Source organism: Oncorhynchus mykiss, chromosome 12 (assembly GCF_013265735.2).
Source record: "Oncorhynchus mykiss isolate Arlee chromosome 12, USDA_OmykA_1.1, whole genome shotgun sequence".
Lineage (NCBI taxonomy): Eukaryota > Metazoa > Chordata > Actinopteri > Salmoniformes > Salmonidae > Oncorhynchus > Oncorhynchus mykiss.
Genome location: NC_048576.1, coordinates 84164534 through 84308342, shown reverse-complemented (window position 1 = coordinate 84308342; position 143809 = coordinate 84164534). Strand labels below are relative to the sequence as shown.

At 43.8% G+C, this 143809-nt stretch overlaps 8 protein-coding genes across 17 annotated transcripts; 6 read left to right on the top strand and 2 right to left on the bottom strand.

Annotated features, from left to right (window-relative positions):
* The first annotated feature begins 35929 nt into the window (after window positions 1-35929).
* Window positions 35930-58793, top strand: LOC110538691 (calcium-binding mitochondrial carrier protein SCaMC-3). 4 transcript variants are annotated; one of them, XM_021625664.2, is made up of 10 exons: window positions 35930-36877; window positions 51393-51516; window positions 52203-52290; window positions 52386-52497; window positions 52834-52992; window positions 53184-53336; window positions 53807-53920; window positions 54062-54229; window positions 55088-55238; window positions 56922-58793. In XM_021625664.2, the coding sequence occupies exons 1-10, from the start codon at window positions 36659-36661 to the stop codon at window positions 57101-57103; spliced, it is 1470 nt and encodes a 489-aa protein (XP_021481339.1). In that variant the 5' UTR covers window positions 35930-36658; the 3' UTR covers window positions 57104-58793. The 4 variants fall into 4 exon arrangements, 1 of the variants encoding a protein (XP_021481339.1); XR_005035162.1 differs by lacking the exons at window positions 51393-51516; window positions 52203-52290; window positions 52386-52497; ... (4 more) ...; window positions 55088-55238; window positions 56922-58793 and adding exons at window positions 38473-38547; window positions 38655-38727; window positions 38866-39971; window positions 40217-40788 and having other exon boundaries at window positions 36744-36877; XR_005035161.1 differs by lacking the exons at window positions 51393-51516; window positions 52203-52290; window positions 52386-52497; ... (4 more) ...; window positions 55088-55238; window positions 56922-58793 and adding exons at window positions 38473-38547; window positions 38655-38727; window positions 38866-39971; window positions 40213-40766 and having other exon boundaries at window positions 36744-36877.
* An 11711-nt stretch (window positions 58794-70504) lies between these two features.
* Window positions 70505-86216, top strand: LOC110538690 (pyridoxal-dependent decarboxylase domain-containing protein 1). 5 transcript variants are annotated; one of them, XM_021625660.2, is made up of 24 exons: window positions 70505-70688; window positions 72096-72172; window positions 72336-72404; window positions 72553-72633; window positions 73193-73339; window positions 73417-73606; window positions 73760-73828; window positions 76519-76597; window positions 77097-77181; window positions 78912-78960; window positions 79077-79178; window positions 79383-79508; window positions 79616-79666; window positions 80353-80433; window positions 81364-81424; window positions 81641-81711; window positions 81786-81891; window positions 82126-82297; window positions 82466-82584; window positions 82732-82853; window positions 83033-83125; window positions 83238-83334; window positions 83427-83525; window positions 83678-86216. In XM_021625660.2, the coding sequence occupies exons 2-24, from the start codon at window positions 72096-72098 to the stop codon at window positions 83956-83958; spliced, it is 2427 nt and encodes an 808-aa protein (XP_021481335.2). In that variant the 5' UTR covers window positions 70505-70688; the 3' UTR covers window positions 83959-86216. The 5 variants fall into 5 exon arrangements, with proteins under 5 accessions (XP_021481335.2, XP_021481334.2, XP_021481336.2 ...); XM_021625659.2 differs by having other exon boundaries at window positions 73190-73339; XM_021625661.2 differs by lacking the exon at window positions 80353-80433 and adding an exon at window positions 79990-80034 and having other exon boundaries at window positions 70506-70688; window positions 73190-73339.
* A 1216-nt stretch (window positions 86217-87432) lies between these two features.
* Window positions 87433-104534, top strand: LOC110538689 (eukaryotic peptide chain release factor GTP-binding subunit ERF3A). The gene is made up of 14 exons (XM_021625657.2): window positions 87433-87916; window positions 89842-89889; window positions 96058-96306; window positions 96696-96729; window positions 96877-96954; window positions 97069-97249; window positions 97383-97537; window positions 97837-97977; window positions 99054-99147; window positions 99443-99523; window positions 99772-99945; window positions 100082-100171; window positions 100319-100487; window positions 103591-104534. Exons 1-14 carry the CDS (start codon window positions 87724-87726, stop codon window positions 103641-103643), a joined length of 1740 nt encoding a protein of 579 aa, XP_021481332.1. The 5' UTR covers window positions 87433-87723; the 3' UTR covers window positions 103644-104534.
* A 3042-nt stretch (window positions 104535-107576) lies between these two features.
* Window positions 107577-109574, top strand: LOC118937757 (transmembrane protein 238-like). The gene has a single exon (XM_036938858.1). The coding sequence runs from the start codon at window positions 107849-107851 to the stop codon at window positions 108371-108373; it is 525 nt and encodes a 174-aa protein (XP_036794753.1). The 5' UTR covers window positions 107577-107848; the 3' UTR covers window positions 108374-109574.
* Window positions 109575-114326: 4752 nt separating this feature from the next.
* Window positions 114327-115814, top strand: LOC118937756 (zinc-binding protein A33-like). The gene is made up of 2 exons (XM_036938856.1): window positions 114327-114695; window positions 115564-115814. The coding sequence occupies exons 1-2, from the start codon at window positions 114327-114329 to the stop codon at window positions 115624-115626; spliced, it is 432 nt and encodes a 143-aa protein (XP_036794751.1). The 3' UTR covers window positions 115627-115814.
* A 200-nt stretch (window positions 115815-116014) lies between these two features.
* On the top strand, window positions 116015-119995 carry LOC110538687 (zinc-binding protein A33). The gene is made up of 6 exons (XM_021625655.2): window positions 116015-116419; window positions 117362-117457; window positions 117605-117835; window positions 117979-118001; window positions 119045-119163; window positions 119317-119995. Exons 1-6 carry the CDS (start codon window positions 116198-116200, stop codon window positions 119856-119858), a joined length of 1233 nt encoding a protein of 410 aa, XP_021481330.1. The 5' UTR covers window positions 116015-116197; the 3' UTR covers window positions 119859-119995.
* An 833-nt stretch (window positions 119996-120828) lies between these two features.
* LOC110538686 (long-chain fatty acid transport protein 1) lies at window positions 120829-134683 on the bottom strand. 3 transcript variants are annotated; one of them, XM_021625653.2, is made up of 13 exons: window positions 134191-134676; window positions 133596-133763; window positions 133000-133394; window positions 130339-130506; window positions 126676-126745; window positions 126429-126520; window positions 126154-126263; window positions 125793-126002; window positions 125440-125566; window positions 125107-125244; window positions 124779-124943; window positions 123822-123968; window positions 120829-123674 (listed from the first exon to the last, which is right to left on the bottom strand). In XM_021625653.2, the coding sequence occupies exons 2-13, from the start codon at window positions 133760-133762 to the stop codon at window positions 123517-123519; spliced, it is 1947 nt and encodes a 648-aa protein (XP_021481328.2). In that variant the 5' UTR covers window position 133763; window positions 134191-134676; the 3' UTR covers window positions 120829-123516. The 3 variants fall into 3 exon arrangements, with proteins under 3 accessions (XP_021481328.2, XP_021481329.2, XP_036794750.1); XM_021625654.2 differs by lacking the exon at window positions 134191-134676 and having other exon boundaries at window positions 133596-133979; XM_036938855.1 differs by lacking the exon at window positions 120829-123674 and having other exon boundaries at window positions 123822-124087; window positions 134191-134683.
* A 1130-nt stretch (window positions 134684-135813) lies between these two features.
* On the bottom strand, window positions 135814-138163 carry LOC110538688 (prostaglandin E2 receptor EP1 subtype-like). Its single transcript, XM_021625656.2, has 2 exons — window positions 136331-138163; window positions 135814-136077 (listed from the first exon to the last, which is right to left on the bottom strand). The coding sequence occupies exons 1-2, from the start codon at window positions 137246-137248 to the stop codon at window positions 135814-135816; spliced, it is 1182 nt and encodes a 393-aa protein (XP_021481331.2). The 5' UTR covers window positions 137249-138163.
* Window positions 138164-143809: the final 5646 nt, after the last annotated feature.

Genomic DNA, 143809 nt, shown 5'->3' with positions numbered 1-143809 from the left:
TTTGAGATATCAGCTGATGTACGAAGGGCTATATAAATACATTTGATTTGGAGGAGACAGAAAGGTAAGCTAGGCTAACATGAGTATGATGATGCTGATAGGCTAACATGAGTATGATGATGCTGATAGGCTAACATGAGTATGATGATGCTGATAGGCTAACATGAGTATGATGATGCTGATAGGCTAACATGAGTATGATGATGCTGATAGGCTAACATGAGTATGATGATGCTGATAGGCTAATATGAGTAGGATGATGCTGATAGGCTAATATGAGTATGATGATGCTGATAGGCTAACATGAGTATGATGATGCTGATAGGCTAACATGAGTATGATGATGCTGATAGGCTAACATGAGTGGGATGATGCTGATAGGCTAACATGAGTATGATGATGCTGATAGGCTAACATGAGTGGGATGATGCTGATAGGCTAACATGAGTAGGATAATGCTGATAGGCTAACATGAGTATGATGATGCTGATAGGCTAATATGAGTATGATGATGCTGATAGGCTAATATGAGTATGATGATGCTGATAGGCTAACATGAGTATGATGATGCTGATAAGATCAGTTTTGGTGAATTGATACTGGCTATAGTCTGTGTGAAATTAGTTATTAGTTACTGAGTAATTACGTGTAATTACCAAAGAGAGAGACAGTCTCAGCAGTTTGTTGCGTCACTCCCCTGGGACTCTGTCTGGTGACTAACACACCATTAATAGTGTATAGACCAATCAGCACACCTTTGTTAACAGTGTCATCATAAGTGCAGTTTTCTACCCACCAAATCCAGCTCCTACATTTGTGTGTTACACCCCCTCGGATGCATTTACACCAGCTCACCCTATTACACAGCGGCCTCCAGTCTTGGTGTCTGACTACCTTTCTTAGAGGGGTCCCAAAATCCCAACCTTAACCCTTAGTGGATTAATGAGTAATATTGACCCTGTGATTATGGAACTTTCTGGTACTCTAACCCAGCATGGACTCGGCTGTTTGCCCATGGTAGGGCCTCTTTTAATGGGTATAATGAGGCACCCTCCATCTGTCATTATGATGGAAATAAGACTGTGTGTAGAGCGAAGAGGCTCTTGTCCAACAGGTGTTTCATACAAGCACAGCCACCGCCAATAAGTTAGGAGCACTAATGAAAAATCTTTCATAGAATATTCAGTCCTCTGTATTATCACAGATGGGCAAAAGGCGTCTATCCCTCCTTCTCTCTTATCCTTCTCTCCATCCCTTTCTTCTCCAACAGCATCACACCCTTCTCTTCTTCCCCATCCATCCTTTCTCCTCCTCCATCCATCTCTCAGCTTGACGTGCAGAGGGTGTAACCTGTAGTCGATGTTGAGGTTCAGACAGCAGGTGAAAGAATGCTGAGGGTGAGGCAGATGAGACCTAATGACCTAATACTGTTCACAGTATTGAAGAAGTGCTATGAGACTCTCAAATATCAAATCAGTCAATTGCAGGCCTGTGTGATCAAGAAAATGGCATTGAGTATCGGTGGTGTTTCCTCTCAACCTAGGTCTGTGACTCAAAGTGCACTCTAAGGCCACCGTTGTACGACAAGAGTACGAACAGGCCCTGTTTTATATGCAGGATTCCAGTGAAGAGGAGGAGGAGGAAGGAGGAGAGGAACTGTGGGATCTAGAAGCAGACACAGAGCTTGTGGTAAGGAACTGTTACTAAGGGTCTGGTGAGACAACCTGGATCAAAAAGAGACAGCCATAAACCCACTCAGACACAGATGGACAGGCAATGGCTAAACTAAACTTGAGATCTGTGCACATGACATGTTTTTTTTTCTTCATGCAAAGCGCCCATTGACATTAACATCACATTGCAATCATGTGTTCAATTTACCAGGCAGAGTTGAAGAAGATAATGAGGGAGTGGAGTACAGAACCATGCAAGTTTCACGACCAATCCAATGTGCTCTCATGGCCTCATGTCTCCTATTGGCTCGTCTCCGTTGGAGCCCCTCCTCATTGAGATGATTGACATGTATCTTGACACCCTCATTGTTACCTTGGAGGATGGTTTAGGGCACAGCAGTAGAGAACACAGGTTGTTACCTTGGAGGATGGGTTAGGGCAGAGCAGTAGAGAACACAGGTTGTTCCCTTGGAGGATGGGTTAGGGCAGAGCAGTAGAGAACACAGGTTGTTACCTTGGAGGATGGGTTAGGGCAGAGCAGTAGAGAACACAGGTTGTTCCCTTGGAGGATGGGTTAGGGCAGAGCAGTAGAGAACACAGGTTGTTACCTTGGAGGATGGGTTAGGGCAGAGCAGCAGAGAACACAGGTTGTTACCTTGGAGGATGGGTTAGGGCAGAGCAGTAGATAACACAGGTTCATAAGAGCAGACCAGGTGAAGAGGGTGGAACGAATAGATAGATACTCAATATAGATCACAAATATGTATGCACATTGTCATATACTGGCATTTTAAGTCGAGCCTTTCTGAGACAAATGCAAAGAATGCAATGGAATTCATATCAGAACTACACACATTACCGCTGACTGGTTGAATCTTGTGGTTTCTTTGTTGCATAATATTAAATTGTTTTACCAATAGATCAATAAAAATGAATTGCGTGATGTGAATTGAATGGCCATAAATCAACATAATCCATATATATGTTGAGCCAACCCCCTCGGACACACCCAGCCAACCAGAGCTCAGTCAATCATGTACAAGGGTGCATATTGTCAACTAACTAAGTACTGTGTAGATGACAGACTGGGACTCGGAACAGACATGCACACACACACACACACTCACCTAACTTTCTGACTCCCGCGCCAGAATTAGACACACACACACACACGCACACACACACACGCACACACACACACACACACACACACACACACACACACACACACACACACACACACACACACACACACACACACACACACACACACACCTAACTCTCTGACTCCCGCGCCAGAATTAGACACACACACTTGGCACCAGCATCTCTCGGCTCCACCCAACCACAACCCAAGCTTGAGTTGTTACTGCATCTCCAAACCCGACAGTCAGTTCTTTATCATCAATCATATTAAACCGTGGCCTTCTCTTAATGAGATTTGTAGGCGTGGCTTTCACAACGTGATCTGCCCTCTCAGTCTGCTGTGATTGATCACTGTGTGTGGGTCCCCTTCGTCTCCACAGACTGAGAGTGAATTAGCTATTGATCCCGGGCTGGGCTCACTGTGTGTTATAGGACAGGACCCTGACTGTAAGTGTGGTTTGTGGGGTGTGAAGACACTCCTACTGCTTAAAGTCATGGAATGATAGTTTCCTCTTAGTGTTAATGAGGAGACGATGAATTATATAACAGAGGAAATATTGGAAGCCACTGTGTTGGTTGACTGTGGATCAGGGATGGATGCTCTTCCACTGGCTACTACAGTATACAGTGGTGTTGATATGGATGTGTGTGTTCATCCAGATCCTCAGGGCTTGGTCCTGAGCAGACAGAGAGTACAGAGTGGCAGCAGTCCAGGCCAAGCGGGCAGGAGACATGGAGCTAGCCAGACGTTACTATCGGACAGCAAAGGTACCACACACACCACTCATTCACTCTCACCTGACTAAGGCGAGTCACACACCACATGCCCAAACATGACACACAGCCAAGATGCCAACAGCGTGGCATCCTTTCCTGTGCCCACCAACCAACCAGGGATCTGGGTCACAGCCGTACAGTATATTCTCCCCGGTCATCGAGGGCAGACGTCTCTCATAACTCTCCTCAGGATAATGTGTGTGTGTGTGTGTGTGTGTGTATATGCCATTTAGCAGAAGCTTTTGTGTGTATGTGTGTGTGAGTACACAACAGTCAGTCTGATAGATGGCCTCAGCACCATGCAATATAATAGAGTCAATAATGAGGGTCATAAGTCAAGTTAATGGTTTGTTTGCTTGCTCGTGTGTATTTCTGTGTGTCTCTCGCTCTCTTCTACCCCCGCTCTTCCTTCCTCTTCCTCTTCCTCCCCCCCCCCTCTCTCTCTCCCTTCACCCCTCTCATTCATTCTCTCTCTCCATCCATCTCATCCCCCTCCCTTTCTTCATCTCTCAGAAATTAGAGGTGATGGTTGAAGAGGCATCTGAGAGGAGTGAGTGGTCATCAGCTCTATACAGCCCCCTGCTGGTGAGTCCTTATCATTACACCACAATGGGAACTGGCAGTAGTGCTGGAGCTCAGACTACTACTCCATCGATTACTGCTCTCTCCCCAGTAACACCAATGTCATTATTTCAGTGCATAATAATCCCATATGTAGTTCATATATTCCATTGAAGCTTTAAGGGTAGCTAGTACAGACAGTGGTCTGGTAATTAATAACAGCTTTTTGAGAGAACTTCAAACAAAAAAGGACAGTCTCCCTCTCATTTAATTTTTCTGAGGGCTTGATCTCTATAATGGGAGTAGGCTAATGAAGAGGGCTAATGAGGGAGCGAGAGGAGGTCGCTTACTAATTCTCTCTCTCCTGAGGCGGACTGGTTGTTTCCATCTCCTCCTCCCCCAGACGAACCACTCAAACAACAGACAGAGACAGACACCAGCCTCAGTCACATGACTTGTCCTGCCAGTAAGAAGGAGCCTCCTGGCAGCATGATCATGGTATATATCCTCTCCTCTCTAGCTGCTTCAAGTCATCCTCTATGTTTTCACCTCCACCACTGTGTTGTCATTCTAGATGTCAAGAACAGAAGACAAGGTACAAGTCCACTCCCAGCCCCTCCCAGTGCCTCCTGGGGCCTCAGACCAGTACAACCAGCTGATAGAGGTCCTCACACAGCAACAACAGGTTACTATAACACTTCCTTTATTACACAATGAATTACAATGGTTATCACAGTACCCTAACTGACTCTGTGCCTCTCCTCCTTCCATCAGACGTGTCTGTGCCAGCAGTTCACCCACATGGGGGAGATCACTGAGACAACTAGGTCTGTGCTGGCCCTTTTCATTACCTCTTGTGCATTGATAAACGATATATACGTTACATAAGGATAGCAGACAGGTGGACATGTGCTGCCTTAGGACAGGTCAGACACGCAGAACGACACCGTTGATGTGAGAATGTGTATTGTTTAGACAGGTTGGAGGTGCTGTCAGAGGGGTGTAGGAGACACCTGGGGGTAGTGAAACAGGTACAGAGTAGGGGACACCTGTTACCCTCATACAGAGAGGAACGCACCTTCAACACATACAGGTACACTACCAACACACACACCACACACAACACACCCAGTCACAAATGACACATAGAGGAACTCACCTTCTACACGTACAGGGGCTTGTTACAAGTGCATTAAGAGACCAGAGCTGTGGCCCTCTAGTGGTGGTGTTGTGATATAGCTATTCAGTCCAGTCCAGTCCTGGGTCCAGTCCAGTCCTGGGGTTCGTTTCTGCTAGTTCGTTTCTGCTAGTGCAAGGTGAGGTAAGTACAGCCAGACAACCCTATGGCTTTTTCCAGTTCCAGGCATTGAATAAGAATGATTTCCCTGAAACGTTTGTGTGTGCATGTGTGTGTCCACGGCCGACAGATGGCTGCATTGACTGTCCCTGACAGAGACTGAGGCATAGAGACACTGGCCCAGTCTTTTCATCCACCCTCTTATTGATTAACTGATTTACTGATCCATGCCAATGTCTAGAGGCTGATAGATACACTGGGCCGAGCAGCACACACACACCCTACATTTCCCCATTCCTTGTGTTTCTATCCAGTAAGATCATCCCCTCGCTAACACATGGTGTTGACCATAGTGAAGGGCATCAAACTCCCGGTCCCTACAGGTATGAATAACTTAATCATACTGTAGGATTCTCTCAGGAGGAAGCGCAGAGGGACCAAACCCGCTCTGTGAGAAGCACTACCTGTCCAGGTACCTGCTCTATAACACTCCTCAAACACTACCTGTCCAGGTACCTGATCTATAACACTCCTCAAACACTACCTGTCCAGGTACCTGATCTATAACACTCCTCAAACACTACCTGTCCAGGTACCTGATCTATACCACTCCTCAAACACTACCAGTCCAGGTACCTGATCTATAACACTCCTCAAACACTACCTGTCCAGGTACCTGATCTATAACACTCCTCAAACACTACCTGTCCAGGTACCTGATCTATAACACTCCTCAAACACTACCTGTCCAGGTACCTGCTCTATAACACTCCTCAAACACTACCTGTCCAGGTACCTGATCTATAACACTCCTCAAACACTACCTGTCCAGGTACCTGCTCTATAACACTCCTCAAACACTACCTGTCCAGGTACCTGCTCTATAACACTTGTCAAACACTACCTGTCCAGGTACCTGCTCTATAACACTCCTCAAACACTACCTGTCCAGGTACCTGATCTATAACACTCCTCAAACACTACCTGTCCAGGTACCTGCTCTAAACCACTCCTCAAACACTACCTGTCCAGGTACCTGCTCTATAACACTCCTCAAACACTACCTGTCCAGGTACCTGCTCTATAACACTCCTCAAACACTACCTGTCCAGGTACCTGCTCTATAACACTCCTCAAACACTACCTGTCCAGGTACCTGATCTATAACACTCCTCAAACACTATCTGTCCAGGTACCTGCTCTATAACACTCCTCAAACACTACCTGTCCAGGTACCTGCTCTATAACACTCCTAAAACACTACCTGTCCAGGTACCTGATCTATAACACTCCTCAAACACTACCTGTCCAGGTACCTGATCTATAACACTCCTCAAACACTACCTGTCCAGGTACCTGATCTATAACACTCCTCAAACACTACCTGTCCAGGTACCTGATCTATAACACTCCTCAAACACTACCTGTCCAGGTACCTGATCTATAACACTCCTCAAACACTACCTGTCCAGGTACCTGATCTATAACACTCCTCAAACACTACCTGTCCAGGTACCTGATCTATAACACTCCTCAAACACTACCTGTCCAGGTACCTGCTCTATAACACTCCTAAAACACTACCTGTCCAGGTACCTGATCTATAACACTCCTCAAACACTACCTGTCCAGGTACCTGATCTATAACACTCCTCAAACACTACCTGTCCAGGTACCTGCTCTATAACACTCCTCAAACACTACCTGTCCAGGTACCTGCTATATAACACTCCTCAAACACTACCTGTCCAGGTACCTGCTCTATAACACTCCTCAAACACTACCTGTCCAGGTACCTGCTCTATAACACTCCTCAAACACTACCTGTCCAGGTACCTGATCTATAACACTCCTCAAACACTACCTGTCCAGGTACCTGCTATATAACACTCCTCAAACACTACCTGTCCAGGTACCTGATCTATAACACTCCTCAAACACTACCTGTCCAGGTACCTGCTCTATACCACTCCTCAAACACTACCTGTCCAGGTACCTGATCTATAACACTCCTCAAACACTACCTGTCCAGGTACCTGCTCTATAACACTCCTCAAACACTACCTGTCCAGGTACCTGCTCTTTAACACTCCTCAAACACTACCTGTCCAGGTACCTGATCTATAACACTCCTCAAACACTACCTGTCCAGGTACCTGATCTATAACACTCCTCAAACACTACCTGTCCAGGTACCTGCTCTATAACACTCCTCAAACACTACCTGTCCAGGTACCTGCTCTTTAACACTCCTCAAACACTACCTGTCCAGGTACCTGATCTATAACACTCCTCAAACACTACCTGTCCAGGTACCTGCTCTATAACACTCCTCAAACACTACCTGTCCAGGTACCTGCTCTATAACACTCCTCAAACACTACCTGTCCAGGTACCTGATCTTTAACACTCCTCAAACACTACCTGTCCAGGTACCTGCTCTATAACACTCCTCAAACACTACCTGTCCAGGTACCTGCTCTATAACACTCCTCAAACACTACCTGTCCAGGTACCTGCTCTATACCACTCCTCAAACACTACCTGTCCAGGTACCTGCTCTATAACACTCCTCAAACACTACCTGTCCAGGTACCTGATCTATAACACTCCTCAAACACTACCTGTCCAGGTACCTGCTCTATAACACTCCTCAAACACTACCTGTCCAGGTACCTGCTCTATAACACTCCTCAAACACTACCTGTCCAGGTACCTGATCTATAACACTCCTCAAACACTACCTGTCCAGGTACCTGATATATAACACTCCTCAAACACTACCTGTCCAGGTACCTGATCTATAACACTCCTCAAACACTACCTGTCCAGGTACCTGATCTATAACACTCCTCAAACACTACCTGTCCAGGTACCTGATCTATAACACTCCTCAAACACTACCTGTCCAGGTACCTGATCTATAACACTCCTCAAACACTACCTGTCCAGGTACCTGCTCTATAACACTCCTCAAACACTACCTGTCCAGGTACCTGATCTATAACACTCCTCAAACACTACCTGTCCAGGTACCTGATCTATAACACTCCTCAAACACTACCTGTCCAGGTACCTGATCTATAACACTCCTCAAACACTACCTGTCCAGGTACCTGATATATAACACTCCTCAAACACTACCTGTCCAGGTACCTGATATATAACACTCCTCAAACACTACCTGTCCAGGTACCTGCTCTATAACACTCCTCAAACACTACCTGTCCAGGTACCTGATCTATAACACTCCTCAAACACTACCTGTCCAGGTACCTGCTCTATAACACTCCTCAAACACTACCTGTCCAGGTACCTGCTCTATAACACTCCTCAAACACTACCTGTCCAGGTACCTGATCTTTAACACTCCTCAAACACTACCTGTCCAGGTACCTGCTCTATAACACTCCTCAAACACTACCTGTCCAGGTACCTGCTCTATAACACTCCTCAAACACTACCTGTCCAGGTACCTGCTCTATACCACTCCTCAAACACTACCTGTCCAGGTACCTGCTCTATAACACTCCTCAAACACTACCTGTCCAGGTACCTGATCTATAACACTCCTCAAACACTACCTGTCCAGGTACCTGCTCTATAACACTCCTCAAACACTACCTGTCCAGGTACCTGCTCTATAACACTCCTCAAACACTACCTGTCCAGGTACCTGATCTATAACACTCCTCAAACACTACCTGTCCAGGTACCTGATATATAACACTCCTCAAACACTACCTGTCCAGGTACCTGATCTATAACACTCCTCAAACACTACCTGTCCAGGTACCTGATCTATAACACTCCTCAAACACTACCTGTCCAGGTACCTGATCTATAACACTCCTCAAACACTACCTGTCCAGGTACCTGATCTATAACACTCCTCAAACACTACCTGTCCAGGTACCTGATCTATAACACTCCTCAAACACTACCTGTCCAGGTACCTGATCTATAACACTCCTCAAACACTACCTGTCCAGGTACCTGCTCTATAACACTCCTCAAACACTACCTGTCCAGGTACCTGCTCTATAACACTCCTCAAACACTACCTGTCCAGGTACCTGCTATATAACACTCCTCAAACACTACCTGTCCAGGTACCTGCTCTATAACACTCCTCAAACACTACCTGTCCAGGTACCTGCTCTATAACACTCCTCAAACACTACCTGTCCAGGTACCTGATCTATAACACTCCTCAAACACTACCTGTCCAGGTACCTGCTCTATAACACTCCTCAAACACTACCTGTCCAGGTACCTGCTCTATAACACTCCTCAAACACTACCTGTCCAGGTACCTGATCTTTAACACTCCTCAAACACTACCTGTCCAGGTACCTGCTCTATAACACTCCTCAAACACTACCTGTCCAGGTACCTGATCCATAACACTCCTCAAACACTACCTGTCCAGGTACCTGCTCTATAACACTCCTCAAACACTACCTGTCCAGGTACCTGCTCTATAACACTCCTCAAACACTACCTGTCCAGGTACCTGCTCTATAACACTCCTCAAACACTACCTGTCCAGGTACCTGATCTTTAACACTCCTCAAACACTACCTGTCCAGGTACCTGCTCTATAACACTCCTCAAACACTACCTGTCCAGGTACCTGATCTATAGCACTCCTCAAACACTACCTGTCCAGGTACCTGATCTATAACACTCCTCAAACACTACCTGTCCAGGTACCTGATCTATACCACTCCTCAAACACTACCTGTCCAGGTACCTGATCTATAACACTCCTCAAACACTACCTGTCCAGGTACCTGATCTATAACACTCCTCAAACACTACCTGTCCAGGTACCTGCTCTATAACACTCCTCAAACACTACCTGTCCAGGTACCTGATCTATAACACTCCTCAAACACTACCTGTCCAGGTACCTGCTCTATAACACTCCTCAAACACTACCTGTCCAGGTACCTGCTCTATAACACTCCTCAAACACTACCTGTCCAGGTACCTGATCTATAACACTCCTCAAACACTACCTGTCCAGGTACCTGATCTATAACACTCCTCAAACACTACCTGTCCAGGTACCTGATCTATACCACTCCTCAAACACTACCTGTCCAGGTACCTGATCTATAACACTCCTCAAACACTACCTGTCCAGGTACCTGCTATATAACACTCCTCAAACACTACCTGTCCAGGTACCTGCTCTATAACACTCCTCAAACACTACCTGTCCAGGTACCTGCTCTATAACACTCCTCAAACACTACCTGTCCAGGTACCTGCTCTATAACACTCCTCAAACACTACCTGTCCAGGTACCTGATCTATAACACTCCTCAAACACTACCTGTCCAGGTACCTGATCTATAACACTCCTCAAACACTACCTGTCCAGGTACCTGCTCTATAACACTCCTCAAACACTACCTGTCCAGGTACCTGATCTATAACACTCCTCAAACACACCAGCACACCCTTACGCGCATCGTTGTCCCAATGATGCTAGTCTCCATAAGACAGTTCTGTTTGAGGTTTTTGAAACCTTACTCTTCTATCCATCTGTCATTACTCCTTCCTCACTCATTCTCTCTCTATATCTCTGTTTATTCTTATTTTATCCTATATTTTTCTCTATCCTCATCTGTCATTACCTCCTCATTCTGTTGTTTTGCCCCCCTCCACCCCTTCAACCCAGAGCTCAGTGAGGATTTTAAGCTGGACATCAAACGAACTCGCCGTAGATTTAAGAGTCATCCAGTCCAAAGGCATCAAGTTTAGGTTGTTCAAAAATGGTGAGTGAGGTTATCTCTTTGTAACTCAATTGACATTCTAACTGGCGTCTGCCGTTTTGACTGTTGTTTCTCTGTGTCAGTAGCTGTCTTCTCTTTCTGTAATGCTTTCATATTTGTTGATCTTTGTCTGTCTCAGTTTTTTTGATTGTTTGTTTGTATCACTTTCCCTTTCTTCCTCTCTTATTCCATCTCGCTCACCCTCCCTCTCCAGTCTCTCTCTCTCTCTGCAGTGGGCTGTTTAAGACTGATAAAGGGATTGGCAGTGCTGGTATGAAGCTGGACTCTCTGGAAAGGCAGTGTGAGAGCAAACAGCTAATAAAGGTGAAATCACACACACAGCAAAATAGCATTCCAAGCTAATGTTGAGGTGTGTGTGTATGGTTGTGTTTGTGCGGTATGTGTACACGTCAGCCGGCTGACCATATCTGGCCTGCCGGCCGACAAATCCCATCTGGACGGCCGACTGGTACTATCTGGCCGGCTGAACAGACTGGTCCTTCCTGGCCGGCCGGCTGACTGGTACTATCTGGCCAGTCAAATGCTGGTCCCATCTGGCTGGCCGACTGGTTCAATCTAGCTGGCCGACTAGTTCTAGCTGGCCGGCCGACCTGTCCCATCTGACCAACCAGCCGACTGGTCTTATCTGGCTGACCGGCCCCATCTGTCTGGCTGACCGGTCCCATCTGTCTGGCCAACCTGTCCAATCTGTCTGGCCAACCTGTCCCATCTGTCTGGCCGACCAGTCCCATGTGTCCGGCCAACCAGTCCCATGTGTCCGGCCGACCAGTCCCATGTGTCCGGCCGACCTGTCCCATGTGTCCGGCCGACCTGTCCCATGTGTCTGGCCGACCTGTCGCATGTGTCCGGCCAACCTGTCCCATGTGTCCGGCCAACCTGTCCCATGTGTCCGGCCGACCAGTCCCATGTGTCTGGCCGACCTGTCCCATGTGTCCGGCCAACCTGTCCCATGTGTCCGGCGACCAGTCCTATCTGACCGGCTGGCCGACAGGTCCTATCTGACCGGCTGGCCGACAGGTCCCATCTATCTATTCTTTGTGTTTTGAGGGTGGACTGACTGTATTATTTGGCATTAATAGACTGGTTTTACACTCAACAATTTTCTATCATAGCTGGGAGAGAGCGTGAGGACGGCTCATGTCATGCAGGTTCATATAGCCTATACAAGACAGTTACATATTATAAAATATATATATATTGGTAGCTGATTAGTATGCTGTTACATCAAAAATGTATTTTACAATCTGCAACATTTGAATTTCACTAAGAACACATTGAGAACACCTTCCTAAACCCCACACCCCTTTGCCCTCAATTCGTCGGGGCATGGACTCTACAAGTTGGCAAATTAAGTTCCACAGGGATGCTGGCCCATGTTGACTCCAATGCTTCCCACAGTTGTGTCAAGTTGGCTGGAAGTCCTTTGGGTGGTGGACCATTGTTGATACACACAGGAAACTGTTGAGCGTGAAAAACCCAGGAGCGTTTCAGTTCTTGACACAAACTGGTGCACCTTTTTTTCCACAGTCCCCAGGTCCAGAAACAAATTCAAGGAAAGTACAGTATTATACAGGGCCATGAGTGCATGGAACTCCCTTCCACCTTATCTAGCACAATTGAACAGCAACCCTGGATTTAAAAAACCAAATAAAGCAAAACCTCACGGCACAAAGCCTCTCCCTCGTGTGAACTATTTGTTGTGTGTACTGTAAGTACTTACATGTGTAACTGATAGCTGCACGCACACACACACACTACATGTTCATGTTTTTAAATGTATGTAAATTGTAAAGTATTTTTTTGTCTGGAATGTATTTTTCGCTATGTGTCAGACCTCAGTAAGACTAGCTATCGCCGATGCCGATCCTAATAAATCAAAAACAAACAGAAAATACGTTAAAAACATGAAACGTATCCATGATCCAGGCTGTAACACAACCAGGCCGTGATTGGGAGTCCCGTAGGGCAGTGCACAAGGTGTAGGCTGTCATTGTAAAGAATAATTTGTTCTTAACTGACATGCCTAGTTAAATACAGGTTAAATAAAACATTTAAATAATAATAATAATAATTACATCAGACATAAGAAACTAGCTGGGTTTCATAAGAAACTAGCCCTTGCCAGAAGATATCGACACTGCTGCTTTGCTTGTTTACACTGAGCTGCACTGAGGTTTGAACACAATCATGGTTACATTAAGACACCGTGGAGCCAGCACGAGATATGGGTCAGAAAACGTGCCTCAAAGCAGGGATGGGATATGCCACTGTACTCCAAATTTTACCTGTATCCATACTGCTACACCGAGAAGATTGAAGTACTGCTAGTTTACCTGGAAAACTGATGCTAGCTACCAGTTACCCACAGCAGACATTTTGGTATGGCATATTGTGAAGAACAACAAAGGAGCTGATTGGCTGACACTGCCATTCCAAAATGGCTGCAGTGGCTACATACAACAGTATAACAACATGCTCCACCTGGCTAACATTATGAATAGCTAACATTGATAACAATTTACCACAATTCATCAATGTGGACATGAGGGAATAGCTGAGTTACTGCTCCAAAAATAGCACATGGCTAGCATTACGTTTGGCACCGATTTAGCTAGGCTAGCTAGATAACTAGCTAGCCGGCCCTTAGCTAATCTAGCTAACATTAGCTAACGTTGGTGATGATATGAATCTGAAATAAGAACCTTAACTGCTTTTTGAGGAGTTTTCAATAGATAACAGATGGAAAGTTCAATGGAATAGCCTACACATTCTTACCTTGGAAAGCAGAACTTGCATGTGTGTTGTGTGTCTTTGTGTTGTGTCTTTGTGTTCAAAATCAAATTAAATGTTATTTGTCACATGCGCTGAATACAATACTGTGAAATGCTTACTTAAAAGCACTTAACCAACAATGTTGTGTGTATTCCTGTTGGTCACTATTTGGGAATGGGTGATGGTGGTTTATATTGTCTCCCTAGCCTCTTGGGAACGTTTTACAATTTGTGAGCTCGTTTTATCAATCATGAGCATGTTTTATATCAATTCATGCACGCGTTTTAGTAATTCATGTGTATTTCTTATAATTTGTGAGTTTGTTTTATAAATCATGACACGTTTTATATCAATGGGGGGTGTGCTCGGTCCTCCTTTTCCTGTAGTCCACAATCATCACCTTTGTCTTGATCACGTTGAGGGAGAGGTTGTTGTCCTTGCACCACAAGGTCAGGTCTCTGACCTCCTCCCAATAGGCTGTCTCGTTGTTGTTGGTGATCAGGCCTACCATTGTTGTGTCATCGGCAAACTTAATGATGGTGTTGGAGTCGTGCCTGGTCATGCAGTCATGAGTGAACAGAGAGTACAGGAGGGGACAGCCCCTGATGGGCCCCCATGTTGAGGATCAGCGTGATGGATGTGATTGTTACCTACCCTTAACACCTTGGGGCGGCCCGTCAGGAAGTCCAGGACCCAGTTGCAGAGGGAGGTGTTTAGTCCCAGGGTCCCATGAGATTTGAGGGCACTATGGTGTTGAACGCTGAGCTGTAGTCAATGAATAGCATGCTCACATACAGTGGGGCAAAAAAGTATTTAGTCAGCCACCAATTGTGCAAGTCCTCCCACTTAAAAAGATGAGAGAGGCCTGTAATTTTCATCATAGGTACACTTCAACTATGACAGACAAAATGAGAAAAAAAATCCAGAAAATCACATTGTAGGATTTTTATGAATTTATTTGCAAATTATGGTGGAAAATAAGTATTTGGTCACCTACAAACAAGCAAGATTTCTGGCTCTCACAGACCTGTAACTTCTTCTTTAAGAGGCTCCTCTGTCCTCCACTCGTTACCTGTATTAATGGCACCTGTTTGAACTTGTTATCAGTATAAAAGACACCTGTCCACAACCTCAAACAGTCACACTCCAAACTCCACTATGGCCAAGACCAAAGAGCTGTCAAAGGACACCAGAAACAAAATTGTAGACCTGCACAAGGCTGGAAAGACTGAATCTGCAATAGGTAAGCAGCTTGGTTTGAAGAAATAAACTGTTGGAGCAATTATTAGGAAATGGAAGACATACAAGACCACTGATAATCTCCCTCGATCTGGGGCTCCACGCAAAATCTCACCCTGTGGGGTCAAAATGATCACAAGAACGGTGAGCAAAAATCCCAGAACCACGCGGGGGGACCTAGTGAATGACCTGAGAGCTGGGACAAAAGTAACAAAGCCTACCATCAGTAACACACTACGCTGCCAAGGACTCAAATCCTGCAGTGCCAGACGTGTCCCCCTGCTTAAGCCAGTACATGTCCAGGCCCGTCTGAAGTTTGCTAGAGAGCATTTGGATGATCCAGAAGAAGATGTCATATGGTCAGATGAAACCAAAATATAACTTTTTGGTAAAAACTCAACTCGTTGTGTTTGGAGGACAAAGAATGCTGAGTTGCATCCAAAGAACACCATACCTACTGTGAAGCATGGGGGTGGAAACATCATGCTTTGGGGCTGATTTTCTGCAAAGGGACCAGGACGACTGATCCGTGTAATGGAAAGAACGAATTGGGCCATGTATCGTGAGATTTTGAGTGAAAACCTCCTTCCATCAGCAAGGGCATTGAAGATGAAACGTGGCTGGGTCTTTCAGCATGACAATGATCCCAAACACATCGCCCGGGCAACGAAGGAGTGGCTTCGTAAGAAGCATTTCAACGTCCTGGAGTGGCCTAGCCAGTCTCCAGATCTCAACCCCATAGAAAATCTTTGGAGGGAGTTGAAAGTCTGTGTTGCCCAGCAACAGCCCCAAAACATCACTGCTCTAGAGGAGATCTGCATGGAGGAATGGGCCAAAATACCAGCAACAGTGTGTGAAAACCTTGTGAAGACTTACAGAAAACATTTGACCTCTGTCATTGCCAACAAAGGGTATATAGCAAAGTATTGAGATAAACTTTTGTTATTGACCAAATACTTATTTTCCACCATAATTTGCAAATAAATTCATAAAAAATCCTACAATGTGATTTTCTGGATTTTCTTTCTCATTTTGTCTGTCATAGTTGAAGTGTACCTATGATGAAAATTATAGTCCTCTCTCATCTTTTTAAGTGGGAGAACTTGCACAATTGGTGGCTGGCTAAATACTTTGTTGCCCCACTGTAGGTGTTCCTTTTGTCCAGGTGTGAAAGGGCAGTGTGGACTGCAATAAAGATTGCATCATCTGTGAATCTGTTGGTGCGGTATGCAAATTGGAGTGGGTCTAGGGTTTCTGGGATAATGGTGTTGATGTAAGCCACGACCAGCCTTTCAAAGCATTTCATGGCTACAGACGTGAGTGCACAGGTCGGTAGTCATTTTGGCAGTTTACCTTAGTATTCTTGGGCGGTCTGCTTGAAACATATTGGTATTACTGACTCAGACAGGGAGAGGTTGAAAATGTCAAAGAAGACACTTTCCAGTTGGTCAGCACATGTTCGGAGTACACGTCCTGGTAATCCGTCTGGCCCTGCGGCCTTGTGAATGTTGACCTGTTTAAAGCTCTTATTCACATTGGCTGCGGAGAGTGTGATCACACAGTCGTCCGGAACAGCGGATGCTCTCATGCATGTTTCACTGTTACTTGCCTCAAAGCGAGCATAGAAGTTGTTTAGCTCGTCTGGTAGGCTCGTGTCACTGGGCAGCTCTCGGCTGTGCTTCCCTTTGTAGTCTGTAATAATTTATAGCCCGAGTCACTGGTGCTTCCTACTTTAATTATTGCTTGTAAGCAGGAATCAGGAGGAAATAATTATGGTCAGATTTGCCAAATGGAGGGCGAGGGAAAGCTTTGTGCATGTCTCTGTGTGTGGAGTGAAGGTGGTCTAGAGTTTTTTTTTCCTCTGGCTGCACATTTAAGATGCTGTTTGAAATGAGGTGAAACGGATTTAATTTTCCCTGCATTAAAGTCCCCGGCCACTAGGAGTGCCGCCTCTGGATGAGCGTTTTCCTGTTTGCTTATGGCGGTAAACTGTTAATTGAGTGCGGTTTTAGTGCCAGCCTCGGTCTGTGGTGGTATGTAGGCAGCTACAAAAAATACAGATGAAAACTCTCTATGTAGATAGTGTGGTCTACAGGTTATCATGAGATATTCCACCCAAGGCGAGCAAAACTTTGAGACTTCCTTAGATATTGTGCACCAGCTGTTGTTTAGAAATATACATAGGCCACCACCCCATGTCTTACCAGAGGCTGCTGTTCTATCCTGCCTGTCATGTATTGTCATGTTGTGTCTTTCTGTCCTTTCCTTTCACCCTGTCTCCCTCTGCTGGTCGTACTAGGTTACCGTTTCTGTCCCTCTTTCCCCCAGCTGTTCCTTGTCTTCTCTGACTACCTCATTCACCCCTTTTCCCACCTGTTCCCTTTTTCCCTCTGATTAGGTCCCTATATCTCTCTCTGTTTCTGCTCCTGTCTTTGTCGGATTCTTGTTTGTGTGTCTCATGCCTGAACCAGACTATCATCGTGTTTGCTGCAACCTTGTCCTGTCCTGTCGGAATCTACCTGTCCATCTGAGCCCACGTGTGTTCATCATTAAAGAAACTCTGTTTGTTAATTCGCTTTTGGGTCCTCATTCACGCACCTGACAGAAGAATCCGACCAAGAATGGACCCAGCGACTTCGGATCCTCTCCACTCAGCCGTCGAGATCCAGGGAGCGATGCTAGGCAGACACGAGCAGGAATTGTCTGCTGCTCGACATGCCGTTGAGACCCTGGCCACCCAAGTCTCCAACCTCACAGAACAGGTTCACCATCTCCGCCTTGATCCACCGGCCACTTCCAGGGCTTTCGAATCTCCGGAGCCCAGAATCAATAACCCGCCGTGTTACTCTGGGGAGCCCACTGAATGCCGCTCGTTCCTCACCCAGTGTGATATTGTGTTTTCTCTCCAGCCCAACACTTACGCCAGGAGCACTGCTCGTGTCGCCTACGTCATATCTCTCCTTACTGGACGGGCTCGTGAGTGGGGCACGGCAATCTGGGAGGCAAGGGCTGAGTGTACTAACCAGTATCAGGACTTTAAGGAGGAGATGATACGGGTTTTTGATCGATCTGTTTTTGGGGAGGAGGCTTCCAGGGCCCTGTCTTCCCTATGTCAAGGCAATCGATCCATAACAGACTACTCTATTGAGTTTCGCACTCTTGCTGCCTCCAGTGGCTGGAACGAGACGGCTTTGCTCGCTCGTCTTCTGGAGGGTCTCCGCGCAGAGGTAAAGGATGAGATTCTCTCCCGGGAGGTTCCTTCCAGCGTGGATTCCTTGATTGAACTCGCTATTCGCATTGAGCGACGGGTTGATCTTCGTCACCGAGCTCGTGGAAAGGAGCTCGCGTTCTCCGTTGCCCCCCTCTCCGCATCACTACCATCTTCCTCTGCCGGCTCGGGAGCTGAGCCTATGCAGCTGGGAGGTATCCGCATCTCGACTAAGGAGAGGGAACGGAGAATCACCAACCGCCTCTGTCTCTATTGCGGTTCTGCTGGTCATTTTGTCACTTCATGTCCAGTAAAAGCCAGAGCTCATCAGTAAGCGGAGGGCTACTGGTGAGCGCTACTACTCCTGTCTCTCCTTCAAGATCCTGCACTACCTTGTCGGTCCATCTACGCTGGACCGGTTCGTCAGCTTCCTGCAGTGCCTTAATAGACTCTGGGGCGGAGGGCTGTTTTATGGACGAGACCTGGGCTCGGGAACATGACATTCCTCTCAGACAGTTAAGGGAGTCCACGGCCTTGTTCGCCCTGGATGGTAGTCCTCTCCCCAGGATTCAGCGTGAGACGCTACCTTTAACCCTCACTGTTTCTGGTAATCATAGCGAAACCATTTCTTTTTTAATTTTTCGTTCACCTTTTACACCTGTTGTTTTGGGCCATCCCTGGCTAGTTTGTCATAATCCTTCCATTAATTGGTCTAGTAATTCTATCCTCTCCTGGAACGTCTCTTGTCATGTGAAATGTTTAATGTCTGCTATCCCTCCTGTTTCCTCTGTCTCTTCTTCACAGGAGGAGCCTGGTGATTTGACAGGGGTGCCGGAGGAATATCACGATCTGCGCACGGTGTTCAGTCGGTCCAGGGCCACCTCTCTTCCTCCACACCGGTCGTATGATTGTAGTATTGATCTCCTTCCGGGAACCACTCCCCCCCGGGGTAGACTATACTCTCTGTCGGCTCCCGAACGTAAGGCTCTCGAGGATTATTTGTCTGTAGCTCTTGACGCCGGTACCATAGTCCCCTCCTCCTCTCCCGCCGGAGCGGGTTTTTTTTTTGTCAAGAAGAAGGACGGGTCTCTGCGCCCCTGCATAGATTATCGAGGGCTGAATGACATAACAGTGAAGAATCGTTATCCGCTTCCTCTTATGTCTTCAGCCTTCGAGATCCTGCAGGGAGCCAGGTTTTTCACTAAGTTGGACCTTCGTAACGCTTACCATCTCGTGCGCATCAGGGAGGGGGACGAGTGGAAGACGGCGTTTAACACTCCGTTAGGGCACTTTGAATACCGGGTTCTTCCTTTCGGCCTCGCTAACGCCCCAGCTGTCTTTCAGGCATTAGTCAATGATGTCCTGAGAGACATGCTGAACATCTTTGTTTTTGTTTACCTTGACGATATCCTGATTTTTTCACCGTCACTCCAGATTCATGTTCAGCACGTTCGACGTGTCCTCCAGCGCCTTTTAGAGAATTGTCTTTTTGTGAAGGCTGAGAAGTGCACTTTTCATGCCTCCTCCGTCACATTTCTCGGTTCTGTTATTTCCGCTGAAGGCGGAAGGAGAGGGAACGGAGAATCACCAACCGCCTCTGTCTCTATTGCGGTTCTGCTGGTCATTTTGTCACTTCATGTCCAGTAAAAGCCAGAGCTCATCAGTAAGCGGAGGGCTACTGGTGAGCGCTACTACTCCTGTCTCTCCTTCAAGATCCTGCACTACCTTGTCGGTCCATCTACGCTGGACCGGTTCGTCAGCTTCCTGCAGTGCCTTAATAGACTCTGGGGCGGAGGGCTGTTTTATGGACGAGACCTGGGCTCGGGAACATGACATTCCTCTCAGACAGTTAAGGGAGTCCACGGCCTTGTTCGCCCTGGATGGTAGTCCTCTCCCCAGGATTCAGCGTGAGACGCTACCTTTAACCCTCACTGTTTCTGGTAATCATAGCGAAACCATTTCTTTTTTAATTTTTCGTTCACCTTTTACACCTGTTGTTTTGGGCCATCCCTGGCTAGTTTGTCATAATCCTTCCATTAATTGGTCTAGTAATTCTATCCTCTCCTGGAACGTCTCTTGTCATGTGAAATGTTTAATGTCTGCTATCCCTCCTGTTTCCTCTGTCTCTTCTTCACAGGAGGAGCCTGGTGATTTGACAGGGGTGCCGGAGGAATATCACGATCTGCGCACGGTGTTCAGTCGGTCCAGGGCCACCTCTCTTCCTCCACACCGGTCGTATGATTGTAGTATTGATCTCCTTCCGGGAACCACTCCCCCCCGGGGTAGACTATACTCTCTGTCGGCTCCCGAACGTAAGGCTCTCGAGGATTATTTGTCTGTAGCTCTTGACGCCGGTACCATAGTCCCCTCCTCCTCTCCCGCCGGAGCGGGTTTTTTTTTTTGTCAAGAAGAAGGACGGGTCTCTGCGCCCCTGCATAGATTATCGAGGGCTGAATGACATAACAGTGAAGAATCGTTATCCGCTTCCTCTTATGTCTTCAGCCTTCGAGATCCTGCAGGGAGCCAGGTTTTTCACTAAGTTGGACCTTCGTAACGCTTACCATCTCGTGCGCATCAGGGAGGGGGACGAGTGGAAGACGGCGTTTAACACTCCGTTAGGGCACTTTGAATACCGGGTTCTTCCTTTCGGCCTCGCTAACGCCCCAGCTGTCTTTCAGGCATTAGTCAATGATGTCCTGAGAGACATGCTGAACATCTTTGTTTTTGTTTACCTTGACGATATCCTGATTTTTTCACCGTCACTCCAGATTCATGTTCAGCACGTTCGACGTGTCCTCCAGCGCCTTTTAGAGAATTGTCTTTTTGTGAAGGCTGAGAAGTGCACTTTTCATGCCTCCTCCGTCACATTTCTCGGTTCTGTTATTTCCGCTGAAGGCGGAAGGAGAGGGAACGGAGAATCACCAACCGCCTCTGTCTCTATTGCGGTTCTGCTGGTCATTTTGTCACTTCATGTCCAGTAAAAGCCAGAGCTCATCAGTAAGCGGAGGGCTACTGGTGAGCGCTACTACTCCTGTCTCTCCTTCAAGATCCTGCACTACCTTGTCGGTCCATCTACGCTGGACCGGTTCGTCAGCTTCCTGCAGTGCCTTAATAGACTCTGGGGCGGAGGGCTGTTTTATGGACGAGACCTGGGCTCGGGAACATGACATTCCTCTCAGACAGTTAAGGGAGTCCACGGCCTTGTTCGCCCTGGATGGTAGTCCTCTCCCCAGGATTCAGCGTGAGACGCTACCTTTAACCCTCACTGTTTCTGGTAATCATAGCGAAACCATTTCTTTTTTAATTTTTCGTTCACCTTTTACACCTGTTGTTTTGGGCCATCCCTGGCTAGTTTGTCATAATCCTTCCATTAATTGGTCTAGTAATTCTATCCTCTCCTGGAACGTCTCTTGTCATGTGAAATGTTTAATGTCTGCTATCCCTCCTGTTTCCTCTGTCTCTTCTTCACAGGAGGAGCCTGGTGATTTGACAGGGGTGCCGGAGGAATATCACGATCTGCGCACGGTGTTCAGTCGGTCCAGGGCCACCTCTCTTCCTCCACACCGGTCGTATGATTGTAGTATTGATCTCCTTCCGGGAACCACTCCCCCCCGGGGTAGACTATACTCTCTGTCGGCTCCCGAACGTAAGGCTCTCGAGGATTATTTGTCTGTAGCTCTTGACGCCGGTACCATAGTCCCCTCCTCCTCTCCCGCCGGAGCGGGTTTTTTTTTTGTCAAGAAGAAGGACGGGTCTCTGCGCCCCTGCATAGATTATCGAGGGCTGAATGACATAACAGTGAAGAATCGTTATCCGCTTCCTCTTATGTCTTCAGCCTTCGAGATCCTGCAGGGAGCCAGGTTTTTCACTAAGTTGGACCTTCGTAACGCTTACCATCTCGTGCGCATCAGGGAGGGGGACGAGTGGAAGACGGCGTTTAACACTCCGTTAGGGCACTTTGAATACCGGGTTCTTCCTTTCGGCCTCGCTAACGCCCCAGCTGTCTTTCAGGCATTAGTCAATGATGTCCTGAGAGACATGCTGAACATCTTTGTTTTTGTTTACCTTGACGATATCCTGATTTTTTCACCGTCACTCCAGATTCATGTTCAGCACGTTCGACGTGTCCTCCAGCGCCTTTTAGAGAATTGTCTTTTTGTGAAGGCTGAGAAGTGCACTTTTCATGCCTCCTCCGTCACATTTCTCGGTTCTGTTATTTCCGCTGAAGGCATTAAGATGGATCCCGCTAAGGTCCAAGCTGTCATTGATTGGCCCGCCCCTAAGTCACGCGTCGAGCTGCAGCGCTTTCTCGGCTTCGCGAACTTCTATCGTCGTTTCATCCGTAATTTCGGTCAGGTGGCAGCTCCTCTCACAGCCCTTACTTCTGTCAAGACGTGCTTTAAGTGGTCCGTTTCCGCCCAGGGAGCTTTTGATCTCCTCAAGAATCGTTTTACATCCGCTCCTATCCTTGTTACACCTGACGTCTCTAGACAGTTCGTTGTCGAGGTTGACGCGTCAGAGGTGGGCGTGGGAGCCATTCTTTCTCAGCGCTCCCTCTCTGACGACAAGGTCCACCCATGCGCGTATTTTTCTCATCGCCTGTCGCCGTCGGAACGTAACTATGATGTGGGAAACCGCGAACTGCTCGCCATCCGGTTAGCCCTAGGCGAATGGCGACAGTGGTTGGAGGGGGCGACCGTTCCTTTTGTCGTTTGGACTGACCATAGGAACCTTGAGTACATCCGTTCTGCCAAACGACTTAATGCGCGTCAGGCGCGTTGGGCGCTGTTTTTCGCTCGTTTCGAGTTCGTGATTTCTTATCGTCCGGGCTCTAAGAACACCAAGCCTGATGCTTTATCTCGTCTCTTCAGTTCTTCAGTAGCCTCCACTGACCCCGAGGGGATTCTCCCTGAGGGGCGTGTTGTCGGGTTGACTGTCTGGGGAATTGAGAGGCAGGTAAAGCAAGCGCTCACTCACACTCCGTCGCCGCGCGCTTGTCCTAGGAACCTTCTTTTCGTTCCCGTTCCTACTCGTCTGGCCGTTCTTCAGTGGGCTCACTCTGCCAAGTTAGCCGGCCACCCTGGCGTTCGGGGTACGCTTGCTTCCATTCGCCAGCGTTTTTGGTGGCCCACCCGGGAGCATGACACGCGTCGTTTCGTGGCTGCTTGTTCGGTCTGCGCGCAGACTAAGTCCGGTAACTCCCCTCCTGCCGGCCGTCTCAGGCCGCTTCCCATTCCCTCTCGACCGTGGTCTCACATCGCCTTAGATTTTGTCACCGGACTGCCTTCGTCAGCGGGGAAGACTGTTATTCTTATGGTTGTCGATAGGTTCTCTAAGGCGGCTCATTTCATTCCCCTTGCTAAGCTTCCTTCTGCTAAAGAGACGGCACAAATCATCATCGAGAATGTTTTCAGAATTCATGGCCTTCCGTCAGACGTCGTTTCGGACAGAGGTCCGCAATTCACGTCTCAATTTTGGAGGGAGTTTTGCCGTTTGATTGGGGCTTCCGTCAGTCTCTCTTCCGGCTTTCACCCCCAGTCTAACGGTCAAGCAGAACGGGCCAATCAGACTATTGGTCGCATCTTACGCAGTCTTTCTTTTCGCAACCCTGCGTCTTGGTCAGAACAGCTCCCCTGGGCAGAGTACGCCCACAACTCGCTTCCTTCGTCTGCGACCGGGCTATCTCCTTTTCAGAGTAGCCTCGGGTACCAGCCTCCGCTGTTCTCATCTCAGTTCGCCGAGTCCAGCGTCCCCTCCGCTCAGGCTTTTGTCCAACGTTGCGAGCGCACCTGGAAGAGGGTCAGGTCTGCACTTTGCCGTTATAGGACGCAGACTGTGAGGGCTGCTAATAAGCGTAGAACTAAGAGTCCTAGATATTGTCGCGGTCAGAGAGTTTGGCTCTCCACTCAGAACCTTCCCCTTAAGACGGCTTCTCGCAAGTTGACCCCGCGGTTCATTGGTCCGTTCCATATTTCTCGGGTCATTAATCCTGTCGCAGTTCGACTTCTTCTTCCACGATACCTTCGTCGCGTCCACCCGGTCTTCCATGTCTCCTGTATCAAGCCCGTTCTTCGCGCCCCCGCTCGTCTTCCCCCCCCCCCCCCCCCCATCCTTGTCGAGGGCGCACCCATCTACAGGGTCCGTAGGATTTTGGACATGCGTCCTCGGGGCCGTGGTCACCAGTACCTCGTAGATTGGGAGGGGTACGGTCCTGAGGAGAGGAGTTGGGTTCCCTCTCGGGACGTGCTGGACCGTGCGCTGATCGAGGATTTCCTCCGTTGCCGCCAGGTTTCCTCCTCGAGTGCGCCAGGAGGCGCTCGGTGAGTGGGGGGGTACTGTCATGTATTGTCATGTTGTGTCTTTCTGTCCTTTCCTTTCACCCTGTCTCCCTCTGCTGGTCGTACTAGGTTACCGTTTCTGTCCCTCTTTCCCCCAGCTGTTCCTTGTCTTCTCTGACTACCTCATTCACCCCTTTTCCCACCTGTTCCCTTTTTCCCTCTGATTAGGTCCCTATATCTCTCTCTGTTTCTGCTCCTGTCTTTGTCGGATTCTTGTTTGTGTGTCTCATGCCTGAACCAGACTATCATCGTGTTTGCTGCAACCTTGTCCTGTCCTGTCGGAATCTACCTGTCCATCTGAGCCCACGTGTGTTCATCATTAAAGAAACTCTGTTTGTTAATTCGCTTTTGGGTCCTCATTCACGCACCTGACACTGCCTGTCACAACTTCTGCCGAAGTCGATGCCTCTCCTTGTTTGGGTGGTGCTCGGCGGTCGACGTCACCGGTCTTCTAGCCATCGTTGATCAATTTTTCATTTTCCATTGGTTTTGTCTTGTCTTCCTACACACCTGGTTTCAATCCCATTCATTACCTGTTGTGTATTTAAACCTTGTCAGAGTCTTTGTCAGAGATTGTTTCTGGTTTCAGTTTCGTGTTGTTTGTATTTGGTGCGTGACGGTCCTCCTACCCAATTTGTTTCATTTGTAATTATGGTTTTGGAGTCATGTTTTGTTTTATTAAATTACTCCATTTATCAAGTTTATTCTCCTGCGCCTGACTTCCCTGCCACCTATACACACGTTTGTGACACTGCCGATAGAGTGTATAACCTGCCAGCTGTATGTTAGTTAATAATGTTGTCGTTCAGCCGCGACTCGTGAAACATAAGATATTACATATTTTAAATGTCCCGTTTATAGGATATACATACATTCAGTTCGTCTCATTTATTTTCCAGAGATTGAACGTTGGCTAACAGTACGGATGGCAAAGGCAGATTAGCCACTCGTTGCCTGCTCCTCACAACGCACCCCAATTTCTTTCCGCAAAATCTCAGTTTCTTTCTCCAACGAATGGAGGGGATGGGATGAGGGCTTGTTCAAGTGTTTGGAGTATATCCTTCCAGTCCGACTCATTAAAGAAAAAGTATTTGTCCAATTCAAGGTGAGTAATCGCTATTCTGATGTCCGGAAGCTCTTTTCAGTCATAAGAGAAGGTAGCAGCAACATTATGTACAAAGTAAATTACAAACACTGCAAAAAAAACTAACAAATTAGCACAGTTGGTTAAGAGCCAATAAAACAGCAGCCATCCTCTCCAGCGCCATCTCATCTCAGCTAGGGTTCTAATGTACGCAATAGGCTACAAACACACACATTCATTATAATGTCCCATGGAAAGGCTCTTCAAAAGGACAGATGGCAACTGAATTCACAACAGTGTGACATGCTGTATACTGAACAAAAATAATAACACAACATACAACAATTTCATTGATTTAACTGAGTTACAGTTCATATGAGGAAGTCAGTCAATTGAAATAAATGCATTAGGCCCTAATCTATGGATTTCACTTGACATGAAATACAGATGTGCATCTGTTGGTCACAGATACCTTATTTTTGAGTATTTAAATTTCCATTGATAAAATGCAATTGTGTTCATAGTCCATATCTTATGCCTGCCTATACCATAACACCACCGCCACCATGGTGCACTCTGTTCACAATATTGACATCAACAAACTGCTCGCCCACACAACGCCATACACGTCTGCGGTTGTGAGGCCGGTTGGACGTACTGCCAAATTCTCTAAAACAACGGTGGAGGCAGTTTATGGTAGAGAAATTAACATGTAATTATCTGGCAACATCTCTGGTGGACACAATTGGACGCTCCCTCAGATCTTGAGACATCTGTGGCATTGTGTTGTGTGACAAAACTTCACATTTTAGAGTGGCCTTTTATTGTCCCCAGCACAAGGTGCACCTGTTGGTTTGATTATCCTGTTTGGTCAGCTTCTTGATATGCCACGCCTATCAGGTGGATGGATTATCTTAGCAAAGGAGAAATGCTCTCTAACAGGGATGTAAACAAATTTGTTCACAAAGCTTGAGACAAATAAGCTTTTTGTGCATTTCTGGGATCTTTTATTTCAGCTCATGAATCATAGGTCCAACACTTTACATGTTGCATTTATATTTTTGTTCAGTGTAGGTTGTGGTTAAACAACTGTAGCCCATAAGTATGGGGATTTGGTTAAAAGTAAATATTAGAATGATGGCTATGTTGATAATTATAATGATAAAAATAATTATAGTGATATTGATGATGACTGCAATAATGTTGGTGGTGATGATTTTGAGTCTGTGTGTCATTGTGTCTGTCTGTTCAGTTGGTAGTAATGTTGATGAATAGCGGTTGCCCCTAGGAACCCCAAAATCAACACCACTCACCCTCCTGCTGACAGATGGCCAATCATCTAAAGCACCGTGAGATACCTTTATGTGTATGAACAGGAATGTTCTGTGTATGTGTGTGTGTGTGTGTCCATCTGCCCTTCCGTCTGTTTGTGTGTGTATAACGGTATGTTTGAATCTGTATTTGTATATGACCACATGCTAGCTGGCCATTGCTGTAGAGGACAGTGGGATGGCTTTATATACTATGCACCCAGGGGGTCATTGGAGTGTGGAGAGGTGTGCTGTGATCGCACACTGGCTCACACTCTACATGGAAAGACAGAGAGCCATTCACTTGTGTCCATGACAGCAAGATAAACAGAGAGAATGAATGAGAGATGGAGAGAGAAAGAGAGAGAGATGGAAAAAGTAACAGAAAAGGGGGAACATAATAATGGAAGATACTCAAAAAGAGAAGGAGAGAGCAAGAAAGAGAGAGGAATATAGCGACTAACAATAAAGGGAGAAACGTTATAATGAGTTCATAATAAATAAGTACTGTGAAGAAAGTGGACGGAGCAGTCAGAAGAACGAGAAGAGAATATCAGTTAGTATATTGTAGTCTTATCTGAGCAAGAGGAAGTTATTAAACACTACTCTGAGTGAATTAGGCTCAATGTAATATAGCTAACTGTATTCATTCCATCATCTGAACACTGTTGGTTCTTAGCAGTTTGCCATACTTTAGGGACCCCAAGAGGATTACAATTGTAATTGCACTCACTTTCCAATCCAATCTCATAGAAATGAAGTAGCAGGCTGGTTACCAAATTTCTTGGAGCCAGGGAACCATGAAATACACTGAACAAATGTGTCTTGCCACAATTTACTCCTTAGCCACGAAGGAACTAGCCATGACCTGCTGTTTGATATGCAGATCCAAAGCACACTCTCTGCACGCCCACCACACAAGCTGTGTGTGTGTGTGTGTGTGTGTCTGTGCATTTGACCAAACTCACCCCTGACAGCGTACAACAATCCACCTCAATGGCACCATAGCAACCGAGAAAGCAATTTACACTGGAGTCCAGTAAACTCCAAATTAAAACACTTCTGTGAAAATAGTTATGTCCACATGCATTGCTGCTCACCGAGGCGTGAGTCTGTTCTTCGGTGCTTCGCTTCAGAGCAGCAGTCCTCAGCAGTCCTCACTCCTCATGGTGTAGTCACGATCAAGGCCAGAGCCTCGGGGTGAAGCTCTATTCAGGTTTAGCTAAAGCGGCTGCCTTTCCTCATCTCCTCCCTTTCATTTACACTGAATCTATGGACAGGATTGGTGAAAGCTTCTGTATATAATGGATGTCCACCAGGTATTTTCTCGCACCTGTCATGCACTTTCACCACAGTGCCGAGAAATACGACGAGGAGAGAAAGCCGCATTAAACAATTGAGATGCACAGATTAGCTAAAGAGAGGTTCAGCAGAAGGAAAGGAGTTGAGGAGAGAAGGCCACTTGAAACTATTGAGATGTACCCTTGACTCTAGAGGGGGAGAAGGCCTTTGTTGTGGGACTGGAGAGTTGCCTCAGTGATGATGGAACACAACAAGTCCGTGCCAGTAAGGCCGACTGATTTCCTGCTATCAACACTAGGCTGCTATTCATCACAGTTATCACACTGCTAAAGTATTGCAGATTGTGATGTTTCATTTTATCTAATCAAATCCTTACTTACATATTAGCTAGATTGTATCTGGTTTTCCTTGTTTCATCTTTTGCTCAGGTACACCAACTTAATACCAGCTGATCTTACAGTCTACACTCCTTGAAAAAAAGGGTTCCAAAAGGGTTCTTTGGCTGTCTCCATAGGAGAAACCTTTTTAGTTCCAGATAGAATCTTTATAGGTTCCGGCTGGAATCTTTTTGGGTTCCATGTCGAACCCTCTGTGAAAAGGGTTCTATATGGAACCCAAAAAGGTTCTAACTGGAACCAAAAGGGTTGTACCTGGAATCGAAAGGGGTTCTCCAATGGGTTGTCCTATGTGGACAGCCGATTAACACTTTCAGGTTCTAAATTGCACCTGTGCAATTATAAAGTCTGGGATATTATAATATAGCAATATATGTCCTACACTCTAATACACAACTGTAGGATATAGTAAGACAACATTTCACAGAGGTTTAATGGCTGTTCTGGTAAGGGAAGAGATCAGACAGGACTATGACAGGTGGCAGCTGCAGACAGTCACATCAAGCTGTTCACAAGGTGATACTGTGCATGTGTGTGTGGGAGAGAAAGAGAGAGAGAGTGAGAGAGAGATAGAGAAAATGAGAGAGATGGGGTGGCCTATTGATAGTTTTGACGAAGACGCACACCGACAGCAAGACTCATCCATCTCACCAGAGAAAGCATTTCGCTACAGATACTATGACAGAGGTGTAAGCATCTGTGTGTAGCTGGTGAGATGAGTCAGGCGCAGGACAGCAGATATGAGTAATGAAAGCAACTTTACTCAAATACATCACAATACACATCATAATAAATACAAGGCCACAAATGCGGACCGCAATACAATAAACAATTACTCACAAACAAACCTGGGGGAACAGAGGGTTAAATAATGATTGGGGGATTGAAATGTGTGTAAGACAAAGACAAAACAAATGGAAAATGAAAATGAAAAGTGGATCGGCGATGGCTAGAAGGCTGGTGACGTCGACCTCCAAATGCCGCCCGAACAAGGAGAGGGACCGACTTCGGCGGAAGTCGTGACAGTACCCCCCCCCCCTTGACGCTTGGCTCCAGCAGCGCGCCGACACCGACCTCGGGGACAACCCGGAGGACGAGGCGCAGGGCGATCCAAATGGAAACAGTGGAACTCCCGCAGGAACGAAGGGTCCAAGACGTCCTCCACCGGCACCCAGCATCTCTCCTCCGGACCGTACCCCTCCCACTCCATGAGGTACTGAAGGCCCCTTGCCCGACGCCTCGAGTCCAGGATGCCTTGAACAGCATACGCCGGGGCCCCCTCGATATCCAGAGGGCGAGGAGGAACCTCCCGCACCTCAGACTCCTGGAGTGGACCAGCCAACACCGGCCTGAGGAGAGACACATGGAACAAGGGATTAATACGGTAATCTGGGGGAAGCTGTAACCTGTAGCATACCTCGTTCAGTCTGCTCGGGACTTTGAATGGCTCCACAAACCGCGGACCCAGCTTCCGGCAGGGCAGGCGGAGGGGCAGGTTTTGGGTCGAGAGCCTCGCACTGGGGCCTCACTGCGGTGGCGGTCGGCGCTTGCCTTCTTCCGCCTCACGCACTGGAAGGGAGAGAGGATAGTGGAGGAGTGGCAGAGTGAGTTTTGGGCCATCTCTGCCCAGGGGATGAACGCCTCCCACATCCTGGTTTACTCTCTCCACCTGCCCGTTACTCTCGGGGTGAAACCCGAGGTGAGACTGACCGAGACCCCCAGACATCCCATGAACGCTCTCCAGACCCTGGATGTGAACTGGGGACCCCGATTAGAGACTAGGTCCTCAGGCACTCCGTAGTGCCGGAAGACATGAGTGAACAGGGCCTCCGCAGTCTGTAGGGTCGTAGGGAGACCGGGCAAAGGGAGGAGACAGCAGGACTTAGAAAACCGATCCACAACGACCAGGATCGTGGTGTTGACCTGTGAGGGAGGAAGATCCGTCAAGAAGTCCACCGACAGGTTCGACCACGGCTGTTGTGGAACGGGTAGGGGTTGTAACCTCCCTCTGGGCAGGTGCCTGGGAGCCTTGTACTGGGCGCACACCGAGCAGGAGGAAATATAAAACCTCACGTCCTTGGCCAAGGTGGACCACCAGTACTTCCCACTGAGGCAACAGTCACCCTGACCGATGCCAGGGTGACCAGAGGAGGGTGACGTGTGGGCCCAATAGATCAAACGGTCGCAGACAGCAGACAGAACATACAGATACCCAGCTGGACACTGGGGGGAAGTGGGCTCTGTGCGTAACGCCCGCTCAATGTCGGCGTCCAGCTCCCACACCACCGGTGCCACCAGGCAAGAGGCCGGAAGTATGGGAGTGTGATCCATGGACTGCTCCTCTGTGTCATACATCCGGGACAGTGCATCTGCCTTAGCATTCTGGGAACCTGGTCTGTAGGACAGAGTGAAAACAAAACGGGTAAAGAACATGGCCCACCTTGCCTGGCGAGGGTTCAGTCTCCTCGCCGTCCGGATGTACTCCAGATTGAGGTGGTCAGTCCAGATGAGAAAAGGGTGTTTATCCCCCTCAAGCCAATGTCTCCACGCCTTCAGAGCTTCGATAACAGCCAACAGCTCCCGGTCCCCCAAATCATAGTTTCGCTCCACCGGGCTGAGTTTCTTCGAAAAGAAAGCACAGGGGCGGAGCTTTGGTGGTGTGCCTGAGCGCTGAGAGAGCATGGCTCCTATTCCAGCCTCGGACACGTCCACCTCCAATATGAATGCCAAAGAGGGATCCAGAAGAGCCAGCACGGGAGCCGAGGTAAACAGAGCCTTCAGGTGACCAAAAGCCCTGTCTGCCTCAGCCGACCACTGTAGTCGCACCTTCAGCAGTGAGGTAATGGGATAAACCTCCGGTAGTAGTTGGCAAACTCTAGAAACCGCTGCACTTACTTTACCTTGGTGGGAGTCGGCTAATTTACGCACCACCCCTGAAGTGGAAATGCGATACCCTAGGAAGGAGACGGAATGTTGGAAGAACAGACATTTCTCAGCCTTGACGTACAGGTCATGCTTCAACAGTCGACCAAGCACCCTGTGCATACTCCGCGTGTAGTGGAGTATATCAGAATGTCATCGATATACACCACTACACCCTGCCCTTGCAGTTCCCGGGAAATCTTGTCGACAAAGGCCTGGAAGACTGATGGAGCATTCATCAACCCGTACAGCATGACGAGGTACTCATAGTGCCCTGAGAGGGTACTAAATGCCGTCTTCCACTCGTCCCCCTCCTGGGTACGCACCAGGTTGTAAGCTCTCCTGAGATCCAATTTTGTCAAGAAGCGCGCCCCGTGCATTGACTCGATCACACTGGCATTGAGAGGCAGCGGGTAGCTGTACCTCACTGTGATCTGATTGATAACCCGATAGTCAATACACGGGCACAGACATCCATCCTTCTTCTTCACAAAAAAGAAACTCGAGGAGGCAGGTGAAGTCGAGGGCCGAATGTATCCTTGCCCCAGGGATTCGGAGACATATGTTTCCATAGCCACCGTCTCCTCCTGTGACAGAGGATACACGTGACTCCTGGGAAGTGCTGCGTCTACCAGGAGATTTATCGATCAATCCCCGCGTCGATGGGGTGGTAATTAAGTCACCTTCTTCTTACAGAAGGTGAGAGCCAAATCGGAATATTCTGAGGGGATGCGCACGGTGGAGACCTGGTCTTGACTTTCCACCGTAGTCGCACCGATGGAAACTCCTACACACCTCCCTGAGCACTCTCGTGACCACCCCTTGAGCGCCCTCTATTGCTACTAAATAGTGGGGTCATGACAGGCCAACCAGGGTATGCCCAGCACCACGGGAAACGCAGGAGAATCAATAAGGAAGAGACTGATTCTGTCCTTGTGACCCTCCTGCGTGACCATGCTTAGTGGAGTGGTGGCCTCCCTAATCAACCCTGCCCCTAATGGTCGACTATCTATTGCATGCACAGGGAAGGGCATATCCACAGGAACAAGGGGGATCCCTAAACTATGAGCAAATGAACGTTCAATAAAATTCCCAGCTGCGCCTGAATCTACGAGAGCCTTATGCTGGGAATGCGGGGAAAACTCAGGAAATTGAATAAACACATACATGTGAGCAACAGAGGGCTCTGGGTGAGCCTGGTGCCGACTCACCCGGGGTGACACGATAGTGCCCTGCCTGCTGCCTCGACTCCCTGAGGAACCTCCCCAGCACCAACCAGCAGTGTGCCCTCTGCGGCCACAGATGGTGCAGGGAATGGCCCCTCCTCCGGTTGCCCTAAGCACAGCACCTCCCAGCTCCATGGGCGTCGGAGCGGAGGTGCTGGGGATGGACCTGACAGGTCCCGATCCGGAAGTCCGCGGGCAGCCAGAAGGTTGTCCAGCCGGATGGACAGATCCACCAGCTGGTCCAACGTGAGGGTGGTGTCTCAGCAGGCCAACTCTGGACCAACATCCTTGCGCAGACTGCACCGGTAGTGATCGATCAGGGCCCTGTCGTCCCATCCCGCGCTGGCGGCCAGGGTCGGGAAGTCCAATGCAAAATCCTGCTCGCTCTTCGTCCCCTGCCTCAGGTGGAACAGACGTTCACCCGCCGCTCGACCCTCAGGCGTGTGGTTGAAAACTGCCTGAATGCGACGGGTGAACTCTACGTCACGGTCCAGGGCTTTGCCTGAGTGGCAGAAGACGAGGGCGGACACGCTCTCACGTCCCGAAGGAGCAGGGTGGATGGTCGCCAGGTAGAGCTCCAGCTGGAGTAGGATCCCCTGGCATACGGCAGCCGTCCCATCATACTCCCTCGGGAGCATGAGTCGAATCCCGCTGGGACCAGGTGAAGTAGGGGTGGACAGTGGGGCCTGCTGTAGTGGGGCTGGTGGAGGCGCTGGACGACCTCCTCCTCTCTCCCAATGATCCATCGTCTGCAGCAAATCAAATCAAATCAAATCATGCGATCCATGGCGGTGCCCAGACGTTGCAACATGGTCGCGTGCTGCTGGACGCGCTCCTCTACCGCCACAGGGAGGGCGTCTGCTCCTGCTGACTCCACTGCTGACTCCATTCGCAGGTGAGAAATTCTGTAAATCGTCTGTGTGTAGATGGTGAGATGATTCAGGCGCAGGACAGCAGATATGAGTAATGAAAGCCTTTTTACTCAAATATATCACAATACACAATGCAAGAAATACAAGGCCACAAAAACGGACCGCAATACAATAAACAATTACTCACAAACAAACATGGGGGAACAGAGGGTTAAATAATGAACAAGTAATTGGGGGACACCAGATGTGTAAGACAAAGACAAAACAAATGCAAAATGAAAAGTAGATCGGCAATGGCTAGAAGGCCGGTGCCGTCTTCCCCCGAACGCCGCCCGAACAAGGAGAGGGACCGACTTCGGCGGAAGTCGTGACAAGAGGAGAGCTGTTTGTCTCGCTCGGATGCTTTCTCTGGTGAAATAGATTCAGCTTCTTGTGAACTGGTGGAAAATTATGAAACACAGATAGACAAGAATGATAAAAATACGTTTTTCCCTTTTTTTATTGTTCAAATTTTTTGGGAATCTGGCTTCCAGGATTCCAGGATTCAGCAAAAATCGCTGAAGTTGGAGACTTTTATCTCCCTCACCAACTTCAAACATCTGCTATCTGAGCAGCTAACCGATCGCTGCAGCTGTACATAGTCTATCGGTAAATAGCCCACCCAATTTTACCTACCTCATCCCCATACTGTTTATATTAATTTACTTTTCTGCTCTTTTGCACACCAATATCTCTACCTGTACATGACCATCTGATCATTTATCACTCCAGTGTTAATCTGCAAAATTGTAATTATTTGCCTACCTCCTCATGCCTTTTGCACACAATGTATATAGACTCTTTTTTTTCTGCTGTGTTATTGACTTGTTAATTGTTTACTCAATGTGTAACTCTGTGTTGTCTGTTCACACTGCTATGCTTTATCTTGGCCAGGATGCAGTTGCAAATGAGAACTTGTTCTCAACTAGCCTACCTGGTTAAATAAAAGTGAAATAAAATAAATAAAAATTCCCTTGGCATCCATGAATACGTGCCACTTTGTCGGCTGAATATCATTACACTTATGGTGTTTGTAATAGATGTCCCTTACCATTCAAATGGCGTGTGCACAGTGCACTGGTCGGATGCTGGACTTATTTTGGAGTAGACTAATGTGAGCAGGTGACCTACTTAACCTGCTTTAAAGTGATTTGTTTGACTACATGTACATATTACCTCAAAAACCTAGACTAACCGGTTCCCCAACACATTGACTCTGCACTGGTACCCCCTGTATACAGCCTTGCATGTTATTGTACTGCTGCTGTTTAATTATTTGTATGCTAATACCCTTATATTTTAATGCAAACACTAACAATACTTTTGGAATTTATTTATGATTTATTTGAATTAGAAAATGTGCCTAAGCTGAAGTATTTAATGCGTTGAACCATCATAATTATATTGAAAATATCCACCAATATCCTTGCATCAATTAAGGTTCAAAATGTTATGTCCCCACTTAACTGGGTTTGTGCCCCATCTTGGCTACCCCATTCAAAATATTCTGGACATGCCACTGGTGGAGAGAGAGAGAGAATCTTGTAGTCCACTTTGGTTTTATTGAGCCACTACTGGTCCATGTCAACATTTTTAGAACTGTGTCATGAGCCTCCCTCCCACTGTCTCTGTATAATCTCTCATATCCCATGCATGCTGACCGGGCGGTTTCCGTCACAGTGCGCCAGATGCGCGTCACAGCGTGCAAACCCCATTATGTATCTACTAATACCCAATAAGAGCCTATCAATGGGTTCAATGGGGATGGGGCAGCCAACAGCACCCTTTACTTTCAATGTGAAAATGGAGATCACATTAATGTTCCTGCATTACAAAATCGGAATTCAGTTGAATGAAATGTCCATCAAGTGATTAGAACTAAGGATACGGTGGTAGCCTGTTGTGTGGTAGGGGCTAGATTGAGGGATTTGATGCTGGTGTGTGTGTGTGTGTGTGTGTCATATGAGCAGCTGCAATAATGATAACGGCTATGTAATGAACAGAAGGAAGCATCATAATCTTACGAGAGGGGGAGGAGAGGATGGACCTGCAGAGGTGAAAGTAGATGATTTTTGTTAGGCTTCTTCTCCTACAGCTACACCTAAACACTTTCACTCTGTTCTAACGTCGAACCTTTCAAAGTAAAAAGGAACTCTTTCTCTCACGAACAGCTTAGAAATTTCACCCGGTATCCTACATGCATACACAAAGCTGTAGCTGTGGTAAAATATAACGAACACCGGGAGCTTGGTTCGCTTCGTTGCATGGGGGACTCACTGCATATCCAAAAGGCAGAGCCTGTCCCCTGACCAACAGACTAATTCATTTGAATTAGTTCATGGATTTAATCATCGCCGATGTCACGAGATACGTAACGGATACGGGGATTAATATTACAGGCACCCAGAGTTTACACCGCGCCCGGTGTACTGACATTCTCCGCAACGACTCGGTATATGAAACCGGTGCCTCGGTAACGAGACCGACCGAGAACATCAGTTATTTCAGTAAGGCTATCATGCCATTTCGATATACCATGGCTCCGGGATTTGAATAGGTAGGTTATCGTAACGATACCCACTGGGAGTCATTAGAACAAAAAGCGCTCCTTTAATTTTCTACGCCTGCTTCGCGGCAGCAGGTTGGGGTAATAGCCACCACCACCAGGATTGCACAAGTCTCCAATTCACATGGGCGAAGGCAGGGCTCGGTTCTGCTTTGGTTGGACCCGGGCTCGCTGTCAAGAACAAGACAAAGGTGTGTCGGACCCTGGGAGGGAACCGGAAACGCGAGAGAGATGGGCCGAACTGTTCGACCAACTGGACCTCAATAAAGACGGTAAAGTCGACATCAACGAGCTGAGGATAGGACTCGCTGCACGCGGTTTACTTCGCAGTGACGCGGAGGAGGTGAGAGGAATAGTGATTTTGGGGGTATTCCAATAGACATGTGTATCCCTTGAATTATAGCCTGCATGGCACATTAATTGTGTGTGTGTGTGTGTGTGTGTGTGTTTGTTCTTGGCTGAGTAAGGAGTAAGACGATTATGTCCTGTCAAAGAACACAAACTGATCATACAGTATGTATGACATAGGCCAGGGGTTCCTAAACTTTTTTTTCTGATAGCAAATTCATCAGGGACCCCCTCAAAATCCGAACACAACTCAGACTTTAGAGTGAGGTAAAAAAATAACATACAAGAAGTTTCATGACTGCTGCAGTTCCATGCATGGCCAGACTAACCAATACTTCAGTCATGGAAAGTAAAATGTAAACAACAATTGGATGGAATACAATAAGTTTTAGTTGAAAACTGGATAATTGATGGAGTACAGGGATCCCCGTGAGCCTTCCAGGCCCTGTTCTGTGTCTAAGGGTATACTGTAGATTAATAATATTGTATTGTGAAACAGTATAAGTTTAAACCGTCCCCTCGCCCATACCCGGGCGCGAACCTCTGCACACATCAACAACAGTCACCCTCGAAGCATCGTTACCCATCGCTCCACAAAAGCCGCGGCCCTTGCAGAGCAAGGGGAACAACTACTTCAAGGTCTCAGAGCAAGTGACGTTACTGATTGAAACGCTATTTAGCGCGCACCACTAACTAAGCTAGCCGTTTCACATCCGTTACAATTGCACCAACTTCTTCCACAGACCCCTTGGCCAGATTTGTGTAAATTTGTGTAATCTGTTGTTGTGACATCTGCTCTGCATTTCTTAACGTTTAAACAACACATATAAAAAAAATAGTTTTTCTGTTAAAGGTCCGAACAGTGAACATCATGTGTTTCATAACATTTGAGGATATTTGGATGAAACTAGTGAAAAAATGACTGTACATGAACTAAGTTGATCATGAAGTTACTGGTCCCCTCCCTCATGTCAAACACTTGAATTCAGGGATTACTTCTGTCTTTATTTAACTAGGTAGGTCAGTTTAGAACATATTCTAATTTACAATGACAGCCTACCGGGGAACAGGGGCTTGTTCAAGAACAGAACGGCCTTGTCAGCTCGGGGATTCAATCCTTCAACCTTTCGGTTACGGGCCAACGCTTTAACCACTAGGCTACCTGCTGCCCCTATGCAATGCTAAGTAGGGCTGTACATGTTATACAGTAGCGTCTTGTAATCTTAACTAATTTAAATATGTAACGCCTTAAAACCGCCATCACATGTTCGCATCATACGGCTTTGTTTACAAACCATAAATAGCTCAAGTAGAACGTGGCAGAACGATACTGGTAACTCAACTTTTCATCTGTGTTGTAACTTATAGCTAGCAAGCTACTTACCATCATGCCAGAAAAAAACACACTGTGTTGTGACTGATTGCCGTAGTGATAATTTAACATTACACTATTTCCTGAAGAATGATGACATCCGTAAGCAGTGGCTGCTTTTCATTTCGGGTGGACAGGATCATAACACCCGTGTGCAGTGCACATTTAGAGCGAAGTTGCTTTATAAATTGGGGAGAACATTTGATGTGTCTTGCCAGGAAGCTAATCATGAAGATGGATGCTGAACCATCATTGACAGTGGATCAGTTTATCTTGCAAGCACTGACCATAATGTAAGTATGAGTCTGACACGATGGCTGTAACTGTGGCTACTTCAACGATATATTTTCTGCAACACAGCTGATTGTCACTATATGGTTTTTGTTCTTCCATCCCTAAGCCCCCTACATTGAGTCTGAGAACTGACAGCAAACAGCTAATATGAAGGAATGTTGTCCACAAAAGGAGTTCTGGTGTGTATAGTATTTGTAATTTACCCCTGAAAATTATATTCTGCCATTCAATTATGTGGGTTGTTGTCTTATATTTGGGGCTCTAATAATCTATATTTTAGAAAATTCAACATCTACTCGGTTTGCACATCTTTCCAGACAACCACCGCAGCAGGAATGCCATGATACAAAATCAGATTTCCCAAGGCAAGGGGGGATATGCTGTAAAGCCTGTGAAGACAGACCAAATAAGGGGGGATATGCTGTAAAGACAGACCAAATCAAGGGGGATATGCTGTAAAGACAGACCAAATAAGGGGGGATATGCTGTAAAGCATGTGAAGACAGACCAAATAAGGGGGGATATTCTGTAAAGCCTGTAAAGACAGACCAAATAAGGGGGATATGCTGTAAAGCCTGTAAAGACAGACCAAATAAGGGGGGATATGCTGTAAAGACAGACCAAATAAGGGGGGATATGCTGTAAAGCCTGTAAAGATAGACCAAATAAGGGGGATATGCTGTAAAGCATGTGAAGACAGACCAAATAAGGGGGGATATGCTGTAAAGCCTGTAAAGACAGACCAAATAAGGGGGGATATGCTGTAAAGCCTGTAAAGATAGACCAAATAAGTGGGGGATATGCTGTAAAGCCTGTAAAGACAGACCAAATAAAGGGGGATATGCTGTAAAGCCTGTAAAGACAGACCAAATAAGGGGGATATGCTGTAAAGCCTGTAAAGATAGACTAAATAAGGGGGGATATGCTGTAAAGCCTGTAAAGACCGACCAAATAAGGGGGGATATTCTGTGAAGCCTGTGAAGACAGAAAAAAGAAGGGGGATATGCTGTAAAGCCTGTGAAGACAGATCAAGTGAAGACAAACCAAAGAAGGGGGATATGCTGTGAAGCCTGTGAAGACAGACCAAATAAGGGGGGATATGCTGTAAAGCCTGTGAAGACAGATCAAGTGAAGACAAACCAAAGAAGGGGGATATGCTGTGAAGCCTGTGAAGACAGAAAAAAGAAGGGGGATATGCTGTAAAGCCTGTGAAGACAGATCAAGTGAAGACAAACCAAAGAAGGGGGATATGCTGTGAAGCCTGTGAAGACAGACCAAAGAAGGGGGGATATGCTGTAAAGCCTGTGAAGACAGATCAAGTGAAGACAGACCAAAGAAGGGGGATATGCTGTGAAGCCTGTGAAGACAGACCAAAGAAGGGGGGATATGCTGTAAAGCCTGTGAAGACAGACCCAACAAAACTGTAAGTCATAATTATTCAATTCAATTCAATTGAGCATTTCAGGCACACACAAATTCCAAATACAAACATTGAAAAGTTCACTAAATATTGCATATTTCAAAATTAGTACTTCAAAAACACCAGCAAACACATTGTAGAATGAGTAGATCACGACATCAACAAAATGATAACGTCATAACTCAGAACAGTGAATAAAATTTAACAAACATTTCCCTTTTCAAAACCCTTACATGCTACATAGACAGGCTCCTGGATCTCCTCTTCAACAAGGTCACCCTTGATCCAGTGCCGTATGTGGGGAAGATGCGCGAGCTGTCCATCCCAGAACCCGTCTGCCCAGTGTGAGAGGCCTGACAAGGAGGAGGCCATACCTGGATTTGTCTCCAGCTTCAATCTTTGGGGTGACTGAAGACAAGTGGGTGACTGAAGTCTGCTTGATTGAAGCGGGGTACATGGGTCCCCCTCCTCTCCCGATCCCGTCCCATCAATCTCTGTAGTTGGTTGCATTTCCCAAAGTCTAAGTAATTTATATGATATCACATTTTCACATTTGGACGGGAGATGAGAGTTACAAATTGTAAGAATCAATGGGGTCCTGTACACTGTAGGGCAGCCGGTTGCCTATATTGCGGCTTATGGCTCTATTTTTATTTTTTTTATGTCAAATGATGTCTCACCATTATTTCTCATGAATGTCCATGTTGATCAATATTTCAGATATGCTTGCCTAATGTAAATGAACAAATAAATGTTTGATCAATACATACAATTCTGAACATATTGTCATTTATAATGCTAATGCAGAGGCACCAATCAATTGTCCAGTTCACTTATTGTATGCTGTTTTCATGTACATTCCCTTATGTCTACGCTTCGGGGACTCAGACTTGACTAATTCTGCTGAAGAAGTGTATCAGTGAACAGTGATTAGTTACAAAACAATATAAATGCAATTGTGTATTGCTGTTGAGAACATTTTGCAGAGAAAATGGGTTGAGGAATACTATTTAGGGTCAGAATGACATGTGGCCCATTGTTTACCTGGTCATCATTGACATGTGGCCCATTGTTTACCTTGTTACCTGGCAACGACCACAAGGTGTGTTTCAAACAGCTGTCATTCAAGGCGAGCACATGATATAAGCTCCCCGCCCACTCAGCCTGCTCTGTCGGGCTTCCTGATAGTTAGAGATGGGAGAAAGGGTACAATTTCTTTAATTCTGAGCATTTTAATAGTGTAAAAATGTTATGGGTGATGTTTCGGTCATTCAAAGTCATTTTCAATGACGTACAGAGCACTTTATTATTATACATGTTTTATTTGAACCTTTATCTAACTAGGCAAGTCAGTTAAGAACAAATTCTTATTTACAATGACGGCCTACCCCGGCCAAACCCGGACAATGCTGGGCCAATTGTGCGCCGCCCTATGGGACATCCAATCACGGCCGGAAGTGATACAGCCTGGATTCGAAACAGGGACTGTAGTAACGCCTCTTGCACTGAGATGCAGTGCCTTAGACCACTTTGCCACTCCGTGGCAAATCATTTGAAAGATGTATATCTCTTACTAACATTACAGAATTGTTGCGTTAGGTACAGTATTTGAACAAAATGTTTTTTTCCCTTTATGATGATGATCGGGACCTGTTAGTGGTAGTTCTGTAATAACAGCACTGTTGAAAAAAAAATATATAAAATACATTGTTTTTCAGTTAGGGATTTAAAAATATATATTTATTAAAAAATGATGTAAAATAAATGGTTGATCTTGTCGTGGACCCCTTCAGTACCTAGTGGACTCCAGTTTGAGAAGCACTGACATAGGCAACTGTGTAGTTCCTGTGTTTACTATAAACAAGTATATTTGTTTGTAGCCTACTAGTACAATGAACAGGAACTATAACCTGCTTCACTTATTCCGAGTGTATAGGCCTCTCATATCAAGTCTTCAACTGCCTGAGCTATGGTCCAGTCTAGCCGGTGTCTCAGTGCTCTATTTTGACCCTGTGATGTCACAGGAGAAGCAGGCAGAGTGTTCTACAGGCAGTGAGAGGCATTTTACTACAGATATTAAAAGAGTTCCTTGGAAGAGAGTGCTCATTCAAATGTATTTATAAAGCCCTTTTTAACATCAGCAGTTGTCACAAAGTGCTTATACAGAAACCCATAGATGACCAGCAGGGTCAAATAATAATCACAGTGGTAATAGAAGGTGCAACAGGTCAGCACCTCAGGCATAAATGTCAGTTGGCTTTTCATAGCAGAGCATTTAGAGGTTGAGAGAGGTTGAGGGGGGCGGGGGAGGGAGACGAATCAGCAGGTCCGTGACAAGGTAGCACGTCCAGTGAATAGGTCAGGATTCCATAGCCACAGGCGGAACAGCAGAGATTGGATCAGCAGCACTGGATCAGTGCTCCATTACCCAGACATTTGGGACCTATTTCAAAACTCCATTGCTCTCCCTAACTCAAAACAACACAACATTAACCAGTGCTGCCTGTCACCAGTGCTATCTGAAAACTCTGTTGCTTCAACACAATACTGATGCATGCTTTTCTGATCTGCTTGTCCCAGTACATGACAGGAAAGCAACACTTTCCTGAATGAATATTTTAAAGGTATGACTGTAACACAAACCTGGTGCTGCCCTGACCCCACCTGACCTTAATATCAGTGTCTGGCGTACACACACACACACACACACACACACACACACACACACACACACACACACACACACACACACACACACACACACACACACACACACACACACACACACACACACACACACCACACACATCTTACCCTCAGTCTTCAAATCAAATGTTATTTGTAAAATACTTTGTTAACAACAGGTGTAGACTAACTGTGAAATGCTTAGTTACAGGTCCTTTTCCAACAATGCAGAGAGAAAGAAAAAGTAGTAATAAATACACAATGAGTAAGGATAACTTGGCTATGTACACGGGGTACCAGTACAGAGTGGATGTGCAGGGGTACGAGGTCATTGAGGTAGATGTGTACATCTACTGTAACTAGGAATAAAGTGACAGATAATTAACAGTAGCAGCAACGTATGTGATGTGTCAAAACAGTTAGTGCAAAAAGGGTCAATGCACATAGTTAAATAGTTAATCAAATACTAACTATTTAACTAACTATTTATGGCTTGTGGGTAGAAGCTGTTCAGGGTCCTGTTGGTTCCAGACTTGGTGCATCAGTACCACTTTCCATGCGGTAGCAGAGAGAACAGTCTATGACGGTTGGCTGGAGTCCTTCTTTTACAGCCTTCCTCTGACACCGCCTGGTATAGAGGTCCTGGATGGCAGGGAGCTCGGCCCCAGTGATGTACTGGGCCATTCGCACTACCTTCTTTAGCGCCTTGTGGTCAGTTGCTGGGCAGTTGCCATACCATGCGGTGGTACAGCCAGTCAAGATGCTCTAAATGGTGCAGCTGTAGAACCTTTAGAGGATCTGACTGCCCATGCCAAATCTTTTCAGCCTCCTGAGGGGGAAGAAGCGTAGTCGTGCCCTCTTCACAACTGTTTTGGTGTGTGTGGACCATGATCCTTAGTGATGTGGACACAGAGGAACTTGCAGCTTTCGACTCGCTCCACTACAGCCCTGTCAATGTGAACGGGGCGTGCTCGGCCTTCCGTTTCCATAAGCCCACCATCAGCTCCTTTGTCTTGCTGACATTGAGGGAGAGGTTGTTGTCCTGGTGCCACACTCCCAGGTCTCTGACCTCCTCCCTATAGGCAGTCTCATCATCATTGGTGATCAGGCGATCATTGGGGATCAGGCATTGGGGATCACCGTCATGTCATCGGCAAACTTAATGACGGTGTGGGAGTCGTGAGTGGACATGCAGTCGTGGGTGAACAGGGAGTGGCGGATGTGTTGTTGCCTACCCTCACCACCTGGGGGCGGCCCTTCAGGAAGTCCAGGATCCAGTTGCAGAGACAGGTGTTCAGTCCCAGTGTCCTTAGCTTAGTGATGAGCTTGGAGTGCACTATGGTGTTGAAGGCTGAGCAGGAGTCAATTTATAGCATTCTCACATAGGTGTTCTTCTTGTCCAGGTGGGAAAGGGCAGTGTGGAGTGCAACAGAGACTGCCTGAGCTGTGGATCTGTTGGGGCGGTATACGGATTGGAGGGGGTCCAAGGTGTCTGGGATGATGGTGCTGATGTGAGACATGACCAGCCTTTCAAAGCATTTTATGGATACAGATGTGAGTGTTACGGAGCGATAGTAATTTAGACAGGTTACAATGGCGTTCCTGGGCACAGGGGCTATGGGGGTCCACTTGAAACATGGATGTATTACAGACTGGCTCAGGGAGAGGTTGAAAATGTCAGTGAAGACACTTGCCAGCTGGTCATCCCATGCTCTGAGTACGTGTCCTGGTAATCCGTCTGGCCCTGCGGCCTTGTGAATGTTAATCTGTTTAAAGGTCTTACATCGGCTACAGAGAGTGTGATCACACAGTCGTCCAGAACAGCTGGTACACTCATGCATAGTTTAGTGTTGCTTGCCTCAAAGCGAGCATAGTTAGCTAGTCTGGTAGGCTTGGGTCACTGGGTTTTGTACTAGGATTCAAACTTATCCTGACCCGAAGCCATGGATTACAGTCAACATTTACACTGAGCTAAAGGCTAGAGCTGCCGCTTTCAAGGAGCGGGACACTAATCATGACGCTTATAAGAAATCCTGCTACGCCCTCCAATGAACCATCAAACAGGCAAGGCGTTAAAACAGGACTATGTACTTACGGTCAAGTGGGGAAAATGTTGTCGATGCACTCATTAATGAAGCCGGTGGCTGATGTGGTAAACTCCTCAATGCCATCAAATGAATCTCGGGACATAATACAGTCGTGTGGCTTAAACTGTCATCACCAGGGATTTGGGATACTACTGTGTTACTGCGCATCTGCACAATGTCATGAGTTCAACTCAGCCTGGCTGGCTGGATTTATGACTACTGAAGTCATCCCTTTTGCAGGACATTTTCCATTCAGTCCAGATAATATGGTTATGATAGTAGTTGACAATTGGGGATTTCTCTTCACATAAAATTCTATACACCTTGTATCTGTGGTGTGCATAAACCGATTAGAAAACTCCCCACAGAGCCCAGTAGAGCCACAGAGCCCAGTAGAGTCACAGAGCCCAGTAGAGTTACAGAACCCAGTAGAGCCACAGAGCCCAGTAGCGCCACATAGCCTAGTAGAGCCAGAGAGCCCAGTAGAGCCACAGAGCCCAGTAGAGCCACAGCCTAGTAGAGCCACAGAGCCCAATAGAGCCACAGAGCCCAATAGAGCCACATAGCCCAGTAGAGCCAGAGAGCCCAGTAGAGCCACATAGCCTAGTAGAGCCAGAGAGCCCAGTAGCGCCACAGAGCCACAGAGCCTAGTAGAGCCAGAGAGCCACAGAGTCCAATAGAGCCACAGAGCCCAATAGAGCCACATAGCCCAGTAGAGCCACAGAGCCCAGCAGAGCCACAGAGCCCAGTAGAGCCACAGAGCCCAGTAGAGCCACAGAGCCCAATAGAGCCACAGAGCCCAATAGAGCCACATAGCCCAGTAGAGCCACATAGCCCAGTAGAGCCACATAGCCCAGTAGAGCCACAGAGCCCAGTAGAGCCACAGAGCCCAGTAGAGCCACATAGCCCAGTAGAGCCACAGAGCCCAATAGAGCCACAGAGCCCAATAGAGCCACAGAGCCCAATAGAGCCACATAGCCTAGTAGAGCCAGAGAGCCTCGCCAGATTCAATGGGTGTTTCTCAAAATGTGTACTACCGTGCACTGAGCGCGCAAATTGGAGCACGGCATGGTCGTAGTATGAGTCCAAATCAAAGTATGCGAAACTAAGCACAGAGGTCACTTCTCGAATACGTACTCTGTTTGTACATCATTTGAAGTATGCATTGATGCAAGCTTCATTGCAAAGTACGCACAGAAATATGATGCAACCACATTAAAAATGATGCAACATTTCTTGAAATCAATGGCGTCCATTATTTGAGCTAAAGTGAGAGAAAATAAACGTGAACATTTTGTAATTATGTCATGGTGTAATTATGGCCCAAATATATTTTGGCTGGTAAAAACATTTGAGCGGCTGGTAGATTTTTCCATCTACGCCTGACCCTTTCCTACCACACCGGCTGGACTTTCATGGCCGGCAGTGGCACATACAGTGCCTTCAGAAAGTATTCACAATCCTTGACTTTTTCCATGTTTTGTTTTGTTACAGCCTGAATTTAAAATGGATGAAATTGAGATGTTCTGTCACTGGCCTACACACAATACCTTATAATGTCAAAGTGGAATTATGTTCTTTGAAATTTTTTAAATGAAAAGCTGAAATGTCTTGAGTCAATAAGTATTCAACCCCTTTGTTATGGCAAGCCTAAATACGTTCAGGAGTAAAACTGTGCCTAACAAGTCACATAATAAGTTGCATGGACTTACTATGTATGCAAAAATAGTGTTTAACATGATTTTTGAATGACTACCTCATCTCTGTACCCCACACATACAATTGTCCGTAAGGTCCCTCAGCTGAGCAGTGAATTTCAAACACAGATTCAACCACAAAGACCAGGGAGGTTTTCCAATGCCTCACAAAGAAGGGCACCTATTGGTAGATGGGTAAAACAAAGCAGACATTGAATATCTGTTTGAGCATGGTGAAGTTATTAATTACACTTTGGATGGTGTATCAATACACACAGTCACTACAAAGATACAAGCGTCTTTCCTAACCTAGTTGCCGAGAGGAATGAAACCACTCATGGATTTCACCATGAGAAAAGTGGTGATTTTAAAAAAGTTTAATGGCTGTGACAGGTGTAAACTGAGGATGGATCAACAACATTGTAGTTATTCTACAATACTAACCTAAATGACAGAGTGAAAAGAAGGAAGCCTGTACAGAATAAAAATATAACAAAAAATGCATCCTTTTTGAAATAAGGCATTAAAGTAAAACTGCAAGGACTAGGGAGTTTTTTAAGATAAAACGAAATGGAATAGAGCCCTCACAAATACACACCGACTGGGGCATTCTGTAATGATGTCAGTGATCACTGTGCATTTGCTTGTGTTAGAAATACAAAAAGGACCAAAGCCAAACCCCGTTGTATTTTTAAAATACATTTTAGACAGTTTGATGAGCAAGCAAGTAAATCTGATTCCCGATGTTGACACTGCCTGGGACAATTTTTCTATGACATTTGTGTAGATTTGTGATAAGCATGCCCCTGTGAAGAAGTTAGAATCAGTGGAAGGGACAATCCCTGGTTGTCAGATAACTTGGCAGAATTAATTAGAAAGAGAAATATCTCTTGGGCTCAAGCTAGACATACAAATGCTCCTGTTGACTGGGCCTCCTTCAGAGGACTAAGAAACAAATGCACAGGATTGATCAGGAAGTCCATATCAGATGACTATTTAGATGCAGTCACAGAGAACCTAAACAACCCTACCAAGTTCTGGAAACGAATCAAATCAGTGTCAGGCTCTAACGTATCCTCTGGCCTTCCTGACCATTTAATGATGGATTCTAATGAAGTGAAGGATAAAGCCCATATTGTTGGGTTTTTTAACAAGCACTTCATATCTGCTGGTTCAGTTAAGTTAATGATGGGGCCCAGGCCTCTAATGTAAGCTCTGTTACAGTAAACTATAATATAGGCCCTCATGTGAACCATTTTAACTTTGAGCCTGTTTCTTATACTGAGGTCTGTAAAGCACTAAAGGCAATAGACACTAAAAGGTCTGCCGGTCCAGACAACCTGGACCCCTACCTCTTAAAGATAGCAGCTGGTATTATTACTGAACCTGTGGCTCACATTTTCAACTTGAGTCTCTTGTCTCTTGACCAATTCCATACCCGGCATTTGGAAATCAGCTTATGTCCTCCCACTGCTAAAGGGTGGAGATCCCTCAGATGCTATCGTCCTATCTCTAAACTCCCTATCCTGGCCAAATTCAATGAATCCCTAGTGAACTCACAGTTAAAAAACTTCTTCATTGAAAAGAACATACTGAGCAGGGTTCAGTCTTGCTTTAGATTGGGGCACAGCACCACAACTGCAGCTACGGCAGTGGCAAACGACATCATTAATGGACTTGATGAAAAGCAACATTGTGCTGCTCTGTTTGTTGATTTATCAAAGGCCTTTGATTCAGTTGACCATTAATTGTTGCTAGCTAGACTCAGAAACATTGGTCTCAGTGAATGGCCAGTAAATTGGTTTAGGAACTATCTTTCTGACAGAACACAATGTGTATATACTGAATCACAAGTCTAGCTTTCTTGAAATTAATAGAGGTGTGCCTCAGGGTTCCATTTTAGCTCCTGTGTTCTCAATTTGTATTAATGATTTGGGAAATGGGATGCAACCAGCAAAGTTACATCTATATGCAGATGATACAGTCATATATTCATGTGCTCCTTCTCTGGTTCAGGCTGTTGAAGAGCTCCAGACTGCTTTTCAGTCACTGCAGGCCTCCCTTTATGGACTCAAACTGGTCTTGGATATACAAAAAAACTAAATTCATGACCTTTACCAGAGCTAGAATTCTACCAGAGAACATTAGCATTGTCACATCTGGTGGCTTATCCATTGAATTAGTGTCATCCTACAAATACCTAGGTATTTGGTTGGATGACAAGTTGTCCTTTAAAGTTAATGTGGACAATCTTGTGACAAAGCTTAAATTGAAAGTGTGTTTTTATTTTCGTAATAAGGCTTGCTTCCCTCTTATGACTAGAAAGATGCTTGTTCACGCCACTTTTCTCTCTGTAATTGATTATGCTGTATATGCATTACAGAGACTGGACTCTGTTCATCATGCATCCTTGCGCTTTATTACAAATGCCAAGTCACTCATCCCCCATCGCACATTGTACCAAATGGTAGGTTGGACCTCACTTTATATGCGCAGAAAGATACAATCGTATGCATTCATCTACAAAGCCCTTTTGGGTAAACTCCCTCTTTACCTCTGTAGTCTGGTCTCCTTCACCACCAGCAGTTACCATACCCGGTCTGCTAGGTGGTTGCTACTTAAAGTCCCCAGGACATTCACAGTATTTGGCAAGACTGACTTCTCTTCTTGTGCACCAGACGCATGGAATAACCTACAATCCATGCTTCATCTAGATATGTTAGTGCCACTGAATGGAATAATCTACGATCCATGCTTCATCTAGATATGTTAGTGCCACTGAATGGAATAATCTACAATCCATGCTTCATCTAGATATGTTAGTGCCACTGAATGGAATAATCTACAATCCATGCTTCATCTAGATATGTTAGTGCCACTGAATGGAATAATCTACAATCCATGCTTCATCTAGATATGTTAGTGCCACTGAATGGAATAATCTACAATCAATGCTTCATCTAGATATGTTAGTGCCACTGAATGAATTTAAAATATTGATGGGAGACTGTTACAGAGGAGTGTAAATGCTTTTATTAGGCTGGATCATGTTGTTGTATTGTTGTATGTTTTAAATCTGTAATGTATTGATTGTTGCTGCCTTCTTGGCCAAGTCTCCATTGAAAAAGAGACTCTAGGTCTCAATGGGCTTTTCCTGGTTAAATATTTTTTTTTTTTTTAAAGAGCTAAGCACAGGCAGAATCCTAAAGGAAAACCTGGTTCAGTCTACTTTCCAACAGACACTGGGAGGCAAATTCCCCTTTCAGCTGGACAATAACCTAAAACACAAAGCCAAATATACACTGGAGTTGCTTATTAAGACAACATTGAATGTTTGTGAGTGGCTTAGTTACAGTTTTGACTTAAATCGGCTTGAAAATCTATAGCAAATACTGTACAATCCAGGGTGCAAAGCTCTTAGAGACTTACCCAGAAAGACTCACAGCTGTAATCGCTGCCAAAGGTGATTCTAACATGCATTGATTCAGGGGTGTGTTTTTACTTTGTCATTATGGGGTATTGTATGTAGATATGTGAGAGAAAACAATCAATTGAATCCATTTTGAATTCAGGCTTTAACACAACAACATAAGTCAAAGGGTATGAATACTTTCTGAGGGCACAGTAGGTGATAGCGCACTTGCTTTAAGTAACACTCACAAAGAAGCACACAGATAGCACTCCTCAGGTTACAGCTAATCAGTCATTTAGGTTAGCATAAAGGAAATTAGCTTAGGAGATCACTCCACCACACTCAGTAGTTTAGTTTAGCATCACTCCTTTCACATAGCATCATCCCTCCCCAGCCACCCAGCAGATTAGTTTAGCATTATCTCCACACTCAAATAGTAGGCTAGTTTAGCTAAGCATCATCACCCACAGCTGTGCTTGTCCTTCAAATCTCCTCTGGGAGTTTTCAGACACCACAGGCAATATCCCTCTAGACCAGGATGTATTTGTCTGGGAATGCTTAAATAGACTTTGCTCTGATTATATTTGTGTCATGGAGGAGGGGGCCAATTCAAAGGCATACTTAAAGTTATGCTTGTCATGTGTTATACAGACAGCTTCCATCAGCTACACTTAGAGTTACAATTCAAGCATTTATACCTAACAGAAAGTTGAAATGGTGAGGATAAGTGGCAGGATAAGTAGGATAGTCTCATTTGAATTTCATGAGAATATGCAAATCCTCCCCGCTATCTCATTAACAATGTCAAGGATTATGTGGATTCTTGAACTGCTTATTCATCGTGGATGTATTCATTAAAAATACAAGACGGACAGACTCAGAAAGAACCCCTTGATAGGCTTAGACAAGATTCTGAAAACGTTGCTGCCAAGATTGAGCAAATCTCTCCTTTCCGTGTGTGTGTGTGTGTGTGTGTATGTGTTGGTCAAGTGCATTAGTTCAGGTCAGATTCCAGTAGCATGTGATTGTTACTGAAGATTAACTGGACACTGGGCACAGGAGTGAAGCGGATTATGACGAGGTCAAAGTAGGGGTTCTCTCACTCTCGCTCTCTTGCTCTCTCTCTATACTATTCTCTCGCTCTTTCTTTCTCTCTTGTTCTCACTCTATTCTCTCTCTCTCTTTCTTCCTTTCTTCCTCTCCTTGTTTGAGGAAGCACTAGAGAGGATGAATATAGAACAGTTCTGCTGATTGTTTTATGTTTGCAGGTTTTGACCTTGTAAAATAATGATAAGCTTTGTTGTCATTTCTCACGCACTCCTTCCTGCTTCTTCCCTTCACTCCCTCCATTTACCTCTCACCCCGTCAAACTATCACCTTACCCTAAATCTCACCCCTGGCCCCAACCCACCCCACACTTTTTCACCTTGTCACATCCCCCTCAACCTCTCTCTCACCCCCTGTCCCCTGCACTGTTTGACCCTTCAACCCCTCCCTATCTGCTATTTTTACCCCTCCTCTCACCCCAATCCTACTCCTGCAGATAGTGCGTGAGAGTGACACCAACCATGATGGCTTGCTGGACTTTGAGGAGTTCTCTCAGTACCTGTGGGCCCACGAGAAGGAATTGCGGCTCATGTTCCACACACTGGACCGCAACCATGACGGTCGGCATGGCCACCTCACTCACACACGCACATGCATACACATTTACATTTGACATTTTAGTCATTTAGCAGATATTCTTATCCAGAGCGACTTACAGTTAATGCATTCACACACACAGAAAATAAGTATTTAAATAACATTATAAACTGGGTGGTTTGAGGCCTGAATGCTGATTGGTATGACAAAACATATATTTTTACTGTTCTAATTAAGTTGGTAACCAGTTTAAAATAGTAGTAAGGCATCTCGGGGGTTTGTGGTATATGGCCAATATACCACGGCTAAGGGCTGTATCCAGGCACTCCGCGTTGTGTCGTGCTAAGAACAGCCCTTAGCCGTGGTATGTTGGCCATATGCCACACCCCCCTGGGGCTTATTGCTTAGATAATAATGTATTTGAACCCAAGTCTGATCTAAACACACATAAGTAGACACATGTAGGAGGGCCATTTGGATACAATGTCCTTTCACTCGCAAAACACTGTTTAAATTGTTCATACATGCACAGAGCATTCTATGTCACATTGCACTGGTATGGTAATTTATCTGAATGTGTGGTATGACTGCATGAATGGTATTTAGTATCATACCACATTAATGCATGTAGTTCACAAAGTACTGTACTGTATGCCTGTAGGTACATATTACATGTTGTGGGCACTGATGAGATTCACTGTTTATGCAGGGCGCATTGATGTCGGGGAGATTCAACAATCGCTGCACAACCTGGGACTGGAGGTGTCCACAGAACACGCCATCAAAATACTACAGAGGTGTGTGTTTGTAAGCATGTGTGTGTGTGTGTGTGTTTATGTTGTGCGTGTGTGCGTGCGTGCATGTGTTGACACTGCTCTGTGTGTTCTCTCAGTATGGACAGGGACGGCACCATGACTATCAACTGGAATGAGTGGCGAGATCACTTCCTGTTTAACCCTCTTCACAACATGGAGGGCATCGCCCACTACTGGAAACATTCTCTGGTCAGTCAGTACTGCCTATATATGACTTCTATCTCTACACTTGACGGTTTAGATCTTTGCTTGACAAGAAGTATCACAGATATCATTACATGGAATTTTCAATTATTACAAATTAGCTATAGAAACTAATAATTTAGCCATTGTCCTTTCATTACAACTGTGACCGTTTTCTCGATCTATGTTATATAGTTTACATTGTTTCTGATGCTTTATCCAGGAATTTTAGTTTGGAAACCTTAGAGAAGGGATCATGTAATATACATTTGGTGAATACAGATAGTTCTGGATGTCAATCAAGTTTATTTCACTGACCAGTGTTTCTCTGTGATTTCTCAGATGTTTGACATCGGAGAGCACATGACAGTGCCTCCAGAGTTTTCCCAACAAGAGCGCCAGTCGGGGGTAGTGTGGAGGCAGCTGGTTGCCGGGGCGATGGCAGGGGCGGTGTCACGTACAGGAACCGCCCCCCTCGACCGTCTCAAGGTCTTCCTACAGGTGAAGGGTTACTGTTGTGTTTACTACAGACTCAGAGGTTAGAGGTCAGTGCAGTGCTGATTAGTGGAATTAGGTGTGCTAGAGCAGGGCTGGAACAAAAGCCTGCACATCCAGTAGCTCTCCAGGAGGAGGGTTAGCCACCCCTGATGTACTGAATGTTATTAGAGTTACCGACCCTGCTGTCTCTCTAGGTGCATGGCTCCAGCTCTAGGGGGATCAACCTGTGGACGGGGCTGAGGGGGATGGTCCAGGAGGGGGGTGTACGAGCCCTCTGGAGGGGCAACGGCATCAACGTCCTCAAAATAGCCCCAGAGTCTGCCATCAAGTTCATGGCCTATGAACAGGTGAGGGAAGGGGTCTGTACACACCTGTACACAAATGTGGGTGTAAGAGGCCCCAGAGGTTGATTTGGATTTATTATGGACCAATGTAAGGAGAACACTGATCCACACATCTGTAAACAAGTTCTGGTGTATGGGGTAGTCATTAGTGAAGCATGGGAATGAAGGAGTCACACACCCACACTGAGGTGTGAAATGTTGCTCACACACACACTCTGTTTCTCACCCTGTCAGACACACCCTGTGTCTCTACGTGTTGTGTCTCTGACTCTCCTCCTCCACCCCAGTGTGACTCACATATTCCCCCCTCACCCCCATCTCCCCCAATCTACACCTCCCCCTCACTTTGTATCCCTGCCTCTCCCACCTCCCACAATCTATCCCCCTCACCCCTTAATCCCTGTATATCCCTGCCTCTCTTCCACCTGCCTGTCTCTCCTCTCCCCCTGTCTCCCCTGACTCCTCCATCTTAGATCAAGTGGCTGATCCGGGGCAGAAATGAAGCGGGTACTCTGCGGGTGCAGGAGAGGTTCATCGCTGGCTCGCTGGCTGGAGCCACCGCACAGACAATCATCTACCCTATGGAGGTGAGTGAGGGGAGACAGACCGACAGAAAGATAGACAGACTTTTAATTGAATAAAGAAACATAGGACTTTACCCTTATTTGCCTTCTCTTCCTTGTACACCCACTCTATTTCCCCTTTCTCCTCCCTCTCTCGCTTCCCAGGTGCTGAAGACTCGTCTGACCCTGAGGAAGACTGGCCAGTACTCTGGCATTGTAGACTGTGCCCATCAGATCCTGAGGAAGGAGGGGGTGCGAGCCTTCTACAGGGGCTACGTGCCCAACACACTTGGCATCATACCGTATGCTGGCATAGACCTGGCCGTCTACGAGGTGTGTGTGAGAAAGTGTGTGTGTGTGTGAGAGTAGGGCTGTCCCTGAAAAAAAAAAAATCTTGCTTGACCGTCATCAAAATGTTTAAATGTATATTTCCATATATAGACACACCTTTATATGTTTTAATAAAATCAACTATATGCACTGAGCTTGTCTGATGCTTTAAGCACACTGCTTAATCAAGATAACCAGAAGAAAAAAATCTGTTCTCGACCCTCCTCCCGCTGCTGCTAGCCTTTGTAGATTCTGCCGGTACACTCCTGAAATTGCCAGTAATAGGATAGAGTGATGGACTGTGCCATCCCCATGGCCTCCGCAATGTTTTAGTCCACTGAGACAGGCACGAGTCAGTCAAGTGTCTCGTCTGCCATAAAAAAAAATACATGTCGACCAACAGCCTATCGACCAAGCAATCGACCAGTCAACTAAATGGGATCAGCCCTGTGTGTGTGTGTGTGTGTGTGTGTGTGTGTGTGTGTGTGTGTGTGTGCCTGTCAGCTGTGTTTGATGTTTTCTGGGAAAGCTAAACCTCATCACTGGCCCTGTCCCTTGTACTCAGGGGAATGCCAGTCAGTATGTATGCTGCTGTTACTGTTGCCCAGCTCTCTCGTAAAAATTACTTTTATGTGTTTAAGTGAACTTTGAGTTTTACTTTTACTAGCAGTCAATGAGCCGTGGTTCTCTACTACGTCCTCGTTTTTTTAATGCCATAAAATATCTGTCAAATTAACAATGTGGCCTATCTATCCCTTCCCGTAGTCCTCTCTCGTTTCCACTCTCACCCCTCTTCTTTCTCCTCTCTGTTTATTCTTTCCTTCTCTTTTCTCTCTCATCCCCTCCCTCTTTCCATCTCAGACTCTGAAGAATGCCTGGCTCCAGCGGTACAGTAAGGGCTCTGCCGACCCGGGGGTGTTGGTACTGCTGGGCTGTGGTACTGTGTCTAGTACCTGTGGACAACTGGCCTCCTACCCCCTGGCTCTCATTAGAACACGTATGCAGGCCCAGGGTGAGACTGGTGTACAACTGAACTGCAATTATACCTTCTACCTTACTACATAACATAGATGATATTACATAGATAATATAGATTGTATTACATTCTATAACATAATCTATAACAAATGAATTACTACCTACTATGTCAACCTATTACCCTATATCAACAGTGCCTTCGGAAAGTATTCAGACCCCTTGACTTTATCCACAGTTTGTTACGTTACAGCCTTATTCTAAAATGGATTTAATAAAAAATCATCTTCAGAAATCTACACACAGTACCCCATAATGACAAAGCTAAAACAGGTTGTTAGACATTTTAGCACGTGTTAAAAATTAAAAAAGAAATACCTCATTTACATAAGTATTCAGACCCTTTGCTATGAGACTCGATGTTGAGCTCAGGTGCATCCTGTTTCCATTGATCATCCTTGAGATGTTTCTACAACTTGATTGGTCCACCTGTGGTAAATTCAATTGATTGGACATGATTTGGAAAGGAACACACCTGTCTATATAAGATCCCACAGTTGACAGTGCATGTCTGTGGGAGGTGACCAAGAACCCGATAGTCACTACGACAGAGCTCCAGAGTTCCTCTGTGGCGATGGGAGATCCTTCCAGAAGGACAACCATCTCTACAGCACTCCACCAATCAGGCCTTTATGGTAGACTGGCCGGATGGAAGCCACTCTTCAGTAAAAGGCACATGACAGCCCGCTTGAAGTTTGCCAAAAGGCACCTAAAGACTCTCAGACCATGAGAAACAAGATTCTCTTGTCTGATGAAACCAAGATTGAACTCTTTGCCCTGAATGCCAAGCGTCATGTCTGGAGGAAACCTGACACCATCTCTACAGTGAAGCATGGTGGTGGCAGCATCATGCTGTGGGGATGTTTTTCAGCTGCAGGGACTGGGAGACTAATCAGGATCCAGGCAAAGATTAACAGAGTACCTTGACCACGTACCTTGATGAGATCCTTGATGAAAACCTGTTTCAGAACGCTCAGGACCTCAGACTGGGTCGAAGGTTTACCTTCTAACAGGACAACGACCCTAAGCACACAGCCAAGACAACGCAGGAGTGGCTTCGGGACAAGTCTCTGAATGGCCTTGAGTGGCCCAGTCAGAGCCCGGATTTGAACCCGATCTAACATCTCTGGAGATACCTGCAAATAGCTGTTTAGCAAAGCTCCCCATCCAACCTAACAGAGCTTGAGAGCATCTGCAGAGAAGAATGGGAGAAACTCCCCAAATACAGGTGTGCCAAGCTTGTAGCGTCATACCCAAGAAGACACAATACTGTAATCGCTGCCAAAGTTGTTTCAACAAAGTCCTGAGTAAAGGGTCTGAATACAAATGTAAATGTGATGTTTTTGTTTTTTATTTGTATAAATTAGCAACAATTTCTAAAAACCTGTTTTTGCTTTGTCATTCTGGGGTATTGTGTGTAGATTGATGAGGGAAAAAAACAATTGAATCAATTTGAGAATAAGGCTGTAACGTAACAAAATGTGGAAAAAAGACTTTCCGAAGGCACTGTATTACTGTTCGGGCTATCCAAACAGAGATGAATGCATTCAGTTGTACAACTGACTAGGTATCCACTTTCCCCTATCTATTAATAGCTATCTAACGGATATAACTGAACTGAACAACAGACGTTTTCGCCCACTTTCCCTCTTTCCACCAGCCTCCACTGAGGGCGGGCCCAAGCTGTCCATGGTCGGTCAGTTCAAGCACATCATATCACATGACGGGGTACCTGGGCTCTACCGCGGCATCGCCCCCAACTTCCTGAAGGTCATTCCTGCTGTCAGCATCTCGTACGTGGTATACGAACACATGAAGAAGGCTCTGGGTGTGAAATCGTAGAGCGAGGAAGTGAGAGGCAGAAGAAAGAGAGGGATATAGAGTGCAGCTCTTGTATTTCAAGATGGAGAGGAAGACAGCAGAGGATTGAGGGATAGAAGGCAGATAGTCCACCCTTTTCATACACATTCAGGAAGCTTCCCGTTTACACCTAGCTAGACAGATATACTCACTGTTTGAATCTCTCAGCCCCTCTGACGCTGTACCGTCATTAAGAAAGAGGGAAGAGTCTGCTATCAGGCTGAGCTGAAGTCTGTAAGAAACGGCTGTGTCCGAGACAGATTAGAAGGAGGAGGTGTGAGGGGAAGGAAGGAGAGCGAGAGAGAGGGTGGAAGAGAGAGCGAGAGAGAGAGGGTGGAAGAGAGAGAGAGAGAGAGTGTGTGAGTGTGTCTCGGCAGAATCGGGGCCATTCTTCCTCTTTGTTTATGAGCTGTAACCCCCATTATAGTCACATCTCCACAATAAGTCTGTGTGTTGCCCTCCAACCAAACACTGTGAAGCACACATACAGTTTGTATACCTATATGTAGGCACTTATCTAAGGTCAGTTTCATGTTTTGTGAATATAAAGTGATCTTCCTCCAATGACCTTGACATGTACTGTATATTTGCTCTTTACTACACAGCAGAATATGTGGGTTTGTTCCAGTGTGCTGTTGCTAGAACACGACCAATCCAAAGTACTAACCCCACTCTTTATTTCAATATCTCAAAAGAGATTAGAATTGGATTACATGCACTGTTTGTCTTCAGTTTCTATTCTCAAAAACGTACATTCTAATGGGGGAGTTTCTAAAGTTCTTAAACGAGGAAACTTTGACGTTTACATGATGTACTGTATATATACAGTATGTATTTTGTAAGGGAAAGATTCTGAACACATTTGTAAGAGATACTTATACAGGGTCTTATACAGAGCTGTTCCTCCGACCTAGTCCATGAATGACTTTGCACTTTTTAGAAAGGGAATGTTTCTCCCCTTTTTCAAGTGGCTCTCAGTCAGGTCCAAAATTATTGGCACCCTTGATAAAGATGAGCAAAACATACTAAATAATGCACATTTTGACCTATATTGTCTGCTCCAAAAAATGTGAACATTATATAATTTTATACTAAGACAATTACTCAGAGAAAGAGATTTTGTCTAAAGCTAGAATCCTTAAATAACAAAGCGGTCAACCAAACACTTTTTTGGTAAAACGCTGGGGGAAGGGCCTGTAGAAATGTAACCACTCTCAAATTCATAGACAGAGCTACGGATGTCAGGACTGACCATCAATGAGATGAAAGTGATAGTTTTAACCATGTTTTGAGGCTCTACATTTACATTGTTTACAAACATTGGAGTAAAACAAGCTTATATTTTGGGTTCTGATGGGGAACGACAGTTGAACTAAACTCATGAGGCATTCATAAATTAGATTCTTCAATAATCAATGGGTATATATCATTAATTTATAAGTCCAAAAATGGATGTAGCAACTAAGGATTCTTGCTTTAACAAGTAAAAAGAACATTTAAAAAAGGGGTCACATTTACTGCCACCCCTGTTTTCATTACCTTTCAGGCACTGAGCCTTGTTCTCAAATGTTTTATGAGATTGGAGAACACATTGGGAGGGATCTTAGACCATTCCTCCATACCACTGGTTTTCAATGGGGTTCATGTCTGGAGACTGAGATGGACATTGCAAAATGTTGATTTTGTGGTCAATTAACCATTTCTTTGTGGCTTTTGATGTGTGCTTGGGGTTATCGTCTTGCTGGAAGATCCACTTGCAGCTAGGTTTCAGCCTCCTGGCAGAGGCAACCACGTTTTTGGCTAAAATGTCCTGGTACTGGGTAGAATTCATGATGTCGTTGACCTTAACAAGGGCCACAGGACCATTGGTAGCAACATTGCCCCATAACATGAAATATCCACCACCATATTTTACAGTAGGTATGTGGTTATTTTCTGCATATGCATTCTTTCTTTCCACGCAAAATCCATCACTGGTGTGCATGGTTAAAGAGTTATATTTTCATGTCGTCCAACAAATGCAAACACCTGTGTCACATTTGTCATAACGAGGAGACCAAGGCGCAGCGTGATAAGAATACATTCTTCTTTAATAAACGAAGAACACTAAACAAAATAACAACCCGATCGTGACGCTGACATGCAACGACACAGACAATAACCCACAAAACCAAAAAATGGAAAATGGCAACCTAAATAGGATCCCCAATCAGAGACAACAATAAACAGCTGCCTCTGATTGGGAACCAATTCAGGCCACCATAGACCTACATTTACCTAGACAATACCAAAACCGCATAGATATACAAAAAAACCTAGACAAGTCAAAAACACACATACCACCCTCGTCACACCCTGACCTAACCAAAATAATAAAGAAAACAAAGATAACTAAGGTCAGGGCGTGACAGCCTGGAGTTTGTTAAATGGCATTGGCACTTGGATTTGAACCAGTGCTATGGTCAGATGACGTGAACATAGAGATCTTTGGCCACGCACACCAGTGGTGGGTTTTGCAGAAAATAACCCCATACCTACTTAAAATGTGGTAGTGGGTCTTTCATGTTATGGGGCTATTTTGCTTCTGCTGGTCCTGGGGGATTCACACTTCCTGGCCTCAAAATCGGGATTATTGCCAGTTGTCTTGTCATGGTAGTTAATAGATCAATAGCTCACCCACCTGGTTTCCTAAGTCTGAATCAGTCCCTGATTAGCAGTGGTGGAAAAAGTACCCAATTTTCATACTTGAGTAAAAGTATAGTGAAAATCACCCAGTAAAATACTACTTGAGTAAAAGTCCAAAAGTATTTGGTTTGAAATATACTTAAGTATCAAAAGTAAATGTCATTGCTAAAATATGCTTAAGTATCAAATTTAAAGTATAAATCATTTAAATTCCTTATATAAAGCAAATCAGACGGCGTCATTTTCCTTCTTTTTTTATGGATAGCCAGGGGCATGCTCCAACACTCAGACATCATTTCTGAACAAAGCATGTGTTTAGTGAGTCCACCAGATCAGAGGCAGTAGGGATATTCTCTTGATAAGTGTGTGAATTAGACAATTTTCCTGTCCTGCTTTTGTGTGTTAGGGAAAATGTATGGAGTAAAAAGTACATCATTTTCTTTAGGAATGTAGTGAAGTAAAAGTAAAAGTTGTAAAACATATAAATAGTAAAGTTAAGATACCCCAAAATACTTCTTAAGTAGTACTTTAAAGTATTTTTACTTAATTACTTTACACCACTACTGATTAGAAGGAAAGTTACCCATCTATGATGGGTTCCCGTGTGGCGCAGCGGTCTAAGGCACTGCATCTCAGTGCTAGAGGTGTTACTACAGACCCTGGTTGGATTCCAGGCTGTATCACAGCCGGCTGTGATTGGGCGGTGCACAATTGGCCCAGTGTCATCCGGGTTTGGCCGGGGTAGGGCGTCATTGTAAATAAGAATTTGTTCTTAACTGTCTTGCCTAGTTAAAAATTCTTAGGGCTACAATCCCATTAACGGGATGATATGACAACAGCCAGTGAAACTGCAGGGTGCCAAATTCAAAACAACAGAAATCTCATAATTAAAATTCCTCAAACATACATGTTTTTGATACCGTTTTAAAGGTAATCTTGTTGTTAATCCCACCACAGTGTCCGATTTCAAATAGGCTTTACAGCGAAAGCACCACAAACGATTATGTTAAGTCACCACCAAGCCACAGAAAAACACAGCCATTTTTCTAGCCAAAGAGAGGAGTCACAAAAAGTATGATCTTCATAAAAAATAAAAAAAAGTTTGATGAAAAAAAGTTTGATGATCTTCATCAGAATGTATTGTGTATGTTTTGTTTGATAAAGTTCATATTTATATAAAAAAAATCGGAGTTTACATTGGCGCGTTACGTTCACTAGTTCCAAAAACATCCAGTGCTTTTGCATAGCCACATCGATTCAACAGAAATAGATATACCTCTCCTTAATGCAACCGCTGTGTCAGATTTCAAAAAAAACTTTACGGAAAACGCAAACCATGCAATAATCTGAGACGGCGCTCAGAAAAATAATAAAATTAGCCGCCATGTTGGAGTCAAAAGAAACCAGAAATCACATTATAAATATTCCCTTACCTTTGATGAATGCTTGATTTGTTCGATAATGTCCATTATTTATGTCCATGTAGCTACTTTTGTTAGGTATACAAATCCAAACGCTTGTGCAGGTCGAGCATTATTCGGATAAAAACTTCAAAAAGTTATATTACAGGTCGAAGAAACATTTCAAACTAAGTTTAAAATCAATGATTAGGATGCTTTTTATCATAAATCTTCAATAAAGTTCCAACCGGAAAATTCCTTTGTGTCTAGAGGGGTCGATATCATGTGGAATGCTCGTGACCAGGAAATGGCTCCCTGCCAGTAACCTGACTCATTCAGCTCTTATTCAGTCCCACAACACAGTAGAAGCCTCATTCAAGTTTCTAAAGACGGTTGACATCTAGTGGAAGCCCTAAGAAGTGCAACTTCATTCATATCCCACTGTGAATTCAATAGGGCCTGGGTTGAAAATCGACCAACCTCAGATTTCTCACTTCCTGTTTGGATTTCTTCTCAGGTTTTTGCCTGCCATATGAGTTCTGTTATACTCACAGACATCATTCAAACAGTTTTAGAAACTTCAGAGTGTTTTCTATCCAATACTAATAATATGCATATATTAACAACTGAGACTGAGAAGCAGGCCGTTTACTCTGGGCACCTTTGGGCACCTTTCATCCAAGCTACTCAATACTGCCCCTGCAGCCATAAGAAGTTAAATAAATACATTTGTGTCATAATCAGGAATTCCATGCTCTTGGTGGAAGTGAATGTGCTGTAGGTTATCTCCCAGTCTGGAGTGCATGCTTAGTCCATGTTCTGTGTAGAATGGCTCCTGCATCATGTGTGGTAGTTAGATAAAGATCAGACCTGAAAGAATGGGCTCAGTTTGAGGCTTGGCCAACCCATTTTGTTGTGGATATTAAGAAAGTATGTTTGTCCTCCATGACACCATTGTGTTGTGTATTTATTTAGTAGGTTTTGCACTACAGTAGTTTGTTTCCTAACTAACTAACTCCTCACTATAGTGTGGACCTCATAATAGCGTATACTGAAATCAGTAGGATGAATCGAGGTATCTGACAGTGCCGCAAACCTTTCCATGACACCCTAATGCAAACATCTACATGTAATTCTATGAAATGCACATCATCATCATTATAATTTAATAGTCCAGGCACAATTAACTTTTGCTGTAGTTTAATATAGGTTTAGAATGAGAAAGTAGTTACCTTTAATTCTATGTTAAGTTATGTGATTAATAGAATTGTTCTACCCATACTCTGCCCTCGTTGTATTGGGATACAGTAATGGTCTCTGATGGATGTCAATAGTTTAAATTAGAGCAGGAAATTGAATAAGCTGCTTAAGTGTTGTTACATACTGATGAGCAAAGACCATAACATAGATTCTATCAGACATTGCTGCTGGCATAGATTCATATTGATTCATATGTCACACGTGTTATTTGTCATTTGGAAACCAATGACTTGCTTTCCCTGATGAGATTTCCACCATCATGTCCATCATGACTATTGAAAGCCATCTATTTGCCTAACTAACTGGTGATTCATTTTTAAATATCTTGTCTAAGCCTTTATATCCGTGCTGGCTCTTTGGCCAGACTTTTATCACATTTTAACAGGATGGAAAATGCGTGAAAGGGAGTTTTAGATAGTAGTTCCTTGAAATGAAATAGAAAGGGGAAAAAGGGAATGAAAACGGTAGATGAGAGAAGTTATTAAGAGATGACAGATGAGTGATGCATTTACTTGAAAAATACTGAAAGCAACTCCTGTATTTTAGATAAGAAATGAATTGAGCGTAACCTCCATAGTAAACAAATGTAATATTGTAAAAAAATATATATATATTATTAACATTGCAAGCTATGTTTGTGAATGTTTGCTTCATGGAGTATTTTAAGATCATATTTTCTTTCAAAATACTTTGAATTCTTGCTTGAATGCTTCTTAGTGTTGGGATGCCTTGAATTTGCAGAATATGTCATCGTAGAGCATGATTAGTGCATGCTAGTATATTTAAAAAAACATTAGACTCAAACGGTATTTTATGTCTTTAGACTGCTCTTTAGACTGCTCTTTCATAATAATTATACTTATTAACACCCTTTATAAAACTGTACAGTCTAACCCTCTTCTTTATAATATGATAATATATGCCATTTATAAAGGCTACTGGTGGAAAACCCTTTCCATTCACTGACTCGTCGACAGTCATTCCTGTTCAGTAACATCCATTTGTTCTCTCTCTGCACTTTATGAACAGCCATTAAGTAAAATTAGCCTTCACTCTGTTTTTATTGCATGAGTTGTAATTGCTTAATGACAGATAGTCTGTCATTGTTAATGTTCTCTGGAGCTCTTGCAGTGATTAAGGCTGCTGCTCCGTTCACAAGTTTGTGTTTACTTATCTTCCTGAATCTATATTATATTTACTTCATCCACAAACATATAAAATATTTGCTGGATATAAGTTTTGAATATAGCTGCTACCACCCCCTACCTGCCTTTTTATTCTAAGTAATAATATTCACTATCTAATCGTCGTCTTCATGACAGACATCGATGCGGGCGTAGGTTGTATCAAGAAGTAAAAAATGGGAGACTAGCGAATGCACTTTTCTTTTTCTTTTTTCATTGCTTGATATTTTGAGGGCTACTGTATTGTATAGAATTCGGGGGGTTGTTGGTTCTGTCTGGTATGAAACCAGCAACTCCCATGCTGGGCATGTACACTACTGTAGCTGCAGTGCCAAGAGGACTAGCCCTCTTGGCAGTGGTCGTAGTATGTGTATCACAGGGTTGCTACAATGTGTTTATTGAACTCTGCGCTACATATACTCTATAAGTATTATGATCAGTATTATTTCTAAAATGATCTATTGTGTATGTGTAGAAAATGATACAGAACTGTAGTTATTGTCTATAGAAATGCATTGCCATGGTTGCTCGCATGGCACTTTTATTTTCAAGGAAATGGCTATTTACCTTGTCTGGTGAATGTGGTGGATTGGGTTGGCCCAAATGGTATATCTACAAATAAATACATCATTTCAGGATTTTATTGCATGAGGTGATTGATGCCTGTGCATCTCTGACTGTATATCTGCATTATATGTCAATAAGATGTACATACTCTTACAGGTACATATACTGTCATTCTGAAATTGCTACAAATAAAGCTATTTTCAAGTCATTTTTCTTTGCAGTTTTCATTTTCCATTCACTGTCTGTCAAACCTTTCCCACTTATAGGCTTTATTCTATTGACGTAACGAGAATGTTAAAACCTGCTGTATGTGCTCACCCACTGGGCAAACCACTTAATTTATTTATTTATTTAACCAGGTAGGCCAGTTGAGAACAAGTTGTCATTTACAACTGCAACCTGGCCAAGGTAAAGCAAAGCAGTGCGACACGAACAACAACACTGAGTCATTTCAACGTGGAAAATGTGGGTAATTTTTGGATGAGATGTTGATCAATGAGATTTCAACCATTATTGACCCACTCAAAAAGAGAGCCAGAAGTTTGTTGAATTCACAATGTGTTATCACTATGCATTCAACCATCTAAAAGCACAACCAAATTCTAATGGAAAAACAATGTGGGATTTTTGGTTTAGTTGTCATCTAAATGTGTTTTCACTGCACTTTCAACCATTTAAAGGGACAACAAAGTTGAAATGGAAACACAATGTCAGATATTTTGTATTTATACAGCAATGTGATATCACTGTGCTTCATCTAATAGCACAACCAAATGACCTGAATTGCAGTTGAGGTTACATTAAAAGTACATAATACAAGTGATCAATGCTGTTCGAGATTCTGTGCAGATATTTATATTGTGGATCTCCACCTCTGACCTTTGCCTGCCATCTTGAAATTATATGATTACATAATAAGACTTTTATAGTTATAGTACCCGCAAAATGTGGCCATGGATGAGTTACTCATTTTAAGGTTGAATTAAAACCGTTACATTAGTCTGTATTACAAAAGTCATATCGAATTGTGTTAGGTTGAAAACGCAACTATATATCAACATTTAAAGGAGATTATCACGACTTCTACCGAAGTCGATGCCTCTCCTTGCTCGGGCGGTGTTCGGTGGTCGACGTCACCGGCCTTCTAGCCATCGCCGATCCATTTTTCATTTTCCATTTGTTTTGTCTCGTTTTCCCACACACCTGGTTCTCATTGTCCCTCATTATGTGTTGTGTATTTAACCCTCTGTTTCCCCCATGTCTTTGTGTGGTATTGTTTATCTGTTTTGATGTATACTCACGTTAGTCTGGCTGCGCTGGGTTATATATACCCGTTTTGTATTTCGTGTTCATTGTGCCGTGTGCTTTTGGTTCGCCTGAATAAAAGGCTCTGTGTGCTACCAAATACCTGCACAGCCTGACTCCCTTGCAGCCACCTACGCATACCTGACAGATGTATCTAATGCTTGGACAGTTACATATGAGCCACTGCCTTAATTGTAGTATTTAACTTACATTTTTTGTTAAGTTGGAGACGTGAATCCAAAATAATTTAACTTATTGACAAGTAAATAGGCTATTTACTGTATTGAAAAAGTTAGATTGTGTTTGGTTATCAACACAACCAAATATCAACATTTGAAGAAGAGGTATATTTTGTGCCACTGAATTAGTCCGACTTTAATTCTAGTTTGTCTAAAACTTTGTAATTGATATGTTGGATTCACGTCTCCATCTCAACCAAAAATCCAAGTTAAAGAATAGGACTAAATCAAACTTTAAATGTCCTATTTAACTTAGATATTTGGTTGAAATGGAGATGTGAATCCAACATATTCATTATTAACTTAAATTTGACATCAACCAAAGCATGAAACACATGTATTTATTTTTTATTATAACCCTGGTTTGAATTGAAACAATAGCTGTTGATGACTTGACAAATTCTATATAGGCCTAAATAGTATCATTGACTTATAGAGTATGGTTATATTTTATTTGCTCTATTAAACCTACCCTTTGGATTGACTTCAATAGCAACCGTGAATCTATTTAGTTATTAAGATATATCTCTAATCATTCTGATGATAGCATATTGGTAGTAATCCGTGACAAAGCTAAGTAGGGTTGAACTTGGTTAAAACCCTGGATGGGAGATCAAATTGATAGCTGAAGATCAACTCTCCAGTAGGAGGTTGTGGATATAACATAGAAGATCTGACGCGTTTCAAAAGTACAAATATAACATGTTATACAAGGTTTGTCTGTTTAACATTAGTTACCATGAGGACAATTCTGTGGTTGAAACAGTATGTTGACAAATTACATTGAAACAATGTTGATTCATCCAGTTTGTATCCAGTGGGCAGAATCAATACCTGATACATATGAGGTTGAGAAAATGTTATACAATACAGCTTTATTGGCCATATGTTACAGCAAACAACAAAAATGTGTCTCCTGCTCTGTACAAGTATGTGTACATCACCACATACAATTTGAGTGCAGCATCCCTGGATGGAGAGTGAGGTTAAGGACCTTGCTCAAGGGCTCAACAGTAGGGGAATAGCTTGAGAATGTGAACCCAGCAACCCTCCAGTTGCCGGATCAATTCTTCCCTTCTTCCAGCACCCGGCCCGGGACACCAACTCAACACTTTTCGGCTACAGGTCCAACTCCTGCTGGGCTACCTATAACGGTTGAATGAACTTTGGTTCATCTGCATTTGCATGTTTTAACAGTGCAGCTTTATACATTCCCCTACATATTTATTTGGACAGTGAAGCTAAACATTTAAATGTAGCTCTATACTCCAGCATTTTGGATTACAGATGAAATATATTTTTATTTTAGGGTATTTTCAAACATATCTGTTTTACGGTTTAGAAATTATTGCACTTTATGTATCTAGTCCCCTCCATTTGAAGGTGTCATAAGTATTTGGACAAATTCACTGATATTGAAATCAATAAACTCACAAGTTTAATATTTGGTCCCATATTACTAGGAGGCAATGACTACATCAAGCTTGTGACTCTACCAACTTGTTAGATGGATTTGTAGTTTGTTTTGGTTGTGTTTCAGATTATGTTGTGCCCAATAGAAATGAATGGTAAATAATGTATTGTGTCATATTGGAGTCACTTTTAGTGTAAATAAGAATATATGTTTCTGAACACTTCTACATTAACGTGGATGCTGCCATGATTACAGATAATCGTGAACATTGCACACTCACTGGACACTACCCACACATACTTCCACTGACACTCCAACACACATACACACACTAAATACACTCAAAGACACAAACCCCCCACACACATGCATATTGACGTCCCACATACACACACTGCACATACACTGCTTCTACTCTGTTATTATCTATCTTGATTTCCTAGTCACTTTTACCCCAACCTAAATGTACAGACACTATACAGTGCATTCAGAAAGTATTCAGACCCCTTGACTTTTTTCACATTTTGCTACGATACAGTCTTATTCTAAAATAGACGTTTAAAACATGTTTACCTCCTCAATCTACACACAATACCCCATAATGACAAAGCAAAAACAGTTTTTTATTTTGAAAATGTATTACAAATAAAGAACTGAAATATCACATTTATATAAATATTCAGACCCTTTACTCAGTACTTTGTTGAAGCACTTTTGGCAGCAATTTCAGCTTAGAGGTGGTTGTCCTTCTGGAAGGTTTTCCTATCCCCACAGAGGAACTCTGTCAGAGTTACCATCGGGTTCTTGGTCACCACCCTGACCAAGGCCCTTCCCCTTTTTTCTCTGACATGCACTGTCAACTGTGGGATCTTATATAAATAGGTGTGTGCCTTTCCAAATCATGTCCAATCAATTGAATTTACCACAGGTGGACTCCAATCAAGTTGTAGAAACATCTCAAGGATGATTAATGGAAACGCACCTGAGCTCAATTTTGAGTCTCATAGCAAAAGGTCTGAATACTTCTGTAAATAAGGTATCTGTATTTTGTATGTAATACATTTTGTAACATTTCTAAAAATCTATCATTATGGGGTATTGTATGTAGATTCGTGAAGAAAATGATAGAAAAAAATATTTGATCCATTTTAGAATAAGGCTGTAACGTAGCAAAATGTGGAAAAAGGGAAGGGGTCTGAATACTTTCTGAATGCACTGTATATACCAATGTATGTGGACACCCCATCAAATTAGTGGATTTGGCTTTTTCAGCCACACAATCTCCATAGACAATCATTGGCAGTAGAATGGCCTTACTGGTCAGTGACTTTAAACATGGCACATTCATAAGATGCCACCTTTCCAACAAGTAAGTTTGTCAAATTTCTTCCCTGCTAGAGCTGCTAAGGTCAACTTTAAGTGCTGTTATTGTGAAGTGGAAACGTCTAGGAGCAACAACTGGTCAGCCGTGAAGTGGTAGGCCACACAAGCTCACAGAACGGCACAGCCGAGTGCTGAAGCGTGTGGTGCAAGAAATTGTCTGTCCTAAGTTGCAATGCTCACTAACAAGTTCCAAACTGCCTATGGAAGCAATGTCAGCACAATAACTTCGTCAGGAACGTCATGAACTGAGTTTCCATGGCCGAGCAGCCGCACACAAGCCTAAGATCACCATGCGCAATGCCAAGCGTTGGCTGGAATGGTGTAAAGCTCGCCGCCATTGTACACTTGAGCAGTGGAGACGCGTTCTCTGGAGTGATGAATCACACTTCACCATCTGGCAGTCCAACGGACGAATCTGGGTTTGGCGGATGCCAGGAGAATGCTACCTGCTCGAATGCATAGTGCCCACTGTAAAGTTTGGTGGAGGAGGAATAATGGCCAGGGACTGTTTTAATGGTTCGGGCTACGCCCCTTAGTTCCAGTGAAGGGAAATCTTACCGCTACAGCATACAATTACATTCTAGACGATTCTGTGCTTCCAACTTTGTGACAACAGTTTTGGGAAGGCCCTTTCCTGTTTCAGCATGACAATGCCCCCATGCAGAAAGCGAGGTCCATAAAGAAATGGTTTGTCGAGATCGGTGTGGAAGAACTTGACTGGCCTGCACAGAGCCCTGACCTCAACCCCATCAAACATCTTTGGGATGAATTGGAACGCCAACTGCAAGCTAGGCCTAATCACCCAGCATCAGTACCCAACCTCACTAATGCTTTTGTGGCTGAATGGAAGCAAGTCCCAGCAGCAATGTTCCAACATCTAGTGGAAAGCCTTCCCAGAAGAACGGAGGCTGTTCTTCTGAGAAGCAGCAAAGGGGGGACCAACTCCATATTAATGCCCATGAATGAAATGTTTGATTAGCAGGTGTCCACATACTGTTGGTTATGTAGTGTACTTCTGGCACCTTCAAATGGGGGGACTTGATTCACAGTCCTTTCATTTCTAAACGGTAAAACAGATATATAGGAAAAAACTCAAATAAATGATAACAGTCTGTACTGTTGCCTCATGTTAAATGTTTTAGCTCAAACTCAAAATGCTGCAGTATAGAGACAAATTAAAAGTTCCAGCATTACTGTCCAAATAATTACATAGTAATATAATTACATACAAACATCCATATTCATTATTAGTCATCGTCACCTATTCTAGGGTACTACCACTGAGGTATAATAATAAGAACGTGTACTGCACTCTGGGAGGATCTCAATTGCATTTCTTTGATTATTCACTTCCCCTCCCCTTTGACCTCATCCAATTGGGAGTGGTTTCCCCGAGATAACACAAATCTGCTTTTTGGTCTTAATTTAAGGTTTGGCATCAGGATTTCTGTGTTTTTATAAAATTATTTTTTAAATGTAACTAGGCAAGTCAGTTAAGAACAAGTTCTTACTTACAATGACGGCCTACCAGAGAACAGTGGGTTAACCGGCTTGTTCAGGGCAGAATTACAGATTTTTGCCTTGTATCGAATTCCCGAGCTGACAGCAATTTTTCAGTTACTGGCCCAACACTCTAACCACTAGGCTACCTGCCATGGTTAAGGTTAGGTTTAAAATCAGATTTCAAGAAGATAAATTGTAAAATATAGCCAATTTGGACTTTGTCTGTTTCATTCTCCCTTTGAAAACATCCTACTGTCACTGAATAATCACTTATCTGTCTATGATAGACTGGTGCATTATGCACTAGGGTTCAATGAATGGAGGAATTAATTACTAGGCTATTTCAAAGTATTACAGGGACTCAATTTAAAAACCCTGCACTCACTGCCTGTTTGTCAGCTAAGCACCTATCAGCCAATCAAGATACACACAGCACCACATTGGTGGCGTAGACATACGTCAGCTCTGCCAGCGTGGAATACGGAGCGCCAGTCCAGGAAGTGAACATTTACAGGAGTTAGCTGTTCAGCCGTCAATATTATAATATTCCTCACGTCCATACAGACTGGATAGGCGGCGTATCCTTTTCTCAAGCTTTTCAACTGTCTGAAGGCACCGCGTCACAAGGTAAGCACAAACGAGCTGTCAATCTCGGTCGGGTCCAAGCGGTAACACTAGGCAAACTATGGCTAGCAATGCTAGTTAGGCTAACAGCACCAACAGCGGTAAGCCAGCTGTCATTGCGAAGAATTACGCGGAACTAGATGTATTTACTTTATTCACGCAATGCAATGTGGCATTTAACCCTTGCATGTCTTTATTTTTCATGGCTTATGTCGTCAATTAAGAAGCTGCCACCTTCCATTCATAAAACAACTTATCATCGTGATGACGACGCTGCTAATTTATTATGGATGGTCACGGATAGCTGATTGACTAGCGCAGTTGCCGCGTTCAAAACATCTGGGAACTCTGAAATCTCTGACTTCATCGACAACTGAGAACGCGGGGGGGCAACGAGTTTCCGACGCTGTGTTTTAACATTTCAAAAGGTCAATAATCATCGCTTTCAAAACCGGTTTTTGAAACATGCTGATATGTCCCTTTTCTTAACAGCAATAAATATAATAAAAATATACACTTACATTAGCAGTTTTCACATACCCACAAGATGTGTGTGCCTCCAGTCGACGAACTACACTTTCCACAGTTACGATTACACACAGATTTGGAGCATGCTAGATGGCTATTTAGCATAGGTGGCCACCTATGTCTTCCGTAAACAAGTAATGCAACTTGGAGATATGGCTGTGTAGTATTTTCATTTGATATGGAAGATACGTTCCTTATGTTTCCAAAACCGTACGGCAAGCGATGCGTGTTATAGGGCAAGAATCTGGGCTCTTAAACTCCCCTGGTCAGAACACATTTCAGTAGACAGCCAGAGAGTCATCATGATCACGGATGTTATTCATTGGTTAACAGACATTTACTGAAAGACAAATATCTAGGCAGATCATAAATATATTGAGTGGTATGTTGTAGAAGCAGAAAATCCAGTTTGATGAAATCAGCCAGGTAATCCAACTATCACATAACAGGTATATCCATAACCACACCCATTATCATTTCAGACAGAAATTAGGGCCTTGAGGCACCACTGGTAATGAATAGAAGTTATAGTCAGACTGTATTTACTTTCAACTGCTTCTCCAGTCGCCTGGAATTGGCAATAACATGAGCTAGACTGTGGTAGAGTCTGTTACATCATGCTAATGTCAATATTTGACTAATGTTAACAATTAGATTGACCTCTGTTTACTATACCTCTGATCCACCTCAATGTGCAGTCCAATAGGTGACAGAGGAGGGTAGAGGGAGGATTAGTGTTAAATATAAGGCTTTAGGGGGAGAGAGAACTGAAAGATGTGTTTTTAGCTAGCCTCTGACAATGGCTCTGTCTAACCCTGAGATGGAGTGAGGTATCCATCTGCTTTAGTGTCTTTTTGCTCAGTCTCTGACTTCTGACTGTAGATGATGGTCGACCCCACACTCGCTGAAATGGGCAAGAACCTCAACGAGGCCATGAAGATCTTGGAGGATGGCGGAAAGTGAGCTTTTATGAATTGGTGTTTGTTCATAAAGATGTATTGACTAGTATTACACTGGCTGTTAATGACACACATCTCTTCACACATACTGTATGTTAACACAAGTCCGATGCACACACCTGAAGGACTATCTGACTTTTTGGTTTTGTTTGTTTCTCTCCAGAGCATCAGATCCGGATGCAGATAGACGACAGTTCAGCAGGAGTAGTATCCCTGGACCCCTACAGGGAGAGTGAGTACAGTAGATAGCCCTGTTTCTCACTCTCAAACTAGTATATTTCTCTGTCTCTCTCTCTCACACATACAAATGTGGATGTTATTTCACAGAAGTAATGAGTTCCCTCAAGCAACGCGTTGTGTGTTTTGTTCCAAACTTCCAGTGGGCAGGATGTGGCCAGTATACTCCAGCTGGTCCAGAATCTCATGCATGAAGATGAGGAGGAAGACAAGCCAAGCCATCGGTAGGTCTGACATTAAAACACCACTACTGAGAGCATATGTCAGTTGGAAGGCCATCTTAGAATTTTCTTATCTGTATAATAAGAATTTCCATGTGAACAATAATAAGTTGTTGATAATATCAATGAAAAATCTATCCGGTTTATTAAAGTTGCAACAGATCAGAGGCAGAGAAAAGGTCTATCTGGCCTCTTGGAGACAAGCCCTTTATATTCTAATCAGACAGTACCAAGCTCTGTAAAAAAACAGCCCAAGAGGCTTGTAGGAAGTCAAAACAAATTGCAGTGACATTGTCAGCTGCTACAGAATCACACCGTGTTTTGCAGAATACAGTAATAATCAGTGTCCTTGTACCTCCAGTCTGGCGTCAATCACTATCAACAGAACCTTGCACAAACAGAATGTGAAAACATATAAATATGCTAAGCATTGTGTTAATCACTCTTCACTGTATATGAACTTTATTCATCTTAAATATTCCTAATACAATCAGTATAATACAGTTTATCAACATCACGTCTTTGTGACCTAACTTCCTGTGGGGGTCTTGTCCCCCAGCAGGATGCAGAATGTCGGAGAGCAGGGTCACATGGCGTTGCTAGGACACAGCCTAGCAGCCTACATCTCCGTGCTGGACAGGGAGAGACTCAGGAAGCTGATCACACGCATCGCGTCTGACACAACACTCTGGCTCTGCAGACTCTTCAGGTGTGTGTCTGGGTCTGTCTGTCGAGTGCGTGTGTGTGCTTGTTCCTGATGCTTTGCTAATTTTGATGTCCTGCCAGGTATGAGAGTGGCTCAGCATACTACCATGAAGATGACAGAGAGGGCCTGCTGAAGGTGTGTCGCCTGGTCATCAACACCCGCTATGAGGACTACTCCACAGAGGGCTACACCGTGCTCAACTCCAGACAGCCTGTCATTTACCAGAGCGCCACCTGCAGGCCTGGCCTGGGACAGCACCTCTGCAGCCAAGTAGGCGTAGAAGCAGGCATAGAAACGCATTGCGTGTTCTTACATGAAGACACACAGACAGACCTTTTTGATGTTACTTTAGTGTTATAAGAGCAGATATTTCAGAAGTATGTAGATGTAGATTGACTTTAACACAAATCCTCTCTTCCTCAGCTGGCTCTGCCTCTGTCTAGCCTGTGCACCGTCCCCTGCAACACCATGTTTGGATCCCAGCACCAAATGGTACATCAGCCTCATTTAGATAGGGCTCATACAATGTACACTACATTACCAAAAGTATTTGAACACCTTATTCCAAAATGATGGGCATTAATATGGAGTTGGTCCCCCGAATTTGCTACCATTAGATATTGGAACATTGCTGTGGGGACTTGCTTCCATTCAGCCACGAGCATTAGTGAGGTTGGACACTGTTGGGCGATTGGGCCTGGCTCGCAGTCGGTTTTCGATGGGGTTGAAGTCAGGGCTCTGTGCAGGCCAGTCAAGTTCTTCCACGCCGATCTCAACAAACCATTTCTGTATGGACCTCACTTTGTGCATGGGGGCATTGTCATGCTGAAACAGGAAAGGGCCTTCCCCAAACTGTTGCCATAAAGTAGGAAGCACAGAATCATCTAGAATGTCGTTGCATGCTGAAGCGTTAAGGTTTCCCTTCACTGGAACTAAGGGGCCTATCCTGAACCATGAAAAATAGCCCCTGACCATTATTCATCCACCAAACTTTACAGTTGGCTCTATGCATTGGAGCAGGTAGCGTGCTCCTGGTATCCTCCAACTCCAGATTCGTCCGTTGGACTGCCAGATGGTGAAGCGTGATTCCTCACCCCAGAGAAGGCGGTGAGCTTTACACCACTCTAGCCGATGCTTGGCATTGCGCATGGTGATCTTAGGCTTGTGTGCGGCTGCTCAGCTATGGAAACCCATTTCATTAAGTTCCTGACGAACAGGTATTGTGCTGGCATTCCATCCAGAGACAGTTTGGAACTTGGTAGTGTGTGTTGCAACTGAGGAAAGATCATTTTTAGGCACTTCAACACTTGGTGGTCCCGTTCTGTGACCTTGTGTGGCCTACCACTCCGCGGCTGAGCTGTTGTTGCTCCTAGACATTTCTACTTCACAATAACAGTACTTACAGTTGGCCGGGGTAGCTCGAGCAGGGCAGAAATTTGACAAACTGACTTGTTGGAAAGGTGGCGTCCCATGACGGTGCCACGTTGAAAGTCACTGAGCTCGATTTTATACACCTGCTAGCAAAAATAGCCGAATCCACTCATTTGAAGGGGTGTCCACATTCTTTGTGTGTATGTGTATATATACATATGTGTGTGTATTTAAATTCAGCAAAAAAAGAAACGTCCTCTCTGTCAACTGTTTATTTTCAGCAAACTTAACATGTGTAAGTATTTGTATGAACATAACAAGATTCAACAACTGAGACATAAACTGAACAAATTCCACAGACGTGACTAACAGAAATGGAATAATGTGTCCCTGAATAAAGGGGGGGTCAAAATCAGTATCTGGTGTGGCCACCAGCTGCATTAAGTACGTCTCCTCCTCATGGACTGCACCAGATTTGCCGTTTTTGCTGTGAGATGTTACCCCACTCTTCCAACAAGGCACCTGCAAGTTCCCGGACATTTCTGGGGGGAATGGCCCTAGCCCTCACCCTCTGATCCAACAGGTCCCAGACGTGCTCAATGGGATTGAGATCCGGGCTCTTCGCTGGCCATGGCAGAACACTGACATTCCTGTCTTGCAGGAAATCACGCACAGAACGAGCAGTATGGCTGGTGGCATTGTCATGCTGGAAGGTCAGAATGAGCCTGCAGGAAGGGTAAAACATGAGGGAGGAGGATGTCTTCCCAGTAACGCACAGCGCTGAGATTTCCTGCAATGACAACAAGCTCAGTCCGATGATAATGTGACACCCCCCCCCCCCCCCCCCCCCCCCCCCCCAGACCATGATGTACCCTCCACCTCCAAATCGGTACCGCTCCAGAGTACAGGCCTCGGTGTAACACTCATTCCTTTGACGATAAATGTGAATCCGACCATCACCCCTGGTGAGACAAAACCGTGACTCGTCAGTGAAGAGCACTTTTTTCCGGTCCTGTCTGGTCCATCGACAGTGGGTTTGTGACCATAGGTGACGGTGATGTCTGGTGAGGACCTGCCTTACAACAGCCCTACAAGTCATCTGTCCAGCCTCTCTCAGCCTATTTGGGACAGTCTGAGCACTGATGGAGGTGCTGTGTGTTCCTGGTGTAACTCGGGAAGTTGTTGCCATCCTGTACCTGTCCCGTAGGTGTGATGTTCGGATGTACCAATCCCGTGCAGGTGTTGTTACACGTGGTCTGCCACTGCGAGGACGATCAGCTGTCCGTCCTGTCTCCCTGTAGCGCTGTCTTAGGCGTCTCACAGTACGGACATTGCAATTTATTGCCCTGGCCACATCTGCGGTCCTCATGCCTCCTTGCAGCATGCCTAAGGCACGTTCACGCAGATGAGCAGGGACTCTGGGCATCTTTCTTTTGGTGTTTTTCAGAGTCAGTGGAAAGGCCTCTTTAGTGTCCTATATTTTCATAACTGTGACCATAATTGCCATACCGTCTTTAAGCTGTTAGTGTCTTAACAACCGTTCCACAGGTGCATATTCATTAATTGTTAATGGTTCATTGAACAAGCATGGGAAAGAGTGTTTAAACGCTTTACAATGAAGATTTGTGAAGTTATTTTGATTTTTACGAATTATCTTTGAAAGACAGGGTCCTGAAAAAGGGACGTTTCTTTTTTTGTTGAGTTTATGTATTTAGGACACTGGTGTGCCTGTATGCGTACTACCTACCATACTACCCTGATTTTTAAATGGAAAACAATATCTTTCTCCATGGGTGTTTTGCTGTTTGCAGGACATTGCCTTGCTGGACAAGCTGATCAGAGAGGATGTGGAGACTGGGAAGCTTCCATTGCTGTTGATCGCCAACGCTGGTCAGTGGGGAATTCTATCACCTTTTTAATACAAGAAATGGCAGAGAACACACATCTACTCTTTAAAAGTGTTTTATTTTCTCCAAGGTTGTGTGCTTATTGAAAAACCTAGCATGGTGACACACTTTTAAAAAAATGTAATTTTACTAGTCAGTTAAGAACAAATTTATTTTTTACAATAATGGCCTACCAAAAGGCCTCCTGCGGGGATGGGGGCTGGGATAAAAAATAAAATGTGTTTATGTATGTGTACACACCACAACAAGAGACAACGCAACACGGAGACAGACCTAAGACAACAACGCAGCATGGTAGCAACACACACAGTTTTACACTCTAAAGTGAAACAATGTTTACCCCTTGACCAACCAGGATGTTATTGTATGACTTACCTGGTCAAATAAAGGTTAAATCAACATGTCAGTCCCTCTATCACTGACATATTGACCAAGGCGTACTGCAGAGTGACTCAGAGCGTACTCGCTGCCTGTCTTCCCAGGCACCCCTGGGGCGGGACACACAGACAAGCTGGGCCGTCTAAAGGAGCTGTGTGAACAGTATGGCATGTGGCTCCACATAGAAGGGTGGGTAACAACATTACACATACTTGTAATACTTCTAATACAGTGCCTTGCGAAAGTATTCGGCCCCCTTGAACTTTGCGACCTTTTGCCACATTTCAGGCTTCAAACATAAAGATATAAAACTGTATTTTTTTTGAAGAATCAACAACAAGTGGGACACAATCATGAAGTGGAACAACATTTATTGGATATTTCAAACTTTTTTAACAAATCAAAAACTGAAAAATTGGGCGTGCAAAATTATTCAGCCCCTTTACTTTCAGTGCAGCAAACTCTCTCCAGAAGTTCAGTGAGGATCTCTGAATGATCCAATGTTGACCTAAATGACTAATGATGATAAATACAATCCACCTGTGTGTAATCAAGTCTCCGTATAAATGCACCTGCACTGTGATAGTCTCAGAGGTCCGTTAAAAGCGCAGAGAGCATCATGAAGAACAAGGAACACACCAGGCAGGTCCGAGATACTGTTGTGAAGAAGTTTAAAGCCGGATTTGGATACAAAAATATTTCCTAAGCTTTAAACATCCCAAGGAGCACTGTGCAAGCGATAATATTGAAATGGAAGGAGTATCAGACCACTGCAAATCTACCAAGACCTGGCCGTCCCTCTAAACTTTCAGCTCATACAAGGAGAAGACTGATCAGAGATGCAGCCAAGAGGCCCATGATCACTCTGGATGAACTGCAGAGATCTACAGCTGAGGTGGGAGACTCTGTCCATAGGACAACAATCAGTCGTATATTGCACAAATCTGGCCTTTATGGAAGAGTGGCAAGAAGAAAGCCATTTCTTAAAGATATCCATAAAAAGTGTCGTTTAAAGTTTGCCACAAGCCACCTGGGAGACACACCAAACATGTGGAAGAAGGTGCTCTGGTCAGATGAAACCAAAATTGAACTTTTTGGCAACAATGCAAAACGTTATGTTTGGCGTAAAAGCAACACAGCTGAACACACCATCCCCACTGTCAAACATGGTGGTGGCAGCATCATGGTTTGGGCCTGCTTTTCTTCAGCAGGGACAGGGAAGATGGTTAAAATTGATGGGAAGATGGATGGAGCCAAATACAGGACCATTCTGGAAGAAAACCTGATGGAGTCTGCAAAAGACCTGAGACTGGGACGGAGATTTGTCTTCCAACAAGACAATGATTCAAAACATAAAGCAAAATCTACAATGGAATGGTTAAAAAATAAACATATCCAGGTGTTAGAATGGCCAAGTCAAAGTCCAGACCTGAATCCAATCGAGAATCTGTGGAAAGAACTGAAAACTACTGTTCACAAATGCTCTCCATCCAACCTCACTGAGCTCGAGCTGTTTTGCAAGGAGGAATGGGAAAAAATGTCAGTCTCTCGATGTGCAAAACTGATAGAGACATACCCCAAGCGACTTACAGCTGTAATCACAGCAAAAGGTGGCGCTACAAAGTATTAACTTAAGGGGGCTGAATAATTTTGCACGCCCAATTTTTCAGTTTTTGATTTGTTAAAAAAGTTTGAAATATTCAATAAATGTCGTTCCACTTCATGATTGTGTCCCACTTGTTGTTGATTCTTCACAAAAAGATACAGTTTTATATCTTTGTTTGAAGCCTGAAATGTGGCAAAAGGTCGCAAAGTTCAAGGGGGCCGAATACTTTCGCAAGGCACTGTATGTCTTTAACCAACCATATTGGAGGGGTTTGTAAATGCTTTATAACTGCTTGGTCTTTTCTGTCTCTCAGGGTCAACTTGGCCACCCTGGCTCTGTGGGAGGTCTCGTCCCCCGTGACGGCACGTATAGGATATGCTCTCCCATTCTGTGACCCTCAGAACTCTAAATGAATACACTGTAAGATGCCTGTATAGTACGGTAATGTAATATGTCTACTATGTGTCTTTGCCCCCAGGCGGCCACCAGGAGTGACAGTATGACCCTGACCCTGGGTCCGTGGCTGGGCCTGCCTGCTGTCCCAGCTGTCACCCTCTACAGACACGAGGACCCAGCCCTGGTATGCTTTCTCCTTCCTGTTCTCTTCTTTGGTATCCCCTCTTAACTCTTTCCCTGTCTGTAGCTGTAGGGCCTTTAAACTTGCATCCTTCCTTCTTGCCTCCCTTGAAGTTACTAGAGATCTGATATGATTTGATTGGTGTAAACTATGTGGTGTAATCTTTGGTTTCACCTATCCATTTGAGTTCTCTCTCTCCTGTCTTAGTCTCTGGCAGCCGGGTTGACCTCCAGTCAGCCAGTAGAGAAGCTGCGTGCCCTGCCTCTCTGGCTCTCCCTGCAGTACCTGGGCCATGATGGGATAGTGGAGAAGATTAGACACGCTGTAGAGCTCGTAAGTACCTTGGGTTAGTAATTACCATGTGGGTTAGCGATCTGTATTCATTTCTATCACCTTACTACTAACAAACTGACCTGTGTTGTATCTCTTTTTGTCTGTAGAGCCAACAGCTTCTGGAGAAACTGAAGACTCTGGCTTCCATAAAGACTTCAGTAGGTCCACAACTTGCTGTTTAACTATCTACTACTATTAATGTGTGTGGAAAGCATTTATGCATTGAGGCTGTTCTAAGCAGTCATAAGCTGTTTATTGTATTTAATAACGCACAATGGGTGTTAACGAAGGCACTATAAAGCCATTATACGTAGGGGGGGTCATATGATGAAGACCCCCAATATATGAACTTTTGCTTGTTGAGTTTTAAGATACGATAACTTAAGAAAACAATCATAAGATCACACTTAACTCGAACACACAACACACAACACACAGCTATAAAGATGCGAGCGTCTGACGTCTGTTTTGTCATCATCAGGATGAGCTTGACTCTGAGATCTCTTTCGTCGATGCTTTGACTATGGTAAAGAAACAGCACTGAGCCTCGCTAACAGAGACCTCCGTCATACTGTCGCTAAACAAAGACCTTGTTCACAGGCATCAGCTCTGAGCAGACCTTGTATAATCTGAAACAGAGTGTGAATATGATTGGCACATGTAGATTTTGAGATCATTGGAACGGTGCAGTAACTGCTGAAGTTGATCTGGTGAACAAGCAGAGTGTGTGGGTCTGGTTACTGTGTTGATGGTGGCTTTGAGTACCGTTTGTTGTAGTGAGTGTCGTGTGTAGGAAGTGTGTGTATACTGTGGATAGTGAGCTGTTGGGTTGCCTTGGTTACAGGGTGTGGTGTCTCTCTCTCGGATCCCGCCGATCTCAGGGGGCTCTCTACGGGACTTGCTGGGCTCTCTCATTCTGTCTATTGTAGGTGGGACCAACCCTCTTTCCCCTGCTTGCTCCCCCCTTTCTTTCTCTGTTTCACTCCGTACCTGACCATGTTTGTCCACCTGAATGCCCTGAAAGGCACTGTATTTGAGACACCGCTCAAATCGAGGGCATTAATTTGCTAAAACTGCAATCAGTCCACTTCCTGGTTCCAGTCCAATTATCACTACAGGCAAGTTTTAGGCACAGCAGAGAATGTCCTGTCCCCTCACCACCACGTCTTCACAGAACCCTGATGACTCTAAAGTTGAACTTTGGCCCAGGCATCATCAAAGATGGACCTCACTGTGTTTACATAACTACCCTGTTAGGGTACAACAGTAACAATCCAACATGTCACTTCAACCTGTCAATCCTGCTATGGGTACTGGATAGTACATACCCTTACTGTGAATTGATAGCGGTGGGGAGAAATTACCAGAAGGAAAGTAGTATTTTCTGTGCTGAGATTTTCTCCAAAACTAACATTTACCCGACTCAATGATTTTATGTACAAAGTATACACAGTACATACAATATAATGGTCAGTTGTGGATTTGTCGTAGGTTGTAAGAGTTAGTCATGTATATAAAGTCCATGGAAAACACAGACATGTCCATTGTGAATGGAAGTCATAGGCATTGACATTTATGCCCAAACATTTTACTTTAAAATTATTATTATTATTTATTTTTTAAAGCTGCATGATTTAACAATCTCCATGCAGACCACTTTGACTGCTCAAACAGAGGATGTGTGTCACAAACCCAGGCATCTCCATAGCATCACATCACACAGCTTCTCCGGCCCATTCTTACACAGTACACCTGTTTGCATGTTAATGACAACAGAGTTTTTTAAAGGTCGAAGGTTATGATCCTGGATGTGTGGAACCTCACCTGTGTGTCTCTCACCTTTCCTGTGCTGCAGGTGGAGGATGAGCTCAACTCTCCAGTAGTAGTGTTCAGGTTCTCCCAGGAGACCAGTGCAGGTGAGTGGTTAACACTACTCTTCCTGTTCCAACACATTTTCCTCAACCAACCAAGAACTCTTATTCAGCTGCATCCAACTTACTTTAGATGCAATGTGTGCATTCAAATGATGTAATAATGCATTCAAATGAGTATCATGTAAATGTACTATGGGTTTGAATTTGGCATGTTATATGTAATGGGTCATAATGCTATGCCCTCTTCCCTCTACTCAGAATCCAGTGGTGGTTCTGTGGAGGGCTACTTTGCTGGAGAGAGAGAAGTGCTAGATTCCCTCAACAGATGGGTGAGCATTTGTATACACGTGTAATGGGTGAGACCATGTTGGTTGGTTGGTTGATTGATTGTGTCTGCCTGTAGCTGTGTGAGCAGTTGGCACAGCTGGTGCCCGCCAGCGGGGTAGACATAGTGGAGTTGGAGGACGAGGGCACCTGTGTCCGCTTCACCCCTCTTATGACCGCCGCAGGTAACACACACACACACACTCACCTGTAGGACACACACGCATCATAAAGAAAGGCACACACTCACCTGTAAAATAAACATTCACATGTTAGACATACCATCATTTGTATTACACACACTCACCTGTACAGTTAATGAAGAACACCTGATCATTGTCAGTCAGGCACAACTCTCCTTTTGTTGACCCTTTAGCTGTTGACCTCTGAACTCTGCCCTCTGACCTGTTCCCTCCCAGCCCTGGGGACCCAGAGGTGTGACGTGGATCTGCTAGTGGAGCGGTTGATTGAGCTGATTCCTGTGCTGAACTGTACGCTGCGTCTCAGACTGGACTTCAGAGAGGAGGTGTACCGCCACTCTGCCCTCAGTTACATAGAGGACCTCAGCTGGCCTGGCCTGGGAGCCGTCAGGTAGGAATATACTGTTATTCATTCAGTATTTGTGTCATTAGTAGCTGTTTCATTACCATTTTACCATGCCATTTCATAGTAAATACCTGGTCATTTCTGTACAGTAAAATTATGTGCAACTGCAACCAAAATGTTTTGTGTAAAGCAATGTGACTTGTATCCACTCAGGTATGAGCCGAGGGTTGAGGAGCTGACCGACAGTAAAAGAAAGCTGGAGGTGGAGAAAATCAACAGTGAGCTGCTGGTGAAACTAGGGGATCTGGATGCAGACCTCATCTTCTCCACCGGTCAGTACTGTGCCTGTCCACAGCACAGAGCTCCTTTTATCACATCTGACACTCAAGGTTTCATTCTTCCCTCAATTAAAGGAATGATTCAGACCTGGTTCTGCTTCTGCCTGCTTTACCTCTTAACTTCTCTCCCTCCATCCTCAGGCCTGGAGTTCGGACCCGAGAAGGACTGCATATTTATTGGCATGGCAACGGAGGACCTAGACGTGGCAGAGCTAGTGGATACGATAGCCGCCCTGGGGAGGGACATAGAGGAGAACGGCAGGGTAAAGCGATCTCCTTCTACTCTGTTTACCTACAGTCTGTCACTTCCTCCAACATGGCTGGTACTTCCAGATTATATAGATTTTTGATGATAAAATGTAATAATCTATGCAATACTACAATCCTATTGCATTGATTGAGTTGTAAATGACTATTTTCTTCTGTCCCATCTTGCCACTAGCTATTAGAGAACATGACAGAGGTGGTGAGGAAAGGCATCCAGGAGGCAGAGCTCCAGCTCCAGAAAGACAACCAGGACAAACTCATGGAGGAGGTGTGTGTGCGTTTTTGTATATGTATGATATTAATCAATGCTTTGTATACGTGCACATTTTATGGACTGATTTGTATACATTTTTTTGCACCATCATCTCCCTCTCTCTCAGGGTGTGTTGAGACAGATTCCTCTGGTCGGCTCCGTGTTGAACTGGTTCTCTCCGTTCCAGAGCACTGTGAAGGGCAGAACCTTTAACCTGGCTGCAGGTACACAACTGTGTGTGTGTGTGTGTGCCTGCTCATAGGTTGCTCCTGTACATCTGCATTCCGATGGTATATTAAGTGACTGTTTCCCATAGGTTCCCTGGACTCCACAGAGCCCACCTACTCCATGAAGGCCCAGACAGGTGGGCTGGTGTCGCCAGAAACCCCTACCTCCTCTGCCAAGAGACTGCCAGGTATGGTCTCACAGAATCTATAGATGGGATATTCTTGTTCTTTCACAGTCATTCTCTTTTAAAATCAAGGGACATATTTTATTTATTAAAAATACTGGAAATCTAAGACTACTATTCTCTGATTCCTCCTCCTTTTCCTCCTCCACTTGCAGGACAGAGGCTGTTCCGGCGCGAGGGTGCGGGTGGCTCTGACTCCCACAGTGAGACCAGCTCCGTGGGCCAGGCTGAGGATTTCTCCAGGGAGAGGTTCCCACAACCCACCACACCGTCCCCTGTCCAAGACGAGGCGGTTTCCGTGGTCCCTGAGAGCCCAGAGATCCCCCAGGTGCCGGCTGAACCCGAGCCCACGCAGGAGAAAGGTGAGGTTGGTACACAAGAGAAGGAGAGACAGCCTGATGGCCAGGACGCACCAGTGGAGGAGACGGGCAGATAGGACAGCCCTCAGAGCAGGGTTATTTGAAACCAGCTCTGAAAGGTTCCAGGCCAGTCCAGCAGGTGTTGCAGAGCAGGGATTCATTCCATTCTCAAATAATTCTCCCTTGCCTCTTTTCTTGACAACTGTCTCCTTATAGATCTAAAGGGACTGGAAACTGTGATGAGAGATAATTAGACAGCAAAGGCTTCACTTAGCCTACCAGAAGGGTAGGGATTGCTTTTGTCATTGTATCTCTACTTTATTTTTTCTTTCCAGTCCCTTGATGACTGGAAGAGGTCAAGGACAAAGGGAAGGAACCAGGTTTTCAGAATGGAATCCAGCCTTAGTCTCTAGGGTTGTGTCTGACTGTCTGAGGACTCGATCATTGTGGGTTAATAAATAACTATGTAGGAGTAGGACCTAAGAACTCTGGTCAAGCAGGAACTACACCTGAGGCAGGGAGTCAAAGGTGAAGGGTCGTCTGAAGACTTCCTGGTTCATGGCCTCCACTACTTCAGTCGGTCTCGTCATGGCCCGGAGGTAAAACAGCTTATATGCAAGCCAAGTAACGTGTGACTAACACTGGAAATAAAACAATTTTATTTTCTATGTAATGTATGCGCACCTATTTCTATCCACTCAATCACCATCATGATCAGTAAAACCAGATCTATATAGAGGGAAATATAGTAGGAAAATGAAAGCATACTGTGATATGAATTGAACGAGAGAATACACACACCCACCTGCTTCTGATCTTTAAACACACCCACAGTATATGTGCTCTACCCCAATAGACCCTCCACGATTTGTCAAACACCATCCTGTTAATTTTTTCACATACTTGGGTCTGATTGGTGTTTTTTTAAACAATATAAATGTATGTTTTTAATAAAATGACCAATGGGGCTAACATTTCCTTACATTCACAAGCAAAGTCTTGCTTTACATGCATTCTGAGGAAATAGTTTTTTTTTCTTTGCCAAAAAATATAGTGGCTGTAAGTTATGTTGATGTTTCCTGTGAGAAATACATACTGTAGCCTAGTAGCTATTATAATGCCTCGACTGATGATAGCATATTTGCAGGTTAAAGGATTTGGTTTCAACGCAGGGCTGTTTAAAAAAAAATAATTATATATATATATATATATTCAATTTGTTCTGTCCATTTATTACTGCACTACCTTATTTAATGTTGCACAGTATGTGTTAATCAACTTTTTCAATTCATTTATTTTTTAATTCTCAATAAGTCTATAATTTGTTGCAATAACTACTTTGATGAAGAATTATGATTCCTGACTTGAAATGACAACAATATTTCCATCCTGCTTCCATTACAATCTCTGATTTCACGTACCTTTTCTCTAAGCCCTTTGTCAAGGATCCAGTTTTATGTTCCTTCTATACCATTGTCTTCAAAACAGAAGTTATCTAGAGAATTGAACTATTCTCGACCTACAGCTCTAAGGGGGTTTACGACATGTTTTGTACACAGTTGTAATTATTGAAATGATAGGTGTTACATTCTCGTTGTCCAATCATATTTCTGCTATGGAGTCATAAAAATTGGGAGAACTTTAATGACCTAGGGTGTCAGTAGACTACGGACGTTGCAATGACTTTCAAATGTGATGAATCATTTGCTTATAAAACTGCTTTTGTATCCACTGTACAACACTGTGCCGTTAGACATTTTTCTATCCAAAGCAGACAGAATGGAATGAGCTTCTACTTTTAAGTTTTTCTTAACTTAGGATGTGCACTTAACTTGAAAATACAACCATAATTGTTGTCTTCTGAATTGATACTATAAAGATGAGCTTGGTTCACTGTACTCTGATATAATTTCCATTTGTTGTATATCTGTTTAATGTCATAAGGCTTTGTTATTATGTCTTTATCACCTTACTTTGAGGACATTGTTTTCGTGTTCATTAAACATGTCTGTACATGTTACTTTTTATTCCGCTCATAATCAGCAATTCTGGTGCAATCTACTCATAGCAAAGGAGAAAAATAACTGATATTTGTTGAACCAGGAGCGTTATTTTTGATACACCATTAATTTAGTTTTCTGAAGTGAAAATATTTAATAGATTAATGTTTTAAGGACATAGGTGGTTGAAGTACTGCGCTAGTCTCATTGAATGAAGTGCAATGCCTGTTTCTCAAAGATGTCTGAAAAAACACTAGTCAAATGTAATTTCATGGGATGGAAAGAGGGATGTATTGAAGAATCCAATCAGCTTTATTAAAACATGATCTAAAACAGTTTTGTGTCATCAATCATTTGCAGGGACTCTTTAATTTACAAGTCGAAGATGTTAATCAAATTGTTAGTTCCCAATTTATTAGTAATTCCACAGTCAACATCATTGAAATCCTGATTTAGTACCAATGTCAGGTTGATGTGTTTCTCCTTGTCAGAAATATCCTATGGAATCAGTATGGGGAATTAAAGAACCCAAATACACACTGCAATGCTCAAACTTTTTCCTCAATGTTGTTTCGCCCTGCCTTCGTTGATGCACCGTTTTGTGCTGCTGGACATTGTGCTAGACATTGTCTCTCTCTAGTGGCAAAACTATTACTTTGCACCAAGGCCTCAGCTGAACCTCAGCAGTGTCTTTACAGAACAAAATTATAAACGCAACATGTAAAATGTTGGTTTCATGAGCTGAAACAAAAGATCCCATGAATTATCCATACACACAAAAAGCTTAACTCTCAAATGTTGTGCACAACATTTATTTACATCCCTGTTAGTGGGCATTTCTCATTTGCCAAGCTAATCCAGTCACTTGACAGGTGTGGCATATCAAGAAGTAGGAGTATTTCTGTCTATAATAAAGTCCTTTTGTTGGGAAAAACTCATTCTGGTTGGCTGGGCCTGGCTCCCCGGTCACGTTAAATCCATAGATTGGGGGCCGTATGAATGTATTTCAATTGACTACTTTCCTTCTATGAACAGTAACTCCGTAAACACGTTGAAATTGTTGCGTTTCTTTTTTTTCAGTATGGTTCACGTTTATTTCGATGGGAATGAAAATGAACTAAACTTGCTTATGTTACCTATGTGAATAGGACTGCAATGCCATTAGATACCCACTGTCGGTCAATAGAGAAGGCCTACACTGTGGAAAGAACTCAGAAACTCACAGATAGGCCTATACAAAAATATCCAATGATCGTTTGTTGCAGATGCACTTCCTAGATTTTTGTGCGAGATGTCAATTTGAGGTAATGAAATTTAAGTTTAAACGGGATACGTGTGTTCTGTAAATAATTATTTTCAGTGTTCAGACTGGCCTTTGAGCGTCTCCTGCAACGTTTGCCGAATCGGAACTAAAAAATGTTCAACCTGCAAGATGGGTCAGCAACGTTGACATAAAAAGTGTGCTTTCCGTGTGTATGGAAATGTAGTTTTCTCGCTTCCTCCATTACGTTCTTCCGAATAACGGCGACACCTGCAATGCACAGCATCTCCCAGTATGCAACTGGGTGTCGCTCCCATCGGTTGGGGAGAGTCAGCAGCACACGAGGACTTGCTGGGAGTGCTGAGTCGAATCTTGCTTTCGCGTGTCCCTTTACCGAGAGAAACCGGCTATTTTATTGCAAGTAAATCGAACACATATTAGACATTAGAGAGGGGAAGTTTGATCAATTTTATAGGGTGACCTCAACAACGGGTTAATAATAGGGGTGGACACTAGCCAGTTCAGCAACTGCGTAACGCAAGTATTTATCCACAGTAGTGAACATCTAGCAAAGACCCACGATGGACCCGAGAGACGCTGCCCCTGATTCCTGGGAACAAGAGGATGATGTTGAGGCCCCGGTCGACGGGAAACTCGATTCCGAATTCGCCGCCCTCAACGTGAATGCCAAGCCGTTTGTCCCCAACATAAATGCCGTCGAATTTGTCCCGTCCTTCTTTCAGAAAGGCCCCTCGGAAGATCCTGATTCCGGTGGTAAGTTCGTGGTCACTCACGTTTGCGTTTGGCTAGATGGTTAGCTAGCTTGTTAACTTGCTAACTTAGTTAGCTAACTAACAAGCTCCACAACACACATGCGTCTACACTTTAGAGACAGTGGCTAGTTAACGTTAACGGCAAGCATGAGTTACCAAATTAACGGTATTTAGCTAGGCTAGTTAGTTAGCAACCGAACGTTAGTTTGTTAGTTAGCTAAGTTACTGTAACGTTAGCTGTATTCGGTAGATGGATTGTTAATGTCTTGTTAGTTTGTAGCTAACTATAGTAACGTTATGTTTCTAGCCACTACTTACTAGCTAGTTGCCGGTTAGCTTGCTTTTAGCCAACTGTCGCCGACAGTGTCTATAGTTACATACGTTAGCTAATATTAACTATGTGAGGTTTTGGACATTCTAGGTTTTAGTTAACTAGGTAAAGTAGCAAACGTTATAATTTTAACAAATGTTAGTTACTGCCATAACTAAGTTAACGTTAGTTGGTCTATCCTATGTCAGTCGTGTGACAATGTGTACCTAACGTTGGTAAGACAAACGGTCCCACATTTGTTTTTACTGTCTACGTGGGCTATGTAGTCAGAAATGTCTAGCTAAGACTTTCTTGGCCAATTGTGCTTTTTTTGGTCTATACCCTTCCCACAATGTAAGTTAGGATTTCAAGATATGTACCCAACTAGATACTGTAGATAGACAACTAGTAAATATTTGAACGGGTACAACCTTGCCCCTTATAAATTGCAAGACATGACAACTTTAGGAACTGGTAACTAGTGTTGACATTATTGGTGTGACGTGGACGATCTTTCTTTACATACATAAGTGGAAGACAAACTTGTGAACAAAGTGTCCCATTTGAGCAGACCAATAAAACAGAAATAACTAGTCAGAGCCATTCATAGATGTTACTCTTTTACGTTTTGATGTAATGAAAATGAGCTGTGGCATGTTTTGGTCAGTCAAATTTGGTCTGCCAAATCGAATATGGAGAGGAACATGTAAGGTGCTTTGTCTTGAAACATAAATGACCATCCTTTCTAGAAAAGCTCTTAGATCGTGGTGGTTATGCATGATCAATTAGGCAATACTAACTTGTAAGTCATGAGGGGATTCAAATCTAGCTATTTTCCCAGTCTGATTTTTGACCTGCGGCTGTTTTCTTATCCTTTCACCTCAGCTTACCTGTTAACCTGCTGAAAACGCCTGTACAGGCTTTCTGCTGTTGATGGACATCACCAATGTGTGTTTATACTAAAGATATTCAACCGCTCTTTAGGAAAATGGCAGTCCAGTAAAAGTATAGTAAACATCAAGCTGTTGGTGGGTTAACCTCTTCCGGTGGAGTGTTGTTGCGTATAGATGGGTTAGCTGACAATGTCACAAGTGGTTGACGCTTCAATGGCGCAGAAGTCAGATGTTGTGATTCTGGATGGCCAGATGGCTACCAACAATGACAAGAAACTGCCATGTGGGGAATCGTGACTACTGTCAGCCAGTTTCAGCTTGTTCTTGAGACCATGTCTTGTGTTAAGGTGTTTTAACTGATTCCATGTTAACTGAAATTTGCTAGCTAACCAAGAACTGTAACAATGTATGTGAGATCACAAGTGCTGATTGAAGAACATTGAAGAAATATAGTTTACATGTTGTCAACAATCTAAGCCAACCCGTATGTTTTGCCCCATAGTTGCGCAGGCTTTGGTTGTTGCAAAACAACCAACCTGTCTATAGTACATATCGCAAACCAGTTTACTGGGGGAACTGGTGTTGCAGTTTGTTGGCCTCATAAGAACTGAAGAGCGCTGGTTGGTAGATTTCACACCAATCCCACCTTACATTTTATTTGATGAAAAATGTCTGATGAAAGAAGTATTAATGTGAATACGCTCTACCTCTTTCTTTTTTTAGCTGACGTTGAACCAGTTGTTGCCACCATGGAGGTCGCAGAAACTGCAGGTATGTATACGTGTGTGTTTTAAACCTGTGGTCATTTTGCTCTGTTCAGCATTATCCATGAATAGCTTAGCTAGCCTCACAATCTATGGGTCTGGCCTCTAACAAAGACCTCCGTAAATCCTGTCAACCCACTGTTCAATGTCCACCAAGCAACGGTCACTGGTATGAATCACTAATTGATGCTTGTGGGCCTCGGTCTTCTCAATTAGTAGTCACACAGTTCTGACATCTAGTACAGCTTCTAGAACATATTTTTGTGCACATTCATTGTTGGACACCGATTTGGCCGTTTTTTGTCTTTTTCTACACCTTTATTTAACTAGGCAAGTCAGTTAAGAACACATTCTTATTTTCAATGACGGCCTAGGAACGGTGGGTTAACTGCCTCGTTCAGGGGCAGAACGACAGATTTTCACATTGTCAGCTCGGGGGATCCAATCTTGCAACCTTAGTTAATTAGTCCAACTCTATAACCACCTGCCTCTCGTTGCACTCCATGAGGAGACTGTCTGTTACGCGAATGCAGTAAGCCAAGGTAAGTTGCTAGCTAGCATTAAACTTATCTTATAAAAAACAATCAATCAATCATAATCACTAGTTAACTACACATGGTCGATGATATTACTAGTTTATCTAGTGTGTCCTGCGTTGCATATAATCTGACTGAGCATACAAGTATCTGACTGAGCGGTGGTAGGCAGCAGCAGGCTTGTAACCATTCATTCAAACAGCACTTTCGTGAGTTTTGCCAGCAGCTCTTCGTTGTGCGTCAAGCATTGCGCTGTTTATGACTTCAAGCCTATCAACTCCCCAAGATGAGGCTGGTGTAACCAAAGTGAAATGGCTAGCTAGTTAGCGGGGTGTGCGCTAATAGTGTTTCAAACGTCACTCGCTCTGCATGGGTAACGCTGCTTCGAGGGTGGCTGTTGTCGTTGTGTTCCTGGTTCGAGCCCAGGTAGTAGCAAGGAGAGGGACGGAAGCTATACTGTTACACTGGCAATTCTAAAGTGCCTATAAGAACATCCAATAGTCAAAGGTTCATGAAATACAAATGGTATAGAGGGAAATAGTCCTATAATTCCTATAATAACTACAACCTAAAACTTATTACCTGGGAATATTGAAGACTCATGTTAAAAGGAACCACCAGCTTTCATATGTTTTCATGTTCTGAGCAATGAACTTAAACGTTAGCTTTCTAACATGGCACATATTGCACTTTTACTTTGTTCTCCAACACTTTGTTTTTGCATTATTTAAACCAAATTGAACATGTTTCATTATTTATTTGAGGCTAAATTGATTTTATTGATGTATTATATGAAGTTAAAATAAGTGTTCATTCAGTATTGTTGTGATGGTCATTATTATAAATAAATAATAATAATTGATCGGTATCTGCTTTTTTGGTCCTCCAAAAATCGGTATCAGCGTTGAAAAATCATAATCGGTCGACCTCTACTACAGACTCGAGTCACACATGCGCATTTGTCTTTGTAAGAAAACCGCATAGGCCTACACAATGTCTGAGTCATGTTTACATATTGATTTTACACACATTTGCACTTTTATTTTAGTGATGATTGGGTAGTCGTGTGTTTTTCATTTAAGAAAATACAAAGTGTTGGTATTCCTGATTGTTCTCTCATCAGGTATTATGACTCATGATCATATATGGAATTGGTAACTGTTGGCATTTCATTTTCCGCTTTACCGAACCGTGACCCCAAAACTGCAACACCCACCTAACTGGGTTTGGTGAACCGTTGCAGCCCTTGGCAACAGCGATTTTAATATGCAAACGTTGGCTATTGGGAGGCAGAGTTCTTTATCGGTAATTATGTCGGCATATATCGAAAGATTTCATCACAAAACTCTGAACGTTTTGCGGCAATGCAAAGTGCAGACAACGTCTTGTGCTACAGCAATATGTTACAACAGACAGAGCTTTCATATATATTTTTGGAATGTTCGTTTCAATCAGCTTTCCAGAACTGAGGCAGAGAGACGAGCTACATGTCAATCAAATTGGTTGAGGGTTCAGTAAAGTGTGAGTAAAGCATAGTTTATTTCACTTTTGTATATTATCTACTTCACTTGCTTTGGCAATGTTAACATGTTTCCCATGCCAATAAAGCCCCTTGAATTGAGTAAAGAGAGACTTGAATGTGCGTGTGTGTGTGAAATAAAATGCGCAGAACATGATTCGGCTCATTCGTTTTGAGAAGTTAGGGGCGGGGTGGAAACTCTGTATTTGTAGCCTCTGCCTATTTCATTTTCCACTTTACCCAAAAGCGTGCACTTAACCTTATGGTGAAGTATAATTAAAGTTTTACTGATGAAACATCTGCATACCAACCATTTGATCACAATCAGTTTCATGGGGATTTTCATTTAGATCTCGAGTTCTACAGTTTGGAAGTAGCCTGCAGTTGTCTAAAATGATGAACAGTAACCAGGTTTCCATCCATTTTTTATTATTAATGTGAGTAAGTACGTCGGTTAAATGTAGTGACAGGCCTGATGGGAGTAAAAAATGTAGGGAACTTTCAAAATATCGACAGACTAACTACGCTAGACAATGTGGGATCTTTTTGTTGGTTTAACTGAATTATATGAAATGTCGTGTGTGCAAATATTGATATAATAACCATCGTAAAGTTGGAGTCAGTTGATGACATGTTTGGTCCTCCCACTACGACTCGTTGGGAAAGCATGCGGTTTCGGCCTATTAGACTACAGATTAAATAAGTTCTGAACTTCACAGGGTGGTGAAAGTAGAAGGTGATGAGCTTGATGCTCCTTTCCTATAAATATTAAATATTCTGGTGACATGATGATCGATGCTTGGTTGCCGTTTTAACAAATTTAAAATGATCTCGCTTTTTTGTCTAAATAATAATATCAGGTAGGCTATATGTGCTCTTTAGCCAAAAGCATGCAGATAGCGCTGTTGGCTAGGGCGCTCGTGCCAATTCCATAACGCAGGTTTTTGTGTGAGAAACCCATCAGTTGAAAATGTGAAGGAAACCCATTTAACTTGTACCGCAAAGGGTATTTTTATGTGCACGGTCATCACGCACAGCCTTATAGCAAGAGGTACATTTGATGGAAATGTATCTCTGGTGGGGAAATGTGCATGTTGGTTTTTATACAGATTTGAGAATGTTAGAGTGAACCTGTGGCCACTTGGATGGTAATCGAGCCAGTGAGTGAAGTTTGGGGCAGATGGTGTTAAGAAGCTGTAGCATAGCCTACCTGTGTGTTTAGTTTAAATCAAAGCACTTATTTTGAGTTTTGGACAAGAGTAACATTATACTAGTTATTATATTATGTAGAAGACTATCATTATGTGATCTAGCAGACATTGAAATCGCTTTGATCTAACTTTATTGAATGAGCACCATTCGTCTGAGTAGAGCAGAGACCTTTCGCTGTTGGGAAGAGGGGTCCAGAATGATCCCCAGCCACTCCATTCAATTAGTCTGACTTTTCCTGTGACTGGCAAAATGACTTCAGCCTTCCTTACTGTTGAGGTCTTACATTTACATTAGGCTAAAAGTTGTGAATGTGCAGGTTGGAAGAAAGGCTTGCCAAACATGTCCAGGGCCAGGCTGCCTTGGAGCACTCACTGACCTCTAACCCATATTCTACTGCAAGTGTTTCCTGGTCCTGGGGACCCAAAGGGGTAGACATTTTAGTTTTTCCCCTAGCATTACACACCTGATTCCACTAATCAACTAATTTAACCTTTGATTAAGTGGAATCAGGTGTGTAGTACCAAGTTAACTAAATGTGCAACCCTTTGGGTCCTCGGGACCAGGATTAAATACTACGGATTCCACTGTCTCATAGTTGGAATGATGAGCCATGCTCTCCAAGTGTCAGCATGGTCTGTCATCACTACTACGGTCTTTAAAGCCCGTAGGGTGCTGAATGATTACACTATTTCAGATGTTAAATGGCTTTTTCTAGAAATCAAAGAAGGAAAATTGTATCAATGTTATTGGAATGAACTCTGACCTTATTTGGCATTTTGTAGTTTTAGCTGTAAAATCTTGTCAAAACTGATGCCAGAAGTTTAGCTGTAGTTAACCATTAACAAGCTTCGTAGAACAATACCCTCATGGCTAATTAATATGCTCTAACTGTACTAGAGGTTGACCGATTATGATTTTTCAATGCCGATACTGATTACCGAGGACAAAAAAAAGACGATACAGATTAATTGGACAATTTTTAAAATGTGTGTGTGTATACACATTTTTGTAATAATGACAATTGCAACAATACTGAATGAACACTTTTATTTTAACTTAATATAATACATATGGGCTTTTGGATGGGTGTTCTTAAGGTGATTCCACAGGTTGGTGGTATTTTTTTGGTTTGGCTGTTGCTGACCCCATGCTTACATCTTTATCACAAATGAGACACCTTGCTTTCCCTGGTGCCAATTCCATGTAATGGTCCCACACTGGTGCTCTGCTTTTCTCTGCCATCTGTAAAACACACACAGCTCTGAAGTGACAATGACACTGAAGAGTCTGCTTAGAAGACAAATACTCTCAACTGTTTGAATACAAATAGAGTTTAAGTTACCTGTGATGAATGTTGAAAACAAACTAATTTCTATATGCAGGAAATCCTATTTTAATAATGGACATGGTAAGAATTGACGACCAAAGTGCGAGTCATAATTCCCATGACACCTTCTAGCAAAATCTGAAAAGAGGTTCCTTCATTTATTCCATAGGATATTTTTAGATTCACTTAAAATAAGGTCTGTGTTTCGTGTAGGTTTACACCACCTTGCCAATTTTATAACTGTGTAGATATCCATAGGACAAGGTAACTCTGATCAATATTGGCTAAATATAAGTGAAGATCTTTTTTGTAGAGTGGATTTATGAAAATATTTTGACAAACGTTACCTTATCCTGGTGAGATTTACACGGGGATCAAAACGCTGAGGCGGTTTAAGCACGAAACACGGACCTTATTTTAAGTAGATCAAGACATTCTCTATGGAAGACATGAATGGTGAAATAACGAAGGAACCCCTTTCATGTTCAGCCGCAAGTTATTACAGGAATTATAACTTGTCGGCTATTTCTCTCTAAACCATGTACCTAAACCATACCTTTGACTATTACGAGCCTACCACCCCTCAGTCAGACTGCTCTATCAAATATCAAATCATAGACTTAACTAATATAAACACACAGAAATACGAGCCTTAGGTCAAATCCGGAAACTCACCTCGAAAACAAAACGTTTATTCCGTTCCGTATTGTATCTAACGGGTGGCATCCATGAGTCTAAATATTCCTGTTAGATTGCACAACCTTCAATGTAATGTCATAATTATGTACAATTCTGGCAATTTAGTTCGCAAAGTGCCAGGCGGCCCAAACTGTTGCATATACCCTGACACAATTTCACCTTTATAATATTGCCTGCTAACCTGGATTTCTTTTAGCTAAATATTCAGGTTTAAAAAATATATACTTGTGTATTGATTTTAGGAAAGGCATTGATGTTCATGGTTAGGTACACATTGGAGCAACGACAGCCATTGATGGTTTTTTATAAGATAAGTTTAATGCTAGGTAGGAACTTACCATGGCTTACTGCATTCGCATAACAGGCAGGCTCCTCGTGAGGTAGGTGGTTCGTGTTGGACTAGTTAACTGTAAGGTTGCGAGAATGGATCCCCGAGCTGACATGTTAATCTGTCGTTCTGCCTCGTTCATAGGCCGTCATTGAAAATAAGAATGTGTTCTTAACTGACTTGCCTAGTTAAATATAGGTGTAAAAAAAAAAAAAAAAAATACAGATTTCTGATTGTTATGAAAACTTGAAATCAGCCTTAATTAATCGGTCGACTTCTAAACTGTACTGTATGAGTACTCTACATCATTGCCAGCCTGTAGTGTAGCCCTAGTTAGATTTTCTCCTTTGAATATGAAAGGTTATGGCAAACTAATTACATGTATTTTATCTAAACTAAAACATTTGTGGAGAAACTTATTTTTTACCAAATTCTTAGCTACGGTGGTAGCTGTTTTCACATCAGACCTGAGACCAGAGGAATCTATTTTCAAACTCATATCATGATTATTTTTTCCACACCACCAATGCTCTGTTCGGTTTGTCCCTGGTCAGCCCCGGTGGAGAATGGTGACTCTGAAATGACCACAGAGGAGACATGGGACCTGAAAGGGGTGGAGCCCAATGAGGAAGAACCAGGAGGAGGGCCAGGTGGCGACGGGGGACCAATAGTTGTTGAGGAGATTCTGGAGGAGGAAGTCCTAGAGGAGGAGGAAGACGTGCCAATCATACCTAAAGTGGTCGCCCTCCCACCAGACGCGCCCAAGAAGGAACATGTGAACGTGGTGTTCATCGGTCATGTTGGTGAGTGGGGGCACATCTGCTTCTTTCTTCCTCTTTTTCATGGCTATTGCAGTGGTTTCACATACTATCACTTAGGTGTGTGGGTCATCTCGGTGTTGCTCTGTTATTTCTTGGGGTTTCATTTGGTCCAATAAAACATGTTTATTGGCAGCCCTATATAACATCCATGGTGTATAGTTGTCACTGTCACACCTGGATTGCTGATTGGGGGGTCTGTCAAAGAAACACATCTAGGGGAAACAATGCTATTGCCTTAATAGGAAACAGTGGGAAACCAGGCAATGTTTTGTATTCATTTTTCATTTAATCAGCCCTGTTACAAGGCTAGACAGCACAGGCCATTTTGTATCTGCTCTCACCACTCCCTGTTGTCCCTCATCTCTCCCTAGATGCTGGCAAGTCTACCATTGGAGGACAAATCATGTGAGTATCTCTTTCTGTTGTGGTTATGATTCATTCAGTCCAATGGGGCTTTTAACACCTGTTGCATTTCTCACCACCCTTCCACTCTTTGCTCCTTCCCCCTCTCTCTTCATCACTCCCTCTGGTTATCCCCTTCCTCACTGGTAGGTATTTAACAGGCATGGTAGAGAAGAGAACTCTGGAGAAGTATGAAAGAGAAGCCAAGGAGAAGAACAGGGAAACCTGGTGAGTTACACTCTGCGTTTTACCAGGGTCTACTGCAAAAAGTATATGAAATGGCATGACTAAAGCCTGTCAGTATGACAAGGGTTTAACCCCCTCCCTTCCTCTGTCTGCCAGGTACCTCTCCTGGGCTCTGGACACTAACCAGGAGGAGCGAGACAAGGGGAAGACTGTGGAGGTGGGCAGAGCGTACTTTGAAACTGAGAAAAAGCACTTTACCATCCTGGATGCGCCAGGCCACAAAAGCTTTGTGCCCAATATGATCGGAGGAGCGTCGCAAGCTGACCTGGCTGTGCTGGTGAGTCCATGGTGTCATGCTTCTGTTTTTCAAGGTGTGTTTGTTTACTTGATTGTAAATACATTGTTTTGAAATCTACACAGCAATGTCATGGTTCCTTGAAAGATTTTCAATGTGTATTTCTCCTGCCTAGGTGATCTCAGCCAGGAAGGGAGAGTTTGAGACGGGCTTTGAGAAGGGTGGACAGACACGGGAGCACGCCATGTTGGCCAAAACGGCAGGGGTGAAGCATCTGATCATCCTCGTCAACAAAATGGATGACCCCACAGTGAACTGGAGCCTAGAGAGGTGCGCATTTACCACTTAGAGCACATAAATCACACCAGGCTACGGGAAATTGGTAGTCACGAGTGCGTCCTCCAGTTTACATCAACAAGAAAACACCCATTACAGAGAAGATGATGTGGTTATGGTAAAAGCCTAGGGTGGAACCCTTTGTTGATGTAGGGTCTTTGTAGAACCTTAACGGAAATCATGCATACATTGACATCATTACAAGATTTACTCGAGAGTTTAACATTTATTCTCATGTATCTGAAATCCAGCTCAAGCCACAATTTATTTTTTTGTTTAACCTGAAACCTCAGGTACGAAGAATGCAAGGAAAAACTAGTGCCATTTTTGAAGAAGGTTGGCTTCAACCCGAAGAAAGACATTCACTTCATGCCCTGCTCTGGCCTCACAGGAGCCAACCTCAAGGAGCCTGTTGAGTCGTGCACTTGGTATACGTGAGTATCACCAGCTTTTACACTGCTGTTCATGGACTGTGTTCATTAGGTACGAAACGGAAGAAAACAGTCCAAAATGGAGAGGTACTATCTGTTCTTATCCAGTAAGAAACGCTCCTTTACTTTACGGAAAAAGCAAACCATGCAATAATCTGAGTACAGCGTTCAGACAACAAAGCAGCCAAAAAGATATCTGCCATATTGGGTAGTCAACATTAGTCAGAAATAGCATTATAAATATTCACTTACCTTTGATCTTCATCAGAATGCACTCCCAGGAATCCCAGTTCCACAAATGTTTGATTTGTTCGATAAAGTTCATAATTTATGTCCAAATAGCTTCTTTTGTTAGCGCGTTTGGTAAACAAATCCAAGTGCATGCAGGTCCAGCCGAACGTCGGATGAAAAGTAAAAAATATTATATTACAGGTCGAAGGAACATGTCAAACTAAGTATAGAATCAATCTTTAGGATGTTTTTATCATAAATCTTCAATAATCTTCCAACCGGAGAATTCCTATGTCTGCAGAAAAGCAATGGAACGAGAGCTAACTCTCTCGTAACGGTCCGTCACGAGCCTGTGGCACTCTGCCAGACACCTGGTGCATTCCCCTCTCATTCGGCCCCACTTCACAGTAGAAGGCTCAAACAAAGTTCTAAAGACTGTTGACATCTAGTGGAAGCCTTAGGAAGTGCACCATAACCAATATCCCACTGTATCTACAATAGGGGCTGAGTTAAACTACAAGCCTCAGATTTCCCACTTCCTGGTTGGATTTTTCTCTGTGTTTCGCCTGCCATATGAGTTCTGTTATACTCGCAGCCATCATTCAAACAGTTTTAGAAACTTCAGTGTTTTCTATCCAATACTACTAATAATATGCATATATTAGCATCTGGGACAGAGTAGCAGGCAGTTTACTCTGGGCACCTTATTCATCCAAGCTCCTACTGCCCCCCTGTCACCAAAAGTTAACGAAGCCACACGAAAGGTACTATAACGTTCCAGTGTGAATGGATTGAGTATTCTTCTGACGCTACTGTCCTGACCTGTTTATCTCCTCTCTGTCTTCCAGAGGGTTACCATTCATTCCACATCTGGACAGTTTGCCAAACTTAAACAGAGCGAGCGACGGACCAGTCAGATTACCCATCGTAGACAAATACAAGGTGAAGACGACCACATTATGAAACCTTTTTTATTCTACTGCCATTAATATGGCAACCAACCCATTATATTTAAATGTTTATTTAGATACGGTTGTCCTTTACATGACAGTATTTTAATGGCATTCGTACTGCCCACATCAGCAGCTACATTGTACATGTAACATCCTATTTCCTGGTAATAAAAAGCCTATTAAACCACACTAGTTTTTAACCCTCTCACACAACTGTAGAATACCTTTTTCTGACTTGAGTTACTTAATCTGGCCTCGTTCTACTGTTGTTCCCCACCCTATAGGACATGGGTACTGTCATCCTGGGGAAACTGGAGTCGGGGTCCATCAGTAAAGCACAGCAGCTTGTCATGATGCCAAACAGGGTAAGACATTCTCCAGCAGTCTGCCATGAAACATCCAACGCCCATCAGAGCATTAGAGCTATAGCTAATCCTAGGTAATGGGGTGGCAAGTATCTTAAGCCAGAGTTGTTTAGTCATAGGTATTTTTGTCTGTGCCACACGGTATCGCCCTCTTGGTTTTTTTTTTCATAAAGGTGTTCGCTCCATCTCTTATTATGAACGTGTGTTAATGGCTACGTGTCCCTTCCTCCTTCCATCCCTCCCTGTAGCACACAGTGGAGGTGTTGAGCCTGCTGAGTGATGATGTGGAGACAGACGATGCTTCTCCTGGAGAGAACCTGAAGCTGAGACTGAAGGGCATAGAGGAGGAGGAGATCCTGCCAGGCTTCATCCTCTGTAACGCTGAGAACCTCTGCCACTCTGGACGCACCTTTGACGCCCAGGTACGCCAGTCACCATGCCACCACAGATACTAAGGCAGTTGGAGTTGGACCGTAGTCCTGTCTGAATGTCGCCCTAATGGTAAACATATTGGATTTATTGGTGTTTGTTTTTACTCTGTGTTGTGTGTTCTCACAGATTGTCATCATTGAACACAAGTCCATTATCTGCCCTGGTTACAATGCTGTCCTCCACATCCACACCTGCATCGAAGAAGTGCAAATTACGGTAAAGATACTGTCATAATGCCATAACCTTCAAAAGGAACCATCTTCATTTTAAATCTGCAATGTATTCCCTTTGAGCTGCACCTGACAAATAGTGTTGTAAAGACCTGCCAGTATAGTTACTGTGATGGTTCCGCTCCACATCTAGGCCTTAATCTGTCTGGTAGACAAGAAGTCGGGAGAGAAAAGTAAGACGCGACCGCGCTTTGTGAAACAGGACCAGGTGTGCATTGCCCGTCTGCGCACCGCCGGAACCATCTGCCTTGAAACCTTCAAAGACTTCCCCCAGATGGGACGGTTCACCCTACGGGATGAAGGTACGGGGTCTGCTATCACTGGGGCTGTTAGTCGGCGGCAGGTAGCCTAGCGTTGAGCCCGTAAAGGAAAGGTCTCTCGGTCGAATCCCCAAGCTGACTACTTGAAAAATGGCAATTTGAGTAACCCTGATTACTTATGTAATTTGCTCTGGATAAGAGCGTCTGTTGAATGATGAAAGTATATATGTAAAATGTTAGTAGTCCCTAAATGGCCATGCTGGAAGGAACAATGGTTTAAATGTATTCCAAACTGAAACAAAGGTTAAAGTAGTGCTGGGTGATATACCGTATTTTATGATATACCGGTGTTGATGCAGGGACCGACCGGTTTGGGTTTTTCTTTACCTTCTATACCGGTATTTGAATGTTTGGTTTGTTAAATGTGATACGTCATGTGTAATGTCATTTTATTTTTAACATTTATTTTTCTCCCCAATTTCGTGGTATCCAATTGTTGTAGTAGCTATTATCTTGTCTCATTGCTACAACTCCCGTACGGGCTCGGGAGAGACGAAGGTTGAATGTCATGCGTCGTCCGATACACAACCCAACCAGCTTCTTAACACAGCACGCATCCAACCCGGAAACCAGCCGCACCAATGTGTCGGAGGCTACACCGTGCACCTGGCAACCTTGGCTAGCGCGCACTGCGCCCGGCCCGCCACAGGAGTCGCTGGTGCGCGATGAGACAATGAGATCCCTACCGACCAATCCCTCCCTAACCCGGACGACGCTAGGCCAATTGTGCGTCGCCCCACGGACCTCCCGGTCGCGGCCGGTTACGACAGAGCCTGGGCGCGAACCCAGGGACTCTGATGGCACACCCTGTAATGTAATGCCTGTAATGTAATTTTTTACAAGTCACTTCACTACTTGTCATCTCTCTCCGCTCTTTCTCTCCTTGCCACTTTCCACACAGACCTAGCCACGCCCCCTGTCACTCAAGGAGCGTATTTGATGTTCCTCAACCACTAGACACTTGCGTTGAGTCTGCATGGTCAATGCAACACATGCAACAATGTTGATGACAACGATGCTGTTTTCACTTTGATTCTTAATATAAATCCACTAGCGTTCTATAATGACACTATTCGTTTGTTTCTTACATCAGCAAACAGCTAGTTTGTCTTTTCGTAGCAAGTTGACCCTAAATCTTGTGAGACACTAATTGTTAGCCGCTAATGCCAATAGCTAGCTAATAAATGTACTGAGTAAGAGCAAACGTAGCTAGCTAATACAGCCTGATAATACCAGCGCTGGTGTAGACCAAAATCAGCATGTTTGTGCAACAGTATCTTCTAAATCAAAGAGGAATATGCAAAGCAGGAATATGTTAGCTACATGAAGTAGTTAAGAGAGAACATGCAATGTAGCCAAAGCTTATAGGGTTCCCTAGGAAACACGTATCAACACTTTAGTTCCTTCCCTGTCACAATAACTCCTCCCTGGCATTTTAATTTGTCGTCATCTCAAACACTGTATTCAAAGTGCCCACTATTATATTCTAACTATAGAATTAGAATAGTCATTATGTTTCCATGATTCAAACAGTTTTACTCAATTAATTCACAGGTCAAGTCGCAATTGCAACATTTGGTTAAAAATAAGTCCTTGATTAATTTCCCATATCGTGCAGCCCTACATGGCAGTATGGAAATTCTCAATTGAGCAGTGGTGTAAAAATACTTTCAAGTACTACTTAATCTGTTTTTTTTTGGTAATCTGTACTTTATTTTTTATTTTTGACAACTTTTAAGGTCTTTTAAGGACTTTTTACGCCATACATTTTCCCTGACACCTAAGAGTACTTGTTACATTTTGAATGCTTAGCAGGAGAGGACAATGGTCCAATTCACACACTTGTCAAGAGAACATCCCTGGTCATCCCTACTGCCTCTGATCTGGAGGACTCACTAAACACAAATGCTTTGTTTGTAAATTATTGTTGAGATGCAGAAATGATAAGTGCTGACATTGTTTTGGTTGAATTGAACAGTATAAAACAATCCGACTGGAGAGACTCATGTAAATCACTGAGCATGTATGTGTTGCTACCCTAGGATCACTCACTACTCATAAAGCACCCTAGGATCACTCACTACTCATAAAGCACCCTAGGATCACTCACTACTCATAAAGCACCCTAGGATCACTCACTACTCATAAAGCACCCTAGGATCACTCACTACTCATAAAGCACCCTAGGATCACTCACTACTCATAAAGCACCCTAGGATCACTCACTACTCATGAAGCACCCTGGGATCACTCACTACTCATAAAGCACCCTAGGATCACTCACTACTCATAAAGCACCCTGGGATCACTCACTACTCATAAAGCACCCTGGGATCACTCACTACTCATGAAGCACCCTGGGATCACTCACTACTCATAAAGCACCCTGGGATCACTCACTACTCATAAAGCACCCTAGGATCACTCACTACTCATAAAGCACCCTAGGATCACTCACTACTCATAAAGCACCCTGGGATCACTCACTACTCATAAAGCACCCTGGGATCACTCACTACTCATAAAGCACCCTAGGATCACTCACTACTCATAAAGCACCCTAGGATCACTCACTACTCATAAAGCACCCTAGGATCACTCACTACTCATAAAGCACCCTAGGATCACTCACTACTCATAAAGCACCCTAGGATCACTCACTACTCATAAAGCACCCTGGGATCACTCACTACTCATAAAGCACCCTGGGATCACTCACTACTCATAAAGCACCCTGGGATCACTCACTACTCATAAAGCAAATGTACAACTTTACTATTTTCAAAACTAAAAAGTAATTTATTTATTTAAATACAGTGATAGAATATTTTGGTCATATTGGCCAGCTCTAGATTAGTCTGTTCGCTGTTGAGTTGCATTCGTGGTGAAAAGTACTGTTGGTTGGGGAGTGGGGTAGAGGGGATGGGTCATTCATTGGGGTCCTAAAGAGGGAGAAAGTGTTGGAGGGGGTCGGAGAGTGGAGGGCCTCCACTTATGACATTTTGATTTTAATTTAAAAATAGCCCATTTGGACATGAGTAGACAGGGGCTTTGCTGTTAACCTATGTCTCTGTCCTGTCCCCAGGTAAGACCATTGCCATTGGTAAGGTGTTGAAGCTCGTTGCTGAGAGGGACTGAAGCGGTTGCATGGGAGTCCCCGGTCATAGTCCGGCACCATGGTGGGGTGAAGAGTGGGGTCAGGGGTCATCGATGGGAACACAGGCGGCGGTGACGGCAACTCTGCTCGCGGCCCTACTATCTTCTCTCCCCCCCTTGACCTATCGATGATCAGCTTAAAAAACTTATCTGATAAAGAAAGCTGTTTTTAAGCAAATGAAAAACGAGATCAAGTACACACGAGTCAGCTTTCTCATATTGAGAGCTCAGCTATGCCATTTTGGGGTTAGGCCCTGCCCCCAAACCCATTCCCTCACACCCCTACTCTGGTCTACTCATGACCATAAAACACAATTGTTTTCTCTTCGTTTTTTATTTTTATTTTTTCTTCTTTCATTGAACATTTTAAAATGGCAGCAGTTATATCTGTAACCAGACAAGGACCAGGATTTGCTTGTAATACAGAAAAATATATTATTTACAAAAAAAAAGATGTTTGAGAATTTAACAAGTTGAAACCAAAATGTTATTATCTTGGTTGTATAAAGGGTTGAAAATATCCACTAACTTCCCAAAATTCCGAATCAGGGGGGAATAGGCAGGAAATCCAGAATCCTCCAGCCAGGATTTCTGGAAAACCTGGGAATTTTGTGAAAATTAATGAATTTTTGCAACCCTAGTTGTACATGTCTCCCATTGCTTTTACCCACTTTTGGTTTCTCTTATATGGCGTTCTGGCAGTGTGCTTGAGCGCCTTCACATGTTATTAAAGCAAACTACTATGACAATAAAAAATTGGAGAAGTGCTAGTTCTTTATTTGTGCTGTTTCACAGAAGTGTTTAACCATAGAGGAAATATATAATTAAGTTCACATGAAATTTCTAATTTTATCTTTATCATGTATACCATTTTTTTTTTGTATCTTTACCCTGTGAGAAAGATGTAATTTAGTAGAGCTGTTTCCTGGCACAAGTGTGTTCAAGCAGTCCTTTTCAAAGCCTAAAATACTTAATTTTAACCCATACAGAATGTACCCTACAGCTGGATATTTGCCTGTGTGTAATGTTGACCACTTGTGTACCTTTTGGACTCTACTAAATTACATGACCAGTAGGTGGCGCCTCTCTTCTGTCTTTAGAGTTTTACTCTAATGGATATTGTTTTAATCACAGATCAATGTAATAAATCAAACATTACTTGTGTATGGATAATTAGGTTAGAGTAAATACAACTGACATCTGGACCCAATTAGAATGTCTAATACTCTCCCACACCATAAATGACCCATTCTCCATAAGCATCATGCCCTTTTCAAACTTAAATTCTATCAATTTGTAACATTCAAATGTACAATATTCAATTGATTTTATTTGTAGAATTTGGCCATCAGGCCCCATCAAAAAAAGTCATGATGGCATGCCCTTGCCATAGCCCTTCCATCTGACGTCTTAGAATAATTTTCTGTTCCATTTTCCCATAATACATAGCCTAAAATGCCACGTGGGGAGAATATACTGTATGTAAACAGGGCACAAACTGGAGCAAAGCCGAGATCGTCATAACATGGTGGAGGGACACAGAGCGGGATAGGGAACTACAGGGTGGGGTCACTGTTCTGTGTGGGCGTGTCTTTGGCCATAGTAGTGGTTTTGACAGTCATCATAGGAGCAGCCAGCCAGCCTCTGACCAACACTGGGCAAAGAGTGAGATAACACAGGCGAAACGCCTAATGGTAAGTGAGGACATTTTTATGGTTTTGAATTAAATTGGAGACTACAGGATTTGATTGATTGTAAAAATGGGATTGGATTTTTCCGTGTATTTTTATTGCAATTTTAACAAATCAAATAAGATCTGAAATGGTGAGTTCTGCCATGACAGATTGGTTGATAAAATAGTACATCTCTGAATGTATGTCTGTGAAGTATCAGTGCTTGATGAAGTCCTATACTTTTAAGTGATGTCTGTTCTGATTTGTTATCCCTTCAGCACAACCCAAGGATGCAATCCACAGTGGTCACGGTGTCAGACATGGATCTTAAAACCAGCCGCACCAGCACCAACCATGAGACCCAGGACACTGAAGCAACGACCCCACTGAACCATGTCCCTGACGGGGTCATCCTGGGTACTAATGTCCCCTGCTGGTACTACTTCACCAGGCCCATCCTGGCCATCCTTATCGGCGGAGTGCTGTTCGGCTTGGGCACGGCCCTCTCCCTGCTCTACTTCACCCAGGTGGGGAACGTGCCCTACCTGCTGGGTCCTGTGTTCCTTTCAGCAGGGCTCATGTTCCTGGTCACGGGGCTGGTGTGGGTGCCTGTGGTGAAACAGAGACTAGAGCACATGGCTCTGACCAAGGTCAATGGCAAGGCGCTCCAGGTGCACAAACAGCACCGAAGAGCCATGGACTCTTCAAGCTAAAACTATGTTGTTGTAGAGTAGGTTAACCGTGTTAGTGGGGTTTTCTCCCAATTCTCTCCTTAATTCTGAAAAGCACACTTCCTAAAATATGTATAAATGTTTTTCGGGGGCAGGTGTAACATAACATAGATGGATTTGTATTTATTAAACCTTTATTTATGCAGGTTAGTCTTATTCATATAGATTCCATTTGGCAAGAGAGACCTCTGTGAAATGCACTGTTTATCTTCTGTATGTAGCTGTCCTCGATCTAGGCCCTAATACAAATATGGGATTGAATGACCTCGTCCTGTAAAAGGGAACATCATGTGATCGCTCTGTGGGGGGTTTTAACATGATCGGAACATGGCCGTGCTGCTGCGGCCCAGGCTATACCATCTGTCTGTCTGATTGTGATCTGTAATAGTTGTTGTTTTTCCACCATAAGCTGCTGTTTTCCTTGTAGCTGCTGTTGTAGTGGATTGCTAAATCCTTTAGAAACAGGATTACAGAGTCAGAAAATTCTACCGGACATTATTATAGCTGATTGTTGAAATCATGATGGACAGTTGGACACTGAGTGGTAGTGGGTGCACCCTCGCTCTGTCCCCTCAATACTGCTGCTGGATTAAATTATCTAACCTTTTATGTTTCTGGGTCAAAAAGGCTGTGTCCATCTGGTCAAAAGCAAAAAAAATGTTTAAAGGAGGTGGGGGCCAGTGGGATTTGAATTCGGTCTAAGTTAGCCAAAATGTTAACATTTTTACCTAAACTTGAGATGTTAGGTTTACATTGCATTGTGCATTTGTTCATTCGATCATTCATGTAGGCTACTCTGATTTCATGTGATCTCCAACCTTGTGAGAGCAGCAAGTCTTCAGGTACCCTTTACCTTTCTAAATGTGTCATTTTATTTATCAACATAATGCAGCAATTGTGTAATAAATTAGATTTGATATACTAGTCTTTCATTTTCAGTGTACAGTAATAAATTGTATGGGGGCACATGTTTTTCTGTACAAAAGACCACGAAGTGACAATAGGCCTACATGCCATTAATTAGCAGTCAGGTGAGCGTTTGGGTGTAATTACATTATACTAAGGCTGCAGACAGACAGTCCAAATCAGATATTTTTTTCCACTAATTGGCCAATCAGATCAGCTCTGATAAGGATCTGTGAAAAGATCTGATGAGATTGGTCAAAGGAGTAATTCGTGGAAAAAAGATCAGAATATGGCTGCCTGTGTAAACACAGCCTTAGAGGCTTTTGTGTCTGTCATCGTTTCTATAAATTAATCTGGATGTGAATAGATTTCTTCCCTTATGTTCTTTAGAAATGAGGGAGAGAAACACGTAATGAGTCAAATGTTGTCCAGAATGTCATTCCACAGGTGAACAGACATTAGTGTGCCATGTTTGACGTCTCTGCATATTGGACTGATGACCGATATCTAGAAAATCAGAACCATCACGGCTCCTTTCTACAATGTATGTCACACATGTCCTACCTCCTTTACAGTATTAATATGGCTGGTGTCATGCCAGTATCCCGTCTACCCAGCCCTCCCTCACCTGTCTACGGCTACCACGCCCCACCTCTCTGTGCTGTGCCCTGTGCTGTGACACAGGAAAACCTGAATAGAGGCGAGCTTCCTCACCTGTCTCACCTTACCTGTTCAAACAAACGGCTCCGTTTGAAACTCTACCCCCAACCGAATTCACCGAATTCCACCAGGAAACCAACCGCAAATGATAGTTAGAAAAGAAAAGGTGGTCTAAACAAAGTATTTGTTAGGCCTATCTCCAAGCCAATTTAGAGACATGGAGCCGACGTACCGCGGTCTAGGTCGCTGTTCCTGCGCCTTTTGGTTGGCAGTGTCCTTCGACATATTCGGGCTGCTTGTTCTTTTGATCGGTGTTTTTGCGGACATATTCTTCTATGACTTTTTAATCTACGCCGGGGCCATCATCATCTTCCTCAGCCTCGTCTGGTGGGTGTTCTGGTACACGGGCAACATCGAGGTCCCCCCGGAGGAGCTGGAGGATGACGTCGGGCTCTTGAAGAAGGAGCGGGGCATCGCAGGTGCGGTGAGACGGTTATCCAGCCGTCTCTCCAACAGTGTCAGGAACTCTCTGTGGCGGAATGGAGGCCCCCCCCGCGGGGTCGCGAGAAGGGCAGGGACCGGGCTGTCTACGACGCACATGAGGGATGCCCCACAGCAACCGAAGCCCCCGCCTGTCGTATTGACGATGGGGCCGCTTGATGAGGACATGCACACGGTGTCTGCATCCGTGGACACTGACATACCTGTTCCGCACACAGCTACAGAGACCTCGGCCATATGATGCGCAATGCGCACAAGGTTAGCCTATTATTTCCAATCGGTCATTAAGCCATTTAGGCTATAGCCTAGGGATACATTTTGTTATTGGATAGGCCTAACTTTCATTAAACATGTGCATAGATTGTAGGTTTTATAGGCCAACTTCATTCTAGGCTATTGTTTTTGCTTGATAATAGCCCACAACTTTGATCCACAATTCAGCAGGCTATAATGTTCCTTATAATTAAATTAAATGACAATGTGTTTCAGTGAATGAGGAAAGAAACTGTGTGATCTAATGGAAACGGACGTCCTTTATCTTTCTGTTAACCATTAACGTCATTGAATGGCAGTGCACGCCTAACGAGAAGCCCTGCTCAAACAATAAAACCGTTTCTGAGAGGGCGAAGTAGAGCTGCTGCTACATGAAACAAAGAAACGTAGGTTGACCAGTAATTGTCTATCTTAGGAGTTAGGACACATTTTTTTGACATCGATCTAAACTGATGTAAGTATGACTGTATGTTGCAACTATGACATCATGAGGTAACCATATATTTTGTCCACCAGAAGTTAGAGGCTTGGCAGCACTGAACCCCAGAAGGACATTTCACTTGTACATCTCACAATGTTTACAAGCACATTTCGTTTTTAATATTGTCCTATGGGCTTTTTTCTTTGAAACATTTCGTTTTTAAAATCAAATTATGCTCCTCAGTGAGGACTTTTTGTTTGTTTTATGTTAATTTTGTGAATACTTTGTGGATAATTGATGCAATACTTCGATAATACAGAGATTTTTTCTAGGAAATATGTCAGACTTTCATTTTTAGGGCTAAGTGCTACTGAGAAGGTGCTTGTTGTGAACTTGACCTGGCACCTGTATTCTACATCCCCGTCCACAGTGGTGATAAGCAATATAGCACATTAACGACCTTTGTACCCTATGGATTTCCCTACCTTTATTTATACAGACATTACTTTTGTATGTCCATATTACTGCCTCATCATGCTTTATGATTCCGAAGGTGAAAACAAAACCTTTTACCTGTTTGTATTTCCAACTGACAATTCTCAGATTTTTGCCAAACACAGTACCTACACATGGACTAGAATAACAAATGAGTGTTACTGTGTGGAATGACAACACTTTGATTATCTACAGTAGGCTAGCTTTGACCTTGACACCTTGTTACTCCACACAATAAAGTATGGGAGCGGTGTACTGTACTATGTTTTTGAGCTTCAGTACTTTTATCACATTGACAGTGATTTTATGAGGAACTGCAAAAAAAACATTTTTAATGGCTGAGAGGTACTACAGATGTAGGATCTTAATTTGATCACCTGGTTGCAGGAGAACTTTCCTGGTTTAAGAAGGCTTCTGAAGTTTGAAATGTCAAACTTGTCCATTCATTATATAATCCACATAACTATTCACATTTCTTGTTGCTGCAGGATTATTTTCCTGCTGTAGCAAACTGGCTCAAATTAAGATTCTACTTCTGTAGGCTAACCTGCCAAATTTCAGGTGGCTGAAATTTTGGACATTTTACATATACTACATGATAGACTTTTGTATGAAGAAATAATCGCACAGATGTCAAATCATTAGTCACCAAACAAATTATCAATCACAAACAAACACTTTGTCAGTCAGCAACGGTGGCGACCTGTCATTCAGGGCAGGTGGTGCTTTTGAGCCCCACATTTTTAGCAAAAGAAAAGCAGTTTTTTGGGGCGGGGGTTGCCTATTTTGGTATTAATGTGTGTCACATATCAGTTTGTAAACAATGTAAAAAAAAAGAAAAGAAATAATAATAATTGACTTAATAAAGCCGCATACAAACATGGTCTATTTTTTGCTCTCTGGAGTAAGGCAGCTCCAAAATGCAGGTGTTTCAGCCTAGCTCAGTGCATTCTGTGGTGGTGGGGCAGCCAGCGGAAAATACGGAGCATAGGGGTTGGCAGTGTTCTCTAGTTGCGCCTTAATTTGCTTCGTTTTCTGTCACTCATGGGGACAATACGTCACAGCCAACTCTAAGCCCTTTGGGTGCTGCCATAGAGTTACATTAGAAGTGCCCATCCAAGAAGGCTCATGGTCATTGGCCACAGATAAAATGTCAAATCACGTTATATCTACAGTAGCTTTGAATGGACTGATCATGTCAACTTCATACTTTCAAAATCTTAGCTAGCAGTCATCATCATTAATCAAGTCGACAATCTACAGGGAAATCCTTTTTTATCCTTGTCATATGAAGATAAATAATAGCTAAAAATGTATCGGTACTCATCGGACAATGGACATAAACACTACACATCAAGTTGGAAATCACAAATTCAACAATGGTTTGGAAGTGATTTGGAAGGAATCAGTGGCTAACTGCAAGCATTGCAAAGCAATCACTAGCAGGCTATTCAATGGAGTGGCTGTGTGGTCCCAAGTCTGGGTTTAAGGTTCTATTTTCCAAGCTTAAAATAAATGATAAACATTCAACATTGGCCATGCTGTCAATCCAGCATGATTTCTGCCACGCTCAAAACAACTGTTAACTCGGAACTGAGAAATCTGACTTCAGTGAGTTCAAGACAAGTGGAAACTCTGGGGAAAAAAACAAGCTCCGACTGGAAAAATAAGTTTTGAACGATCATTCAACTCAGAATTGTTAGTCGGGAACTCGGGCCTCTTTCTAGAGCTACAACCTGAAGATCCCTGATACGTTCATGATTCAACCTTGTTTTTTTCTGAGTTCCCAGTTGTCTTGATAGCACCATAAATCCAAAGAATGCCTGACTTTGATGACAAAATTTGCCCACAAATGACCCCTGCGCCACCTTCCTGTTCAAGTGAGCACAGCCCAACAAGGTGAGTCCAAAAATGTATTGTATGCTGCTGCATAAATTATGTAATATGACAGGGAGATATGTATACTGTTGCTAAGAAAGTAATATTAAGTGTATGTTGTGTAGTAAGCTGTTAGTAACCCATGTGCCTCACCCTAATAATTTGGTCCATTTTCCCCTCTTAATTTCGCCTACTGTTCTGACTTGGTGGTGCACATGTAGCCTATAGCCTGTTTTAGAGAAATGTAATCATTGAATATTGGAAGAGCTTTCATCGTCTGGTTTATATGTCCCCTTTATTTACCCTATGGTTCTGACTTGTTGTACAAGGAGTACACTGTAAGAACAGCCCATGTTCTGAATTCTGTCATTGTACATTTCAAAAATAGTTATATTGACTATGTCTGTCCTAGCTTTCTCATTAATGTCTTAATCGAAATTACGGATTGCCTCTTATCCGCTTGTCGTCCCCTTATGCCATAGTTTGTACATCTCAATTGTCAGTAGAAACCACATTTGTGTAAGCAAGTCAGCCATATCAGCTATGTTTTTTTTAAAGGCAGTAAATGAGGCTGAATGAAATGTTTAGCTGCCAGACAAGGCTCAGCTGATAGCCAGGTGTAGCAGTGGTAAGGTGTTGGGACTGCTGTTGGGACAGATTTATGTAGAACCTAACAGTTTGTGGGCTCAAGAAGAGGCAATGGGTTCAACAAGAGGCAATTATGCTAAGCTTTGGCATGGAATTCCCCTTCCTGAAACTATATCTGGCCTGCCAGCCATGTACATACCGAACACATACAGTGCCTTCGGAAAGTATTCAGACCCCTTGACTTTTTCCCCATTTTGTTACGTTACAGCCTTATTCTAAAATTGATTAAATCGTTTTTTCCCCTCATCAATCTACACAGAATAGCTCATAATGACAAAGCAAAAACAGGTTTTTAGAAAATGTTGCACATTTATATTGTCAGGCGTGTGCGTAATTGTGCTGAAGTGCACACTCTATTTCGACAGGAGAGATATACAAACGGACGCAACCGCATCCAACAAAAACTCCAGCCAACAAGGCAAAGTGTATAATGCGCAAAACAGTCACAACACATCAAATGTATACAAAACAGGCTTCGTGAAAATAACACGGGAAAACGCACACACGCCTAGTGCGTTCAAAAACACGTAACACACAAACCATCTTCCACAAAGACGTGAGGGGGAACAGAGGAATAAATACATGTAGTGTAATTGGGGAATGAAAACCAGGTGTGCATGGAACAAGACAAAACAAATGGATACATGAAAAATGGAGCGACGATGGCTTGAAAGTAGATGATGTCAAATGCCGCACGAACAAGGAGAGGAGCCGACTTCGGCGTAAGTCGTGACATATTGTGGAAGGACCACCAGAGGGCAGGCTGGACTCACGGATAGTAGCCCAACTAGGCATGCGAGTCAAGGGGACCTGAGACAATTAAGCCTAAAATAGATTTTTCTGGGGTTTGTATAATTTGATTTACACAGCACACAGCATGCCTACCACTTTGAAGATGCAAAATATATTTTCTTGTGAAACAAACAAGAAATAAGACAAAAAAACAGAAAACTTGAACGTGCACATTTTTTGCAGCAATTACAGCTGCAAGCCTCTTGGGGTATGTCTCTATAAGCTTGGCACATATAGCCACTTGGGTTGTTACCAATTCTTCAAGGCAAAACTGTTCCAGCTCCTTCAAGTTGGATGGGTTCCGCTGGTCTACAGCAATCTTTAAGTCATACCACAGATTCTCAATTGGATTGAGGTCTGGGCTTTGACTAGGCCATACCAAGACATTTAAATGTTTCCCCATATACCACTCAAGTGTTGCTTTAGCAGTATGCTTAGGGTCATTGTCCTGCTGGAAGGTGAACCTCCTTTCCAGTCTCAAATCTCTGGAAGACAGAAACAGGTTTCCTACAAGAATTTCCCTGTATTTAGCACCAGCCATCATTCTTTCAATTCTGACCAGTTTCCCAGTCCCTGCTGATGAAAAACTTCCCCACAGTATGATGCTGCCACCACCATGCTTCACTTTGGGGATGGTTTTCTCAGGGTGATGAGAGATGTTGGGTTTGAGCCAGACATAGTGTTTTCCTTGATGGCCAAAAAGCTCAATTTTAGTCTACTCTGACCAGAGTAGCTTCTTCCATATGTTTGGGGAGTCTCCCACATGCCTTTTAGCGAACACCAAATGTGTTTGCTTATTTTTGTCTTTAAACAAAGTCTTTATTCTGGCCACTCTTCTGTAAAACCCAGCTCTGTGGAGTGTACGGCTTAAAGTGGTCCTATGGACAGATACTCCAATCTCCGCTGTGGAGCTTTGCAGCTCCTTCAGGGTTATCTTTGGTCTCTTTGTTGCCTCTCTGATTATTGCCCTCCTTGCCTGATCTGTGAATTTTGGTGGGCGGCCCTCTCTTGGCAGGTTTGTTGTGGTGCAATATTCTTTCCATTAAAAAAAATGGATTTAGTGGTGCTCCGTGGGATGTTCAAAGTTTCTGATATTTTTTATAACCCAACCCTGATCTGTACTTCTTCACAACTTTGTCCCTGACCTGTTTGGAGAGCTCCTTGGTCTTCATGGTGCCGCTTGCTTGGTGGTGCTCCTTGCTTAGTAGTGTTGTAGACTGGAGCCTGTCATAACAGGTGTATATATACTGAGATCATGTGACACTTACATTGCACACAGGTGGACTTTATTTAGCTAATTATGTGACTTCTGAAGGTAATTGGTTGCTTCCAGATCTTATTTAGGGGCTTCATAGCAAAGGGGGTGAATACATATGCACGCACCACTTTTCCGTTTAAAAAAAACAATTTTAGAAAAAGTAATTTTTTTAATTTCACTTCACCAATTTGGACTATTTTGTGTATGTCCATTACATGAAAAATTCTATTTAAATGACAGTTTGTAATGCAACAAAATAGGAAAAATGCCAAGGGGGATGAATACTTTTGCAAGGCACTGTAGATATTTACTTGGGCTGCTATTCAATGTCACTATAAAGTTTACAAAGCTTGGAGTAAAATAAATGTCAGAGAGGTGAAGGCTCACAGGCCAGCGTAACCATATCTGAGCCACTGCGGCCTATTATAGATGCATACCGGAGTCCAGCTCTGTGGGAGAATGGAGGCCAACGCTTCCACTCTCCTGGAGGATGATGATCTCTCCTGTGCTGTATGTAGAAAGGTCTTCTCTGCTCCCGTGGTTCTCAGCTGTCATACCTGTGGCTGTAGCTTCTGCAATCTCTGTCTGGATGAGTTCTGGGAGCAGCAGGGTTCTGAAATATGTCCTCTGTGCATTATCGACTACCCTGGAGGTCCTCAGAGAACGTGTGAGGAACACAGGGACAAACTGAAGATCTTCTGTGTCACAGACCTGCAGCCTATCTGTGATTATCATTGGTCAGTTGACCATAAGGATCACAAAGTGTACCCAATAGCTGAGGCAGTGGTGGACTGCAAGGTAAGCCGCGACAGCAAATATATTTAGTGTTTAAATCTATTCCCAGTGTAGGAGTTGATCCTTGTGGGCTAACTCCCACTACCCAAACTATTAGGTTACTATAATAATAGTTTCGGCAACCAGAAGGCACATTCAGCTAAATGCCACTAAACTTGAATGACTTCGTCCCCAATAAATAGTCCCTAAGTGTGCCCAAAAGTGTTGCTGTTCTGATGTTCCTCTTGTAAAACCCATGATTCTGATTTGAATGAGAGCATCAGGCACCAGAAAGCTGGACAGAACAACAAAATGAATACATTAAAGGGATAGTTAGATTTTTTAAAAGTTGGGCTTATTTTCAACTTCCCTAGGGTGTTGTTGTTTCCACTTAACCGTTTTTAAATGAGCTTGCTGGTTATTTAGTAACATTCAGAAACAACAACACCCTAGCTTGAAAATGAGCTAAACTTAAAAAAAAGCAAACTATCCTTTTAAGACATTATAGGTCTTACAAATGCATTACAACCACATCATAATGCATTATACCTGTAGGCTTTGGGTAAAGTGTTACCAACAAATGCAGGTTAGTAATTTACAGTGACTGAAATTGACTTATTTAGGACAAAATAAAAAAAATAGTAAATGATGGCCCATTTGTACAACAATTTAGTATTTAAAGACATTGCGGACCCTGGGCTGTTTTTAGGACAGGGATTTGTCAAATGTTAGACCCAGCACTTAGTCAAGGCTAAGTTGGACTGTGGAAAACTTTGCAGGGGTCAGTGGAGGGGTATTTTCTTACCCTCCTCCCTCCCACCTAATACATTCTCTCCTTCTATTAATACTCACCGTCTTCCCATCTTTTCTTGGTTATTGTGTTTCTTCCCAGACATCCCAGATGGAGCGTATCATTCTTCTGGAATACGCTGGCCCCACCAGTCTTGTGACTTAAATTAAATGAATTAAATGATCAAATGATTGCATCACCCTCATCAAAATGTTATTGGCTGTATAAGGCAGACCCCCTTGCATCATCAATCTGAAGTGCCAATCTCCACCTGTCCAACAACACTGATCTCAGAACACTGCGTCAATGAAATGGGACTATCACTCACTCTCTGGTCTTCCTCCAAAGATATCAGGTGGATAGCTGTGATTTATCATGCAGTGGGAGGTGTTTATTTGCATATCCACTACTCAAGCCGATGGAAGCCCTATGGACATATTCATTTCCTTTAGGCATTAAAGTTTAACTGAGGTAGACCCCAGAGATCCCCAGCAACAGCGGTGGGAGGAGCATAGTAACCTTATATGATCCTGCTGCTGCTCCAGCCCTGTTTTAAAAACCTGACAGGCACCGCGAAGACAATCTCTCCTGCCCCCTCTGTGGAATTATCTTCAACCAGCCCGTTGTGCTCTCCTGCAGACACAGGTTCTGTAAAACATGCCTTCAAGACAGCTGGAGTACCCAGGACAGTGAGGACGACTGCCACTTCTGCCGTCTATGCTGGAGACGTTCCTCCATGAATGAGATTGTGGTAAACACCATTCTGGAGAAGACCTGCGAGTCCTTCAGGAAGGAGATGAGCAGCAGGAATAACCCTAGGGGGTGTAAGGAACACGGAGAGACACTCTCACTCTTCTGTCTGGACGATCTGCAGCCCATCTGTGTTGCTTGCCAGATGTCGGAGGTACACAAGGGGCACAGGCTCTACCCCATTGGGGAAGGTGCACACGACTGTAAGGTAGGCGAACACATCCTTAGTTGTCTTCACTGTGCCGTCAGTGTCACTGTCACTGAATGTGTCACTCATCATCCATACCCTCGCTCTTAACTTTGCTTGTCATAGGGAAACTAACTTTCATCTGTATGTTCAGTCTCATCTAACCTCCAGCTGCCATCCTTTTCCGCCCGCATTGTCAAATAACGCTCAAAACCTTCACAAGTTGCTAAACCAGCAGCACTTCTTTCATCATGAAAAGGAATATATTACTTTTTTAGTTTTTGGTTTGACAGTTTTGTTTTGTAAAAACGTGTGTGTGTCATAGAAACCATATTTGACACAGTGGGATGGTTAACAGGGGGGTTTGGAAAAGTCGATCATTCTATTAATACATTCATATGTTGGGTTGGTCGATGCTTGGGCCCCTGGGAGGAATGAAACCAGATCCCAGGTCTCTCAAGTGTACCCCTCTACGTTCACCTCCTCCCCTGGCCAACCAGCTATCTTTGACCCTGTTCTAGGAACAAGAAACATTTTAATGTTAGAATTGAATTCTCAAAGACCACATCAACAGAGCATGGATCATGAGCTTCAGTGTACCTCAATGCAGAAAACTCCATGTCCAAACTTTCTATACATTGCTCTGGCACATTGACTTTCTGAATCTGTGTGTAGTCTTTTGTTTCATCATCGTCTCCACCCTTGCTGTCACTTAGTCACATGATCCAGACTCTGTTAATGTTGCCGTGGCATTAGCTAGGTCCAGCTATCAATTGATCTGGATCTTCCAGTCAAGGAGGTATTGAGAACCTTTACACATGCAGCTGAATGCTGTGATGGGGCTGCGATGCAGCGGTACCTGTCAGTTGAAAGCAACACATTGTGCTGTTGACAGCCTGGCTTATGGCCAGCCTGATCCTGTAGTATGTGTTAAAGTGTAAATATCTTGCTATTACATTCCAGGAGGAACTCAAAACTGCATTGACCCCATTGAAGGAGAAGCTGCAGCTGTTCAAGAAGGCTATGGTCGTCTGTGATCAAACGGCAGAGCACATCAAGGTGGGATATTGTATTTCTAGCACTTTAGAAAGATTTTGTTGGTGTCCTTTCTGGATCAATACATCTTCTAATGCTCATGGAACCCATCATCAGTAATGTAACCTGTGTTCATTGAGGGTTTCATGTCTTTAACATGTCTAATTTCAGAACCAGGTTGAGCATACTGAAAGGCAGATAAAGGATGAGTTTGAAACCCTTCGCCAGTTCCTGAGAGATGAGGAGGCAGCCAGATTGAATGCTCTGAAGGCAGAGGAGGATCAGAAGAGTCTGCTTCTAAAGGAGAAGATTGAGGAGATGTCCAACGAACTGACGTCCCTCTCAAACACCATCAGAACCGTAGAGCAAGAGATGAGGTCTCAGGACATCCCATTCTTACAGGTATACACAGTATGAAGTTAAACCCTACTTACAGTACAAAGGGAATTCCCAAAGCAAAATAAATACTAAAATATAGAAACATAACATGCATGTGGAATATTGTAGCTGTCCATCTAAAAGTGATACATTTACTTGCTTTTCAGAACTACAAGGATATCATCAAGAGGTAAGTGGAGTCAGGAACTGCCATTCGTTTGACCCACGGGTTGATGTCATGAGCTAACAGCAGCAAAATACAAAAATAGACAGAGACCCATACTGCCTCACTATCATGTGCCCATAATATACTACTGAAAACAGTCATCTAGCTAGTGAATGTGGCAGACACATCTAAGGCTAATGTGTGTTTCCAGATTCAATTATTTTCTTAACTTAGGCCTAGAATCAATTAGATCAATCTTTAACCAGTGATAGGCGACACCTGCATTGCTGATGTTTTGGCGGTATCGAAGGTGTAACTGTGTTGGAGCTGTCAAAATGGTGAGCAGATGCTCTTGCTCATAGTCACAAAGCCACACCCCTCCCACTCACGTAGAAAGTTTAAAATTAGAAAGTTTAGGCAATATAGAAATAATGACACTCAAATAGAAAATCATAAAACTAAATAATGAGGATTTGTATCAGCCTAATTGAGGTGTAGATTACATCTCAAACTCCAGTATTTAAAATTGTAACCAAGGCAACTCCGTGCAGCCAATAGCAATGTCCACTTTAGGTGTAATGCCAGGGGCCGCTTGTGTATTTGACAGCTCTAACACAGTTCCACCTCCAACACCGTCAAAACAACAGCTATGCGGATGTCGGCTTAAGAGTAACTGATTGAATAGAGCTTTTAAAGGTAGACTCAGCGATATGAAGCAGGTGCACAAAGTAAACAGCATACAACAACTAAGAGCTTTGAAACGCGAGGCTATACTTCTGAGCTGTTTTGGTACCTACCACGCTCTAGCAGCATGAAGCGAACCCATGCACATATAGATACTGTGTATGACTGTGTGAAATATCTGCGGTGATGCTCGTGGCAATGTAATTTCACTGAGTGTACCTTTAATAAAAACAGATCATCGTGTTAAAATGAACTTTACTTTGACACAAAATAGCAATAAATATGATACAATCAATCATACATCAATTTCATGGTAAAATAAGATATATTTTCGCTGGTATAATAGACAGGATTTGATTCATCACTGAATGTCGTCATTCCAGAACCTGGCATATGCCGCTGGATCCAAAGATGATTCCTGGAACTCTGATTGATGTGGCAAAGCACCTGGGTTCTGTAAAGTTCAACATCTGGGACAAGATGAAGAGCATCATTCAATATAGTGAGTATTAATCAAATATGAGTCGGTAGAAGTGACTGTACTGTTTCCTCACAGGAAATAAAGTTATTCTATATATTTAATTTAATCTCAGTTCTGCTCTTTCTATCATCTCTGTCTTCCATTTGAGGCTCATATCTTCCCCTCTCTCCCCAGCTCCTGTGACTCTGGACCCCAACACAGCCGCTAGCTGCTTCATCCTGTCTGAGGATCTGACTGTGGTCCAGTGCTGCTCGCAGGTCTTCAAGCTCCCAAACAACCCCGAGAGGTTTGACATCAGTGCTGAGTTACTGGGCTCCGAGGGGTTCTGCTCTGGCCGCCACAGCTGGGAGGTAGAGGTAAAGGCTAACACATACTGGGTGGTAGGCGTGGCCAGCGAGTCCATCAACAGGAAGGGCAAGCACGTGCTGACGCCAGCCGAGGGCTTCTGGACTATACGCTTCCGCAACGGCGAGCACAAGGCGTGCACGGCACCGTGGGCGCCCTTGACCATGATGAGGAAGGAGCCTCAGGTCATCAGGGTAGTGTTGGACATGGACAGGGGCAAGGTGACCTTCTTTGACCCCCGGGAGAGGACGCCCCTCTATACGTTTACAGACCTCATCTCACCCCGGGTGTTTCCTTACTTCTGCACTGCCTGTAAGGAACACCCACTGAGACTGCTGCCCGTCAGGCTGTCTGCTGCTGTGGTGCTCTAGAGGGCTCCATGGGGGTTCATTACTAACAAGCAGTGGAGGCTCAATTACTTACAGACAGATCCAGTTGAGTTTACTAGTCCTAGATGATGAAGGCTGATCACTTGGGACCGTCTGGAATAAAGCATGTAATGGTCTTATGCTTGTGAGTATTGTGTCTACAGATGATATACACTGAGTACACCAAACATTAGGAACAACTTCCTAATATTGAGTTGCACCCCTTTTGTCCTCAGAACAGCCTCAATTCGTCAGGGCATGGACTCTACAGGGTGTCGAACGCATTCCACACGGATGCTGGCTCATGTTGACTCCAATGCTTCCCACAGCTCTGTCAGGTTGGCTGGATAGCCTTTGGGTGATGGATCATTCTTGATGTACACAGGAAACTGTTTAGTGTGAAACACCCAGCAGCGTTGCAGTTCTAAACACTCAAACCGGTGCCACTGGCATCTACTACCATACTCCATTTATCTTACCCATTCACTCTCTGAATAGCACATATACACATTTGTCTCAAGGCATAAAAGTCTTTCTTAAACCCATCTCCTCCCCTTCATCTACACTGATTGAAGTAGATTTAACAAGTGATTTAAATAAGGCATCATAGCTTTCACCTGGTCAGTGTATGTCATGGAAATAGTAGGTGTTCTATTGTTTTGGACAGTCAGTGTATGTCATGGAAATAGTAGGTGTTCCTATTGTTTTGGACAGTCAGTAAATGTCATGGAAATAGTAGGTGTTCCTATTGTTTTGGACAGTCAGTGTATGTCATGGAAAGAGTAGGTGTTCCTATTGTTTTGGACAGTCAGTGTATGGCATGGAAATAGTAGGTGTTCCTATTGTTTTGGACAGTCAGTGTACATGTTGACTTGAAAGGTAGCAAGTCTTGAAATAGGTAGACCTGAAACTAGTTAGCAGCCCTAAAAAGGTACAAGTTTGTCCTAGAATGCCAGAGCCCTTACAACACTGGTGTCTTTTACAAACCTTTATTTTGAGTTACACCTAAACAAATGTATGAAAATGGAGACCTAGAATAATGTTCACAATCAATTCTATCTACAATATTACTCTGAGAAATAGCTTTATTACATAATGATAGGGCAACCATGATCGCTGACTAATTGACAGATTGTGAAGATATTGTTTAAATAATGTTCTTTCTTATGCATTGGAGTTCCCTAGTCAGGTTAAGCATAAAACCCCAATAGTTCCAGGACACACAGGGCTTCCACAGGGTTCCCACAAGGCACATAATATCAATGTGTGTGAACCTGAGTGGTCAGTCAGTGCATATCATCCATTACTTCAAACATGTTACGTAATCAGGTTTAGTTTTACATTTAAAAAATGTAATCTCGCAATCGAAACTCCTACAGTTAGTGTTCGGAATAAGAGGCATGTTCAGCTGTGGCATGTTCTATCATACTATTAACACACAGGTAGCAACACCTCATCCAACATGGACACTCAAGTATTGCTAAAAACCTGTTCAGTATTTTGTTATTTACATGGTGGCACACTACTATTACAAGGTTGGGAGCAAATAGCCTGGAACACAATCTTCAAGAGACTGGTATCTCAACGACTGTGGTATATTCAGTCCCAGCTCTCATTTCCTTTACACTCTCATTGTAACAAACAGACAAATGCTGTCATTGTAACAGACATCCTGGTTTCATGTGAAAACTTGCTATACTCTATGTGCATTGTAGTGTTGAAGGCTTGAACGTTTTCATTTGGCTAAACTAAGAAACAACACAAATGAAGGGGGAAAAAGCCCTCATCCAACCTTGTCCTTGTACGTTATTGATAGTGTTAACACATGGTTTTGGAACAGTAAGGTTTCCCTATTGATTGATCAGTAGCCCTTCAGTCCCCTGATCTAGACTAGATCCATGGAGAAACACTAATACATGGAGACTTCAGTAATAACACTACTTAAAGCCTGCAGGTGTACTGCTTTATAACGTGTTCTAAGCACAGATGAGCCTTTATAATACTATGTTATTTTTCACAACGTATGAAAATATCAACTGACAAAAAATTGCTGGATGTTTAGACAGGATCATTATGAGTTGATAAGACATTATATGGGGTCATGCATGCTTATGACAAGTCTTACAATGCATTATAAAGGCATGATAAGGCTTTTCCACTCCAGCATATCACAGTCTCCAGTATCTGACACCTTGACAGTCACTTTCCTAAAGCCGGTGTGCACTACATGACTTTCATGATCCTAACATGGCTGAGCCTCTCGCACTAAACGACTGTCTTTCCTGTAGTATTTTGTTGTCTTGCAAACGTAGTGGTGCCACACTAAACCATGTGGCACAGACAGGGCTCACACACTAAACCATGTGGCACAGACCGGGCTCACACACTAAACCATGTGGCACAGACCAGGCTCACACACTAAACCATGTGGCACAGACAGGGCTCACACACTAAACCATGTGGCACAGACCGGGCTCACACACTAAACCATGTGGCACAGACCGGGCTCACACACTAAACCATGTGGCACAGACCGGGCTCACACACTAAACCATGTGGCACAGACAGGGCTCACACACTAAACCATGTGGCACAGACAGGGGTCACACACTAAACCATGTGGCACAGACCGGGCTCACACACTAAACCATGTGGCACAGACCGGGCTCACACACTAAACCATGTGGCACAGACAGGGCTCACACACTAAACCATGTGGCACAGACAGGGCTCACACACTAAACCATGTGGCACAGACAGGGCTCACACACTAAACCATGTGGCACAGACAGGGCTCACACACTAAACCATGTGGCACAGACAGGGCTCACACACTAAACCATGTGGCACAGACAGGGCTCACACACTAAACCATGTGGCACAGACAGGGCTCACACACTAAACCATGTGGCACAGACAGGGCTCACACACTAAACCATGTGGCACAGACAGGGCTCACACACTAAACCATGTGGCACAGACAGGGCTCACACACTAAACCATGTGGCACAGACAGGGCTCACACACTAAACCATGTGGCACAGACAGGGCTCACACACTAAACCATGTGGCACAGACAGGGCTCACACACTAAACCATGTGGCACAGACAGGGCTCACACACTAAACCATGTGGCACAGACAGGGCTCACACACTAAACCATGTGGCACAGACAGGGCTCACACACTAAACCATGTGGCACAGACAGGGCTCACACACTAAACCATGTGGCACAGACAGGGCTCACACACTAAACCATGTGGCACAGACAGGGCTCACACACTAAACCATGTGGCACAGACAGGGCTCACACACTAAACCATGTGGCACAGACAGGGCTCACACACTAAACCATGTGGCACAGACAGGGCTCACACACTAAACCATGTGGCACAGACAGGGCTCACACACTAAACCATGTGGCACAGACAGGGCTCACACACTAAACCATGCGGCACAGACAGGGCTCACACACTAAACCATGTGGCACAGACAGGGGTCACACACTACAAGATTCCTCACTTGGTCGTGAGGATTGTCCATACCACCGTGTCTCGCGAAAACAGTTATGTGATTAGATTTAATGTAGCTACAACAAGCTGTGGCTCAAAGCAGCCTCATAAACGTGTTGTGTAAACCCAGCTTAAAATAGTCCATCATCTCATAGAGCCATTCTACCCTCCACTATAGCACTGTGTAGCTCCTCATTCACAGCCTCATAACGCCCTGCTCTGGAGTTCAAAAAGTAAATCTGGTCGGTTGATAAGCGCGGATCGTATCCCTCCCTCTGCAACCGGGTCTTCTGGATTTTAAAGGTACCTAGGAGGAGGGAAACAAAGAAAATAGGTCATTAATATATTTGATTATTTCTTGGAATGAGCATTAGACGCTTCCTGCAAGGCCTTGTAAAAAATACAATTGATGGATATTTCACATTAGAATTAGCCTTGTGTCTAGTCCACTCACCTGTGGTGTCTACTTGTGGGGAGATGCGTAGGAACACGGGACGGGCGTAAGGGGGAAGGGCCTGTTGGACCACTCGCAGGAACGCATCACAGTCAAATGTCCCTGTTGGGTCTGCAATGGCAGCCATCCCTGCCTTCCCTTCCACATCTACGGGGAGACAAACAACACGCCAGGCTTTTCACAACACCATGCTGCAAAGTCTTCCTAATCACTCAACCTCCCTGTTGGGTCTGCGATGGCAGCCATCCCTGCCTTCCCTTCCACATCTACGGGGAGACAAACAACACGCCAGGCTTTTCACAACACCATGCTGCAAAGGGCCAAAGTCTTCCTAATCACTCAACCTCCCTGTAGACTGGTCAATTTTAACATTTATTTAACAGGGACAATGCTGTCAAATCAACATTTAAAAGGCCCAATTCAGCTGTTCTTACATCAATATCAAATCATTTCTGGGTAACAATTAATTACAATAGTGATATTTTTCCATCATTTTTTAAAAAAAATAAACAAATTGCTTCTTTTTTTTTTTTTTTTTTTTTTAGCAAAAAACAATTTCTCAAGCAAGAATTTTGCCTGGGAGTGATTTGAGTGTAGAGGAGACAACTGAAAACTAGCTGTTACTGGCAGAGAGGTTTGGAACTCTTATTGGTCGATTAACTAGAATTACCACCTGGTGATGTCACCAGGCAAGCCGAAACTCCACCCATGCAAAACCTGCTGATTAGAAGTTCCTGTGTAGATTATATTTTCAACCAGCAACTATCAGGAAATAGCACTGGTCAATTTTGTTAACACTTTTACAGAGTTTGTTTCATCAGCTGTACAATGATACAAAACACATGAAAAACAGAATTTTGACTGCACTGGGCCTTTAAGTGGAGAGTAACTCCTGGTTTCAACTCCTGTCACTATCATACATGTAACATGGTGCACATAATGTGAACTTCATCTCACCTGGTACAGCTACCCCATACACAGCCACATCGGCCTGGCCCAGCAGACCACTCAGTGTTCCCTCTACCTCGGTGGTGGAGACGTTCTCTCCTCTCCAGCGGAACGTGTCTCCACTGCGGTCCCGGAAGTACATGTAGCCCAGCTCATCCATCACCAACACATCCCCTGGGAGGAGGCAGAGAGAGGTGAGTTGATGACAAATCACATTATGGTAAAAATAATGAAAAGATAAGGACTGATTTAATAGCATTAATTCCAAGTATGATAATCGAAATAAACATTAAATCGACAATTATTGTTTAATCACACTAAGAGCCTGTGGGTTTACCTGACAGATATGCTGAGTCATTTTTCTTGAAGACGTTGTTGGCAATCTTCTTCCTGGTGGCATCCTGGTTGGCGTAGCCATCAAACCTCCGTAGCGGGTCCTGTTGGTTGATCCTTCCCACCAGCAGCCCTGGCTCCCCTGAAGAGAGGAGTCGTACATGGAGAGGTCAATCTATCCAAGTCTAGTTATGAATCCCCTTTTACATACATTTTTCACAACATGCTTTACAGTTACCCAGGTTAACATTCACACAGTTGGTTTTGTAAAAGTCCTATATTTATCGATATCGTGTCTAAAAATTTAGACTTTCGATATCGGTGCCCATTTACTTACCAGGACGGCAGGGCACACACAGGCCGTGCCTGTCCCTCACCAGCTCTGTGGTCTCCTCATCCACTTTCATGAGGCAGATTGGGTACACATTGGGCAGGATGCGGCTGTTGAACCCACAAGCTCCCACCTTGTCAGTGGAGAAGACATAAAAAGTATTTGATACCACAGGAAGAGCCTTTTATGTAAATGTTATGTAAATAAGAAATAATAATGGCCCAAGAATAGATCATTGAGGTACACCACATTGTATTGTGGCTCTATAAAAGTTGCATTCTTTAGCAAAAATATATTGCTCTCTATTATTTACATACTTGTTGATTAAGGCAGTTGACAACATTACCCATGACCCCTACCTTGCCGTCCATGTTGGCGATGCTACAGTTGCATTCGGTGGCTCCGTAGAACTCCCCAACCTGGGCCACCCCAAAGCGCTCGGTGAAGGCCTCCCAGACGCTAGGGCGCAGCCCATTCCCCACCGCCAGGCGAACCCGGTGACCCTTCTCAGATGGCCGCACCGGCTGGGACAGCAGGTAGCGACAGATCTCCCCTATGTACTGCACCACCTAGTGGACGGATGGGGAACAGCGTAGACATCAGATTTAAATTCAATGCGGGTTTCAATCAAAAATCTTATAGCTGCACATCGACCACTCAAGAGTCAGGATGTTCTTCCTATGCTCATAGAAAAGGATACATAAGCTTTTTTCTACTTACAGTGCAGTTGTGCTTGATGCAATCTTCCCAGAAGCGACTGGCTGAGAATTTCTTCTTCACCACCACAGTGAGTCCATTGATGAGACACTGGCCTACACCCATGATATTACCTGTAAAGGAGAGGAACATTGGACAGCCAGTGAGGGTGACAGGTTGAGGAGGAGAAGAATCAGGACCACACTGTCAGACCAAACCAAATGACTGCTGAAAGACAGTGGAAGGTGATGGGACAGAAGCAAAAGATGGAGAGATGGATGAAGAGAAGACACACACACCTGCAGAGTGGTAGAGGGGAAGGCAGTCGTAGATGATGTCATCCTGGCGCATGCGGAAAGCATGGTAGCCAAAAGCAGCAATACGGTAATACCTGAAGATAGAACAACACAAAAGGATTCAATAATCAAATACATGAATGCAGTGGGTGCTAAGCTATGCTATAGCATTGGGAATTACGATACGCAGAAATACACCAGACAAGTGTCTCACAGCTGGATATTTGAATGCTGAGACTGAGAGACTCACCGACTGTGCACCACTATGGCAGCTTTCGGGAGTCCTGTGGTGCCTGAGGTGTATATATAGAACAGACGATCTGTTGGGGTTGGTGGTTGTGGGGGAGGATGGAGAGAGGAAAGGGTGAAGGAGAGGGTGAAGAGAAGGAGAGGGGGGGAAATGGGAGGGTGGAGGAAGGATAAAAGGAAGGGAGGGAAGAGGAAAAGCAGGGGAGGATGAAGAGGAAGGGAAGGTTAAATAACATGACTGAAACAACACATTCTATTTACAACAGTGAGACTGATACTCACAACCACAGAGAGACAAGCGGTAACTGGTACCCATGCAAACCAAGATGCGGACCCCCACTCACACTGTCCTAAATGAGAGCACAGAGACCCCAGATATTTAGCAAAATCCTGGCATCTCCATAATACTCTCCGGGGTGGCCACTGACGGGGCTGCCCACTGATACACCTGAGACTGACTAAACAATATCCTAGAGAAAGTTCCCCAAACTTCTCCTCGAGTACTCCCAGCCTGGTCCACTTATTCAATCTATTCCCGTTCTAGCACACCTGATAAAAATAAATAAATATATACAGTTGAAGTCGGAAGTTTACATACACTTAGGTTGGAGTCATTAAAACTCGTTTTTCAACCACTCCACAAATTTCTTGTTAACAAACTATTGTTTTGGCAAGTCAGTTAGGACATCTACTTTCTGCATGACAAGTAATTTTTCCAACAATTGTTTACAGTCAAATTATTTCATTGTATCACAATTTCAGTGGGTCAGAAGTTTACATACACTAAAGTTGACTGTGTCTTTAAACAGCTTGGAAAATTCCAGAAAATTATGTCATGGCTTTAGAAGCTTCTGATGGGCTAACTGATGGGCTAACTGACATTACTTGAGTCAATTGCAGGTGTACCTGTGGATGTATTTCAAGGCCTACCTTCAAACTCAGTGCCTATTTGCTTGACATCATGGGAAAATAAAAATAAATCAGCCAAGGAATCAGAAAAAAATGTGTAGACCTCCACAAGTCTGGTTCATCCTTGGGAGCAATTTCCAAACACCTGAAGGTACCACGTTCATCTGTACAAACAATAGTACGCAAGTATAAACATCATGGGACCACGCAGCCGGCGTACCGCTCAGGAAAAATATGCATTCTGTCTCCTAGAGATCAACGTACTTTGGTGCGAAAAGTGCAAATGACAAAGGACCTTGTGAAGATGCTGGATATCCACTGTATCCACTGTAAAACGAGTCATATATCAACATAACCTGAAAGGCCGCTCAGCCACTGCTCCAAAACCGCCATTAAAAAGCCTCTGGTCTGTCCTCTGGTCTGATGAAAAATATATATAATTTTTGGGCCATAATGACCATCGTTATGTTTGGAGGAAAAAGCGGGAGGCTTGCAACCCGAAGAACACCATCCCAACCGTGAAGCACGGGGGTGGCAGCATCATGTTGTGGTAGTGCTTTTCTGCAGGAGGGACTGGTGCACTTCACAAAATTGATGGCATCATGAGGTAGGGAAATTATGTGGATATATTGAAGCAACATCTCAAGACATCAGTCAGGAAGTTAGAGCTTGGTCGCAAATGGGTCTTCCAAATGGACAATGACCCCAAGCATACTTCCAAAGTTGTGGCAAAATGGCTTAAGGACAACAAAGTCAAGGTATTGGAGTGGCCATCACAAAGCCCTGACCTCAATCCTTTAGAACATTTGTGGGCAGAACTGAAAAAGCGTGTGCGAGCAAGGAGGCCTACAAACCTGACTCAGTTACACCAGCTCTGTCAGGAGGAATGGGAACAACTTAATGTGGGAAGCTTGTGGAAGGCTACCCGAAACGTTTGACCCAAGTTAACTTCTCTAGGGTAGGGGTCAGCATTTGGAATTTTGGATGAAAAGTATGCCCAAATTAAACTGCCTTCTACTCAGGCCCATAAGATAGGATATGCATATAATTAGTAGATTTGGATAGAAAACACTCTAAAGTTTCCAAACCTGTTAAAATAATGCCTGTGAGCATAACAGAACTGATTTGGCAGGCGAAAACCTGAGAAAAATCCACTCAGGAAGTACGTTTTTTTGTTGTTGTTGTATTTTTCTATTCAATGTCATTACGGTATCCATTGACTTAGGACTCAAATTGCAGTTCCTATGCCTTCCACTAGATGTCAACAGTCTTTAGAAATTGTTTCAGGCTTGTATTCTGAAAAATGAGGGAGTAAGAGCAGTCAATGAGTGGACTCTGCCGTGTCACAGAGCTTTTTCATGCGTGAAACCGAGAGAGTGCCTTTCTTGTTAACCTTTTATATTGACGACATTATTGTCCGGTTGAAATATTATCGATTATTTAGGCTAAAAACAACCTGAGGATTGAATATAAACATCGCTTGACAATTTTGATTTTTTTGTCTGCCTGTTGTGACTGCGTTTGAGCCTGTGGATTAATGAAGAAAAAGCGAACAAACTGAGGTGTTCGGATATAAAGAGAGACTTTATCGAACAAAAGGAACATTTATTGCATAAATGAATGTCTTCTGAGTGCAAACATATGAAGATCATCAAGGTAAGTGATGAATTTTCTCTCCATTTCTGACTTGTGTAACTCTTCTACTTGGCTGGTTACTGTTTGTAATGATTTGTCTGCTGGGCTATGTTCTCAAATAATTGTAAAGTATGCTTTCGCCGTAAAGCATTTTTTAAATCTGACACCGTGGTTGGATTCACAAGAAGTTCATCTTTAAACCTATGTAAAATAGCTGTATCTTTCCTGAATTTTTATAACGAGTATTTCTGTATTTGAATTTGGCTCTCTGCAATCTCACTGGATGTTGGCCAGGTGGGACGCTAGCAATGCAGTGCCTTAGACCGCTGCGCCACTCAGGAGGCCTGATATATCTAATCAAGGACTTGATGATTAGTTGACAGGTTAAATCAGGTACGCTAGAACTGGAATAAATCAAATACATGGAATTGGCTGAGGGTATGTGAGGAGAAGTTAATTTGCCCTGGAGATAAGTTCATACCAACAACACATTATTTACTCAAAGCTCAGCTGACACCTGGAGCTGTCAATCAAAGCCACATCTGCCCTAGACTGAATCTGTGACACGCATACCAAAAAATAACCAGGACTGAGTAGAATACAAAATCACCAGAAAAATGGGGATAGATCAATCATCTTAGGGAAAGAGCTTCCAATTTAGTCTTGGTAATTACAGCTCTTTGTCTGAGCGAGACAGTGAGTGACAAGGAAAAGTGACTGAACTGTTTTATTTCACTTGAAAAAGTGAGGATGAGAGTGGAATATTCATGTGGAAAACACTCCATGCATACAGATCCATTTTTTTCTTGTGGCCACATTTTACCCATCAGCTCTGACCTACTAAGCTGTCAATGTGAGATGGGTATTAGCTGATAGTTGTGGACTCTAGCTAAACTGTTTTACATATGGCGAGATACATTTTATCTTGTTGGAGACTGGCCAGAGATTGTGAGGTATATGTTACCTTGGCAGCAAGAGCATAGTAGTGTGTAGTATTATGGTGTTATACACAATATTACATTCTGAAATGCTTCAAAATAAGTGTCCAGCCACAGGTATCATCTGTAAGTTATAGGAGACTGGATGAAGAATAAGATGTGAGGGGAAGGAGGACACTCACCATTGAAGCTCTTGGGTGGGATGCAGGGAGGAGGGGGCAGTGTAGGGGCAGAGGCCAGGATATAGTCCAGATTCTGGGCAGCCAGGGAGGCAAGACAGTCTACACTGAGCTCTCCTGTACAAAACCGCACCATCGACGGGCTCAGGGATGAGCTCACCTCCAACATGGCTGAGGAGACAAAGAAAGAGAGGAGGGAGAGATAGGAGTGAGAGAAATAGAGGAAAGAGGCAGAGACATGAGGCAGAGAGAAAGGGGGAGAAAGATGACGGGAGAGAGAGGGATAGAATAGGAATAGAAGAGGGATAGGGAGAGTAGAGGGATAGAAGAGGTAGAGGGATAGAAGAGTTGAGAGAGAGGGATAGAAGACGGAGAGAAGACGGAGAGTAGAGGAGTGAGCCACAGGATATTTCAAAACAGGACTTTCACTGGGAGAGTGAATACAGAATTGAAAGGTAGTTATCGATTAACTACCTGGTCAAGGGAAGAGACAAATCATAATTACAAGATAGATTGTGTACTGATGCATTATGCATAGAATGTTGACAATAAAAGTGCAACAAAACAAATGAGCAGACAGAACATCACTGTTGACCCAGACATGACCCAGACAAACAGAAAGCAAGACAGAATACTGACATAAGCAGACGGAACACTGCTGCCAGACAGAATGTCGACCCATCCAGACAGAATCAACAGACAGAATTCTGAGATGGAATATTGCAACAGACCAGCAGGAAAAAAATTGTTGGAACGCTTTATAATGATAGTTAGATGTCTGGAAGAAGCAGACGCAAGACTGTTGCCAGACAGGTGACCCACCCAGATGTACAGAGACAGAATTCTGAGATGGAATATTGTAACAGGCCATCAGAATATTGGAAATTATCTTTGGAATGCTTGCAAGAAGAAACCTGCATTGACTGATTTAGGACCAGTTTTGCTTTATAAATAATAATGAGTAAGAGGAGTGACCCGATCCTTGATCAGCACTCGTACTCCGAGACGCTTTGTGAATACAGACCCCAAACTAGAGGTCGACCGATGATGATTTTTCAAAGCTGATACCGATTACTGGAGGACCAAAAAAATCCGATACCGATTAATCGCCAGATTTTTTTATTTATTTGTAATAATGACAATTACAACAATACTGAATGAACACTTATTTTAACATTATATAATAAATCAATCAAATCAATGTAGCCTCAAATAAATAATGAAACATGTTCAATTTGGTTTAAATAATGCAAAAACAAAGTGTTGGAGAAGAAGGTAAAAGTGCAATATGTGCCATGAATGAAAGCTAACGTTTAAGTTCCTTGCTCAGAACATGAGAACAAATGAAAGCTGGTTCCTTTTAACACGAGTCTTCAATATTCCCAGGTAAGAAGTTTTAGGTTGTAGTTATTATAGGAATTATAGGACGATTTATCTCTATACCATTTGCATTTCATATACCTGACTTTTGGATGTTCTTATAGGCACTTTAGTATTGCCAGTGTAACAGTATAGCTTCTGTCCCTCTCCTCGCTCCTACCTGCGCTCGAACCAGGAACACATCGACAACAGCTACCCTCGAAGCATCGTTACCCATCACTCCACAAAAGCCGCGGCCCTTGCAGAGGGGAACAACTACTCTAAGTCTCAGAGAGAGTGACGTTTGAAACGCTATTAGCAAGCACCCCGCTAACTAGCTAGCCATTTCACATCGGTTACACCAGCCTAATCTCGGGAGTTGATAGACTTGAAGCCATAATCAGCGCAATGCTTGAAGCATTGCGAAGAGCTGCTGGCAAACACACTAAAGTGCTGTTTGAATGAATGCTTACGAGCCTGCTGCTGCCTACCACCGCTCAGTCAGACTGCTCTATCAAATCATAGACTTAATAATAACATAATAACACACAGAAATACGAGCCTTAGGAAAATTAATATGGTCAAATCCGAAAACTATCATTTCGAAAATAAAACGTTTATTCTTTCAGTGAAATACAGAACCGTTCCGTATTTTATCTAACGGGTGGCATCCATAAGTCTAAATATTCCTGTTACGAGCAAGGCGGCCCAAACTGCTGCATATACCCTGACTCTGTTGCACAGAACGCAAGAGAAGTAACACAATTTCCCTAGTTAAAATACATTCATGTTAGCAAGCAATAGTAACTAAATATGCAGGTTTAAAAATATATACTTGTGCATTGAGTTTAAGAAAGGCGTTGATGTTTATGGTTAGGTACACATTGGTGCAACGACAGTGCTTTTTTCACGAATGCGCTTGTTAAATCACCCGTTTGGCGAAGTAGGCTATGATTCAATGATAAATTAACAGGCACTGCATCGATTATATGCATCGCAGGACAAGCTAGATAAACTAGTAATATCATCAACTATGTGTAGTTAACTAGTGATTATGTTAAGATGGATTGTTTTTTCTAAGATACGGTTAATGCTAGCTAGCACCTTACCTTGGCTCCTTGCTGCACTTGCATAACAGGTAGTCAGCCTGCCACACAGTCTCCTCGTAGAGTGCAAAGTAATCGGCCATGATCGTGTCCAAAAATGCAGATTACCGATTGTTATGAAAACGGCCCTAATTAATTGGCCATTCCAATTAATCGGTCGACCTCTACCCCAAACCCCACATTTCCGAATCCCACCTACCACCAGCCAGCTCGGCTCCGAACACGATCCCTCTGGACACAGACACTCCAACACAGTGCAGGAGAGCATCCCTCCGCAGGTTGAAGTTGATGAGTGCTGCCTCCACCCCCACCTTGGCCAAACCCAGCCAGAGGGCCACCTGCAAAGGCCGGCTCTCCATGAAGAGGGCCACCACATCCCCCGGGGCCCAGCCCTGGGCCAGAGCCCATTGGGCCACAGCGTTAGACAGCAGGTCCAGCTGGGTGAAGGTCCACGTCTCTCCTGTGGCATCGTAGATGAGGGCGGGTTTATTTGGGTGCTGCTTCACCGTCTGGGCAAAGATGGAGGGGATATTGCTGTTGCGCCGTAGGTGGTGCCACAAGGCTATCTTGACTCGTAACAACACGTAAAGGCCACTGGAAGGAGTACAGAGAGGGAGATTAGGGAGGGAATGTTACTATTTTACCATTACCTATAGTGATGATGACTAACTAGTAAAAGGTACATTTCCTGAAGAAAATGTGTGTGCCTGCTTCAGCAGTCTAAATGTGTTTTTTTATGGTAGTAGAAGTTGACGCAAGCACACTACATATTCTTAACAAATTAAAGGCACTCACTTTAGGTCTCTTTTGGCAGTACGGACTACGATGTAGAGGTACTTCCAACCACCTGTGCCCAGAAAGACCCCGAAGCCTGCTGCTAAGCTCCAGGACCAGGGGACCCCGAAGAGACGCAGCAGACCCAGCGATCCCAGAGAAAAAGAGGCACTCGCTGCATTGCGCATCCTAGCAGTGGAGAGGAGTTTCAAAGGGTTATAAGGGTGGGATAAGTGAGCGAGACAGGCCTACAGCATGGTGTTAAAATGTAATGGCAGAGGGGTAAGGATAGAGGGTGTACAACACGTGGCAGTGGAGGACAGAGAGGTAAGAGTGCTTTTGGACCAGTCTCTCTTATAAAAATGACTAACTTGACTGTAAATGACTACCTAACTTGACTAATTTCAACAGTGAAAATGTAAATATTTGTAATTAATTAAAATTAAATGCGAGGTAGCCTCGACCTTATAGCATGGCTTATAGGATTACATACTGTATAGTTGGTGTTTGAACCGTGATTTATTTGTTATTTTAGGCAGGCTAGTTAAAGTGCACTGTGCAAAAATGTTATTATATAATGCAGCGTTGCCTACAGAGCGTAGGCCTGGTCTCTTACCTATGATCATACACGACCCGACGACGAACTATTTGAGAGCGATGTCCCTAACCTTTCACCTAGTAACCGAGTATTCTTCAAAACGTTCAATAGCGCTTTAGCCACTACCAGGCTTGTATACAAATTAGAATCGCCACCACACGCTGTTGAGTTCGTTGCAAGGATAACATTTATCATTTGAAATATTGCTACATTAATACGTATCTAAATGTTACAACAGTTTAACTGTCACCGCACCAAATTGCTATTGCCTCTCATGTAACAATGCATGAATTTATGAACATCAAATACATAGCCTACGCACTCTAAATAATTCCGAAACAGATTCACTAAATGATGGAATGACTAGACAGTTAATGGATACTTATCTATTTGTAGTAGCCGAAATATAAGAATCACATAACTATGTACTCCATATTGAATGTTATTGCATTGCGACGAACCCCAACAGCACCGCCCAAATAGTATCGTCCTTTCTCTGTGAACTCAGCCATTAGCTCCTCATCGAATTACCGACTCAATCCCATTGGCCGATGTTATGATGACGAAGGAGAATCCGCCTCTTGGCCCGCCTGTTTCAGGTTCACTTCATCTAGTTGACCAATGATTGCAAGTGTCGCTACATATTGAGACTATTAAATCACATTCAGACAAATACTGTGTACTGTATACAGATATCCTACCGAAACGATATATGTGTGTGATGCAAAAAGCCCTGATCTATTCTCTACTTTGTCATACAGAGGCTCTCAGGTAGGCTATACTTTCCTTATGAGTCAAATAGTTTTGACCTCTACAGTAGCCTAATTCGTTCAACAAATGTTGAAATTAAACTTTGTGAAAGAGCAGCTGTTTATTTTGAATCACAATGAAGCAATTCCATGCCGCAATTTAAAGTAAACATAAACATTACAACAGTCTGGTGGGTTACAACAAAGATGATCTATTATATTGACAAGATAGTCAAGTGGTCGATCTCACAATGGAAATACATGTCCTCAAAGATGGAATGCAGGTGCGGGAGGTGAGATCAGGTGGAACCATTCTAGCCAATGAGAGGGCAGAAAAAGCGTGTGAACAACAGGCATAACTGATATAAAGATATTGTTTTTCCAAAGTTGCCGAAATACCACGTGTAACAACCTAACCATTACAAAGCGTATATTCGATCAAATAAGCCTCATGTAGCAAATGAGCAATTACATTTTTTTGTTGACCATATTTGACACTGGCATTGACCATTCAAAAATTCCTCACTTCGTGGTCATATTTTCATGGAAAGATTTTGGAAGGAGTAAACCCTGTCGCTTGGCCTCTTCTTCACTGTTTAGAAGCATTTCAACACAAATACAGTAATACAAATTAGAGACTGATACGCTTGCAGGTGTTTACAGGTCACTAAACTAAGTGAAACATCTCTAATGTGTTTATGAGTTGACCAACTCATGACTGCCAACTGCCCTTCTGCTATGAGTACATGTCCACATTCTTGTACTGTAGGCCTATGCATCGATGTGCAGTATCTCAAACCTGTTTCACTTGGTGTTTTTGAGTTCTCTCTTCACTCAGTTCATCACAGAGAGTGTATCCACAAATGGGAATATCTTTACACACATTCATGGTTCAATGTAGTCCAATCCCCTGTCTGCGTGAGGCTGTAGTGCAGGAGCTGCTCTGTGTCAGGGTGGACCTGGAGTCTGGCTGGAGGACGCGGAAGACCCTGCGCAGCACAGCCCGTCTGAGCAGGATGTAGACCCAGGGGTCCAGGATCTGGTTCCAGGTGGCCATGCGGAGGCCCAACAGAACCAGCTTCTCTGACTGACGTACTGTGTGGCTGGAGCCTCGCCCGCCGCGGCAGAACTGACCCACCAGCAGAGAGATGGAGATCTGGTGATGGTGGACAGAAAAGCCACTATGTTAGGGACATAAAAGCCACTGTGGGTCATTGAAAGGCACACTGTAGATGAGACAGGCCTGAATAAATGAGGTGAATATGTTGTATCCTACTATTCATTTTAGAAACACTTATGTGTCTGTGTTTAAACAAGCAAAAGCCTTGTCTACAATATGCAGGCTACCAATGTTAAGCCATCTACAGTATAAACAAGGTCAAATGTCAGTGGAGGCTCTAGCTACTCACTAGAAAGGGGCTCCAGCACACACAGGACACCATCGTGATCACTGTCAACTGGGCCATCATCTCTACATCCAGCGAGCGTAGGGGAGAGGAGGAGGTTCTTCCATATCGTCCTGGTGCTGCTGTAGTGTTTGTCCTGATGCCCTGGGAGCTGAGCCTGGCCTGCAGCAGAGCCAGCCCGCTCAGGGTGTTACAAATCAGGGAGAGGCTGAGCGCCGTGAGCCCCAGGCCAGAGAAGGTAAGAGCCAGGCTGGCGTCAGCCGTGGAGAGCGGCCCGTGGACTGTCAGAAAGCACCAGGTACCAGGGAATTGGGTTGTGTAACTACCCACGTCCACCAGGGGGAGCCCGGCCAGCAGCAGGGCTAGGGAGTACAGCAGGAGGACAGCCAGACGCATGTGGGCCACCGTGATCAGGGCAGAGTGGAGGAGGGGCTGGGTAATGCCCATACAACGCTCCACGGCCATGGCACTGCCCAGTAATAGAGGGCACAGGCCGAAGAACACCAAGCTGGCACCGAACAGTTGGCAGAACATCCCGGCAGGCTCGGTGGTGTCACGCATTCCTGCAGCCACCCTGTGCCTCCGACTCTGACCCAGGTGCAGATGGAGGGCAAAGGCACCAGGGATCAAATTACCAGCCAGGTCGGTTAGCAGTAGAGCCCCCACTAACAACAGGAACGGAGCTTTGGCCCGATGTCTGAAGCGTACATAGGACTTGGCCAGGATGCCCAGGGCGCTTAGGTTGGAGAGGCCACCCAGGGTCATGGTGAAACAGGACAATCCAAAGGAGGGAGGGTTTATGAGGGGTGGCAGTGTGGTGGCATTCAGGGTCTGGATGGATGGACAGGGGCAGGAGGAGAAATTGAGCTCTGGGAGGTGATGGAGGACAGAGGGAGAGGAGGGGGCAGAGACGTTAGCCATGACGTCATAGAGGAGCACGGAGTATTCAGCTTCAATGCCATCTGCAAAGAATGAGCGATATTAAGTTGAAGACTGGTTCAAATGTTTGTAAGCAAACAGTACTTGAGTATTAGATCTATGTAATCCAGCCTGGTCTCATAGACTAGATGTAACAGTACATGTAAATCCAGGGCACACAAATTTGTATCATATGTTACGTTTGGTATGGGTACATAAGACAGATGATTGCTTAAGTTGGGATGGATGGGTGCGTGTATAACGCAAATGTCTAGCAACCCAAAGGTTCTGAGTTTGAATCTCATCACGGACAACTTGAGCATTTTAGCTAATTAGTAACTTTTCAACGACTTACTACTTTTTAGCTACTTTGCAACTACTTAGCATGTTAGCTAACCATGCCCCTAACCATAGCCCCTTTAGCTAACCCTATCCCTAACCTTAACCCTTTAACCTAACTCCTAAACTTAACCCTACCCCTAACCTAGCTAACGTTAGCCACCTAGCTAGCATTCATAAGATAACATACTTTTAGCAAATTCATAACATATTGTATATTTTGCACATTTGTAACATAGTCCCTTTTGCAAATTTGTGACATAATAAGAATTGTAATTCGTAACATATCATACGAAATAGGTGATGGACATCAACAAATGAATGCATACCATACGAAACTAAACATATACTAAATGGAGTGTCATGGATTTACGTGCAGAATTATACTAAATGCTCTGAGACCAGATTGTGTAATCAGATGTAATAGGACAGGGATGAGTACTGGCGTGACTTTAGAGACAATTTGAGAATCTGAGAGTCAGACTTACATAAGGCCATTGATCAGTTAATTTATTTTTATGTTGAATTGTCAAAATGAAATGTCTCTCCAAAGGGAAATTCATTTTCTGCATGACTACAACTTAGTACTAATTTAATTTAACAAAACTCCTAGATATCTCAAGTGCACCTGTGTGATTACGAGCATTCCCTTTGAGGCACATTGAGTGATTATGTGTCACAGGTGGTCTGTGTAGGACTCTTGAGGATTTTAACTTTGCATTAGAACAGACCCTGATTGCACTGAAAAGTCTGTAATGAGACACTAATGGAAACTTGCCTGGTGCTTCTTTGCCTCTGTGCCCTTTCAGGAACCATATCCAAACATTTACAGTGCTTTCGGAGAGTACTCAGACCCCTTGACTTTTGGTTACATTTTTCCCCCTCATCAATCTACACACAATACCTCAAAATGACAAAGCAAGAACAGGTTTAGATTTTTTTTGCAAATTTATTATAAATAAAAAACAATATACAGTGCCTTGCGAAAGTATTCGGCCCCCTTGAACTTTGCGACCTTTTGCCACATTTCAGGCTTCAAACATAAAGATATAAAACTGTATTTTTTTGTGAAGAATCAACAACAAGTGGGACACAATCATGAAGTGGAACGACATTTATTGGATATTTCAAACTTTTTTAACAAATCAAAAACTGAAAAATTGGGCGTGCAAAATTATTCAGCCCCCTTAAGTTAATACTTTGTAGCGCCACCTTTTGCTGCGATTACAGCTGTAAGTCGCTTGGGGTATGTCTCTATCAGTTTTGCACATCGAGAGACTGAATTTTTTTCCCATTCCTCCTTGCAAAACAGCTCGAGCTCAGTGAGGTTGGATGGAGAGCATTTGTGAACAGCAGTTTTCAGTTCTTTCCACAGATTCTCAATTAGATTCAGGTCTGGACTTTGACTTGGCCATTCTAACACCTGGATATGTTTATTTTTTAACCATTCCATTGTAGATTTTGCTTTATGTTTTGGATCATTGTCTTGTTGGAAGACAAATCTCCGTCCCAGTCTCAGGTCTTTTGCAGACTCCATCAGGTTTTCTTCCAGAATGGTCCTGTATTTGGCTCCATCCATCTTCCCATCAATTTTAACCATCTTCCCTGTCCCTGCTGAAGAAAAGCAGGCCCAAACCATGATGCTGCCACCACCATGTTTGACAGTGGGGATGGTGTGTTCAGGGTGATGAGCTATGTTGCTTTTACGCCAAACATAACTTTTGCATTGTTGCCAAAAAGTTCAATTTTGGTTTCATCTGACCAGAGCACCTTCTTCCACATGTTTGGTGTGTCTCCCAGGTGGCTTGTGGCAAACTTTAAAGAACACTTTTTATGGATATCTTTAAGGAATGGCTTTCTTCTTGCCACTCTTCCATAAAGGCCAGATTTGTGCAATATACGACTGATTGTTGTCCTATGGACAGAGTCTCCCACCTCAGCTGTAGATCTCTGCAGTTCATCCAGAGTGATCATGGGCCTCTTGGCTGCATCTCTGATCAGTCTTCTCCTTGTATGAGCTGAAAGTTTAGAGGGACGGCCAGGTCTTGGTAGATTTGCAGTGGTCTGATACTCCTTCCATTTCAATATTATCGCTTGCACAGTGCTCCTTTGGGATGTTTAAAGCTTGGGAAATCTTTTTGTATCCAAATCCGGCTTTAAACTTCTTCACAACAGTATCTCGGACCTGCCTGGTGTGTTCCTTGTTCTTCATGATGCTCTCTGCGCTTTTAACGGACCTCTGAGACTATCACAGTGCAGGTGCATTTATACGGAGACTTGATTACACACAGGTGGATTGTATTTATCATCATTAGTCATTTAGGTCAACATTGGATCATTCAGAGATCCTCACTGAACTTCTGGAGAGAGTTTGCTGCACTGAAAGTAAAGGGGCTGAATAATTTTGCACGCCCAATTTTTCAGTTTTTGATTTGTTAAAAAAGTTTGAAATATCCAATAAATGTCGTTCCACTTCATGATTGTGTCCCACTTGTTGTTGATTCTTCACAAAAAAATACAGTTTTATATCTTTATGTTTGAAGCCTGAAATGTGGCAAAAGGTCGCAAAGTTCAAGGGGGCCGAATACTTTCGCAAGGCACTGTATTTACATAAGAATTCAGACCCTTTACTCAGTATATTGTTGAAGCACCTTTGGCAGCGATTACAGCCTCAAGTCTTCTTGGGTATGACACTACAAGCTTGGCACACCTGTATTTGGGGAGTTTCTCTCATTATTTTCTGCAGATGCTCTCAAGCTCTGTCAGGTTGGATGGGGAACATCGCTGCACAGTTATTTTCAGGTCTCTCCAGAGATGTCTGATCAGGTTCAAGTCCGGTCTCTGGCTAGAGACCCGAAGCCCTTCTCTCCCGATTGCTCAGTTTGTCCAGGTGGCCAGCTCTAGGAAAAGTCTTGGTGGTTCCAAACTTTTTCCATTTAAGAATGATGGAGGCCGCTGTCTTCTTGGGGACCTTCAATGCAGCAGGCGTTTTTTTTTTTTTTGGTACGCTTCCCCAGATCTGTGCCTCGACACAATCCTGTCTCGGAGCTCTACGGACAATTCCTTCGACCTAGTGGCTTGGTTCTTGCTCTGACATGCACTGTCAACTGTGGGACCTTATATAGACAGGTCTGTGCCTTTCCAAATAATGTCCAATCAATTGACTTTACCACAGGAGGACTTCAATCAAGTTGTAGAAACATCTCATAGATGATCAATGGAAACAGGATGCAACTGAGCTAAATTTTGAGTCTCATAGCAGAGGGTCCGAATACTTCTGTAAATGGTATTTAGGTTTGTTTTTTTTGCAAAAAAATCTATAAACCTGTTTTCACTGTGTCATTATGGGGTATTGTGTGTAGATTGATGAGGAAAAATTATAATTTTAGGATAAGGATGTAACTCAACAAAATGTGGGAAAAGTTGAGGGGTCTGAGAGGGGTCTGAATACACCTCTCTGGGAAGAGGAAGGGCGGGGGTGTATGCTTCATGATTAACGACTCATGGTGTATTCATCAACATACAGGAACTCAAGTCCTTCTGCTCACCGGACCTATAATTTCTGCCATTTTACCTACCAAAATAATTCTCGTCAGTTATAGTCACAGCTGTGTACATTCCCCCTCAAGCAGACACCAAGACAGCCATCAAGGAACTCCACTGCAAACTGGAAACCATATATCCTGAGGCTGCATTTATTGTAGCTGGGGATTTTAACAAAGCAAATTTGAGAACAAGGCTACCTAAATTCTACCAGCATATTGATTGCGCTACGTGCATGGGCAAAATCCTCGATCACTGATACTCTAACTTCCGCGATGCATTCAAAGCCCTCCCCCACCCCCCCTTCGGCAAATCTGACCACGATGCCATCTTTCTCCTACCGTCTTAAAGGCAGAAACTCAAACAGGATGAACCAGTGATGAGAACCATTCAACGCTGGTCCGACCAATTGGTAGCCACGCTTCAAGATTATTTTGATCACACGGACTGGAATACGTTCCGGCCAGCCTCAGAGAACAACATCGACCTATACGCTGACTCGGTGAGTGCATTTATAAAGAAGTGCATTGGAGATGTTGTACCCACTGTGACTATTAAACCCTACCCTAACCTCGGCCTCCCGGGTGACGCAGTGGTCTAGGGCACTGCATCTCAGTGCTAGCTGTGCCACCGGTTCGCGCCCAGGCTCTGTCGCAGCCGGCCGCGACCGGGAGGTCCGTGGGGCGACGCACAATTGGCATAGCGTCGTCCGGGTTAGGGAGGGTTTGGTCGGTAGGGATATAATTGTCTCATCGTGCACTAGTGACTCCTGTGGCGGGCCGGGTGCAGAACACACTAACCAGGTTGCCAGGTGCACGGTGTTTCCTCTGACACATTGGTACAGCTGGCTTCTGGGTTGGATGCGCGCTGTGTTAAGAAGCAGTGCAGCTTGGTTGGGTTGTGTTTCGGAGGATGCATGGCTTTTGACCTTCGTCTCTCCCAAGCCCGTACGGGAGTTGCAGCGATGAGACAAGATAGTAACGACTAACAATTGGATACCACGAAATTGTGGAGAAAAGGGGGTAAAATTAAAATTAAAAAAAAAATAAAACCTACCCTAACCAGAAATTGTGGATGTATGGCGGCATTCGCGCAAAACTGAACCATGGAAAGAGGTTTGGGACTATGACTGGGAAGTCATCTCCGCAAGGAGATCAAACAAGTGAAATGGCAGTACAGGGAAAAGTATTTAAACGTGTTAACCCTTGCAAGACTGTCTCTTATTCATCCATTTACATTTGTGTGTATAAGGTAGTCGTTGTGAATTTGTTAGATTACTTGTTAGATATTACTGAACTAGAAGCACTAGAAGCACAAGCATTTCGCTATATTCACATTAACATCTGCAAACCATGTGGCTGGTGTGTTTATGGACATATTCGATCGCTCCCTATCCCAGTCTGTTGTCCCGACATGCTTCAAGATGGCTACCATTGTTCCTGTACCCAAGAAGGCAAAGATAACTGAACTAAATTACTACCACACCATAGCACTCACTTCTGTCATCATGAAGTGCTTTGAGAGACTAGTCAAGGATCATATCACCTCCACCTTACCGGCCACCCTAGACCCACTTCCGTATGCATACCGCCCCAACAGGTCCAATGACGACACAATTGTCATCACACTGCACACTGCCCTATCTGCCCTTCTGGACAAAAGGAATACCTATGTAAGAATGCTGTTCATTGACTATAGCTCAGCATTCAACACCGTAGTACCCTCCAAGCTCATCAGTTTACTCCAAGCTCAACAGCAGAGGGAGCACCCCGCTATCCACATCGAAGTGACAGCAGTGGCGAAGGTGGAAAGTTTTAAGTTCCTCGGCATACACATCACACATCACACCCACACTGTGTACAAGACAGTAGTTTTGGAATTGTTAGTTAGATTACTTGTTGGTTATTACTGCATTGTCGGAACTAGAAGCACAAGCATTTCGCTACACTCGCATTAACATCTGCTAACCATGTGTATGTGACAAATAAAATTTGATTTGATTTGATTTACAGTGTGGTGAAGAAGGCGCAACAGCACCTCTTCAACCTCAGGAGGCTGAAAAAATTTGGCTTGTCAACCAAAACCCTGACAAACTTTTACAGATGCACAATCAAGAGCATCCTGTCGGGCTGTATCACCGCCTGGTACGGCAACTGCACCGCCCTCAACCGTAAGACTCTCCAGAGACTAAGCTACCTGCCCTCCAGGACACCTACACCACCCAAAAAAATCATCATGGACATCAACCACCCAAACCACTGCCTGTTCACACCGTGACCATCCAGAAGGCGAGGTCAGTACAGGTGCATCAAAGCTGGGATGAGAGACTGAAAAACAGCTTCTATCTCAAGGCCATCAGACTGCTAAACAGCAATCACTAACTCAGAAAGGCTGCTGCCTACATTGAGACTCAATCACTGGCCACTTTAATAAATGGATCACTAGTCACTTTATACAATGCCACTAAATAATGCCACTTTAATAATGTTTACATATGTTTACCATAACGCTGTTTATATAATAGCCTCAGATATGAGGTTTACATCTAATTGTTGTAAAAGATGAAAGAGTGAGGATGATACTGTTTGTAAAATTGTGTAATGTGAATTTGGACTGTTTAATGAAGGAAACTCCAATTCCCTTTTGAGTTGAACTAAATCAGAGGACCGCCCATGAGCCCAG

Coding starts and splice junctions, on each gene's coding strand:
- LOC110538691 (XM_021625664.2), top strand. CDS start 36,659: ATGGGCGAAGGCAGGGCTCGGTTCTGCTTTGGTTGGACCCGGGCTCGC. Junction 51,517..52,202: donor ACTGGACCGCAACCATGACG/GTCGGCATGGCC, acceptor CTGTTTATGCAG/GGCGCATTGATGTCGGGGAG. Junction 53,921..54,061: donor CAATCATCTACCCTATGGAG/GTGAGTGAGGGG, acceptor CTCGCTTCCCAG/GTGCTGAAGACTCGTCTGAC.
- LOC110538690 (XM_021625659.2), top strand. CDS start 72,096: ATGATGGTCGACCCCACACTCGCTGAAATGGGCAAGAACCTCAACGAG. Junction 79,667..80,352: donor TGGCTTCCATAAAGACTTCA/GTAGGTCCACAA, acceptor CCTTGGTTACAG/GGTGTGGTGTCTCTCTCTCG. Junction 82,298..82,465: donor CCTGGCCTGGGAGCCGTCAG/GTAGGAATATAC, acceptor GTATCCACTCAG/GTATGAGCCGAGGGTTGAGG.
- LOC110538689 (XM_021625657.2), top strand. CDS start 87,724: ATGGACCCGAGAGACGCTGCCCCTGATTCCTGGGAACAAGAGGATGAT. Junction 96,730..96,876: donor ACCATTGGAGGACAAATCAT/GTGAGTATCTCT, acceptor CCTCACTGGTAG/GTATTTAACAGGCATGGTAG. Junction 99,524..99,771: donor TTGTCATGATGCCAAACAGG/GTAAGACATTCT, acceptor CCCTCCCTGTAG/CACACAGTGGAGGTGTTGAG.
- LOC118937757 (XM_036938858.1), top strand. CDS start 107,849: ATGGAGCCGACGTACCGCGGTCTAGGTCGCTGTTCCTGCGCCTTTTGG.
- LOC118937756 (XM_036938856.1), top strand. CDS start 114,327: ATGCATACCGGAGTCCAGCTCTGTGGGAGAATGGAGGCCAACGCTTCC. Junction 114,696..115,563: donor AGGCAGTGGTGGACTGCAAG/GTAAGCCGCGAC, acceptor GTTTCTTCCCAG/ACATCCCAGATGGAGCGTAT.
- LOC110538687 (XM_021625655.2), top strand. CDS start 116,198: ATGAATGAGATTGTGGTAAACACCATTCTGGAGAAGACCTGCGAGTCC. Junction 117,458..117,604: donor AAACGGCAGAGCACATCAAG/GTGGGATATTGT, acceptor GTCTAATTTCAG/AACCAGGTTGAGCATACTGA. Junction 117,836..117,978: donor AGGACATCCCATTCTTACAG/GTATACACAGTA, acceptor CTTGCTTTTCAG/AACTACAAGGATATCATCAA.
- LOC110538686 (XM_021625653.2), bottom strand. CDS start 133,762: ATGCGCAATGCAGCGAGTGCCTCTTTTTCTCTGGGATCGCTGGGTCTG. Junction 126,003..126,153: donor GCATCAAGCACAACTGCACT/GTAAGTAGAAAA, acceptor TCCGTCCACTAG/GTGGTGCAGTACATAGGGGA. Junction 123,969..124,778: donor GTATGGGGTAGCTGTACCAG/GTGAGATGAAGT, acceptor GTCTCCCCGTAG/ATGTGGAAGGGAAGGCAGGG.
- LOC110538688 (XM_021625656.2), bottom strand. CDS start 137,248: ATGGCTAACGTCTCTGCCCCCTCCTCTCCCTCTGTCCTCCATCACCTC. Junction 136,078..136,330: donor TGTGCTGGAGCCCCTTTCTA/GTGAGTAGCTAG, acceptor CACCATCACCAG/ATCTCCATCTCTCTGCTGGT.